The 111,885-nt window shown below is 50.0% G+C and overlaps 2 protein-coding genes and 1 long non-coding RNA gene across 5 annotated transcripts; 1 reads left to right on the top strand and 2 right to left on the bottom strand.

The window, feature by feature from the left end:
* Nucleotides 1-26,357: 26,357 nt before the first annotated feature.
* Nucleotides 26,358-37,066, bottom strand: LOC116944891 (uncharacterized). The gene is made up of 3 exons (XM_032958753.2): nt 36,542-37,066; nt 29,759-29,861; nt 26,358-29,300 (listed from the first exon to the last, which is right to left on the bottom strand). The coding sequence occupies exons 1-3, from the start codon at nt 36,725-36,727 to the stop codon at nt 28,885-28,887; spliced, it is 705 nt and encodes a 234-aa protein (XP_032814644.2). The 5' UTR covers nt 36,728-37,066; the 3' UTR covers nt 26,358-28,884.
* Nucleotides 37,067-45,781: 8,715 nt separating this feature from the next.
* On the bottom strand, nt 45,782-49,992 carry LOC116944892 (uncharacterized). 2 transcript variants are annotated; one of them, XR_004403173.2, is made up of 2 exons: nt 49,548-49,992; nt 45,782-47,175 (listed from the first exon to the last, which is right to left on the bottom strand). It is a non-coding gene; the product is annotated as an uncharacterized LOC116944892 (long non-coding RNA). The 2 variants fall into 2 exon arrangements; XR_004403174.2 differs by having other exon boundaries at nt 49,584-49,992.
* Nucleotides 49,993-50,045: 53 nt separating this feature from the next.
* Nucleotides 50,046-73,843, top strand: LOC116944893 (protein FAM78B-like). 2 transcript variants are annotated; one of them, XM_032958755.2, is made up of 2 exons: nt 50,046-51,088; nt 68,143-73,843. In XM_032958755.2, exons 1-2 carry the CDS (start codon nt 50,823-50,825, stop codon nt 68,756-68,758), a joined length of 882 nt encoding a protein of 293 aa, XP_032814646.2. In that variant the 5' UTR covers nt 50,046-50,822; the 3' UTR covers nt 68,759-73,843. The 2 variants fall into 2 exon arrangements, with proteins under 2 accessions (XP_032814646.2, XP_032814645.2); XM_032958754.2 differs by having other exon boundaries at nt 50,823-51,088; nt 68,140-73,843.
* The last annotated feature ends 38,042 nt before the right edge of the window (nt 73,844-111,885 follow it).

Genomic DNA, 111,885 nt, shown 5'->3' with positions numbered 1-111,885 from the left:
GGTTTGGATCGAACGCATCGGGGGCCCCTCGCGTTCGCTGGTGACTCAGTAGATAAACACGGCTGGGCTGCGTCACTGGGAGGAGTGGGGATTGATGCTTTAAAATTCCCTCCCGACCGCGTTTCCCTCCTCCCTCCCCTTCTCCGCACCTCAGTGGGGTAACCGGCACAACCAGTGCAGGCGTAATGCGTAGTGCGGTTTGAGCGAGATTTTCTTTTTAAATTTCGATATATTTGTCTCGCATTGTGAAAGCGGGAACGCAACTGGGGCAATCGAATTGGCAGTGGTGCGCATGAGCAAAATATCGGGACCTCACATCTATCGATAATAATGCCCCCCCTACCCCCCCCCCCCCAACATGAAGAGGGAGGTGCATCGTTTTTGCAACGTTTCGGGCCATGGTCCTTCTTCGGGAACGATTGAGTGGTGTTTATCCGTTAAGCGATGGTGCCACACCGCTTTACCGACGGGACGCGTCAGCCACATTTGTATGTACCCGTTCGTTGAACTTCTTTCGCACCGTACGAGGCCATTGGCGCAAAATTGGGAGGAGCGTTGTATAGTTTTACGAGGGGGCGGGCGGGGGTTAATTGATGTGTGCCACCACATTCGTGACGAGGACTGTAACCTGCACAAAAGAAATATTATTCGTAGCTAAGGATTAAATTTTCGCGTTTTTAAAAGCGCCAGACGCACAACAACAACAAGAAAAACAAGTGAGCGAGTTACCATCCAATGAAAATAATTCGCTTTGCGACGAGATGCAAGCACGTGAGCAAGCGATGACTTGCGAGCAGAACACATCTCAATATCGCCTACCGTTCGTCAAATAACATTGCCCTGAAAAGAAAATTTAAAATTATTAGGCGACGTTTTTGAGCAATGTTCCTGATGCTTCGAGGTAGTAATAACACTGTCATAACACCCGGAGAAGAATCCACAGGGAGAGAGAGAGACACGCAAACTCCAAATATACAACAGCAGCAGGCGTCAGGGTTGGGATCGAACCCACGACCTCCTGCATACCAGGCGAGGTCGTTAACATCTCCTAGCCACCGTGATGATGATGAGAGAGAGACACGCAAACTCCAAATATACAACAGCAGCAGGCGTCAGGATTGAGATCGAACCCACGACCTCCTGCATACCAGGCGTGGTAGTTAACATCTCCTAACCACCGTGATGATGATGAGAGAGAGACACGCAAACTCCAAATATACAGCAGCATGGCGTCAGGGTTGAGATCGAACCCACGACCTCCTGTATATCAGGCGAGGTAGTTAACATCTCGCCACGTGGGATACACAGTAATAACCCCAAATTTACGTCTCCCCTTTTTACGCCGTTTCGCAAAACGTCGTCTCTGTATTATTTACACCGCAACCAGATTTGCGTCGCCTCAACCCCGCACTCACGTTGCTGAGAGCGCCGTCCGTCCTGTCTCGTTATCCGTCGCTTCAAAGCCGTCGCCTCCACCACCACCACCAGCTACCCTTTAAATCGCTTTGAGTTTACGTCGTTTCGATGTTCGCCGTCGCACTTTTCAGGAACGCATCCCCGACGTAAACCGGGGCATTACTTTTTTTTGTTGCGTTTCCTTTGAGGGCAGTGTTGCTGTCCAATGTGTCGAGGTTGTTGTTATTTTTGTTGCCGCTTACGCAGATCCAACCGCCGACGCGGTATCATAACAAAGCAAGACAACAAACGTGTCGCCTTCGACAAGGAATGAAGTTCAATTGTAGGCTGAAAGTGGGAGGCATTTTGTTCGCTGGACGCTTTACATTCGTTTTAGGCGGACCTATAGCACCCTCTGCTGCACGGCTAACGCATTGAGCAAAGTGAATCTCCATACGCACGCCTGCTAAGCAGCAGCAGTAGCAGCGAAGAGCAGCGGAAATTATCAACGTCATCAGCCGCATGCAACCACGCACACGCACACACCACGCAAGTAAGGAATTCAATCAACACCAGCCATCGGTCACACCATCATTATTATCGGTTTCCGTGGCCATGTGCTGTATAAGCTGTCCCGTGTGTTTATTTTTGAGTTTGTACCAATTGGGTGTCCATAAATGACGTCGCGCGATTTTGGAAGATTTTTGACCCCCCTCCTTCCGTCGTCACACGGCGTCACAAAGTCAGACCCCCCCCCCCTCAAATATGACGTCACAAAGCTCTGCCCCCCCCCTCCCCCCAAAATAAAACATGCTTCAAATCGCTTTAAACTATTGTCATTGTAGTGCGTATTTAATGTGGCGCTGCACTCTGATGTTGTAGGATAAAACATTTATTAAAAAAGTATCTTTAATTAAGTAGAACGTGTTGTCTATATTTATTTAAAGTTGCGCATGTTGATGTGACGTCACATTTCTCAAACCCTCCCCCCCCCCCTTGTCACGCATCGTCACTAATGTCTGACCTCTCCCCCCCCAGGTGCGTGACATCATTTATGGACGGCCCCCAAGGGTGCTGTTCGGCACGATGTCCGACGTTTCGTTCCACGTGCTGGGGAGCTTAAAACAGACTGTAGGGGCAAGTGCTGTTAGCGAGCACCTATGAAGGCCGGCACGGCACACGAGGGGGTGGGTGGCCAGCACCACGCCCGACCGCCTTTGTCTCCCTAGTGGCGACGTTTACACACCGCACCAGGTACTCATTTGAGGCTGAGTCGACCTAGGGGAGGCCCGGGACCGGTTCAGATAATCGTCACTGGTGTTGGCCGTGAGCGGGAATCGAACCCGGGTCGCCAGGTTCATAACGCAGCGCGCTAACCGCTACACTATCGCTCCCCACACACAAACACACAAACACACACACAAATACACACCCGCACGTCAGCAGGAAGCAAACTCCTCAATGATGCTCAACGTGGCCACGATCATATTTCAAGTGGACGGGCCAGCAGCGGTACTTTTAAAAATATATATAAGGTTAAGACCCAAGCACTTGTTTGTGCAGGTGGAGGATATGTGCGCGTGCTACTGTAAAGCCAGTGTGTGTGTGTGGTGTGAAGATATTGGGAGCGGGTGGGTGGGTGGCACGTGGAAAATGAACGGATCGAGTACGGTGCAAATGAAGGCTAAACAGGTGACCCGGTGCACGTGTGTGTGTGTGTGTGCCTAGGAGGTCTGAAATGAGTACCTGGTGCGGTGTGTAAACATCGCCACTGGGGTGACAAAGGCGGTCGGGCGTGGTGCTGGCCACCCACCCCCTCGTGTACCGTTCCGGCCTTCATAGGTGCTCGCTAACCGCACTTGCCCCTACAGTCTGTCAAGGCTATACGGGGGAATCTTTGTCTTTGTGTTTTTTGCCTATGAGAAACTGTTTGGTGGCAGCCACCAAAAGTGGTGGGGTGGCGTGCGTTCGGCTTGCGACTGCAACGTGGCCCCCCGCAACAGCGCGGGTTAGCAGCGCACTTTTATTTTTTTAAAGCAAAACTCGCGCAACTTATTGCCACACTGAGTTTAAAAAAAACTGGAGAGAGAGAGAGAAACAAGGATGGGATTATGTTTTGTTTGTGCTTGAAATGGAAAATGCAGTAATACCCCAGATTTAACGTCTCGCTCATTGACGTGTTTTCGCAAAGACGTCGTCGCTTTATTAACACCGCCACGTGGTTTGCGTCGCCTTAATCCCCGCACTTGCGTCGCTGACGGCATCGTCCGTCCGTTCTGTCTCGTTATCCGTCGCGTCTCAGGCTTCGCCTTCACCACCACCACCTACTACCCCTGTAAATGGCTTCGGACTTACGTCGTTTCGATATTCGCCGTCGCACCTTCCAGGAACGCATCGCCGTCGTAAACCGGGGTATTACTGCAATAAACCGAGCATGTTTGTAATTAGTTTAGGTCGTTATTTACTGAATTTAGGTCGCTTCACCTCATTGGCTAAATGTGCAGCGCATCTATCCGCGAGCAGAGTGACAGAGCTTATTGTAAACAATGTCCAAGTGCCCTGCAATCACGTGCTCACTCCACTGCTGGTGGAGGAGCTCCCCCATTTGGAATGACCTCTAAGAGTGCAACCCTCTACGAGGCTATTTTGGCCTACTCTTCCCAGCTGACCAGACGTCTTGCAAGAGGTTGGCGTAGCCCCACACACTCTACCTGGCACCACCTGTCGATAGACCATCTGTCGTGTCACCCGATAATACTGCTGGGTGGGCCTGAGGCGAGCAAGGATATTGAAGACACGCTTCTTGTTTCAACCGTGGAACCCAGAGACGGAACCCGCTGCCCTTTGGAATCGCGTGTCTAATGTGAGCGATAACCATTTGCAGCGACTCATTGATCTTACCGTACCAAGTAAGGGCCCATGGGAGGCTTCATCGCTGTCAGTTTGACGACCTATGGCGCAGTGCAATCGAAGCCTAACACACACTAATTTGCCGAGACGAAACTTCACCAAGGAGGCGTCGTTGATAGTCGCGAGTTCCTGATTGTAAATCCCCAAGACGAAACATTTCAACGTTGGATGTTTTTTTTCTTGTTCCCCCCAAGTTCTGGGCAACCTTTTGAAGCACGCCATGGCCCGCTGACTAGAGGGCAAGTCCATAATTGAACCGCAACTCTGAATGAAGAAGATTCAATTGTGTTAGATCATCTTCATGAGCGTCTTTGTACCACCCCTCCCCCCACCTCACGTTATAATTAATGCACCACCGTTTTCAATCTTAGTTGGTAACACTTCATTTGGGGTGCCGCGGTGGCGAGATGTTAACTACCTCGCCTGGTATACAGGAGGTCGTGGGTTTGATCCCGACCCTGACGCCTGCTGTACATTTGGAGTTCGCGGTGTCTCTCTCCCCGCGGTCACGTGGATTTGTCTAAAGGGTCCTCCGGTTTTTCCCCTCCACATTTAGAATCAATATGCCTTCAGAGTATTTGGCTGCTATACATTTCCACGTGATAAGGCACTTCGTTGAGCTATCATTTGTGGACAGGTCGTTTTGTTTTAAAGAGCTGTATAGCTCAGATGGGCCTTACCTGGTCAAATACAAATAGTTAGTAGGAGTTTAAAACAAAAAATAAAGTTATTCTAGTCATCATGCAGCAGCACCAAAAAAATAACTTGCGGGATTTTAAAACTGAGCAGATATATATTTACATAAAATGCACGGGTAAGCATAAAGATAACGAGATAGACGAAACAAAGCTCAAAGCCACGTGGAAACGTTCCGACAATGTCCGTCCAGTGCTCGCCGAGCTGCAGTGGCTTCCGGTTTGCCGAACGAATACATTCTAAGGTCGCGCTCTGTACACACAAATCGCTTGCCGCAAATGAACCACAGCACCTTGCTGATCTCGCCAGCCAGCGTAAACCATCACGTGAACTCTGGTCATCGTCTTCGCAGCAGCAGCAGCGTATTTTAGCTGACCATCGAACAAAGACGGTCGCCGCATCTCGCGTTTTCAGATGCGCTTCCGCGGCCGTCTGGAACGCTCTTCTTTCCTATATACATTAGGAAGCCACTGGAGCCAGGCACTTTTCAATCGAGATTGAAAACTCATTCCTTTAGAACTATTTGTTGTGTTAAGTTTGTTGTCCTTCCCCCGCACCTCCGATTAGCACGGTTGGCTACGTACGGTGCCAAAGAAGTTCAACGCACGTACAAAAATAACAATTGAGTGGGGCACAAACCGCGTCAGATCAGTGTGTGTCAGCCACCTCACTTCTCCGAACACTTTGGAATTCCCTCCCGTGGTCTATTTTTCTCAAGTTCCTATAATAGCCTTGCTGTATTCATGGAACGCACATGAAGCTCATCCCGTCACCACTTCAATGGTGGCGTTTGTTGCTGGCCGCTTAGCGTTTTTTTGTTTTTGATAAAATATATATATAAATATTCCACGAGTGATCATCAGCCAGGCACGGCAGGTGGCAATCGCTAAGTGGGTTTGTACCCGGCATTATAAACTCTCACTCGATTTTTGTTTGAAAATGCTCACCAAATTTGTCACCAGTTTCTTTCCTTAATTGCTGTCGCCGCTGTTATGATTGTTACGATTACAAACGCGCGTTTTCTTCGCGTCTTCAGTGAGAAAAATTGTGGGAAAGGGGTACACCCGTGGTGGTTGTGGTGGGTGGTGGGGGGGGGGGGCTGATAGTGGGGTAGGGGAAAGGGGGGGGGGCTAGTTTTCATGCATGCAAGTTCCTAATGTTTTTGGAGTGTTCCCTGCCGTTTGGAAGGAAGCTAAATATTATTCTTTGTGCCTTTGGCTGGCGTGGAGTGGAAAAGCGTGCCGCATAGACAGGGTTGCTCTCCCTCCCTCCCTCTCTCCCTCCCTCTCTCCCTCTCCTCCTCTTCCCCTCTCGCCCTGCTCTACCCCAACCTCTACCCGTGCCTCCTATGCCAGGTGGTGTTAATAAAGTCCTACTTGGGAAATCGAAACAATCGGCCCTGTGTCCCCCCCCACACCCAGCCTTAAAAATAGCGGCGGCGGCGGCAAAGGGCCGTGCGCAGACGGGGCCGGTGTGCCGGGCTGAGCGAGCTGTTTTGGTTGGCCGCTACAGCTTTAAATGCATACCTCTCAAAGTCGGCCAAATATATATATCGTGCGTGCGTGTGTATGTTGCGCGTAATTTGTATCGGGTAAAATGTGCTAAAAAGGAATTCTGCCGCCGCCGCCGCCGCTGCTGCATTCGATGAGTAATATCACCGTCGTCGTCGTCGTCTTATTCTCTGTCGGGACCTCGAGGGGGCGCCAGTTACGTGGATTTTCGAGTCATCCCATCCCTCCGTGAGGACGCCAACTCGACAAAGGCGGATTTTTGGCTGTGACGTAACCTGGAAATCGGGGGCCGAATTCGAGATATGCATTACCGCTCGACTCGCCTTCATGGAATTCAGAGTCTCGAAATCGTCCATATTTTTTGGGCGGCGGGGCGGGGCGGGGGGGAGAAATCGAATGACAGACGTTGGCTCCGAGCGTGCGGGTTCAAGCCGTTCCACGTGGTTCGCACGTGGGTTTCGTGACGCGCTGTTGCTGCCACTGTGCAGGTGTCCCGCAGTATTCGCGTCGTCCAAGCTCGAGTTTGTTTTCCTTCTGGTCCTGTGTTGTAGTCGAACGCGCCTGATATACCGCGCTGTGCAGGATATTCACCCCTTTGTCAACGTTCTTCGGTAAACGTGAGTCTAGATGTCTGGAAAGCGGCCATTAGATGAACGTGGCTTAGCAGAAGTGTAAAATGAGACCGTAAAGCAATTGCCCTTCCTCAAGGAACAATCATCACAGTTTATGTAGCAAGCAGTCAATTTTTGTTTTTTGAGGCTCATTTGGGTGTTATTAATATGGGATATGATCATCAAATTATCGATTTGCCATTAAATGTATGCTATAAAAAGAGGTTTTCTGCATTTCTAAGCATGATTTTTCATTACCTGGGGCCGACTTGTTTCTGCAGGAAAGCATCTCCAGTACATACAACAGAAGTCAATCGGAAATTATGGACCGATAGACGGAATTTCAGTAACTTCTTCCGCATAGCACGGTTGGCTACATATGGTTCTCGAGAAGTTCCACGTTACATAATGGAGGAGTGCTAGTATTTTACCTACGGCGTGATGATGTGCTGCCGTGTAATCGTTAGCTAGCAAGATTGCCCTTGCAATCCACAGGGTGTTGCCGGTTCGATACGATTGCCCGGAGTCGCGGTTTAAACAATATCCATGGTTTATTATAATAAAACCACGGGGCAGGTGCGGACTCTCTCGCCATACAAACAGCACCGTGCTCGAGATGCCGTGTCTGGAATAAAGCAAATACGGGCAGAACTACCGTGCCGTCTCCACGCATAAACGAGCGTGCAAATCGTCCGTAGGCCCATTGGCTTTCCGTACCAATTCTATCAGAGCAGCAGTTCGTTAAGCAATTCAACTCTGGACAGGCTCGTTAAAGCGATCTCTGGATCAATGTCAGCGTTTCGACTCGCCGGTAATGGTTCACAAGTGCGAAAGGATGGCGACCCCTCTTCGCTATACGAAACCAAAAAAACCCGTCCCGCAGGTGAATAGTAGAGGACCTTCACTAGACATCTGGCTCCACGAGCAATATGTTCTCGCTACGTCCACGTCGCTGCAGCACCAACACCGCCCCACTTTTAAAAAAACGACTAAACTCTTTTTTTATTTTACCAGGTAAGGCCCACTGAGCTGTACAGCTCTTTTTTTTTCCGAACCGACCTGGTCACAAATGATAACTAAACAAAGTCCACCGGTGTGTTGAAGAGTGAATCCACAACATTTACAGTTTGAGTACGACGTTTCGCTGGTAATTACATCAAATCATCATCGGGCAATTCGCCAGAATGTCAATGTGACGCTTTTTTTTGCTGATTGGCCGTCTCGGGTGGTGGAGGGTTACGACACATTTATAAATAACGCGATCTAACCCAAAAACCTTCATTATGAATAATATTGGTCGCGAAAGCCTACGTGTTAAACTAAAGAAAGTCGCTTATCGTGTGGAAATGTATAGCAGCCAAATACTCTGAACGCATGATTCTACGTGTGGAGGGGAAGACCGGAGGACTCGGAGAAAAATTCCACGCAACCGCGATGAGAGACACGCACACTCTAAATATACAGCAGCAGCGGCAGGCGTCAGGGTCGAGATCGAACCCACGACCTCCTGTATACCAGACGAGTTAGTTAACATCTCCTAGCCACCGTGCATAGTTACGACAGGTTTCTTCACTAATTTTCAGAGGAGGCGGTGGGGGGGGGTGGGGGGCACTTTCGCCGATAAGACGTCATCAGCGTGAGGGCCGCCACGTTGTCACGTGATGTTGTACTCTCGGGGCCTGCACTAACGGCCACCAGGGGCCCGCCAGTGGGCCCGTGGGACCTTGCAGTGGAGGCTGCTGCTTCACAACGGTTCCTCTACAATTTCGCCACGCCCATCTGTCGGAAGGGGCGGCCGCAGCAGCCTTCCCCGTCCACCGCCGCCTCTACTACGGCATTGCTCGAGTTCACGCATGCAGAGGGTTCTTTTCGATTTGAGATTTTTTCTTCTTCTTCTTCTTCAAAATTATGCTGTAAATGCAGCTGCTAAATCGTCCAAGGTCCTACAAGAGATAAGCGTTGCCCTGCATCGAACGTGCTCGTCACGGCTCAATGCGCTTTTGTTTCGTTGCAGCCACTGGGTCACGTCGTGGGAGGCGTTACCGCGCGGTATGATTTTGTTCGCGACGATGTTCACGTGGTGACGATTACGGCACGGTATCACTTCGTGATTTGACTTCACAATTGCTTCCTTTTTTTGCGCTTTGCTCTACTTCAACAACTCGGAAATTATCACTTCACATTTCTTTATTTTTTTTATTAAAATAATATCACTTGTGATGTTTCGTAAAAGTTATCCAACTCATCCCCACCCAGTAAACCACGGCCATTATATTAATTGTTGCGATTGTTTATAATCATTACAATTATTTTAATCAATACATGTATGAACGATGTGCACATGTTACAAGTCGATATATATCTAATCAGCTTTAAGGCTCCGGTAAACCACGTGACTTGTGTGTGCCCCCCCCACGTTGAATCCCTCCCCTCTCCCCAGCCCCTGTGAAAAAAGACGCCGCTCCGTGCAGCAGCGGCGGTAGCAGCAGCAGCAGCGTGAAGGCCCTCGTGTAGCCTCTTTGTCGTTCTCATCACTTCTCCTGGCTCTTTATCCAAGTTTCTCCATTCCTTTTCCAAGCATTTGCTCATATCTCTCACTCTTTCTCTTCTCTATTCCCGTTACATGTTCTCCATACGTCACAGCCTTGAATCTATCGATTGGACGTTTTCGCCAGCATTAAAAGTATGAAAATATAATAATGGTAAATCCTTTTCTTATTTTTTTCATATCATTGACTCTACTTCCCTTACCATCGGTAAAGAAATTGGTAGTATATTTAATGTATTGCAGATTTCAGTTATAAAATGCGTATATGTTGTATTTAGGCTAATGTAAGATGTTAGTAGCATTAACCCTACATATAAGCTTGGCACATTATCTTCAGATAATAATTTATCGAATATTTACATTCGAAAATGTGTATACTGTACGTGCATAAATAGAACCATATTAATTATCACACAGGCTATTGTAGCGTGAGCCAAAAGATTACATGTCAATCAATTTAAGGATTACATAATTTTGGACAACTTTGAAAGCAAGATGCTTAATCTGAAGGGATTGTCCAGGTAAGAATTGTTTTAATTATTATTATTAAATACAGGGACTTCTCTACTTACGAACGAGGTAGGTTCCAGCGGTCTGTTCATAAGTCGATTTATTCGTAAGTTCAACTTTACTCCTGTCGATTCCAAACATGTCGTATGGCGTGTACACTCAACACGGGGAATGGCTTTTTAAATTGTATAATCTCCTGTAGATGTCACTGATTCTTCATCATCTGCAGATGTAGATGCCACTGGTTCTTCGTGATTTGCAGATGTAGATGCCACTGGTTCTTCACGTTCTGTAGATGTAGACGCCATCACCACCATCTATTGCGCGGCGGTTGAACTTACGACTCTCGATCCAAACAGGCAACTGGACATACGGACAGGTTTGTTCGTATCTCTAAAAGTTCGTAAGTCGAATGTTCGTAAGTAGAGGAGCCTCTGCAATTCAGTTACTTGTATCTATAATACAGGGAGGGGGTTTTGGGTTAGATCGCGTACATGTAAATGAGTCGTTACACCCGCCCACAACCGACGCAGCCAATTAGTAAGGGTTGTCACGTAAACAAAACATTGATGATGCTAGTTGTGATTACTGGCGAAACGCCGTGCTCATTGTAAATGTTGTGGATTGGCTCTCCAACACACCGGTGTGCTGTACGAGTAACAAATTTGCACGTTCTGTTAACGTGACAACCCTTACTAATTGGCTGTGTCGGGTGGTGACGGGTTTAACGACTCATTTATATATTTACGCTATGTAACCCAAAAAAAACCTATATTATGGATGACATTGGTCGCGACAGCCTCCTACGACGTGTAGAACTGCATTGCATCTGTAACAAACAGAACCCGCCACCTGGTGGGCAATGCTCGCAACGAACTGGCCGATGTTTTAAACAAAAAAAAACTCAACTTGAAACCACGGAAAGGAAGGGGAATGTTTGCCAAGTTGACTCGTGCAGATATAAAGTCACCCCGGGGGTGTGGGGACCCCGAGCCAACAACATTAAGTCGGCGCAAGGTTCGCAAAGATCTTGGAAAGTAAGACGTTGTTTCTCCAGCAATGGCCTCTTTAGGGAATGCAAGCACTCTTGGCTAATGCATACAAGACGTGTCTCGTATACACACACACACATGTCGGACGCGTGTCACGAGATGTCCGATACGAGTTCGAAGCTTCGCTAATAATGAGAAAGGACAAAATATATACAAAGTCGCGGTCACGTGAACACACACGTTACTAATTTCCTCCAATATCGTACAATTTACATTGCTCAATTCAAGAATTGCATTAACTTTAATACATTACAACTTGAATAGTGGCTGTGTTCCCTTTGGGTCAACTTCATCCCTGCACCTTACGCTGCCTCGTACTCTCGACCAAACTCATAAGCACCATCACGCAGCCCCTTCTTCTTCTTCTTCTTCCAAGGATCTCGAGCTGCCAGCGCAGCTTTGCTAGGAGTTTAGGCCAGCAGCTGACCCAGGGAGACATTCATCCTGATATTCCACACACCTCAAAGTCCCCTAAGTGCATTCATCTCAAGCACTGATGGGGTTCCAATGACCTCTGCTGTTAGCGGTCGCAGTAGCAGAGGTCACTGGAACCTCATCAACAGCAGCAGCAGCAGCTTCACAATAAAAGACCACCGGTTTGCAAGTAGCAACACATGACTACATACACTACGGGTGCTTGACCGGCTGACAGACGCGCTCTCGTACAATGCCATAGAGGCGAGCTGCTGTTGATCGTGCTGCCTTTTTCTTTTTTTACAATTTCCGTCTGCATTGGCAGGGCGCATCTGTTAATGCGCTAATAACAATACTTCTATGTGTCCGGGAAAGGCTCTCCCGAGCCTTGAATGTCGTTTCAGGAGGGTTCTGTGCGCGTGTGTTTGGCCACTGTCTATTATTAGGGGTGGAGGGCACGTGGAGTAGCAGATGGTGGTGCAGCCATGCAAGTCGCTTGTTCTCGCCACTGCTGGTGGAATGGCCTCCGATAGGAGGAGCACCAGAGAGCGTCTCGTACTCGAGTAGGTGTGGGACCTAATTCTTTTTCGATTTAAAGCTTTCGTGACTGCAGGTATTCATATTCTTGGTACTTTCGGTAAAGTCACGTAGATGGGGAATAATAAAATAATAAAACATAATAAATGAAAATTCTCACGACGTTTCGGCCACAACGCAAGCAGCCGCCCTCAGGTGAAGAACAGAGCTGCCGTTCGAACGGCCGTGGTGTACCCATTTATACGGCTGCGTGGACAGAAGCGGAGGGGTTTTTAAAACAAGAATGATACCGAGATATAGAAATAGGTTTTACCCTTTTAACTGGCGCAAAAACTGACACCTTTATTCAAGGCATCATGTTTGCAATAACCACAACACAAGCAGTCAAAATGCAAACAAAAAAGACAACTCTGATAATAATATGCACTGTCCTTGAATTTGATTGGTCCACACCCGAGACAGCTTTTCTTAGAGCCTAGTCTCCACTGGTGTTGGACCAGAAGACGCCAAAAGGCGTACAACTCAACAACAGCGTACTATCAGAGTATTGAGGGCTCGGGGTGAGCATTTACATTATGAGTGGAGACTAAGCTCTAAGAAAAGCCGTCTCGGGTGTGGACCAATCAAATTCAAGGACAGTGCATATGATTATCAAAGTTGTCTCTTTTGTTTGCATTTTGACTACTTGTGTTGTGGTTATTGCAAACATGATGCCTTGAATAAAGGTGTCAGTTTTTGTGCCAGTTAAAAGGGTAAAACCTATTTCTATATCTTGTTACTGGCAAAGGAGGTCTCATAAAAGAATGATACCATTGTTTTAACTGCCACGGCGGGACATCGATCCGGAGAACGTCTGGATTGTGCACGTCTCGTGTGATGTATTATGTTTAACTTCTTCCGCACTGTACGTAGCCAACCGTGCTAATCGGAGGTACGGGAAACAACAACAGACTAAACACAAAAAGCATTTTTAAATCGATGAGTTTTCAATCTAGATGATGATTTTAAAGTACACCGCTCCAGTGGCTTCCTAATATCGGAAGCAAGAGCGTTCCAGACGGCCGCAGAAGCGCATTTGAAAACACGCGATGCTTTCAGAAAGCCTGTCGACACAGTCCACAGGTGCATCGCACAAATCACGTGTGCGGTGCTCAGAGGTGCGATGGGTGGATGAACACGGCGACGAAAATGTCACTCTGACACCACATCAGCATCCCTTTGCTATCCCATTGCACCGAGCGAGAGCTCGCCGAGACGCCAAGTCGCTCTTTCAAACAACTTCGCCCCACAAATCGTTTGCGTTGCCCATTTGCGCTGTCGCGATTCGAGAAACGGGCCCGTTCGACTGCAACGCCGGCGAATGGAATCTCACCGGCCCAACCTCTGCATTGCAAGTCCAGTGCGCCAACCATTTGGGCCACTGCGGCATCTCTGGGAACATCTCGACAAGATGTTCTATGCGTACTCGCACAGAGCGTGCGTCACCGCCCAACAGGCATTGTACGTGTGGTGCGTTGAACTTCTTGCGCTACCGTACACAGCCGACCGTGCTAAATCGGCGGTGGGTCTTCAACAGCACCGCTGCGCGCACTAACACATTGGCTGGGCATTTTTATTGTTCAGGAGTGCACGTCGAATTACGAACAGAGTAAGCCGTTGCTGCTCAACGAACATCCGATTGAAGCTTTGGAGAGATCCCGCAGGCGGTCAAAGCAATTCAACCGCTTGTAACTGCCCTTCCATCATCTGAAATATCCCTTCTCTTGCACGCGCGCGCGAATTCGCCGTCGCATCGCTCGTGTCCCCCCCACCACCCCCGTCGGTGTTGGACTAGAATTTTCGTTTTCTCGACTCTCTGTGTGTCTGTTGGCCTCTGGGAGTCCGCAACGTGGGGCGATTTGTGAGTTCGAGGCGTCCTTGCCTGCACCAACGTCCACCGCGACTCGTTCTTGTAAATCGGATTACGGCCGAAACGTCGTTTTGCCCGGCGTCAACAAAAAAACGATCGATCGATGGCAGACGATCGATTGGGCTGGTTGAGCGAAGCAGAGAGGGGGCTTTCAATGCCACCTCGTGGCGTGGTGGCGCCACCTCGCGCTCAACAACGCCAATTGCATGCCACGGCAAAGTGATTTGCACGTGACTGTACTTTTGTATCGGTATTATTATTATCTACTTAATAAAAGGGTACATTTTTATAAGACAAGCCACGGTAGGTGGCGCGATTGTAGCTATACAACCCAAACTATGGACCATATTATGAACCCAGAGGCTCAGAGACATTACCATACCTGTCAACCCCCTATCAGTGCCTTACCTTATTGCAAACCAATTCAGACCTTATTGGTCATCCCGTGCCATTATACATCTCTACGTTCATCCTACAAAGCCCTATTAATACGGCCGTACGTCGTATGGACCTGAAAACTCTATTTCCCTGTAAAATAATACGGGTAAACCGTATGGATTGACAGGTATGGATTACTCGAGTGCGATTGTGGCCATGCAAGACAAAGGATGGACCGTATAGTAAACCCATAGAGACCCAGGGAAAACATTCGAGACAAGCCACAATAGTACGATTGTGGTCATACAACCCCAACTATAGACTATGTAGGACACTCACTTTTTTCTGCGCTTATTCAACGGAGGAAGAGAGAATAGCAATGGTCATCAAGAGGTAAACATTTTTTTTGTTCTACGTGACTTTACCAAAAGACCCAAAGAATATGAATTCCTGCGGTCACGAAAGCTTTAAGTCAAGATTTGACACGAACTCTCTCTCTGCTGAAGCCCTCTCGTCGTGGCCAGCAGCAGGCCTCGACATTGGCATTTAGCGCCTGAACATGTTGCTGATATACGCGAGAATAGAATAATTAATTACGAAAAAATGTCAATTACACTGCCATAAAAATAAAGACTATATCACATACCAACCGGCGATGTTCCAAACCCCACCGGGAGAACATGCATACTCGAAATACACAGGCGTCAGGGTCGAGATCTAACTCACAAACCTTCTGTAGACCAGGCGAGGTAGTTAACATTGAGGTCCGTGCAGAAACATCAGGTGCAGTATGTGTACACAAATAGAGGACCTGACCAATACAAAGCTCGGAGCCATCCACGGAACAAACGATGGCTCGCGTAACGCACAGCCTTGGCACGGCTTGTTTTATAATAATTCGCGTCTTCATTCACATTGCCCATAACTGCACGGCGGTCACTAAACAAACGGCGCGATCCTTGCCCAGAATCTACACACTCAAAACACACAGCAACAGCAACTACGCGGCTCTCAAGCACGTGCAAACGCTACACAGTTCACCCTTTGTATAATCATATCGGCCCGCCTCATGGCCAACATCGATCACGGGAACAAGGAGAATATTCATGAAAGAGCAACAATAATAATAATATATTTTGATTCCTTGTACGGATGCTGATAGTCTGTAGTTGGGTGAAACTTGCTGAAGGACTCTGGAGGTGAATACTAAATAATTACTAAATAAATACACATTTAACTATGACATATATACAAACATACGAAAAAAGAACAATACGATGGAACGCGTGGACTTCATGTGAATTACACTGGTCGAACCCAGAGGTAAGCTGCACCGATGGGTCTCTCTCTCTTGGATAGTATCACATCAGCAGCACCAATCATGGCTTACCCACTGCTGGATGATGGCCTCTCCCGCAATTCGTTGTCATCTCTCGCGGGTTTGCAATGCAGCAATCCTCTACGCTCAGCGCGAGCCGATTTCATTGCAGCGGGAGTTGGTCGCTACCAACAAAAACAACAAGCGCCATTCGCAACTGAGTGGTGGTGACGTCACCACGGCGCTTGTGCCAGGCTAGGTGCACGTTGAGGCCACGTGAAGTGTCGAACGCCCGCTGGCAGGAGGTCACGGGGCAGGCCCAGGTGCGACACGGGTCGAGGTATGACTGGCCGATGCATCACCTGTGCCCCCTACTGTGCCAACTTTGCTATCACCTTGGGTGGCACATGTTCCCCGTATCCACCATGGGCACAAAGTTTATCCCAATGTATTGTTTCACATGCACCCTTCCGAAGTTGCTTCATTTGCATCTCTTACAGACATTTTATATTGCACTTGAAATGTATTATCGTTCCATTTTTACGAAATTGTCTCATCAACGGCTACGATAATGAGAATGCTATCATGTACACTTGTAATCTCGAGATTAAACGCTTCAAGAAAATAAGTGTCAGAATTTGCCACCCTAGTCGGTACCGTTTAGTCATTCTCGGGCCATTTGCCCAATGACTATTTTGTCTACTCCCCCCCCCCCAAACCTTTCCCTCTCTCTCCCCCCCCCGCCCCCCGTTTCCACGACCTGCGCACGGGGGAGGCGACCCGCTCCCGGACTTCCATCACACCGGCTCGGCTGCTGTTGCCGCACAGCAAGCAGTAGCAGCAGGTGGCAGTTGCCACGTTGAGGACCAAGTTGGTGGATCTGCCCCCCTTTAGACCTCACGCTGCGTGCACCCCCTACGGCTGTAGAAAAACAGGATGCAGGTGCAAACACACACACACATCACACACATACACAGGCGCGGCGCACAAGCCACCAGATCCTTGTAATTGCCATTACCGTTGAGGAAACGCGGAACAAAATTGTAGGGGCCTTTGTTTTTTTCGTGTAAAATGCCTCCCAGCGTAATTTCACCTCGACATGTGGCACAATTTTTTTGGTTAGGTGTACGATTTTTGTTTTTCAAATACAAAGGGGGCTCCCCAAGCCCATAAAGAAGCGTGCGACGGAGATTTCAAAATCAAGTTTGTTTTTCTCTTCTCGAAGAACCGTCATCAATCCACTGCTGGATGAAGGCCGCCCGCTCAGGCCGCGTCAGTCGTGTCGGTTTTGTTTGACCAAACTTCGCCACACGGGTCTACACGTGGGTGGTGGTGGTGGTGTGAAGTGAGTGGCCCCAGGACCGGTCCTGACATCGCTCGCCACTGATGTTAGCCGTGGCCGGAAATACAAAAATAAAATGAAAGTAGTGAGGTTCACAGCGCACTGGGGGCTTAGCCACTGCACCGCCACTCCAACCCTGGAGTTTTTGGTCCGCACCACCAACATCTATCAAGGGTATGGAAAGAAAAATATACTCAGTTCATCTTAGTTCTCACAATTGCCTCCTGCAAAAAAACCACTCAGGTGGAGTGAAGGTGGCTGGGTGGCACGAAGCAGAGAGCTGCCATCGCCGATCATCCTGGCTTCGAATTCAGGTTTCAACCGCCCGTGATTAAACTGGGTCCAGGTGTAGAGTTATAATTCGTCTCGGACCCAGTCAAAAATTACTACCATCTGCCAAAGACCACCACCACAGCATGAGCGTAAATACAGCAATGTACAGACCGAGCCCGTCTCTGCCCATCCGCACAGACCTTACTTAGATCGTCCAACTGCAACACCCTGGCTCTTCTTAAAGTCGCAATAAGAAATTTGGTCATCCGCGCCAACCTCCTCCCGACCTGGGAGTACACGAGTGCAGAAGAGCCCTGGTGATATGGGGGGGGGGGGTGCATGGGGGGCCGAGAAGACAAACAGGAGCTCCTGTAGCCAACCCAGTGGCGTCACGATATTATCAGGTGGGGCACCAATATTTGATTTGTTTTTGTTATTTTACACTGTTGTTGGAAACATATCATGGTGGTTATCAATGGGACCCTAACTCACAGCTTTGGCTTCCATCGGATGAACATGTGCATCGTAGTGCGGCTTAAACGTGAAGCGTGCTAACCACCGCCCCACCGCTCTGCAACCCTCCCCACCCGCCCCCTCCCCCCGTCTTCCACAACCGCGTGAAATGTTAACGAGCTTAAAGATGTTAACGAGCTTAAAGATAAGCGCTTGAGTTTCAATTAAAGGGCCACTTAATCGTAATTCTCTCGCATTCCACGAGAGGATTGCGGACCGGCAGAGTTGCCGACCGATCGCGAGTTCGTCGCTCGATTTAGCGACTTTCTTTATTGTCGAGACCCCAAAAACCAGCGTCTCCTCGCGACCTGCGGCGAGAATTCTAGCGACTTCTACTGCGGACAAAAGATGACAGAGCGACAGAAAAGACGCCACATTGTAGATTCACCTTCATCAGGAGTAATGATCCCGTATGACTGGGCACAGGGGATCGGGTTATTGTTTTTTTTTTTGTTAAATAACTTCACTCATTTCAAAACGGTTATTGAATAATTCACTGTTGTTGGCCACAGAGAAATTGGAACCAGTTAAAGCGACACTACCCTCAGGCGGTACCAAAAATTGATATATCTGGCCTACGCTCCTGGACTATTCAGTACTTGTGCTAGTAATATTATTATATTAGCTACGCATGTAGCTACGGGCCCCGCAATTTCAAGGGCCCTGCGCTAAATACTTTCAAGCTATCAATTCCGGTTGAGTGATTCTGCGCTTGCTCTATTACTATAGTACTATACTGCCTTCAACTTTTGTGAACGACTGGGTGTTTAAGGTTACCGATTTGTCGTATTATCTGACTGTATAGCAAATGCAAAAATACAATTACTTTACTATGCAAGTAAAAAGTTTGTGTTTCAATATTATTTTTACTTAGGGCCCCTTTATGACATATGCTACAGGCCCCGCACTAGCTTCATCCGGCACTGGGGCTATTGCAAGGTCCTCACGAATACCACGCGAAGGCAATTGTCCTTGGTTTATGAAATACTTGCAACAAAAATCCTTCAGTTTCTTGAGATATGCCACGTGGAAATATTTCGTTATGTTTCTGGCGACTTTGTTTAGTCGCCTTTGAGATGTTTCTGGCGACTTTGTTTTGTCGACTTTGAGATGTTTCTGGCGACTTTGTTTTGTCAAATTTGAGATGTTTCTGGCGACTTTGTTTTGTCGACTTTGAGATGTTTCTGGCGACTTTGTTTTGTCGCCTGAGATGTTTCTGGCGACTTTGTTTTGCCAAATTTGAGATGTTTCTGGCGACTTTGTTTCGTCGACTTTGAGATGATTCTGGCGACTTTGTTTTGTCAAATTGGAGATGTTTCTGGCGACTTTGTTTTGTCGACTTTGACATGTTTCTGGCGACTTTGTTTTGTCGACTTTGAGATGTTTCTGGCGACTTCCTCGCGTTTGTGGAGTTGGCAACCGTCGCGGAGACAGGCACGTTGGTAATCTCGGCGCGAAACAAGATTTAAGACCAAATAACAACACGGCCGCTTCTAAACAGCCCTCGTGTACCGTGACCATGATAGAATGAGAGGGGCGCCCCATGTAAAGCAACTCGGGGGAGGTGCAGCAACCAATGCTAATCAGACCTTTTAAAGTAAATGCTAAGTCGCTGAACGGAATTACGCGTGTCGATGATGATCTGCGTGTTGCCCAGCCCAGTGCATTTTGCTCTGGCTCTCGCCTAACGCCCGCATCTCTCCGAAGACAGGCTGCGTGCTATGCTCATACTCGCCTTACCGTCATCATGAGCGGCGACTTTTGGCTGTTGGCCATCGGACAAAGGCGGCCACTGCATCGCGCGCTTTCAGACGCGCTTCTGCGGCCGTCTGGAACGCTCTTGCTTCCGATATGAGGAGCTATCCAGATTGAAAACTCATTTCTTTAGAATTGCTTTTTGTGTTTAGCTTTATGCGCCCGCCCCGCCCCGTCACCTCCGATTAGCACGGTTGGCTACGGACGGTGCGAAAGAAGTTCAACAACACACGTACGTACAGAGCGTGTGCATTATCAGCGCACCACAGCAGGTCAATTGATAAATGTGGACTTTGAAGAAAAAACTGCCACCGGTGTTAAACATTGCACCAACAGGTTTTGACGAATAATACTCACGTGAGTGCCTGGTGCGGTGTGGTAACATCGCTGCTAGGGAGACAAAGGCGGCCGGGCGTAGCGTTGGCCACCCACCCCCTCGTGTCGTGTCGGCCGTCGTAGGCGCTCGGTAACAGCACTTGCCCCAATAGTTTAAGGCTACACGGGGGGTCTTCACCTGTTGTTTTGCGTGGACTGTGTATATACGTACTTACCAGGAGAAGCCGATACAAAGAGCGTACTAATCTCCATTCGCCCCGTCTGTGTGGGATATAGTGTTGCACCCTCGCACCTCGTAGGTTTTCGCCAGATGCTCTCGCTTCCTGCAACGTGTGTAACACACATCACTGTGCACACCTAATTCTATTCTATTTCGCATTCACATAGCGCCCTTTTTGCAGGGCGCTTGAAGATGAAATCCGACGGCGTTCAGTGAGGAAGGTGATTGAATGGATGGACAGGGACTGGCAATGGAGCTGATGTTGCAGGTGTAGATAATGCAGAATAAGGTGGAGTGTGATGGTGAGTCAGGGTGTCTGGATGGGTGCAGCGTGGACGAGAGGCGGTGGGGTATGGGGGGGATACACGTGAAGTTGTAAATAGGCATGGATGAGGATAGGTGGAGGGTGTTAGGGGGCAGAGGTCTGGTGGCCCGGACAGTTGAGCTGATGGAGGAGCGCAGTGTCGGGCTGGGGAAGAGCTGTGGCCAGCTGCACATAGACAACGAGATGTCGGGAGCCGGGTCAGGAAATTCGGGTCGGAGGAGGAAGATGGTTGGGGGTGTGGAGGGGGGGGGGGCTGGGAGTGGGTTCGAGACGGGCGAAGGAGCCGGTTGTGGTGGAGGCGGTGGAAGAGGAAAGGCGATCGAGAAGATAAAGGAGCTGAGGGCGCCGAGCAATAGGTTGGAAAGCGAGGGCGAGAGTCTGACGTGGAGTGGGAGTTTGTCCCAGGATGCAGCGGGGCAAGGAGAGAGAGAGAAAGAACGGAAAGCGAGTCTGGGCGCACGGAGGTGCTGGAACCGTGAGAAGACGGGTTTATTGAGATCGAAGGGAGCGTGAAGGGACAATATAAAGAAATGAGAGAAGAGAGGTAGGGCGGAGCAAGACCGTGCAACGCTTCTAATACTAGAGTGAGGAATTAGCAAAAAGAAGACGGCTGTGATAAGGGACCGTCCATAAATGACGTCAACGCGATTTTGGACGATTTTTGACGCCCCTCAAATATGACGTCAAAAAGCTCTGCCCCCCCCCCGCCCCCCCCCCAAAAAACATGCTTCAAATCGCTTAAAACTATTGTCATTGTAGTGCGTATTTAATGTGCCGCTGCACTCTGATGTCGTAGGAGAAAACATTTATTAGAAAAGTCTATCTAATTAAGTAGAACGTGTTGCCTATATTTATTTAAAGTTGCGCATTTTGATGTGACGTCACATTTCTCAACCCCCCGCCCCGCCTCCTCGTCACACATCGTCACAAATGTCTGAACCCCCCCTAGGTGCGTGACGTCATATATGTACGGTAAGCCACGCGATAAAAGCATCAACTCGCGACGCTACAGAACCCCGATCTAAGCAGGGGGGGGCTGAGGATTCACCGACGACATCGCTCACTCGCACCCTGAATCACTTTCATTGGTACCAGGCTCAGTGACCCTCATGGGCAGTTGAATTCACTCGTACAGCCACGAGCCTGCGCAAATTGCGCGGAGCGATTCTGTCTGCACGGACTTAGGGCCCGTCCATAAATGACGTCACGCACCTAGGGGAGGGGGGTGGTCAGACATTTGTGACGATGTGTGACGAGGGGGGGGGGAGGTTGAGAAATGTGACGTCACATCAACATGCGCAACTTTAAATAAATATAGACAACACGTTCTACTTCATTAAATAGCCTTTTTTATATAAATGTTTTCTCCTACAACATCAGAGTGCAGCGCCGCATTAAATACGTACTACAATACAATGACAATAGTTTAAACCGATTTGAAGCATGTATTATTTTCAAAATGGAAATATAGGGGTTTTTTTGGGGGGGGGGCATAGCTTTGTGACGTCATATTTGAGGGCGAGTCTGACTTTTTGTGACGCCGTGTGACGAGGGGGTCAAAAATCGCCCAAAATCGCGTGACGTCATTTATGGACGGCCCCCATAAACCACGTGGAGAGCGTATTTCTGTTTGTGTGTGTTTTGTAGCCCGCGAATTAGCGCAGGGATAATGATGTTGCTTGCGCCCACTAATAAATGCTCAATGTCCTTTAAGCAGAGGCATGTGCGGTTTATATTTACTGTATAAGCATGACCTCGTAGGCGAGTCACGTGTCACGAGCACGTCTAGAGCACGCGCGATTCCACGTGCACTTCGTTTACGAGGCCCTGCATATCGCGCACGTTGCGCGGGTGAAATGAATTCAAGAGTCGCGTTCATCATTACTAATGAGTTTTTACCCTTATATCCGGCACCAAAACTGACACCTTTATACAAGGGATCATGCTTGCAATAACCACAACACAAGCAGTCAAAATGTTTGCAATAACCACAACACAAGCAGTCAAAATTCTTGTGTTGTGTTAAGGCCGCTTGTGTTGTGGCCGAAACGTCGTGATTTTTGTTGTTTATTTTTTACCTACGTGACTTTACCGTATAGAACCAAAGAGTATGGATCCTTGCAGTCACGAAAGCTTTAAATCTAGAATTGTGGTTATTGCAAACATGATCCCTTGTATAAAGGTGTCAGCTTTGGTGCCAGATAAAAGGGTAAAAACCTATTACTATATGTTGCTACTGGCAAAGGAGGTCTCATGATGTAAACGTGTTTGTTTATTTACTTCTTGTTGCGCATATAATTATTGGTGACCAGACTTGAGAATCCGCTTTAACCACACGGGTGTAGATGTATATATATATTGATTTGTTTTTCTGCACAGAGGCAGATCCGAGAAACTGCCGCACAACGTCGCCTCTCCAGCCCAGAAGTCATCAAATTTGCCGAATTATTTAGCAATTCAGCGTTGCCATTAAAGATCGTTCATATTGTTGGGATTATAGCGGCCTCTAGTGGCTGTGTATATCGAATGGACTAATGACTGTACAGGGTGGTCCGGATGTTTTGTGACCCCCCCCCCACCCAATGAATTGACCACTCATTTTATGTTACATAATCACGTCTCATGGGATCTCCCTTGTCAGTATCAAAATATTAGAATAGGTTTCACCATTTATGACAATAAAGCAGGTGCTAAGGTGTTAAAAGACCAAACTGAAACCTCTTAGCAAGGAATCACGTCTGCATTAACCACACGCACTTGTGGTGAACATGCAAACAAAACATCCTCTTGACAACAAATGCATTGACGCTGGTGCCACTCGGACCTAAAAAAAGTCTGCGTGGCCTTTCGTGGCTGTGCTGTTCGGCGCTCCGGTGCGTATCCGGGCGGGTAGGGCGTATTGTCCCGGCACGATGTCCGACGTTTCGCTCTACGTGCTGGGGGCTTCTTCGGTTCCGCTCCAAGTTCCACTTCCCCGTCGGCGCACGGCACAATCCGAAGGCGCATCCAAGGGCAATGTGTATGCATCTCTTTATTTTCGTACACAGGGACTCCTCTACTTACGAACGAGTTAGGTTCCAGAGGTTCTGTTCGTAAGTCGATTTGTTCGTAAGTCAAACTTTACTCCTGTTGCTTCCAAACACGTTGTACGGTATGTACACTAAACACAGGGAAAGGGTTTAAAAGTTGTATAATCTTCCATAGATGTAGATGCCACTAGTTCTTCACGTTCTGCATATATTAATGCCACCATCGCTATCTATTGCGTGGCAGTTGAACTTAGAATTCTCGGTTCGAACAGGCAACTGGGCATACGGACCTGGTTTGCATGTATCTCTGAAAGTTCGTAAGTCGAATATTCGTAAGTAGAGGAGTCCCTGTAATTAATACATTAAGTGGATTAGAGAGGAGAAGACCATGTTGCATTTAAGTGGAGGAAAATCCCTCCAAAAGGGATGGCCATGATGCGGTACAGCAAGAAGGTTAATACACACATCTGTGCTGACCTTTTAGTCTTGTCCCATCGTACGTTGCGGGATTTGTCCAAATGCTCCGGTTTCCTCCCACACGAAGCAAACCACACTCAACAACGTGGGAACAGCGAGACATCTCAACGCAGGGCCCTCCTAATAAAGTCTTGACACCCTGGTGAGACGTCCCTGGGTAAATAAATTACACGTTTAAACCCATTAATTGACAACGCTTCACGTTGACTAGCGAGTCGGAATGCTGAGGCTAGGCTATGGCCCAAAGCATGTCATTGGCACACCGGCTGTCGTAACTAAACGTCAAGCACGTGTAATAATCACAAGTGGTTCCATATGGCCGGTCTGCGTCCCTTAGGAGGTATATAAAGCGGTATACATAATGTTGATAAATGATACGGCGATTATCATGAAAGTGACGATCGTGTTAAACACATCCCACCGGTGCGCGCGTAGCGGGACACCGCTCCTAATTCCCGAACCCACGATGCCGTGTGCCGCAAAAGGCGGATGTCGAGCACGGTTTGCATGTCGGTGGTCCCACTTGCTTAACTTCATTGTGTATGTTGAACTTCTTTTCGCACCGTACGTAGCCAACCGTGCTAATTGGAGGTGCCGGGGGGGTGGGGAGGATTTAAAAGTGCATAGCTCCATTGGCTTCCTAATATCGGAAGGAAGAGCATTCCAGACGGCCGCAGGAGCACATCTGTATACGGTTAATGCACCCGTCTGTGCTGACCGTTCAGTCACACTGTGCACGTTAATAATGCACAACACAGATTGATTGGGAGGTTTCGACTGAATGGCCTTTGCTTGGCTCGTTACCCCTCCTGGGGCTCCACGGTGGCTAGGAGATGTTATCTCCCTCGCCTGGTGTGCAGGAGGTCGTGGCTTCTATGCAGACCCTGACGCCTGCATATTTGGAGTTTGCGTGTTCTCGGGTTTTTTTAGTAGTTGTCTGCTATACATCTCCACGTGATAAGCCACTTCGTTGAGCTATCAGTTGTGGCCAGGTCGCTTCTGAAAAAGAGCCACGCAGCTCAGCGGGCCTTACCAGGTAAAATAAAAAAGTAGTTTAGTTTAGAAGTGGGACTTTGCAAAACATAGCGACAGAACGGATAGGACGACTGGAGGTGGTATACAATCTTTACCCTACAGAATCCTGAAAACGTCCAAATAGATCAACAAGTTTGTGTTTTCTCCCCGTGGCTGCGTGAATTTTTTCCAGGTCCACCGGGGGTTTTTTCTCACGTTTAGAATAATGCGTCGTAGAGTATTCATTCGGCTGCTATCAATTTCCACGTGATAATCCGCTTTGTCGAGTTATAACATGTGGCCATGTCAACGGAACGGGAAAGGGGTAAAAATGTATCCGCAAATGACTCGAGTGGAACAACACGCAGCAATTCGCCGTTACCCCCCCTCCCGCCCCCACTGGGGAAAACTTGGCAGGATTCTCGCGAAGAGTTGTCGCGAGACTCAAGCGAGGCTTTCCAGGGTAAACCGACGTCACAAGCGATCACTGCTCCCAGACTTTGGAACTCCTCAACGCGTGGCCAAGATTCGCCGGAATTAACCCTAATTTTTAAATGCGTTCGATATTCTGTTCGAAAAAATGGAATTTGTTGGCGATGAGACGTGCTCTATTTAGGCGAGGTTTAATATCTGTCAAAACTAGATTCGAAGCTTTCGTGACTGCAGGAATTACTCTTTGGTGCTTTCGGTAAAGTCACGTAGTAATAAATTATTATTTAATTTAATATCTTTACTTTGGTTGTGTTCTACGGTGGCTACAGATACTACGGTTTGATTTTATGAGATCTTGCTCCTGAAAGGCACAAGAATATAGATGTGTTGGTGTTGTCTTTGTTGGTGTTGTTGGATGCATATGGGACAAGTGGATCATACAACTCGCAAGCATCAGTAAAAAAAAAAACTGAATGCAAAAAGGATCCATAACAAAGTTTTTTTTGGGTTAGATCGCGTAAATATTAATGCGTCGTTAAACCTGCCACTTCCCGACACAGCCAATTAGTAAGGTTTGTCCCGTAAGGAGAACATGCCAATCCGTTACTAGAATAGCACACCGGCGTGTTGGAGAGCAAATCCACAACATTTACAATCTAAGTGCGAAGGTTCGTCAGTAATTACAACAAGCATCATCAATGTTTGGTTTACGTGACAAACCTTACTAATTGGCTGTGTTGGGTGGTGGCGGGTTTAAAGACACATTTATGTTTACACGATCTAACACAAAGAAACCTGCATTATGGATATTGGTCGCGAAAGCCTACTTCGTATAAAACAAACAAAAAAGGGTGTCTACTTAAATTTTAATTTATTTTACAATTTGTCTTACAGATGTTACAGGGCAGTAGGACCGCGTACCACTTCAGGGCAGAAGTAGACTACAAGCAAAGGACACGTTAACCCTAAACAAATGGGATCATCACACACACACACCACGCACCATAATGAAACCTATAAAAGCCCTACAGTTCCACCGTGCATTACAATCCAAAGAAGACTTTTTTTTTTATCTTTTGCCGAGGTTAAATAATGAAAGTAACCACCGCCCCAAATGTGTTTGTCCGTCTGCAGCGCACGTTCTACGGGCACGACGCCCTGACGTTTCGCGCACCACCTCATGCCGCTGGCGACTGTGTGACACCGTGGCCCAACGACACGTGAGCCGCCACCTGGAAACACACGGGGAGAGAGAGCGCCGTGCAGCGGTGCAACCGCAAACAAAACAAAAAAGACTATAACCTGTACGAGCGTTCAGATCAGCAGCAGGTCGGTTAAAGTCAAAACATTCGGTGTGACTCGAGCGGCCAGCGTTAAAAAAAAGGCATTCATTATACTTACTGCAAACTATGCGGCGATGCGACTTCGTGTCGGGGGGGGGGAGAAAGCGGATTCGTTAAGGAGTTTCTAGTGATATCGGTCTCAGGTCTCTTTACCAGCAGCTTGTGAAGTTTAGAGATATGCTCCAGCGACTATTGTTTGTTCAGATTACGATCAGAAATTCATTAAGTGTTCTTGGCATGATCTTCCGTTTAAAAATAAAACACCTCCTGCAGAAAGTACGTAATTTATTAAATACTCAATCGTGAAAATTATATTGGGGAAAATGCATTGCTGCCACCATTGTCACACCTTTATTTACAGGGTAGTTATAAAGCACTACTCTTTAGCCTCATGATCTAAGCGGCATGGAGTAACAATGTTAATGTGTTATTCTAAAAATCATTATTTTTATTATTTAAAAAAAATCATTATTTAGCCCAATATTTCACAACACTAGGTTGGTTACTTTATGGACAGTAGTGATTTAGCAACATCGATCTCTCAAAATTTTTTTTTTTTTAATAATTACAGCCAACTCACATTCCAAATATTAGCGTTATTTGCTTTGGCAGACGGTCACCCTCTTCGTAACATGAATCATGCAAGAAATCTGCTCTTGATTTCTAAATATCACGTCCGTTTAATCGCTACAAATCTAACAATGAGTTGGAAAAACCTGAGTGAATTTCTTTCCTTTTTATTTCTTCTGCTATCTTGACTCATAACCCAGATGAAAGTTCACCGAGATGTTAGCACCGACGAGAACGTCACTCAAGACTGCCTTTGCTGGTTTAAAACTGTTGATCCGCCGCACCATCTCCCAATCATGAATAACCCAAACCACACAGCACCCATGTGGAAAGTTAACTCAAATCAATGAAGTTTAAGAAACCAGAGTTTGAGAAAATAGGCTTCCTCAAACTCAATTTCTCTCCACTCACCGAGGCACCTCCGGTCAGCTGCAGGTAAGGTTGTAGTAACACGCTGCACAAGCCTGATGATTGTGAAATGTGCCCCGATTCAAATAAAGTTTGAGATCTTGTGCGCGAGTCACGCACCATTGGTGAGCGGTGGCGCAGTGGTCAGCGCGCTGCTCGACGAATCCCGAGACCCCAAGATCGATTCTCGCTCGCGGCCAATAACAAGTGACAGGGAATTTTTGAACCAGTCCTGGGCCTCGCCTCGGTCGACTAGGTCATAAATCGTTACCTGGCGCGGTGTGTTAACATCGTCACTGGGGGAACACAGAGAAGCGGCCGGGCGTGGTGCTAGCCCGGCCTTCATTGGTGCTCGCTAACAGCACTTGCCCCACAAGTCTGTTAAAGGCTACGCGGGGGGGGAGTGTTGCGAGGGGTGTGGGGATGATTGCCTTCATCTTTTGAGGCGCAGATAACTAATTTGAACGAGGACACGGCGGGGCCATCGTTTAGCACTCGTGAGATGCCTGCGGCGTTTATAACAACTTGGATTGCATTCTGAACGGAAAAGACCGGTAAACATGGGAAGGTGCTCTCTCTCTCCCGGTGGTGGTGGTCGATCACGAGTGCTGGAGTACGAAAAAACCCACGGCTTTCGAGACAACGGAGTCAATGGGCCCCCGGCAGAATCTGGTACCGCCCCCGAAGGTAGCAAGAACTTCAGCGGTGCCGATTCATTTTTATTCGGCAAATCAGCGTTTTAATTATTTGATTACCACCCCCACCGCCCGGCCCAACTCGTTCCAATCGGTCACCGCGTAAAATCACCGTTGTTGCCCACGCGAAGAAAACTGCGAACCGCCCGAGGGTGACGCCACGCCAGGTGGCACCGGACGAGTGAGATACCTGTCCGGGGGGGGGGGGGTGGCTCACGGACGACATCGAGCGCGCGATCGCCTGCCACTGCTGACACTCAGCCGGGCGGTCTCGGGGCGGGCGGGGGATCGGGTAGGGCAGATGGGGGGAGGTGGGGGGAGGTGGGGGGGGTCTACGGTCGACCGCTCGGCGTGCGGCTCCGCCTATTCGGCCGAGCCGCCGCCGCCGCGATGCTCGATGCCGTCGAGGCGGCGGCTGAGGCTGCTCACGCGCTCGTCGATCCTGCGCAGGCGAGCGTCCACGTGCCGGCCCTGGGAGCCGTCGCGCCCCGGCGAGCCCGAGTAGAGGTAGAGGCCCACGGCCACCACCATGACGGCGACGGCCTTCTCGGGCGCCGCCTCGTACTTGACGGAGAGGTAGGCGGCCAGCAGGCCGAGCAGCAGGACGCGGACGATGCTCGCGAGCAGGGGACCCAGCAGGGAGAACGCCGCGGCGCACGCCGCGGCGATCAGGAAGAAGGACAGCTGGTAGGCGACGAAGAGCCCGGCGAGCAGCGCCAGCAGGCTGCCCGGCGAAGCGAGCAGCGTCTTCACGTCGAGCAGCCCCCAGATGTCCATGTCTGGTGACGGGCGGGCGAGGGGGAGAGACGGGCGCGCACGGATGAACGAACGGGCGGGCGGGCGGGCGGGCGGGCGATGGAGATCGCGCGATTTTCACCGACGTTGGCAGAATGTTCCGCGTGCCGTTTTGTTTGCCAATCGTTTGCTCGGGGAGTGTCCCACTTGGGAGGGTGCTGTATTGGGAGGTTTTGACCGACACCGACGATGAGCGTCGCGAGAGGAAATCGGGAGTGCCCCGCGCCCCCGATGAGCACGGTTGGCGACGTGCGGTGCGAAAGAAGTTCAACGTGCGTGCAACATCCATACAGAGCCCAGGCAAGCAGACGAGGGGGCGACGCTCACTCGCCTGGCTATCGTCGTACACCGACTGTGACCACGCTTTTGTGCACTGAACACGAGCCAATGAATGAATGCGCAACCGACGGCATTTACACCACCACCACCACCTCCCGTTCACCTTTATATCCGAGAATTTCCAAGAAGTCGTAGGCAACCCGGGCCAGAAAGTCCAGACAGGCGTCGACGGCGGTGACGAGCTGCCTTCGGGCCACGGCGCTCCCCTGTGAAGAATTACAAAACCGTTTTTTGTTTTGCTTTCACTCGCGCACTACGAGCAGCGCGCGATTGATCGCTCTTGCTTTGTAGGGCAAAAACAAAAAAAAACAATGTACACCGTTACCTACCTCGGTGCTGTTGCATGCCCGAACAGTTTTATTGCCGTTGTTCTTGTTGCACGGCATTCCCTCATTATTCGCGAACTCGCTCATCCGCGAATTTGGCTACCCGCGAATCGCACCTGGAACTCTGCACGACTACTGCGTCGAGAGAGAGAGACTGAAATAAAGTGACGGGTGAGAGAGTGTGATGCGAGAAAGTGATGAGATCAAGCGATGAGATCAAGCGATAAGGGAAGTTAATTTATAAACTGTTATTTCACATTCTTGGTTCTTTCGGTAAAGTCACGTAGAAGGGAAACAATACAATAATAAAAATATAAAAACATACTTCAAAAGGCGTACTTTTGCGCCAAAAGGCACACTTTTGCGCCTTTTGGCGTCATCTGGTCCAACACCATGTGAGACTGGGCTCTAAGAAAAGCTGTCTCTGGTGTGGACCAATCAATTTCAAGGACAATGCATACATTATCAGAGTTGTTTTTTGTTTGCATTCTGACCGCAGGTATTGTGGTTAATGCAAACATGATTCCTCGTAAAAAAGGTGTCAGTTTTGTTGCCAGAATAAAGGGTAAAAAACCTATTATTAAGGCCACTATCATTTGCCGTGAAATTAGTTACTCACGAGCATCTCCGGAACGTATCCCTGGCAAATAGCGAGGGAATGCTGTTCAGGATGTATTCTGCTAGCATTGTTATAGATGTTTTATTATCTATTGTTAGAGATGTTTTTATACCTATTGTTTGAGATGTTTTATACCTATTGTTAGAGATGTTTTTATACGTATTGTTAGAGATGTTTTTATACCTATTGTTATAGATCTTTTCATACCTATTGTTAGAGATGTTTTTATACCTATTGTTAGAGATGTTTTTATACCTATTGTTAGAGATGTTTTTTATACCTATTGTTAGAGATGTTTTTTATACCTATTGTTAGAGATGTTTTTATACCTATTGTTAGAGATCCAATTGTTTTTTGTTTGTTTGTTGTACACGAACGATGAGACACTACACTGCACAACGTAACGTCGCACTGCACGACACTCGTACCGCACGTGGGCTCATATTCCTGGCTGGCATCACGTTCCCAGTGTGCAGTGGCAAACCCGTCTGTCTCACACCGCGAGGCACGTGCAACAGCTGCGATTGGCGTCACAGCACTGCACGGGTGTCCTGGGGGTGTGTGTGGGGGGGGTGTCTCGCTGGTCCTGGCCACCCACCCCCATTCATCGGTGCTCGCTAACAGCACTTGCTCCTACTGTCCGTTAAGGCTATACGGAGGATCGTTGCCTTCGTAGCGGTTAAGCTACGAGCCCGGCGGCCAGAGTTCGATTTCCGCTAACGGCCATCGAGATCGACGATTATCTGAACCGGTCCTGGGCCTCCTTTAGCGCGTACTTTTAATTCGAAGAGCGAGCGGCGCGCGCCACTGCTGTTGCGATGCGCACGCACACACACGCATACGTGCGTGTACCGTGTGGTACACGCAATACGTGCGTGCGCCGTGTGGTACACGCATACGTGCGTGCGCCGTGTGGTACACCCAATACGTGCGTGCGCCGTGTGGTACACGCAATACGTGCGTGCACCGTGTGGTACAAGCATACCTGCGTGCACCATGTGGTACACGCATACACGTGCGTGTACCGTGTGGTACACGCATACACGTGCGTGTACCGTGTGGTACACGCATACACGTGCGTGTACCGTGTGGTACACGCATACACGTGCGTGTACCGTGTGGTACACGCATACACGTGCGTGTACCGTGTGGTACACGCATACACGTGCGTGTACCGTGTGGTACACGCATACACGTGCGTGTACCGTGTGGTACACGCATACACGTGCGTGTACCGTGTGGTACACGCATACGTGCGTGCGCCGTGTGGTACACGCATGAGGCGACGTGACACGTTTTTTTTTTACTTTACCAAGTAAGGCCCACTGAACTATTCGGCTCCTCGTCAGAAGCGACCTGGCCACAAACAAACGTCAGCCCAACCAAGTGGCTCGTCGTGTGGCAATGTACAGCAGCCAAACACACCAAACGCGTGATGTCCATTCTTACTGCGGAGGGAAAAACCGGCGGAACCGGAGAAGATCCACGCGACCTCGGGGAGCACGTGCAAACTCCAAACGCACGGGCGCGTCAGGGTTGGACTGGAACCCACGACCTCCTGTGTACCAGGTGAGGTAGTTAACGTTGCACCACCGCTGCACTGCTGCCCCTACGCCGCGACAATGCAGCGGCAGGACAATGCCTTCGCCATGAACGCAACACGTTCTACCGTGCTGCCCGAACAACGACACACGGGCGGACGGATGGCCCCACGTGTCTGCGGCAACGCATTTACCGAATTTAATCCCGAAATAATTAAACGCAATTTACGGCTTGGGCCGATTTAATCGCGTGCGGGGGCGTGCGGAGGCGTGCGTACAGCCCTCGCCGCCGATGCCGCGAACCGGCAAGGAGCTGCCGGCGACGATGTCCTCTGCATAGCGGTTGCAATCGGCGAAGTTTGCAAAAAGCGACTCTGTACCGAGCGGCATCTGCTTTGCAAGCCTCTGTCCGAATTAGGTGCTGGAGTGGGTGGGTGGGGAGGAGAAAGAAAAGACCACACCACCTCGGCGAGCCAAAACCCGATCTGCCCGCGTGGCACTCGGACAAACGCCGTGCACTCTGACGAGCTCGACATAACGCGGGCCCTGCAAGTCCGCGCACTGTAAGGCACAGCTGCCACACGAAGAGACACGGGCATTTGCGCGCGCGACAAAAAAGGCGATGCCTAGGCGGCGAGAGATACGGAACTGTGTCACCAGAGTATATATCGGTCCTCGCTCTGTGTCCCACGCGTGACCTTCAGCCACCGTACAGCACAAATGCGTGATGCACAAGGCCTCGGCTTGGACCACCAACTCAAAAGTCGTCAACAATGCGGCCGTTGTCATTCTAGACAACAGCAGCAGCAGCAGCAGAAGCACAGATGACGACTGCTGCCAGATCCAATGATAATGTGAGCCGATAAAGCGTCCAAACGCAGATGTGCATCGAAAGGCTGATCCTACGCGTAACTCACCATTGACAATTCAGAGGCACGTATCAATAAGCCAATCGATGAAGGCTTCCGCACACATTTCACGGAACCCGCTCACTGACCACCACCACCACCACCACCACGGTGAAGTACCGTCCAACAAGCCCCATGACCAATCACTACCGCCTACCAACTGTCACGTTTCGCATCTGACTCGTTTGATATTTTAACTTAAGGTGTGTGGGTTACAGTGGCGTCTTAAGCGGTTAAGAGCACTGCACTTATAAGGCTCATGACTCCAAGTTCAATATCCCAGCCAGGGCTAACATCAGGATCAAAATCTAAACTGGTAGCGAGCCCCAGACGTCATTAATCCACACAGACAAGCGTGGTCCAGTTTGATCAAACGCCCCAGGCCCGTGAACCAAACGTCATGGGGGAAGTCTTCATCCAGCAGCGGACTGACAAAGAGCTGTGAATTAGACAAGGTGAGCCACCAGTAGTGTTCCATAGTTAGTAGTCAGCAGCACACAGTGAAGCAGTTAATATCTCTAAATTGCCAACAAATAACCCAAGTTACTTCCAATTGTAAAACGTGGCCCTGGGCCACCATATTTAAGAAAGGGTTCTGACGAGTGTTTTTTTGGAATGCGTGCTTTTGGAAAAGCACAGATTAATTTCAAGCGACACGGCCAAAGTGTCCAGGTGACATTCTTGCTTTATGACACCATCGAAGCAAACGCTAAGCGCCCTGAACATCAAGTAAATATTTATAGCCATTTACCGATCTACCGCTGGATGTAGAGGCCTGCCCACACCAGAGTCGATCTCGGGGGATTGTTCGAGCTATACTTTTCACCACGCCGGTCAGTGAGGGTTTGGCGAAGGAGAGGCCAGCACTGGTTCAGATATCGCTCGCCACGGACGTCAGCCAGGGTCGGGGAATAAAAATCACGTGGCCTTATGTTCACATCGTCAGAAATGCCACCATTGCATCTGCGACTGGTCCCCGAGCGACGATCGAGGGTTCAGTTCGAGGGAGACGGCTGACACTCTTTGGGACGCGTCACCCCCCCCCGCCCCCCCTTCTTGATGCGCAAAAATTCCAGCAAAATTGCGCTCACTTCAGGTTTGGCGGCCGACGTCCCAAGTGTACCGCGAGCCTCCCAAAGGAACGGCGCCACCTCCTGCGGTCACCCACGGTGGACCGTGGATCAAACTAATCAGTAGAGACGCCGGCGCGTGGTAGCAAGAGCAGTTTACACGAACGTTGTCGCAATTATAAATGCTGTCGTTAAAACCCGCCGCCTGCAGACACAGTCAACTAGTAACCGCCTTGCTCTCATCTCACTCTCAAAAAACGAACTTTTACATTTAATTTTACCAGGTGAGGCCCACTGAGCTGTGTAGCTAATTTTCAGAAGCGACCTGGTCACAAATGATAGCTCAACACAGTTGGCTTATCGTGTGGAAACGTATAGCAGCCAAATACTCTAAACGCGTGTTCACTTTAAATGTGGAGGGAAAAACCGGCGGACCCGGAGAAAAATCCACGCCAACTCCAAATATACAGCAGGCGTCTCCCTCCCCTCCACGCACTCTCCCCTTCCTACCTCTCCACATCAGCACGTGAGGAGGGCACGTAAATTTTTGATGGGGTTTTTATTTTGCAGAACGCAGCACAGATCTGTTGAACATGTCCATAAAGGTCACTTTATTCAGCCTCCTCACTCGACCAGCGTAACAACAAGCGCCATTCGCCACTAAGTGGCGTTGACGTCACCACGGCGCTTGTGCCAGGCCATGTGCACGTTGAGGCCACGTGAAGTGTCGAACGCCCGCTGGCAGGTCACGGGGCAGACCCAGGTGCCACGGGTCGACTGACTGAGATGACTGAGAGGAGTGGCTGGTGCACCACCTGTGCCCCCTACTGTGCCAACCTGCTGCGTTTTAGCCGCCCGGCACTCCGCTCGTTGTCGTGAGCGTCGCTCCTCCGCCCTCCATTGTTGTTGTTGGAGGGCGACTGCTTCCAACTGCCCAGTAAGCAGCGTCCTTCACGAGCCTCACGACCAGCACGCTCACACTACCTCCACTGGGATTACAGTATAGCCAGCAATCATCGATTAGACATAGCGATCGTTGCTCCGTTACTGGCGGAATAATGCCCGTTTTCAGGCCAGGTGTGGAGGGACAGCTGCCGCTGGGGGTGCCCTTTTAAAATGCGTTTCAGATGACACGTTATGACAAAGTCGGCATAATTACCCATCATTGTTACCGTGATCAATTCACTCGCCGCAATGCACCCGATCTCGTCAGCGGTCGGGAGGCTAGGCAAGGGATTTTGTTGTGAGCCTGGCCCACTTGATTGGGATAGAGGTGGCGAACGCCGCACGCGTTTGCCTTGCGATCACCGTGGTTGGTGGCTGCAAGCGAGGGGTAAAACTCTCCCTTCGGCTAGGGGCCTCGATGGGGATGGGCCGATGTAGCCAAGGAGAAGGGCGGCACAGCAGGTGGCCTGGTCTCCAATCTGTTTCCATCTGTACGGGGATAGAGCGTTGCAGTGGGGGGTTTACTGCCAGGAGCTTCGGGTTCCTGCGAGTGACGATGCCGTTCAGACCCACTAATAAGGTGGTACTTATTCTTTTGGAGGGAGGTAGACAATTTTATACGTTACGGTTTCGAGGACGGAACTTTGTCGAACGCCGTTAGAATTCGTTATCACTTAACGTTTGTGAACTAAAGCATCTGTAATTAATAAAGAATTAAAGCTTGCGTGACTGCATAAAATTACTCATTGGTTTTTTCGGTAAAGTCACGTATGTAGAGCTACAATCAAATAATATTAAAACAAAACAATCACGACGTTTCGATAGGTCTGTTGAATTCTCGTCTCTCATCTCCTTGTTGTATTTACCTCCGTGATTTGTTCTTGACACCTGATGAAGATCGCTTGTGTTGTGATCGAAACGTCGTGATTGTTTTGTTTTAATGTAATTTCATTGTATCTCTACATACGTGACTTTACCGAAAAAAACAATGTGCATCTGTAATTAGTTTTACGCACGGCCTATTGGGTCGCTCGTATGCTTATCCTCATCATCAGGCACGATCTATCCACCGCTGGATGAAGGCAATGCCCGTTAGCGAGCACCTATTAAGGCCGACACGGGGGTGGTGTGCCCAGCCCCGCTCCCAGCCGTCTTAGCCGTCCAACAGACACGAACATTTAAGGGGCTTATGGGGGAAGCCCAGAACGGGGACCGATTTAGACAATAACCACTACGCTATGTAGCTCCCCGCAACAACAACAACACAAACTCCCAATGACTCAAGAAAACTTCAAAAGATCACACACACAGGGCAGGCATGTTGTTCGCGAGCGCCTATTAAAGGGCCCCCTCCACGTGGGTTTGAATGTGAGCAGAGGCAATCTCCCGGCCGCCTTCGTCTCTCCCTCCCTCCCTCTCCCCCCCCCCAAGTTCCCACACGGCGACTCATCCATCACTCACGCACCGCTGCGCTCACCTTGACGATGGACCTCACGGTGTCTCTTCCCAGCACCATCTCAGCGCCGTCCCAGGCGCTCTGCGCCGCCTGCCTGAACACGTTGCTCCTCTCGTGCTCGTCCCGGTCATCGTTCCTGGCCGCGTATGCCACCAGCACCAGCAGCACCACCAGCAGTAGACAGAGCACGGCCGCAGATCGAGCCATCTTCCACTTACACTTTTCCTCGCGCTTGACACGGACCGCTTGGGGCAAAGTGCTGGGGGCAAGCAGCAAGCGCCGATCAAGGCCGAAAGAGGACACACGAGCGGAGGGTGGCCAGCACCACGCCTGGCCGCCTTTGTCTCCCTCGTGGCAATGTTTACATCAAAGTGACTCTCACACAGCGCGTCTCAGCAGTTGAAGAAGAAGAAGAAGCAGCAGCAGCAGGAGCTAAGCCCGCGGAAGCAGCCACCACCGTCACCACCGTCACCGGACGCACTGAAAACTTCCGACACGGACAGCCGCAACTTCCTGCTCGAGCGCGCACCCTGCAGGGCAGGCGAGAAGGCAATAGGAGATTTCATTCATTCATTCCGCATTCATTCATTCCGCATGCATTCATTCCGCATTCATTCATCCATCGACACGATCATCAGTAAGCCCGCGTCGTTGAGCTCATCGTTTGTGCCCAGCTCGCCTTACAGCTCGCTGGGCCTTTCCTGGTTAGAAACTAAAAACTAAAATAGTCGGGAGAGTGTAGGAGCGTGAGTGAGTGTGTGAGTGAGTGAGTGCGTGAGTGAGTGTGTGAGTGAGTGAGTGCCTGAGTGTGTGAGTGAGTGCGTGAGTGAGTGAGGGAGTGCGTGAGTGAGTGCGTGAGTGCCTGAGTGAGTGATAAATGCGTGAGTGAGTGCCTGAGTGGTGAGTGCGTGAGTGAGTGCGTGAGTGTGTGCGTGAGTGAGTGTGTGAGTGAGTGCGTGAGTGGGTGAGTGAGTGAGTGCGTGAGTGAGTGCGTGAGTGAGTGAGTGCGTGAGTGAGTGCGTGAGTGAGTGAGTGCGTGAGTGAGTGCGTGAATGAGTGAGTGCGTGAGTGAGTGCGTGAGTGAGTGCGTGAATGAGTGAGTGAGTGTGTGAATGAGTGAGTGAGTTGCCCCTGTTTCGTGATTTGTGGGCAGGTAGCCGTGGCGGCGGCAGCGGCTCAACGCGCACTGCGCCCGATGGACCTCGTCCCGTTCACCGCGCGTGGTCAGCGAACGTCGTCGTGACCCCTTGCCACTGCCTCTCGGCCGCCCAGCATCACGGCGTCCAGAGTCATTTGTTTGACCCCGCGCATCACGGGGGAGAAGGAGTAGGACGAGGAGGAGGAGAAAGGAAGGAAGTGATGCGAAATTTGCTGCTGGAGTTTGCGCAAATGAGGAGGGGTTGTTGCTGTTGTTGCTTTTTGTTCGCCCGGAGGACATATCCACGGCGGCGGCGTTGTCAGCCGGGCATCGCTCGAGTTTCTTCTCGCCGTCGATTTTCCTCTTGGGGTCATTGACACATGTTCGCAGGAGGCGGCGATGTTTCTGCTGCTGCTGGGAAGTTGGTGGCGGTCGCCCTCCAGCAACAACGGAACGGCAGGAGGAGCGACGCCCTCACAACAACGAGCGGAGCGCCGGGCGTATAAAATGCAGCGAGTTGACGCAGTAGGAGGGTGCTGCAGCTGATGCATCTGCCGGTCATCTCAGTCAGCCGACCCGTGGCACCTGCTGGGTTTGTCCCGTTACCTCCTGCAAGCGAGCCTTCGACACTTCACGTGGCCTCGAAGTGCACCTAGCCTGGCACAGGCTCCGTGGCGTCGTCACCGCCACTCCGCGGCGAACTGCGGGTGTTGTGTGCGCGTTAGTAGGGCAACACAGGTAACGATTATCTAAACAGGTCGTGGGCCTCGGTGTGTAAACATCGCCACTGGAGAGACAAAGGCGGTCGGGCGTGGTGCTGTCCACCCACCCCCTCTCGTGTGCCTTGCCGGCCTTCACAGGTGCTGCTCGCTAACAGCACTTGCCCCCTACAGTCTGTTACAGGCTGCTACACGGGGGGATCTTTGTCTGGTGTGATACCAATGGAGTGATTTTGCAGGTACGGGACTGTGAAGTTTTTTTTTTAATTTCCCCCCAGCATCGGGATGTCTGTCTGTCCGCTACCGGAGCCCGTGGCTAGCAGGGTGCAGGGCACAACAAGCTCCCACACAGAGGAAAGGCGCCCGCCTCGGGAATCGGACCACAGATTCACCTTGCTATGCGACACGAGCGTAAGCCGCTGAACCACCCCCATCACCGACGTATATTTGAGGTATGGTCTTCTGCTAGTCTCTGTTATGAAGGAATAATTGCCCGAAACGTCGCCTATCATATGAGCCAGTGTTATTGACGAATTTGTTGCGGTTTTTTTTGTTTGTTATTTAAGATATAGGATGGAGCCAAGGGCGGAACGAGCGAGACGCCGATCAATAAAATAATATAATTAATCAATGACTGCAATGTCAAATAATTATTAGAGACTAACGAGGCACGTACCGAGTCGGGCGTGAAAATACAAAGTTGACTCCTCTCTACCCACTCTCCTACCTCTCATCTCTCATCTCACTCCCCCCACCCACTCTCCCCTCTCATCTCACTCCACTCCCCCCATGCGCTCTCTTACCTCTCATCTATCTCTACTCCCCTCCACCCACTCTCCTACCTCTCCCCTCTCACTCTACCATCATCCACCCACTCTCCTGCCTCTCCCCTCTCATCTCTCTCTACTCCCCTCCACCCACTCTCCTACCACTCCCCTCTCATCTCACTCCCCCCCCACCCACTCTCCTACCTCTCTCCTCTCACTCTACTCCCCCACGCACTCTCCCCTCTCATCTCACTCCACTCCCCCCATGCACTCTCCTACCTCTCCCTTCTCACTCCACTCCCCCCACCCACTCTCCTACCTCTCCCCTCTCACTCTACCATCTTCCACCCATCCTACCTCTCACTCTACCATCTTCCACCCACTCTCCTACCTCTCCACTCTAATCACACCCTACTCCACGCACTCACATACCTCTCGTCTCACTCTACTCCACGATATATGTACATGTTTTACTTTATAAGCCGCTGCTACACAGCATTATGATAGTAAATGACTCTCCTGTGGTTTGGTGGGTGTAATCAGTGGAGTGCAGAACTCGAACGGCAGATGGCGTCAATGACCAATTCACTCCGCAGTTTCCCTTTAAAGCTTTTTTTTGTTTTACAGGACTGCTAAATAGTTTTACTTTTTTGTGAAAACAAGTATTGTAAAGAGTCGTAGTGTCTACTTATGTATTGTGTTACTCGTATTCTCAGTAACGACGCTTGTGATTATTACGCGTTACGTATCGTAGAGTTGAGTGTCGAAGGTTTACCCGCTTTAGTGCAGTGCAACACCGCTCACCCCGAACCCCCTGCAGCATAACAAAAGGCGGCTTAACTTAGCCCCTCCCCTCCTCACACACGTCCTTCCTGGCTCCTCCCCCGCCCCCTTAACTTAGCCCCTCCCCACCCACGTCTTTTCCTGGCTCCCCTCCCCCTTAACTTAGCCCCTCCCCACCCATGTTCCTTCCTGGCTCCCCCCCCCTTAACTCAGTCCTCCCCTCCCCACCCACGTCCCTTCCTGGCTCCTCCCCCCCCTTAACTTAGCCCCCCCCTCCCCACCCACGTCCCTTCCTGGCTCCTCCCCCCTTAACTTAGCCCCCCTCCCTCCCCACCCACGTCCCTTCCTGGCTCCCCCCTCCTTAACTTAGCCCCCCCCTCCCCACCCACGTCCCTTCCTGGCTCCCCCCCCCCCTTATCTTACCCCCCTCCCCACCCACGTCCCTTCCTGGCTCCTCCCCCCCCCCTTAACTTAGCCCTCCCCCTCCCCACCCACGTCCCTTCCTGGCTCCTCCCCCCCCTTAACTTAGCCCTCCCCTCCCCACCCACGTCCCTTCTGGCTCCTCCCCCCCCCCTTAACCTGTATATAATCTCGTGTGTCCCAGAACTGTTCGCTTGATACAGCGAACTTTGTTGTGTCTGTTCCACCAGAAGACGGAAGCTTGCGTTACCTCCGAAACGTCGTGATTTAATTTAGTTGTTTTATTTTTATTTTACCTACGTGACTTTACCGAAAAAAACAAAGAGTTTGTATGTCGAACTTGGACCCTTTTGATTACAAAATAAGGTGCTTTGCCGTTCAACATCTGGCAGTTCATTGGATCAAGGTGAACGTGTGGCAAATGAGATGTGAATAAAATACCTTTATTTTTAATGTGGAGGGACACATTTGGGAAGGAGGGTGTACAGTCTTGTCTTATTCATTGCTTTACTAAAAGGATAATGGGTGAGCGATTAGCGTGTTTTGTGAGCGGTGCCAGGTGTTAGTTCGGTGAGTAGTGTGGCTCGGATGAGCATTGAGTGAATTGTGTTCGGTGACAGGTGAAGGCCAGGTGAGCGTTGAGTGAATTGTGTTCGGTGACAGGTGAAGACCAGGTGAGCGTTGAGTGAATTGTGTTCGGTGACAGGTGAAGACCAGGTGAGCGTTGAGTGAATTGTGTTCGGTGACAGGTGAAGACCAGGTGAGCGTTGAGTGAATTGTGTTCGGTGACAGGTGAAGACCAGGTGAGCGTTGAGTGAATTGTGTTCGGTGACAGGTGAAGACTAGGTGAGCGTTGAGTGAATTGTGTTCGGTGACAGGTGAAGACCAGGTGAGTGTTGGGTGAATTGTGTTCGGTGACAGGTGAAGACCAGGTGAGTGTTGAGTGAATTGTGTTCGGTGACAGGTGAAGACCAGGTGAGCGTTGAGTGAATTGTGTTCGGTGACAGGTGAAGACCAGGTGAGCGTTGCGTGAATTGTGTTCGGTGACAGGTGAAGGCCAGGTGAGCGTTGAGTGAATTGTGTTCGGTGACAGGTGAAGACCAGGTGAGTGTTGAGTGAATTGTGTTCGGTGACAGGTGAAGACCAGGTGAGCGCTGAGTGAATTGTGTTCGGTGACAGGTGAAGGCCAGGTGAGCGTTGAGTGCTTTGGTGACTGTGACCAATTTGGGGGTTTTGGGGGGTAACGGAGGAGGAATCAAAGCTGACGGGACAGGGGGCCTGACCGATGTTCAATATTCACCCCGTCCATAGCACGGACTTCCCTCTAGCTGTCTTTTTTTAATGATGATTTTAAAACCGCATTTCGTCTATAAAGGTGTGTACTGTACTGTATCGTGTGGTTTATTCTGGGATTGTATTAAACGCATCGAACATGCTGACCGGGTATGCCTTGCACACGTGCTGCTGCGTATCATATGGTTACTCACCTTGCTTCAATGTCGTCTTGCTGCACGTTCTCTAAACGTTACAATGACGTATACAATGTGATGACTTGCTCCGGTCTTTCTGCTTTCAAACATCGATCTTAATTCTTCACGTCTCGTGCTATTTGCACCATACAAAATCATCGCAACGTACTGCAGAAATCGCTGATGTTATCGTGGCTAAACAAACGTAACAAATGTTTAAACATAACTTCCCCGGATCATCTTCTCACCCGGGTGAATGTATCATTGTAAGGAAGGAGGGGAAGACAGCAGCGAGTGCTGATGCTGCTGCTGCGTAGTAGTAGTCAAACAACCTTTGCTGCCATGGCGTGTGCCAAATGTTGTGACACTGCGAATCATTGCGATGCTGACATCTTCCCCACGCGATGACCCCTCCAGGCGCGGGAGATCGATTCCGTCTCAGCGGCGTCACGATCTCTGTCGTTCTCCACCGCTGGAGATGGGGTTTTTTTGTGTCTATCTCGCGAATTAAATTTCGCCACGAGATCGGTAAGAGAGAGAGAGAGAAAACAAAACCGAAACTTCGGCGCGTTTCGCGACCGCGTTCCCGAATTTAAGGAACTCGCGAAACCACTCGGGGAGAGGGAGGGTGATCAGGAGGAGGATGCCTCACCGCTGCTCCTCGACAGCCGAGGAGGAGCAGAGACGAGACAACGGACGGACGACGACTGCCCGACAGCGCCGGATGAAGCTAGTGCGGTGCCTGTAGCATATGTTATAAAGGGGCCCTGAATAAAAATATTAAAACACAAGTCTTTTTTAACTTTCACATATAAAGTCATTGTGATATTTTCATTTGCCATACAGCCAAATGATACGACAAATTGCTAACCTTAAACAGTACGTCGTTCGTAAAAGTTAGAGGCAGTATAGTACTATAGTAATTGAGCAAGTGCATAATCACTGAACCGGAATTGATAGCTTGAAAGCATTTAGCGCGGGGCCCTTGAAAGTGCGGGGCCCGTAGCACGTGTAGCTACTGCACGTGTAGCTACTGCACGTGTAGCTACTCCATGTGTAGCTCCTCTTGTGTAGCTACTGCACGTGTAGCTACTGCACATGTAGCTATTGCGCTTGTAGCTACTGCACGTGTAGCTCCTCGTGTGTAGCTACTGCACGTGTAGCTACTGCACGTGTAGCTACTGCACGTGTAGCTACTGGACGTGTAGCTACTGCAGGCGTAGCTACTGCACGTGTAGCTCCTCGTGTGTAGCTACTACACGTGTAGCTCCTCGTGTGTAGCTACTGCGCGTGTAGCTACTGCACGTGTAGCTACTCGTGTGTAGCTACTGCACGTGTAGTTACTGCACGTGTAGCTACTGCACGTGTAGCTCCTCGTGTGTAGCTACTGCACGTGTAGCTACTGCACGTGTAGCTCCTCGTGTGTAGCTACTGCACGTGTAGTTACTGCACGTGTAGCTACTGCACGTGTAGCTCCTCGTGTGTAGCTACTGCACGTGTAGCTACTGCACGTGTAGCTACTGCACGTGTAGCTCCTCGTGTGTAGCTACTGCACGTGTAGCTACTGCTCGTGTAGCTACTGCACGTGTAGCTACTGCACGTGTAGCTACTGCACGTGTAGCTACTGCATGTGTAGCTACTGCACGTGTAGCTACTGCATGTGTAGCTACTGCATGTGTAGCTACTGCACGTGTAGCTACTGCATGTGTAGCTACTGCATGTGTAGCTACTGCATGTGTAGCTACTGCATGTGTAGCTACTGCATGTGTAGCTACTGCATGTGTAGCTCCTCGTGTGTAACTACTGCACGTGTAGCTCCTCGTGTGTAGCTCCTCGTGTGTAGCTACTGCACGTGTAGCTACTGCTCGTGTAGCTACTGCACGTGTAGCTACTGCGCGTGTAGCTACTGCATGTGTAGCTCCTCGTGTGTAACTACTGCACGTGTAGCTCCTCGTGTGTAGCTACTGCGAATGTAGCTACTGCACGTGTAGTTACTGCACGTGTAGCTACTGCACGTGTAGCTCCTCGTGTGTAGCTACTGCACGTGTAGCTACTGCACGTGTAGCTACTGCACGTGTAGCTACTCGTGTGTAGCTCCTCGTGTGTAGCTACTGCACGTGTAGCTACTGCACGCGTAGCTCCTCGTGTGTAGCTACTGCGCGTGTAGCTACTGCACGTGTAGCTATTGCACGTGTAGCTACTCGTGTGTAGCTACTGCACGTGTAGTTACTGCACGTGTAGCTACTGCACGTGTAGCTCCTCCCGTGTAGCTACTGCACGTGTAGCTACTGCACGTGTAGCTACTGCACGTGTAGCTACTGCACGTGTAGCTCCTCGTGTGTAGCTACTACACGTGTAGCTACTGCACGTGTAGCTCCTCGTGTGTAGCTACTACACGTGTAGCTACTGCACGTGTAGCTACTGGACGTGTAGCTACTGCACGTGTAGCTCCTCGTGTGTAGCTACTACACGTCTAGCTACTGCACGTGTAGCTACTGCACGTGTAGCTACTGCACGTGTAGCTACTGCACGTGTAGCTCCTCATGTGTAGCTACTGCACGTGTAGCTACTCTTGCCACGAGGACAACCCGGCACTGCTGCCCGGTGCTGGTGAGCGAGTTTAGCTGTGCGCGCAGCGCGAGCGTGCTGCTTGAATGGGAGGGCAGAGAGTGGGGGGTGTTTGGGGGGGGGGACGGCTGAGGAGGAGGGGTGGAGGGGGCAGACAAAATATCAGGGGAGGGGCTGGGGGGGGAGGCACGACACAATCCAGTGAGAAATAAACTTCGAGCGCAAGTTAAACGTTGAACGGCATGAGCGACGGTGCCAAAGGGCGTCGTGGTGGCTAAGAGATGTTAACTACCTCGCCTGGTGTACAGGAGGTCGTGGGTCCGATCCCGACCCTGACGCCTGCTGCTGTATATTTGGAGTTTTCGTGTCTCTCTCTCATCACCATCACGGTGGCTAAGAGATGTTAACTACCTCGCCTGGTGTACAGGAGGTCGTGGGTTCGATCACAACCCTGACGCCTGCTGCTGTATATTTGGAGTTTGCGTGTCTCTCTCCATCTCATCATCATCACGGTGGCTAGGAGATGTTAACTCCCTCGCCTGGTATGCAGGAGGTCGTTGGTTCGATCACAACCCTGACGCCTGCTGCTGTATATTTGGAGTTTGCGTGTCTCTCTCTCATCATCGTCACCGTGGTTACGAGATGTTAACTACCTCGCCTGGTATGCAGGAGGTCGTGGGTTCGATCACAACCCTGACGCCTGCTGCTGTATATTTGGAGTTTGCGTGTCTCTCTCTCATCATCATCACGGTGGCTAGGCGATGTTAACTACCTCGCCTGGTATGCAGGAGGTCGTGGGTTCGATACCAACCCTGACGCCTACTGCTGTATATTTGGAGTTTGCGTGTCTCTCTCTCATCATCATCACGGTGGTTACGAGATGTTAACTACCTCGCCTGGTATGCAGGAGGTCGTGGGTTCGATCCCAACCCTGACGCCTGCTGCTGCTGTATATTTGGAGTTTGCGTGTTTTTCTTCCCGTGGTCGCGTGAATTTTTTTCTCTGGGCCCTTTCTTTTCCTTCTGAAGTTATAAACATGCGTTCAGAGTATTTGTCTGCAACATATTTCCGCGTGGAAAGTCTCTTCCTTGAGTTATCACTGGTGGCCAGGTCTCTTCTGAAAAACAGAGCTGTGTAGCTCAGTGGGCCTTATCTGGCGAATTAAGAAACACGATCTGACGTTGTCTTTCGTATGTCGTGCGATCTTACTCTGGCCACCACCACCAGCTCACGTGCATAACAAGAAGGCGGCCTAAAGAAGGAGATGGAAGACATCGCAGCTGGTGTGAAATATCGTACACGAGGAATGATAGCGGCCTCACGTGGTTGCATACCTCACACGGGCTGGTTACATACAACACGCAAGAAATAATTAACGTCAATTCTTACGCAGGCAATTCTGAAACATGTACAGCAGTACCCCGATTTAATTCACGGCGCTTTCACGTCGTCTCGCAAATACGTCGTCACTTTATTAACACCGCTTCCCGATTTGCGTCGCCTGAACCCCACCACGACCACCCCCACCTACCCCCCTGTACATCGCTTTGATTTCACGTCGTTTCGATATACGTCGTCGCACCTTTCAGGAACGCATCCCCGACGTATACCGAGGTATTACTGTACCACTCTTTTTTTTCGTGAGCAAAAAAAAGTAACAAAACCAACTTCACCGACAACTCTGACTTTGGCTCGTGAGCCACGTGCACATTGTGCACGCGCCCAGGTGGATTGCCAATATTGACCACCCCCCCCCCCCCCAGCTCTCCACGCATCTCACAGCGAGACACTCCTCTGCGGCGCTGACCACGATGAACCGCAAAAGCGCCTGACCCCCAGAAGGTGGGATGAGCCTTCATCAGGTGGAGGGGGTGAGGGGTGGTGGGTTAGCACCCCCCCCCCTCCGCCGACCTTGCCGCCCACGGTAAACAGTGCAGCCTGGGATGCACAGAGCACGCGGTGTGACGTCACACAGTCCTCAGAGCACGCGGTGTGACGTCACAGTGCACAGAGCACGCGGTTTTAACGTCACACAGTGCACAGAGCACGCGGTGTGACGTCACAGTGCACGGAGCACGCGGTGTGACGTCATAGTGGACAGAGCACGTGGTGTAACGTCACACACTGCACAGAGCACGTGTGACGTCACAGTGCACAGAGCACGCGGTTTTAACGTCACAGTGCACAGAGCACGCGGTGTGACGTCACACAGTGCACAGAGCACGCGGTGTGACGTCACACAGAGCACGCGGTGTGACGTCACACAGTGCACAGAGCACGCGGTGATGCGACCTTGCGGCGTTATCTTGTGTAAAGGCGGGGGAGGGAATGGGGCGGGGGGGGTGCAAGTTACAATCAATGTTAAACAAACTCGAAGCAAATGTTAAACACGAAACAGAATGAGTAGCAGCTGCAGCAGCTCTCTCCGAGTTTGTCTGTAACGCATTCTTCTCTCGCTCTCACCCCCTACGCAGGAGGAAGGGCATCGCACCTCCCCGTGCCGGTGCTTCATTTCGGCAGCGTCAAACATCCCTCCCCCACCCCCCGCCCCCCGCCCCCGTCTGCTAGGCGAAGAGTTTAACGCGTAGGTCTGTGTCGTCCAGGGATGCTCCCAGCGGTGGACGCATTTCGTCGGCGGATCGCTTCCAAGCGGCGGCGGTGGGCCTCGTGTGTCCGCGAGTCGCGTGGAAGGATGTAGCGGGTCGCTTGCGGCCCCGCGAGAGTGGTGAAACTTCAGTAGAGAAGCTGGCCTCGTGGACCCGTCTGTGCGGACTCTGCCGATGTTGTTCCCCTGTATGCGGAGATTTGGTGGTGGTGGTGGTGGGGGGGAGTTCCGGGCATCGTTGTTTTATTCTACACGAAGTGAAACGGCTAATTAATGTTTATTCATATAAGTGGGCGAAGATTCACATGCAGCAAGATCCTTCTAAAAAAAGTATTTAGAGTAGATTTTTTTATGAACATGTAAATAGTTCAGTATTTTTTATTACTGACTACCTTATTGGTCTGAATGTGTGCCTTGTGAAATGAAATGTTAATGCATTTAGTTGACGCTTTATTAATCCCAATTATCATTATTATGATCATCAGTGGTGCGTTAACCACTGGGCCATCCCTATGAAAACCTAACTCGATGGTAAAGCGTACACTGATTATATATTAAAAAGATTCGGGTTTTAGGATTAGATTGCGTACTAGTAACGAATTGGCACGTTCTGTTCACGTGACAAACCTTACTAGTCGGCTGTGTCGGGTGGTGGCGGGTTTAACGACACATTTTTCTATTTACGCGATCTAACTCAAACAAAATAAAACCTGTATTGTGTGTGAAATTGGTCGCGAAAGCCTCCTACTACGTGTTAAACTGATATATGGAAATCCACCGTCTTCACGTTATTATGACTCGTATTGAAAAACACCGCGAGTGTCGTCTGTCGCACCCGGCTTCACCCAGGGCTTCATTTCAGCTGGAGCTGTCCGGGGCTGAACGCCGGAAAACACCCCCTCCCCCTGTCCAATTCTGGGCTGGCCTTCGCGTCCCGGATAAAATAAGAAATAAACAAAAAAAGTAATACTTTCAATTTATATCGCGTCACTCACGCTCACAGCATCTCGTATTAAGCCCTCGTGGTTTACATCGTTAATGCGCAACACCCGTCTCTGTTTGGGCCACAATGGGCGTATAGTAGCGGGGAGCGGTGGTGCAGCGGTTAGCGCTACGCTGCGCTATAGACCTGGCAAACCCGAGTTCGATTCCCGCTCACGTCCAACACCAGTGACAATTATCTCAACCGGTCCCGGGCCTCCATTAGGTCGACTCAGCCTCAAATGAGTACCCTGGTGCGGTGTGTAAACATCGCTACTGGGGAGACAAAGGCGGTCGGGCGTGGTGCTTGCCGTAACACCCCCCCCCCCCCCCCCTCGTGTGCCGTCCCGGCCTTCATAGGTGCTACTCGCTAACAGCACTTGCCCCTATAGTCTGTTACAGGCTATACGGGGGATCTTTGTCTTCTGTCTTTGTATAATATCCCCCAGCCCATGTGTTGTGTGGGTGTATACAGAGCCATGATGCAGCATCGCGTCCAGACGCGTGCAGTGTTGTGTGGAGCAAAGTGCGCGCACATCACTGTGTCCATGCGCTGCCTCGCCACGCGTACGAATGTCTGACTCTCACACAGACGTACAAAGGCAAACACCCGCCCGTATAGCCTTGACAATACCTTTCAGGCAAGCGCTGTTAGCGAGCACCTATGAAGGCCGGCGCGGCACACGAGGGGGGTGTTAAAGCCGGCAACCACGCCCGGCCGCCTTTGTCTCCCGAGTTGCGATGTTTACGTGCCGCGCAATGTACGGTACTCATTTGAGGCTGAGTCCACCTAGGGGAGGTCCGGAACCGGTTCAGATAATCGTTGCTGGTGTTTGCCGTGAGCGGGAATAACTACCGCTCCCCCCACACGCACACTCACACACACAGCGTCACACATGCACACACACACAGCGTGACACATGCACACACTCACACACAGCGTGACACATGCACACACTCACAGCGTCACACATGCACACACACACAGCGTCACACATGCACACACACAGCGTGACACATGCACACACACACACACACAGCGTGACACATGCACACACTCACACACAGCGTCACACATGCACACTCACACAGCGTGATACATGCACACACACATACAGCGTCACACATGCACACACACACACAGCGTGACACATGCACACACACACAGCGAGACACATGCATACTCACACACACACAGCGTCACACATGCACACTCACACACAGCATCACACATGCACACTCACACACAGCGTCACACATGCACACACACACAGCGAGACACATGCACACACACACAGCGTGACACATGCACACACACACAGCGAGACACATGCATACTCACACACACACAGCGTCACACATGTACACTCACACACACAGCGTGACACATGCACACACACACACAGCGTCACACATGCACACACACACACACAGCGAGACACATGTACACTCACACACACACAGCGTGACATTTGCACACACACACACACAGCGTCACACATGCACACTTACACACAGCATCACACATGCACGCACGGCTAAGAGAGAGAATAGAGAGAGAGTAGCACCACACTCACACAATGCTGGGCAGCACGCGGGCGTGGCGGACTCACGCAAGGCGCCTTTCGCTCCCTTATCTCGCCCGTGCATCCTTTTCCGTGGGCAGCCTGGCCCAGTCCAGCACCACCACCACCACTAACGCCGCAGCAGAGAGAGGGAGACGTTATAATAGAACGAGCGAGAAGGCGCAAAGGGAGAGAGAGAGAGCGAGAGATGCGACGAGGCGACACGGCCAGAGAGGGAGAGAGCGATAGAGAGGTGGTGGTGGTGGGGGGGGGGGGGGGTGGCAGATCGGTGGCGTCGTTTTGTATTCGTGGAGCGAGCGAGCGGTTTCGGTAGGCAGAACCCCCGGACAGGCACCGCGAAACGACTGGAGACGATGAGGATCGCTGGACAAAGAGCTTCGCTGAACGCGACTCGTGTTAAGGGAGAGGGGGTGGGAGTGTAAGGGGGGGGGGGGTGGGTCAGCTGCAGCGCTGTCAGTGGGGGGGGGCTAGAGTCGCTGTCAGTGGGGGGGGTGCTAGAGTCGCTGTCAGTGCGGCACGCGGCAGCGTCATCCGTGTCACCCGCGTGGCGTCGTACGGCATCCGCGAGCTATCGCCTCTTGCTCGTCTCGCGGTCTTCCTCTTCTTCTTCCCCGCCGTGAGAGAGGGACTGCGTCTTCGAAATTGACCGGCGTCTCTGCGAAGTGGTATAGGCATCATCGCCACCACCACCGCCGACACCGCCGCTGCTGCTACCACTCCATCAGCACTCCTCACACACCGTGCCCCACCGAACCTCACGGTGTATATCATCCCATCGGCTCAACCTTCAATTGCACGGTCGCGTCGTGGTCGTAGTGGATGGTGGTGGTGGTGGTGGTTGTTGTTCGTGGTGGTGGTGGTGGTGGTTCGAAGGATAATCTCAATTCCGCGGCTGAGACGCATCACCGGCGTTGCTACTCCACTCCGGCTCGCCAAATGGACAAATCACTTCACACGTTTGCAACTTTCCAACGCGGCCGCCGAAGTGGCACGTAAAATATACCGACGGTGTGATCTTCTGCCTCCACGGTGGAAAACCCAAACGGACGATAGGACGGCAATCATTGTTGGAGTCGGCTGGAGTTGTGGTGGAATTAACGGCTTTGGGAGCGATGACACCTTGATCTCAATCAGGTCGAGGAGAGGAGGTAGGTGGAGGGGGTGGGTGTGTGGGTGAGTTTGTTGGGCAGGAGCGGTCCCGAACATCGAGGCACGCGTCTCATCTCTGGTCAACCTCTGGTCCCGTGACACCGACCGACCGCCACCATGGGTTGCATTCAGAGCCTCATCTGCAAGCCGAGGCGCCTCCGTCGAGAAAACATCGTGGTGGAGGAGTTCTCGGCCACGATCGACTCCACGCCGACCGTAGTGGAGGAGTCGTCACCCATCGTTCTGCGCTACAAGACGCCCTACTTCCGTGCGTCGGCTCGACTCGTCGTGCCCCCGATCCCACCGGGACAGACGTGGGTCGTGGGCTTCGTGCAGGCGTGCGACCACATGGAGTTCCACAACGTCTACGGAGAGCTCGGAATGTACGTCGCGAATTCACTTAGCGCGCGTGCAATTAACGCGATCCTGGGATGTGGAGGGGTGGGGGGTGAGATCCATCATCGTGCGAGCCCCATTCTTCCCCCCACACCCACACACCCATCCCCCCCCCTCCTCTCCCCCAAGGTATGTTTCTGAGGTTCAATCGTTCACCGATGGACAGTCACCTACTTATCACTCTCATATCGCGCTTACCATCACTCTCTCTTCTATCGCTATTCCCGTGGCTACTGTTCACCGTATACAGTGAATATGATTTGATTCCTCCACCAATGTTCAGGGCTCGGTCGACCAGATTTGTTTCGTCTCATCCACCACGCCGTGTTCAACCACCACACTGCAGGTCACAACAACTCACTCACTCACCCAATCACTCACCCACACTCTTACCACTCACTCACCCACACTTTCACTCACTCACCCAATCACTCACCCACACTCTCACTTTCTCACTCACCCAATCACTCACCCACACTCTCACTCACTCGCTCACCCAATCATTCACCCACCCACACACTCAGTCACTCACTCACCCAATAACTCACCCACACTCTCACTCACTCGCTCACCCAATCACTCACCCACACTCTCACTCTCTCACTCACCCAATCATTCACCCACACACTCAGTCACTCACTCACCCAATCACTCACCCACACTCTCACTTTCTCACTCACCCAATCACTCACCCACACTCTCACTCTCTCACTCACCCAATCATTCACCCACACACTCAGTCACTCACTCACCCAATCACTCACCCACACTCTCACTTTCTCACTCACCCAATCACTCACCCACACTCTCACTCTCTCACTCTCTCACTCACCCAATCATTCACCCACACACTCAGTCACTCACTCACCCAATCACTCACCCACATTCTCACTCACTCGCTCACCCAATCACTCACCTACACTCTCACTCACTCACCCAATCACTCACCCACACTCTCACTCTCTCACTAACCTAATCACTCACCCACATTCTCACTCTCCCAATCACTCACCCACACTCTCACTCACTCACCACACTGCTTCTCTCTCGGTTTCTTACCACGCACTGCTCCTCTTTGAATCCCCTCCGCACATAACCGTCTTTTTCCTCCCCCCACCGAGTTCTTATATAAGCATAATCACCTAGCGCAATTCAAGAAGCGCATTTACACTCTCTACTATTACAACTTCAACAGTGCTGCTTGTTACTGGCCGATTGTCGTTGTGGACCTTTGGGCAGTGTGCCCAGCGACCGTGATTAATTTTGTTTTGTTCAGTGACAATATTCACCGTGACTCGTGCGCTCTTGGTCCACACGTAATGGTCGAATGCCCACCCGGATGTGTTTGTGTGTGTGTTGTGAGACAAATTCCATTGACAACTTTAGGCGATACCAGCGTTCGAGATAGTACACGTGTACTGTGGCTAAGAGATGTTAACTACCTCGCCTGGTATACAAGAGGTCATGAGTTGGATCCCGACCCTGACGCCTGCTGCATATTTGGAGTTTGCGGTGTCTCTCTCCCCGTGGTCGCATGGATTTATCTCCGGGTCCTCCGGTTTTTCCCCTCCACATTTAGAATCATCGTCATGCGCTTAGAGGATTTGGCTGCTTTAAATTTCCACGTGATAAGCCACTTCTTTGAGCTATCATTTGTGGCCAGGTCGCTTCTGAAAAAGAGATATACAGCTCAGTGAGCCTTACCTGCTAAAATAAAATAAAATGTTTTTAGTTTATAAGGTTTGCATAGCGAACATTTCCACCAGCAGTGGCGTGAGCAAGCCGTTGCAGGGGCTGAACATGTATCCTTTATACTAAACACTTTAAAAGGCGTTTACTTGTCCCTTGACAAAGAGAGCTCGTGGTCTCACTGAGTTGCCAACTGGTCAATCTGGTACATGGTATAATTAAGGAAGAGAAACATTGTCAGCATATTAGCGTGTTCAACTATTCTTTTCTGTTATTTTCATTCCGATTCATATTCTCGGTTCTTTCGGTAAAGTCACCACGTAGAAGGGAAACAATAAAATAATAATAAAATATATAAAACAAAAAAAATTCTCACGACGTTTCGCCTGCAACACAAGCAATCATCATCAGGTGTGAAAACCACAGCAAGAAAATGTGTGCTGTGGTTTTCACACCTGATGATGATTGCTTGTGTTGCAGTCGAAACGTCGTGAGAATTTTATTGTTTTATATGTTTTTTTTATTTTTTTATTGTTTCCCTTCTACGTGGTGACTTTACCGAAAGATCCAAGAATATGAATCCCTGCAGTCACGAAAGCTTTCAATCAAAATGTATTCCGATTGTTGCCCAAGAAAGCCTCACCGAGTCTCAAGACTCTTGTCCAGGAGATTCCTGCCAAGTTTGCGTGGTATGGGGGGCGATGGGTCGCTGTGCATAATTCCCATTTTAGTGATTGGCAGGAATGTTTGTGTAAGCACTGGGATTTTGGCCAATACAAGTTACATTGCACGGGGTGTTTTTTTTGTTAGCTATGGGAGGAAGCCAGGGCATCCCAAAGGTAACCCATGCAGAAAATGGAGAGAGAGCACATAAACTCCACGGAGAAAGCCAACACGAGTCGGGGATCGAACCCAGTTGCTTCTGTCTGTGAGGCACCAGTGTTACCACTGCACCGTTACCCCGTCGCCCTCTGTGTATATAGACTAACTTTCACAGTTGTGCAACCCAACGCTCGGGTCTTCATACACACGTCCATTGGACTTCAGGCTACACTATTGAAGCTACACTATTTCGTGCGAGTAACCAGAAGCGAGATTAGCTTGATACCACCAGCTTTGACCGCACTCTGCCTGCTGGAGGTGAGTTACTCGATACAATGAAGTTTAGGGTTTGTATGTATGTGTAAGTGTTTACCACGAAACTTAAAGCAATGAATAACCTTTTGCTGACTCGGTCATGTAGGTGACGACGATCCAGCTCCAAGCCATATATTTTGGAGGCTAAAATTAGAACGCTTTTAGTTTTAGAATTTATCTTAGTTATAAGCGTGGCCTCAGGCATATTCGTGTCAATTTGTTTGCTTCTTAGACATGCTAAGGCATCACTAGAATGTTGCATTGGTCAGTCAATCATGGTTGGCCGTAAGTAGTGAATGTGAAATGCGAAAACATTGTCATACCTGAAATATTTACCCACAGAAGTCTGAGAGAGTGCTGAAGACACTTTATTTCCACTACGAATGCCATGCTTGAGATATCGGGCCACTTCATTTTTGAGATGTTTATTAATATTATCATTGTGTGGGTGAATTATGGCAGCAATATAATTATTATTTTAAATACCACACCAACAAGCGACATTACGTTTTAGTCAAATCACTCCCCCATGGGCCAAATATCATGACAATTCCATATCAAGTAGCCAGCAGCACAGAGTTAAGGAATTAATATCTTTAAATTGCCAAGAACAAACAAAAAGGTATTTCCGCTTGAAAAATATGACTCTGGGCCACGGTGGCTAGGAGATGTTAACTACCTCGCCTGGTATACGGGAGGTCGTGAGTTCAATTCCGACTCTGACGCTGGTGTATTTGGAGTTTGCATGTTCTCCACGTGCTCACGTGGATTTTTCTCCGCGTCCTAAGGGTTTTACCCTCCACGTTTAAATCAACACGTATTTAGGGTGTTTGGCTGCTATAACATGCCACGTGATAAGCCACTTCGTTGAGCTATGAATTGCGACCAAGTCGCGTCTGAAAAAGGGCTGTTTAGCTCAGTGGGTCTTGCCTGGTAAAACAAATAAATAAAATAGTTTTTAATTAGTTTATATGAAGCAGGGTTTCTGACTCGCGTTTTCGGAGCACCTGGATTACACTTTAAGCAACGAGAAAGGTGGAATTCTTGTTTAATGACACCATCGCCGTTTCTCAAAACTCAACTTCACAAGAGTGGTGGCGCTGGGCCATACTTCACCACTCTGCGAGCTGGTGAATTGTGTGGGGATGTATCGGGATGAGTGGGGGGGGGGGGGGCTCGAAAGAAGCACTTGCCCCAGAAGTCTGTTAAAGGCTTCACGGGGGATCTTTGGCGTGAGGGAGAGGGGAGGTGCACAGGAGTCGATTTAGATCAAATATTACTCACACATCAACAACAAAAAGTGCACAAATGTTATTTACAAGTGCATTTCTGTTGACACCGAGCGCCACGTTTAGGGTGCGCCTCGCTTCCCCGGAGCGTCTTTTTCAACCAGAGAATACGGTAACATTTCGATTGCCACATAGGCTAATCCAGCGGTGATAGACGCTTGCATCACCTTTGCATATACAGTACTTGGCTGTGTTGGTAGAGAAAAGGCGGACACGCTCCGGCATGCTCGCGAGACTGCACAGCGCAAAACCGTTCGGCGCGTTAAAGAACGCACATCCACATCGCTAATGCAGATCAATCAATAGGGCAGAGAGGGATCAATGCTGCTTAACAGCTGCTCCACCAACGACGCATGACCTCCACCCTCGATTGACCGATCAGATTTGCCGTAACGTTGTCGCGCCGGAGAAAAAGGCGATGCATTTCAGCACTGCGGAAAGTTACCCCCCAAAGTAGCCGCTACCCCTTTGAATCTCGGCTACGTACACTCTGGTAGCACAAGTGCTACGTGGGCTATAATTAATAATAATGAAAAAATATTGTCCGGCACTTTGTCCATCCACCCCTGGATGAAGACCTACCTCTCCTCTCACCCCCCCCCCCCCCAACGTCGTATCGTCCATGGGAGCTGTTGGACCATACTTCCCCAGGCTGATGAATGCGGGTTGATGAAGGAGAGGGAGCCCTTGACGGCTAAAGATTTCACCCGCTACTGATGCGTCACCGAGGTCAGGAATCGAATTCAGGTGGACATCGCTCCCCCATCCCCGAGCATAAACAACAACGCGATCCTTTTGTCCCACGTCGTTGGTGTGTCCTTGGTATTGTCTCGTTGTCTCCAGCCTCTGTTGCACTTGCGTCTGCCCTGTCAGTGCAAACATAACATGACAATATCATTCGAATGTGATGTTCTTAATTCTTAATGATCAATTCTTACGCACACGATTCCGTTTGCTGTGTCGTGTCAGAATCGTTTTGAGTAATACAAACATAATAATTGGCATGCTTGACCAACTCCATCTATGAGCGTTTGGCTTCACGTGCAAGCAAATTGGAGGCACCGGAGAATGCCCACGGATACGAGGGGGGGGTTACACTCGTACTGAATGCGCCACGCAGTTAGAGGAAATTATTTGCTGTACTGCCATATCCTGGACACCTCGCAGTTGCACGGCTTTAGAAATCCTGGCAAATCCCCGAGTGGTCACCCAATCTAAGCACGGACCATGCTCAAAAGCCCGCCTTAGCTTTCGAGGTCTGACATGTCTGTTATTTTAAAGGGGATGTTAACCGTGGTGTTATTTCTTGATTTGAAGCTTTCGTGACTGCAGGAATCCATACTCTTTGGCTCTTTCGGTAAAGTCACGTAGGTGGAAAAGTAAAATTAAAATAAATCACGAAGAACTTCCTGGTGCAGCAGTTCTACTGCTGGATTATTATTGGGTTTTTTTTCTGCCTGAGGACATCGCTTGTGTTGCGATCGAAACGTCGTGAAATATTATTTTTATTTAATTTTTCTACCTACGTGACTTTACCGAAAGAACCAAAGAGCGTGGTGTCATTTGTTCGTACGTCGGACTTCCAAATCCAAAAGGGTCGGGGGTTCGAGATCCCGTTGTTTTTATATGTATTACTCTCGAGAGTCTGTCCATCCAGGACGCAGCAGTTGAAATGGGTACACCACGGCCAGCCGGTCGATCAGCTGGCAGATCGCGTGTGTGGTGGGATAAACTATGGGTACTCCCCGGTAGAATACCCTCCTGAGGGACTCTTTAGATCTGCCCTCTGCTCTCGCGGAGACCCTTCACATTAACATTTGCCTGGCATTATTATTTTATGAACAACAGCAAAAACACCCCCCCCCCCCCCCCCACACACACACGCGGCGCGGCGCCTGCAGCCCCGGCCGGTGTGAACCGAACGAAACTGTTATAATTAGGCCTAATTTTAGCACGTGTGGCGGCGTGGTGCAACTGAACACGTGTAGAGCAGCCAGCCAGATGATGACAGAGCCAGGCTGAGCAATTATGCCAGTCGGAGGCTTGAGCGATTCAATGGAGGGGAGAGAGGCGGGCTCTCTGCGGAGGTTGGGACGTGCGGAGTACAGCCACTCCTGCGGACAAGGGCACTGTACTCGGAATGCCCGATGCCACGTGCGCGGGTGAAGTGCGTGAGTGATGCGCGTGGGTGATGTGCGTGGTGAGGTGCGTGGGTAATGCGCGTGGTGAGGTGCGTGGGTGTTGTGCGTGGTGAGGTGCGTGGATGTTGCGCGTGGGTGAGGTGCGTGGGTGATGTGCGTGGGTGTTGCGCGTGGTGAGGTGCGTGGGTGTTGCGCGTGGGTGATGTGCGTGGGTGTTGCGCGTGGGTGATGTGCGTGGGTGTTGCGCGTGGGTGAGGTGCGTGGGTGAGGTGCGTGGGTGATGCGCGTGGGTGTTGCGCGTGGGTGATGCGCGTGGGTGTTGTGCGTGGGTGTTGCGCGTGGGTGAGGTGCGTGGGTGAGGTGCGTGGGTATTGTGCATGGGTGTTGTGCGTGAGTGATGCGCGTGGGTGTTGTGCGTGCGTGTTGCGCGTGGGTGTTGCGCGTGGGTGATGCGCGTGGGTGATGCGCGTGGGTGATGTTGTGTGTGTGTGTAGAATGCACGCTGGTGGAGAAGTGATCCTGTTGTTGTTTTTAGTGTTACCTGTACCGCCGACTTGAGTTCGATTCCCGCTCACGGCCAACATCAGCGACGAATATCTGACTCATCCCTTAAATTAATGTCTAGTGTGGCGTGTAAGCGTCAGCACTGTGGGATACAAAGGCGACCGGGCGTGGTGATTGCCACCCACCCCCTCGTGTGTCCTTCCGGCTTTAGTAACATCACTTACCCCAACAGTCTGTTCATGCTCTACGGGGGATCTTTGTGATTAGATAATACAATCACCTATAATGTACCAATCCTTCGTTAATCCACTGCTGGATTAAAGCCTCACCCATTTCTGCGTCGGTCATGGGGTGGTTGATTTAACAATACTCCACCAACGCTGGCCAGTTCGGGTTAGAGCAAGGCTTGAGGAGGCCGTCATCAATAAGTGTATTGATCGGGCTGTAAATAATTGATTCCTTTTTTTGCCGGAGTGATCAGCTGGTTGATGAAAGGCGTGGTGTCGAACCGGACTCGGTTGGTAACGCAGGGCCCAAACCCCGGTTCATAAATGTATATCGCCACTGATATTAACCACGGACTACGTATCATATGTATCGTCATATATAGCGCACTAACCACTGCGCCACCGCTCCACACCGGAGCAGCTCTCTGTTAAGGAAAAGGGGGGGAGCTTTCATTTTTAATGATGCCGGTGTTTGTTCGCAAGGACTTTAACATATCACGGGTAGCAGAATTTGTCGCATCGATTCCGTGGCTCGCAAGGTCACCTCGTCTATTGATCCTGGCCCTAATGGGAAACTACCCGGGCGATTTCGCTTATGCGTTATACATCTGCGATCGCATGAGCCGCGTATAAATGCCCCGCGATAGCCCGGTGCCGGCCGCACATAATCATCATACCGTGGATAGGTCTCGTCAAACGCACGACCTCGCGCGCCAGCAAACAAAGGCATTGGGATCTGTGGTGGTGGTGGGGGAGGGGGTGTCAGGACCGTTTCTACGATATAAGCTCGCTAACCAATGCGCACACAGACGAACAGCACTAATTCACGAAATACTGCCAATGGTTAACTTCAGCCAACCCCGCTCCCACCACCTCATATCAGCGCTGAGGTTTTGCAGATCGGATTAGATGCCGATTTAAGGCTGAGTCGACACAATAGAACCAATGATTTCAACCGTGGCCTGGGTTCGAACTTGGGTCGGCGGCTTCGGAATGCAGTGCGCTAACGACTGCGCCAACGCTCCCTGGCTGCTTCTGCTGCTGCTGCCTTTGCGTATATTTAACACGCAAGCTATGAACGCGGTGGTCACCTGAGTTCGATCCCCGGCCACAGTTAACGTCAGTGGTGAGTGACAACCGAGACAGTTTCGCGGGCCCTCTGCCGTTCGCCAAACCCGCGCCGACCAGCGTGGTGAAGTTTGGTCTTCAACCCCAGTGAACGCCACGGCAGGCGCGGTGGTGGAGGATGGGGCGGAGGTGCCCTTCATCCAGCAGTGGATTTACCGAGGTGCTGCAGTTGAACGGCTTAAAAGCGCAACGCAATTGCCCGGAACGAAAGCGATATCGAAGACGGACTCTCGCGATGTGAGCCTACGGGTGGGTGAATGAATGAAGGAATGCAACTTTGTGCGCACGGCACTGTGAGCGACGCGAGCAGGCGAGAGACCAAAAAGAACTGCAATGACTGCGAGACGAATTAAAAGTCAGGCAGCGTCCTGACCCAAATTTGCACTTCACGTTAACTCTCCATTCTCACCTTCACAGTGGGGTCGTACCAAGAGAGCGCTTGATTACATTCCTCTTTAGCCTTCTGCCAAGCAGCAGATATATTATTTTGCACAAGCACCATCTAATATACTTCTAATAGGATATCCCTTTGGCCCACGATGGCCTTATCATAGAGAGTCTCAGGGACTTTCGGCACGAGGGTCCTGCATCAAGATGTGTGCCCAATTCCCTTTGTGAGTTTCTCCGATGCTTTTTTGTGGGGCGCGGGGGGGGGGGGGGCAGGGTTCGTGCGTCTTGTTCAGCCACGATGTCCGACGTTACGTTTATTTCAGCACGTTAAGTTCAAATCGTGGTGTTGACTCAGCCCGTCATCCCTCTGGGGTCAATATCATGATCGCGCTTCGTGCGGGAAGTCGACAGTGGGTTGTCATCTGGAGTAACTCAACCCCGCCATAAGAATGTGGAGTTTCCATTCCTGACTGAGCTCTGTAAACAGGAGATATGAGCACCAATGCCTCAATGTTCCTTGAAAGCAGTGAATAACTTAGATTTTTATCCCAGGAAACAATCCATTGAGAATACAAGTATATTTTACAAGGGAGACCTGCTATGCTTGCTTGTATTGGGGGCTGATACGACCCCTGCCTTAATCTAGATGATTGGTGGGGTGGATGCTTTCACAAATACGTGGCATTTTGAAACTATAGCACATTAAATAAAGGAGCGGTACTGAATGTTGCCCAGTTAATCAAACTCTCTGCTTACCATTTCCTGAAAATCGCTTGCGGTGCATGCCAGTCGAAAAACAAATACCCATCGATATTTTACTCGGAATATTTCAAAGCAAATAAATTCACGGAAACGTGGAAAAAGAACACACCGCCGTTTGGTAAATGTTGAATAAATTCTGCTTAGGGTTCTACCCCGACCATTCTTGCCACCATAACGACAACATAAACATGTATTGAACTATCATCAAAATCAATCAAGATCAATCCACTGCTGGATTAATGCCTCCCCAATCCAGCTCCCGCATCTCACTCGCTAACATACTAACGTGCATTAAAAAAAGGAATATATACAGTGTACTGTACAGTAATAGGTGGTGACGTTGCGGGCAATGGACCTTCTTCAGAGCAGAGAGGGCTATGATGGGATATTGCCCAAAATTGTCGCCTGTACATATTCTCATTTTAAGACCACAGTGTTATTGACGATTGCATTCAGTCGTGTTATTTGTGCTCGTTGCACCACTGCCAACGCAGTATCACAAGATTATAAAACAAAAATGAGACAAATTTCTGCCGCGAACCAACAGAGACGGACGGGAGCTATGACTTTTGATAAGGAAGTGGGAATTTTGATAATTGTATTTTATTGCAACTGCCCTTTAATGACAATTTAAAAAAAAAAATCAGGAAACAGTCTGTTTGCGATCACAGTTCCTGTTTAAGAAGGTCCCAGGATATGCATTAGTGTAAAATAAGGATTATATTTTTTTCTGTGATTTTACTGTGTGTGTGTATGCGTTCAATCCCCGCTCACGGCCAACACCAGTGACGATATCTGAACCGGTCCTGGGGCTCTCCTAGGTCGACTCAGCCTCAAATGAGTACCTGTTGCGGTGCGTTAAAGCATTGCCGCTAGGGAGACAAACGCGGTCGGGCATCGTTCTGTCCACCTACGCCCTCGCGTACCGTGCCTTCATCGGTGTTCGCTGCCAACAACGTGCCCCAACAAGCCGGTGAAGACTATACGCAGGATCTTTATCTCTCTACGATTGTGTAGCCTACAAAGCCTATACGACCAAATCACGTGGAATGCGCCCGATCTCGATAGATCTCGGATGCTAGGCAGAATTGAGCCCTGAATGAGGCTTGGATGGACGTCCAACCGTGAGTATAACAGGTGTTATAGGCTGCAGCGGGGCTGTATCGTTGTACTGTATACCGCGCTTCAAGGCATCTCTTCTCACCTCCGCTAATCCCGTACTGACGAGCAATGGTCAAGTATGGGCAAATACATCCATACGACCCACAACAGAGGCCCTCGTCCAGCGGCGGATCTACAAAGGGCTGCACGCGTACATTGAGTCGATGAAAATAGGCCCACTGCATTATAAACGTGTAGTGTTTATAAAGACGAATACACTTCTTAGGAGGCACACTCTGTTTATTGTAATTATTTCCTTACACAGTCTTCAACACGCACAGAGGGGAATCCGGTCCCCTCACCCGATACCCTAAGGAGGTACAGCCTCCTATCTTGGCGGGACTTACACGTATACCGCTATCCTAGCCTAAGGAGGTACAGCCTCCTATCTTGGCGGGACTCACACGTCTACCGCTATTCTAGAGTCCTCCGGCTGGGACCTAGGGGAGGCTATCTGACCCACCGCTGGCCTGGTGGGTCCTGACCACTGGTTACCCGAGCCTTTGCCCTCAGAAGGGCTGGAAGGCTGGTCCAGGGTCCTAGCTGGCCTTCAGCCCGGGCTTCGGTCTTCGTGTAGGGAGAGAACTCCCCGAGCTTTGTTGGGTCACCCTTCTTATACTCGTTCGTGGCCAGGTAGAACCAATCACACATTCCCACGTGGAACTGGCTGATTGGTTCTTACCAAACCGTGGCTACGATCCACTTCACCTCGTCTGACCCCAACCGTTATGTACCCAGAGGTAACGCTGCACTGCCCCTTTTATACCTGGTGGCAATGCAGGTTATCGAACAGTGCGTAGTTAACGCCTCTACAAACGTAATGGTCGGGCGTGCCGTGGTCTATACGTGGAGATTAAGGACTTTTTTTTAATAGGTGCGGGAGGTGTCACGTAATCTTGTAATTTACTATCGTGAACAAACCCCATGTGTTTTTTGTTTGCATGTCGCTGATGAATGCAATGCAGTCTGTGCGGCTTGGTTGGGCTAGACGACTCTGATTGAGTATATCATGGCCTGAACGGCATATGTTGAACTTGAGCTGACTTTTCAAACTCCCAACTCGTGGCTTGATAATGCTACAGCCGATCTCTGTAGAGTGAGGGTATAACACTCTGGAATGCTGGCAGGTGTAGGCTATCTAGCCTATCATCAATCTATCTTCATAATCGTGATCATCATCACTTTGTCATGGCCTATCCACTGCTGAATGAAGACCTCACCACGTCACCTCCATCACTCGCGCGGTGCGGCGATGCCACAATTCACTTCGCTCCTGCTCATGAATGTTTTTTTTTCTTTCAAACCTAATTTCTGCAGTGTTTGTTCTCTCCTTTGGCTGCCGTTACATCCCCAGTCTCGTCCACCGGTCATGATACCCTCTCGCAACGCGGCCTGCCCAGGCCCCACTCTTTTTCATTAAGAGTCAGCGTCATAGCTACGAGCACGGTCGGCAACGTGCGGTGCGAAAGAAGTTCAACATGCACAGTGTTGTTTGTTTTCCAATGCGCGTGTTCCTCTTTCTGACTCAATATAATTCCGAGCACGCATCTCTCATGCTTCATTGTGCACTTTTACCTACCCTATGCGAGTCTATATACAACACCTTTTGTGCCGTCTCTTCGCGAAAGGTTGGCAGCCTGAGATATCCATCCGCTCACGTCCTCCGCTCTTCCGAAGCATCTGCCCGGCGGCCACTCCGTTGCTTGAAGGTTGATACTGATAATAATTTAAAAATTCTTGGTCAATTTCGCTGCTGAAGGTGAAAGCCTCTCCACATCGTGCCATTCATTGGGGCTTTCTTCGGCATACTTCACCACACCGGCCAGTGCAGTTGGGAGAAGTTGAGTGTCCCCGGTATCGGTTCAGACATCGCTCAGCACCTGACGTTCTCTGTGACCTGAGATTACACCCGGAACGCTGGGTTCATAAGCATGGCGCGCTAACCACCTACGCCACCGCTGCACCCTTCCTTGATGTTACCAGTCGATTTGCTTCTTCATCACCCTCCTCCATCTACGCTGGCCATATATCATTGGTTGGCTACACGTTTAGAACAGCTCCCAATGGTTTTGGTCAACGGTCGTTTGTCAAAATCACGGGTCTCGCGGACAATAACAACGGTGGATCTTCGGCGATGCTGGAATTTATAAAGCAATCGGAGAGTAGCGGCGCAGAAGGTAAGCGCGCTGCGCCGTGAACCGGGCGACCTGGGTTCCATTCCACGACTGACATCGGTGCCCAGCGACGCATAAACTGCTTCGGGGGTCCTCTGAAACTTCTCCAGCCGGCGCTGACGAGCACGGTGAAGAATGGTCGAAGGATCCCCTCGCTGACAGAGCGATGGGAGCCATTCCCCCAGCCACTGACAGAGGGATGTTCTACGTCAGCTGTGAACAAATCGTCATAGAGCAACACCGAAGCACGGTAATACATTTCCCCAAGGACGATTTTTTTTTTGCTGAAGAAACAGGTGAAATGTTTCGAATGGAAACTTGCAAAATGCCACTGCCTTGCTTGCACCATTCACATTTTTGACCACATGATGATCATCATCATCACGATCCATGTGGGCAGACAGCCCCTTAGGTGTCCCACTGCACGTTTCGTCGTTTGGTTCCACTTTCCTCTCTTGTCTTGTGCCAATATGCTCAAGCAGTGCCACATCTCTTTCTGGCACAAATCTTTTGTGTCGTTAAGCCATTCTCTGTGCGGTCTTTCTTACTTGTTCCTTCCATTGTCGACTCAGCCTCAACTAAGTACCTGGTGCGGTGTGTAAATATCGCCACTGGGGAGACAAATGCGGCCGGGCGTGGTGCTGGCCACCCACCCCCTCGTGTGGCCGTGCCGAGCTTGATAGGTGCTCGCTAACAGCACTTGCCCCAACAGTCTGTCCCGGCTATTCGGGGGATCGTTGTATTTTTATGAGTGCGATATCCACACGAGGGGAGCGGTGGCGCAGTGGTTAGGTTGTTAGGTCACTGCGCTACGAACCCGGCCACCCGAGTTCGATTCCCGATCACGGCCACCCACACCGCTGACGGCCATCTGAACCGAGTCCTGGGCCTCCTCCCCCAGATCGACTCAGCCTTAAATCACCACCTGGTGCGGTGTCTAAACCACGCAACGCGAGGGAGACAAAGGCTGACCGGGCGAGGTGTTAGCCACCCACCCACCCCGACATGCCGTGCCGGCACCCTTCATAGGTGCTCGCAAACAGCACTTGCCCCAACAGTTGCTTTAAGGCTATGACGGGGATCTTTGCCACGTGTGTGCGTGTGGCGGCGCGCTTCCTTGGCAGAACAGAGAGGGCAGATCGCCCTCCCCGGCTGTGCTGCCCTCTCTGGCTGTGCTGCCCTCCCCGGCTGAAGCAGGTCCTGTAGCAGTGGTGGAGGCAGGGAGGGAGGAGGTGGTTTAGCCACCACCACCTCTACATACTTATCGCATAAAAAGGTGCACATCTTTATCATCAGTAGCTATCAACCTTTCTATATCGACTGTACGTGAAGTTTATTTCCTGCCCCGTCAGTAAGCGGCGTGTCACGCCTGATACAGTCCTGGGCACATGCTCTACCCCCGACCGCCTGCCCGCCCCTACCGCCCTTCACCAATCCGCAATGACCAGCGTGGTGAGGTATGGTCACATAACCTCCCACGACGCCGGTATCAGATCTGAAACCAGTGCCGGATTATCCTAGTAGCAAAAGTAGCTACACGTGCTACGGGCCCGGCACTTTCAAGGGCCCTGCGCTAAATGCTTTCAAGCTATCAATTCCGTTTGAGTGATTCTGCACTTGCTCAATTACTATAGTACTATACCGCCTTAAACTTTTATAAACGACTGGGTGTTTAAGGTTAGCGATTTGTCGTATTATCTGGCTTTATAGCAAATAATAAAAATGCAATTACTTTACCATCCAAAAAAAATGTATATTCTCTTCGGTTCTTTTGGTAAAGTCACGTAGAAAAAAAATAAATTACATAATTATTCCGTTATTTATTTAATTTACCAAAGAATCATTCCTGCAATCACGAAAGCTTCGAATCTAGTTTTAATATTATTTTTATTTAGAGCCCCTTTATAACATGTGCTACAGGCCCCGCACTAGCTTCATCCGGCACTGTCTGAAACCCTATATACACAAACACACCGGCTATAACCATCATGAGCCACGCGGCCTGGGGAGACGATCAACGTTTGGAAACTAGTATTTCTTATCCTATTTCATCCACCATCATAAACTAATTATCATAGACTATTCCTTATGGTCCTATGACCCTTCATACAGGAATGCTTACACGAATAAAGTGTGTAATATTAGCATCAACCGTTTGCAAGATATATGTGTGCTGTACGTGCGAAATTGAAATAGCTGGAAGGTGTCACCTTTTTCTGTATTTCTCACACACACGACAAAACAATATAAATATAATCTTGATTTAAAGCTTTCGTGACTGCAGGTTATTTCGTTCTACGTGACTTTACCGAAAGAACCAAAGAGTAATATATATGATATTCATGTCGCATAGAATTACAAAGAACTACAACCATCGTGATGCCCAAGCGATTGCCGGTCCTCGGCAGGACGTAGGAGGATCCCGCCACTGATTGACGAGCAGTGTCTGCGTGCACCCTTGCTGGACAATAATCTCGAAAGTGGCATGCCGCTCTTTTAAAGCCACCTTCGGCTATCGGCGGAGCGTGCAACATCACAGCTGTCAACCCGTACGGTTTAACCCTGTACACTTGTACAGGGAAATTGAGTTTCCAGGTCCATGCGGCGTACAGCCGTTTCAATACGGGCACAAATATTGCATCTTGTCCGTCTACTCGTTTGTGTTTCTCCCTTGTGATGGGACTTTTGTCGGGTGAACGTTGAGATTTACAAGGGGCACGGGGTGACCAACACGGTCTGAATTGGTCTGTAATAAGGCAGGGCACTGATAAGGGGTTGACAGGCATGCAGCGTCACATTATAATCAGGCGCAGGTTCGTCACCAACTCGAGGGCCCGCGTCAATCACCCCACTCGCGCTGAGCACGTGGCCACACGGCTCGCGGCGGTCGCACGCCGCGCCAATTACAGAATAGCCGGGAGTGGGGGGGGTGTTGAGCTCGGCCTCTCTCTCCTCTCTCTCCACCACCACCCCCACCCACCGCCCTTGCAGCACAGTGGCGACTCCTGGCCCTGCCAGAAAAGCCTGGCGATTTTGTTCGACGTCCGTGGGTCACTCGCAGATGCCGCTAAATTTTTGAGCTCCGCTGTGCAGGTTACAAAACGTGGGCCCGGTGAAACTGCCCCGATGCCAGTTAAGCCCTGTGGGCTTGGCATCGCGAGCGAAAGGGAAATTCGTCGATGTGGAAAAGAAAAGAAGCGAGACTCTGTGGGTTAGGGCTAATTGCGAACGGCCGATGAACGGACGACGCAGGCGTTGCCTCAGGTTCAACGATGTTGATGTTCAATCTTGATTTGAAGATGTTGGACAGGGTGGCCCAGATGTCTTGTGACCCATCCAACGAATTGACCACTCACATCACCCCCCCCCCCTTTACATATAAAAAGTTGAAGGCGGTATAGTACTATAGTAATCGAGCAAGTGCAGAATCACTGACACGGAATTTATACCTTGAAAGCATTTAGCTCTTGAAAGTGCAGGGCCCGTAGCATGTGTAGCTACTTTTGTGACAAGGATAATCCGGCACTGGGTCCAACCATGCCGGACTGGTCAAAGGGTAGAAGACAGACGAAATGGACAAGCCCTGGTCCCCAGGTTGGGGGTTGGGCGTGGGGCTAACAACCCCACCCCGTGGAAAAAAAATCACCCTTCATTTTTATGGAAACTGCAAAAAGAAGACAATGAATGAAGCAGAGAGAGTTGCTCAAGACAGTCTGGCGTGGCGTGGGCTTGTTGCGGCCTTACGCTCCTCCACAGGGTGAGAAGATGAGTTAGTGAGTAAGACATCTGGACCACCTTGTATATTAAACTCGAGGCAAGCATCGGATGAATGATATAATTTAAAATGCATTGCTCCCCCGATAGCCGATTGCAATACGTGTGAATCGTCGAATGCACTTCGTGGCCTGGAGAGTGAATAATTGCACGGCATGATGATGATGATGCTGCTGCCGTGTGTGGGTTGTGTCCTAATCCCCCAGACCGAAACCAGATCCCCCGTCGTGCTCACCACCGAATGGTGCCATCTGTTGTACACATTATGTTCCGCGCACGCCGCTCCGCGCCACGTTGATACCAAATCACCCCGGAATTGCGCCCCACGATCTCATTTTCGATTTCGGAAGCTTGGCGTGCAGGGTCCGAGCCCGAATTGGGCTCCCGTGGGTGACCGTGGGAATATGTGGCATGCGCTCCCAGGTTGCTATCGTCGGCCGTGGAATCTGTGCTACGTTGTGGGCAGCAGAGGGCACTGCCGCGAATTCCATTGTTGTCCCGTGCTATTGTCTCCCAGATAAGCTCCCCCACCCCTCCCTTGCCAATTACGGTCCGACAGACAGATCTAACGGATATCAAAGCTTTCAACCTCCGTCGGAATTGCGAACGTAGAAGAGTCGGTGAGTGGGGTGGGGGGACGTTAACCGGACATTCCCTCCCAGCAGATCGAGCTGGGAGCTGCCGGCGCTGCGTGACGGGCACGTCTCGGCCATCTCAGACTCGGACGGCGTGAGCTACCCGTGGTACGGCAACACCACCGAGACCGCGAGCATGTCGGCTTCCCCCAGGGGCGGTGGCAACGGCAGCGGCAACAACAACAACAGCAGCGGCAGCAGGAAGCCGATCCGCGTGCACATCAGCATGAACGACAACTTCTACCCCAGCGTCACATGGGCCGTGCCGGTTCACGGCGGCGGCAGCGGCGGCGGCGGCGGCGGCGACGCGGGCACGGCGCCACCGACGCCGTGGCTCAGCCGCGTGACCCGCGACCAGACGTTCACCACGTGGCTGGTGGCGCTGAACCCCGACACGCGCGAGCGCCTCGTGCTCCGCACCGTGCGCTGGCGGGTGCGGCTGCGTATCGACGTGGAGCCCTGGCGGCCGCTGGGGCAGCGCGCGCGCCTCGTGGGCCCCGCGCGGCAGGAGCAGCCGCTGATTCTGCCGCGCAACGAGCCCATCCCGACCAACGCGCTCGAGAGGCCGAGCGCCAACGACGCGCAGGTGCTCATGTGGCGTCCCAAGTGCGGGCCCTGCGTGGTGGTCATCCCGCCCAAGCAGTAGGAGTCACCCAACTATCAGGCTGTTCGGCTGTCTGGCTGGTCGGTTGTCTGGCTGTATAGCTGCCCGGCTGTTCAGCTGTCTGGCTGTTCGGCTGTCTGGCTGGTCGGTTGTCTGGCTGTCTAGCTGCCCGGCTGTCCGGCTGCCTGTCTGTTCAGCTGGCTGGCTGTTCGGCTGTCATGCTGTGTAGCTGCCCGGCTGTTTAGCTGTCCAGATATCTGGCTGTTCGGCTGTCTGACTGCCAAGCTATGTTTGGTGTCCGGTTGTCTGGATATGCGGTTGTCCAGCTATTCAGTTGTCCGGCTGTCTGGTTGTCCGGCTGCCTGGCTGTCCAGCTCTTTAGCTGTTCGGCTCTCTGGCTGTCGGACTGCCCAGCCCCCCGGGTGTCGGGATGTCTGGCTATCCGGCTGTCTTACGTCTTTCCATAGCCATCTTCAGTGCCATTTGTCTTCAACGCCATTTGCGCACGGCGCCAGCATTCAGTGCACAAAGCAGCAAAATCTCCAGCGTGCCTCCTAAGCATTCCGATATGTCACAGGTATCAGGGTGCTGCGAATATTAAACTCTTATGAGACTGAAATGCCGACGCGGGAATATTTTTGGGAAGGAATATGCCTGGCGTCTGTGAGATTGTGAGGCGGTCTTGCCTTACGATGAGACTACCGTTAGAGTGTTAGAGCGATGTGTGACTTGCGAGTTGATAATTTAATTTAAAAATAGACGGACGTTCTCTCTCTCTCTCGGATGGAAGCTACTTGAGCACAAAGTACTGTACAGGACAAAATAGTGGAGAAAATAATCTTCAAGACAATCATGGACTGCAATGTGACAAGACAAAAAATGTCCCGAGATTTAAAAAATATACAAAAATGACATTTTAATGGACGCCAATGCTGAACTATTTGTGGAGTTTTTTTTTATTCGCAATTATATTTTAAGAGAAAAAAAGCATAAGCAGTAAACGCTATTTAACGGACGATCTGAACACTGAAATGTGAACACGGATTGAATGTGATTGATGAGATTGTTGATTTTTAGCAGCACCCGGAATTACAATCACTGCCATCCTCAAATGTGTATTTGACACACACACACAAACACAGTATGGCACAACAACTCAACTGTGATTGCAGAGCGAGCTGTTTCAAAATAACACTCACAAAGAGGAAGATACGACAATTTAACAACCGCCCACTTATGCGGAGGAGAGCAGGATGTAAATCCTTCGCAAAAACATTCGACAAGGTAGCATCGCGATTTTGAAAGCCTCCCTTTGCTGGGCATCTGCGAAAGGGCAAGTCCACAAACATGGCTTCATTATTTATTGTCTCTCAACCGCAATGAACGGGATTATATGTGGCGTTCGTTACATTGCTTTTGCCCAAGGCCAGATGCAATTTGCATAGGTCATTGCGAGCCAAGATTAGTGGTTCTTTTACAGCATGATCTAATGTGTCAAGAGCCTCCCTCTCTCTCTCACACACACACACAAATGCTTCCGTTCTGCTGACAAACCTGAGCAAACCACGAAGGTCAGGGGAACTTATCGCGTGCAAAAACTGCTGACTTCATTTTTGGTGCGCGCGTGCGCGTTTGTGTTTGTGTGTGAAATTCAATCACTGTGACCAACTTTCTTCCACTTCTTTTTTTATTTCTGGCCCGTCAAATGATGCTTTAAGGCTGTACCCACCGTACTCATCGTAGAGGGCTTTCGCACCTGACAGCCGGGGAATGGCCCGTTCGCAGAGAGCGGTAGGGGGTGGTGGTGGTGGGAGGAGGAGGAGGGGGAAGAGACAGGGGCCCAATTCTTTTCGAGGCTCCACGATCCACACCGCGTCGCCACCACCACCGCGACACGTGGACGTAGTCAAACTCCCCCAGCCCCCCCCCCCCCACAAATTCATTTATTCGAGATAAATGAACGCGCTGTGTCCTCCGGTGAGAACTGATTAAATATGAATGTAGCCCCTTACTCGCTCGTCGACGGCACGCCACGAACCCCGCAAGTGGTGTGCGCCCCCACCCCCTCCCTTCGTGGAACTGGAGCCATACTGACAGGTGCGTGTGGGGGGGGAGGGGGGCTTAGTTAAATTGCCAAAGTTTCCCTTTGCCCACGTGGGGTGGAACGGTGGTTGCAGTGGCCCACGCGCTGCGCTGTGAACCGAAGCGACTTGCCGAGTTCGATTCACAGCCAACGGTTAAGGCGACGATGTCTGAAATGGTCTCGCGCGTGCCACGGATTTAATCACCAACTGCGCACTAACTGACCTGGTGAAGTGCGGTCAAACGATTCCCATTATATTGATGTGGAGTGGGGGAGGCCTTCGTCCATGGGCGGATTGACAGAGGGCTGTGAATCGTCCAAATGTTGATTGTTCCTTTTGTAAGGGGGGGGAGGGGCGGGGGGAGAAAAACGTGACTCAGCCTCGAGACTTCGCCCAGTGTGTTAATGTTGTCACACTGTGCAATTCAGGAGGAACAAGCCAGCGGATTTTTTTTTCTTCTTCGAGAATCTGATGTCGAGGCGAACGAAAAATGACGCACGTAACGGTCACTCGCAATCACTCGCAGACTTCACGTTAGATTCCTGGGTAAAATTTAACGGCGATATTGTTTTGTATCCGGATAAAAAATAAAATCGGCTGATTTTAATCGAACTCAAAGGTTACAACCGCTCACCTGGAATGACTGGACTGAGTAAGCATTTTTGCGATGTATTTATTTATTCGATTACTAATGTTAACTGTGATTTTAGTTATTTAAATCATGCGTACCATTGCATGTTTACGCATTCTAATTATAAACAGGTGGAATGGTGTACAAGATCACGTCACTTACGCGAGCAATAACTGCATAACAACAAATCCTGCCCTGTATTTCGTATTCGGGGTCCGTGTAGTTCCAAACCTAAACAAAAAATACGCAATTTTTTTACTCAAACTAATTTTATTTTACCAGGTAAGGCCCACTGAGCTATATAGTTTTTGTTTTTTTTCAAAAGCGATCTGGCCACAAATGATAGCTCAACGAAGTGGCTTATCACGTGGAAATGTATAGCAGCCACAAACACTCTAAACGCATGGCGATGTTAATTCTAAAAGTGGAGGGAAATGCCGGACGACCCGGAGAAAAAAAAAACCACGCGGCCAGGGGGAGAGAAAACACCGCAAACTCCGAATACACAACAGGCGTCAGGTTCGGGATCGAACCTACAACCTCCTGCACACCAGGTGAGGGAATTAGCATCTCGCCACCGCGGCACCCCCGTGATCATTGACCAGCGATGATGCTATGCATGCAGCCGTGGGTTTTTTGTAAGAAATTGTTTTGTATATAATTTAATTGTCACCGAGAGGGCTATTGTCTCATGTTAACAGTAGAAAAAATATGTACAATACGGTAACTATAAACAATAAATAAACATGAATTTGCAGTACTCTTGTCAATCTACTGCTGGATGAATATCTGCTCACACTGCGTCACTCAGGAGGAAAGGACGGGGGTGGGTTTATTTGACCATACTTCATCGCGCTGTGCAGGGCCGGTGAATGAGGATACCCAAGACCAGTTCAGATATTCGCCACCGATGTTAGCTGTGACCGGACATCAAACTCAGGTAAGCTGAGTTCATAGCGCAGCGTGCTAATCGCTGCGCCACCGCTCCTCCTTCTCTCCACCCCCATATCAGCGTGGTGTCACGTGATTAAGCAACTATCGTGAGTAACATGTGTCCAGACTTGCCCACGGAGTAGGGCAGTCCTTCATCCAGCAGTTTTATTGACAAAAGGACTGTAGAACTTAGCCCACTTTAATTGACGCATATTCATCATGTACATAATATATATACAAATGTGAAAAAGAGCTATATAGCTTCCGAAAAATAGCTATATGGCTCAGTGAGCCTACCTTGTAAAAATATATATATTTTTAAATAGATTAATCGACGTTGCTGGTTGTAGTGTTTCATGCCCGCCCGGCGATAATGCATCTGGAAGGTGTGAGTGGGTCCGTGATGCATGCTCGTGGGCAAGTGAATCGATGAGCCACACCAAACCAGGCCGGTGGCCGGTGTCGTACACATTTGGAGTGTCCTGAGCACCATCCGCAATATTATTGTTGTTATTATTAGTTATAGCAAAGGGCTTCATCTGAGCCTGGAGCCGTCCGGAGCTGAGCTGCAGAAAATATTTAACGAGAAAATTAAGGCTCCTGGACATATATATTTATACTGTATATTTAAGAGACAAAACACACAGTCACCACTTCATCTCGCTTCAGTAAGGCGACGTAAGTGCTGATCGTGATAACGGAGGGAAGTTTTTGTAAGTGGACAGGAGCTCACGAACAGCGGGGCTCGAGTTCTGAGCAAGTGGCCAATTGCGTGGTAGATTGTAAAATATGCGTAACCGTATTCTCCGTATTATAAGACGCTCCGTAAAGTGAAGACACGTCCCAAATTGTGTGCCCCGGTGTCAGTAACGCGACACGACACTCGACTTGTTTGCTCACACGCACGCACGCCTACCCCCAACGTTAGCTTTAAAATACAGGGAGTGTGGTGGGGGTGGGGGGGTGTATAATCCACACAATACGGTAATTATAATTATGGGACAAGAGAACTGCACTTATCAGCGGTACTACTGCCCACGACTCACGTTATCCGTGGCACTGTCGATCTAACCAAGTACCATCGGGGACACGTCCGGCAATGGGCGAGGACTCCCCGCCTCGGATGATCACGGTTGGCTACGTGACGGTGCGAAAGAAGTTCAACACACATACACATAACCTTCCCACCCCAACTTGTGAGTGTGGCTGCACCCCTGCACCTAACCCCCCTTTCTTGCAATGTGTGCTGGTGTCTGGGCTTCTCTCTCTCTCATGGAAAAAAATAAAAATAAAAAAATGGACCAACCTGCAACAACAAAAAATGTCCACACCAAAAAAAGCCCCAACACATTAACCAATTACGAGGACTCTTACGTTTATACAAAACTGCGCTCAGCTCGCTCGGGAGCGCCTCCCTCAAGAATCGCGAAGCGTTTTGTTGTTGTCGAATAAAAGAGTACAGCTCTGTATTATATTAAACGATGCTGCGTTCTCGTGACTTTGCGACGAACACCGAAGGCGATCGGGTTGCTCTTCTCAGCTGCTGCTGTGGTCCGTGATTGTCAGTGACTCTTTTTAAACTTAAAAAAATATATATGTTGTACCAGGTAAGGCCCCACTGAGCTATGTGTAGCTCTTTTTCAGAAGCGACCTGGCCACAAATGATAGCTCAACGAAGTGGCTTATCACGTGCACTTTTATAGCAGCCAAATGCAGTACTCGAAACGCGTGATGTTCATTCTAAATATGGAGGGGGAAACCGGAGGACATAGAGAAAAAAATCCATGCGACCACGGAAGGAGAGACACGCAAACTCCAAACATATAGCAGCAGGCGTCTGGGTCGGGATCGAACCCAAGACCTCCTGCGCACCAGGCGAGGTAGTTAACATCTCCTAGCCACCGTGATGCTGATGAGAGAGAGGGACACGCAAACTCCAAATATACAGCAGCAGGCGTCTGGGTCGGGATCGAACCCACCACCACCTCCTGCATATCAGGAGAGGTAGTTAACATCTCCTAGCCACTGTGATGGTGACGAGAGAGACACGCAAACTCCAAATATACAGCAAGCGTCACGGTCGGGATCGAACCCAAGACCTCCTGCTAACCAGGAGAGGTAGTTAACATCTCCTAGCCACTGTGATGATAACGAGAGAGAGAGAGAGAGACGTAAACTCCAAATATACAGCAAGCGTCACGATCGGGATCGAACCCAAGACCTCCTGCTAACCAGGCGAGGTAGTTAACATCTCCTAGCCACTGTGATGATAACGAGAGAGAGACACGCAAACTCCAAATATACAGCAGCAGGCGTCTGGGTCGGAATCGAACCCACGACTTCCTACATATCAGGAGAGATAGTTAACATAGCCTAGCCACTATGATGATAACGAGAGAGAGAGAGACACGTAAACTCCAAATATACAGCATGCGTCAGGGTCGGGATCGAACCCACGACCTCCTGTACACCAGGCGAGGGAGTTAACATCTCCTAGCCACCGTGATGATGATGAGAGACACGCAAACTCCAAATATACAGCAGGCGTCAGAGGTCGGGATCGAACCCACGACCTCCTGTATACCAGGCGAGGTAGTTAACATCTCCTAGCCACCGTGGGGCTGATGAGAGAGGGACACGCAAACTCCAAATATACAGCAGCAGGCGTCAGGGTCGGAATCTAACCCACGACCTCCTGTATACCAGGCGAGGTAGTTAACATCTGCTAGCCACCGCGGCTCATCACAGCCAGCCCGACAAACTGCAAGTGCATCGTTTTAATTGTATTCATATTATTACAGGCGAGCCGCTCTACCCCGTGAGCGATAACTACTCCATCTCTGGGTTTCCAATTCCCTCGTTTCTCCGCACCTTCTATTAGCACGGTTGGCCATATACGGTGCGAAAGAAGTTCAACATACAGTACACTGTGTCCGGTTTTAATAAAGCAAAGCTAAATGTGCTGCCCGGCACTCGCTTGCTCACGCCACTGCCGATCCAATTGCCGACCACTCGAGCCGACTCGAAAATAAACATTTGGTCGACTCTATTCTTGGTTCTTTCGGTAGAGTCACGTAGAAGGGAAACAATAAAATGAAAAATATATATTTAATTTATTATTATTTTATTGGATTCATATTCTTGGTTCTTTCGGTAGAGTCACGTAGAAGGGAAACAATAAAATAATCAAAAAAAATATTGTTTCCCTTCTACGTGACTTTACCGAAAGAACCAAGAATATGAATCCCTGCAGTCACGAAAGCTTTAAATCATAATTTGGTCGACTCTCCCACGCTTGAAGATACGGGTGCACCCACAATTGACCTCACCGTGCCCGGCCTACCCATTGACCAACTGTAATTGCATCCGCTGTGCTGCACTCTCTCCTGCAGGGTGGACAGACGCGGGGTGGCGGGGGGGGATGTGATACAGGGTGTTTCAAAAGAATGTTAACACTTGCATGGGAAAATAATAGAGTTTTACACCCCTTTTTTCTGGCAACAAAACTGAAACCTTTTTACGAGGATTCATGTCTGCATTAACCACAATACCTGCAGTCAAAATGCAAACAAAAAAACATACTACGATAATATATGCATTGTCCTTGAAACTGATTGGTCCACACCAAGGGATGGCTTTCTTTTGAGCCTCGACCCAATTGGTACTCGACCAAATGACGCCAAAAGGCGTGATGGGACTTAAAGCTTTCGAGACTGCAGGAATTCATATTTCGATAAAGTCACTTAGATATAAAAAAAATCACGACGTTTCGATCGCAACGTAAGCAATCGTCTACGTGGATTTACCGAAAGACTCAAAGAATACTTACATGGAACTTTAATTTTTAATCGAAAAGGAACGGATAATCCACTGTGACATGATAACAAATGTAATGTCAATAGCTTCAAAAAGCCAAAAAGTCTCTCCACGTGTTCGCCGTCAATTGTCAACGCACGTGGCCTGGAATCTTCTCCAGGTGGTCTCCAGAGTCTGGAGGCAGCAGCACTTTTCTCGTGCTGTTGTTGCAAATTCTCAGTGGTGTTGGAAAAATAATAATTTAGAAAAACCCTGTACATTCGCAACATTATTTCAACTGCCGCGTCCGGCGATGGGGTCGAACCCGTGATGTATCGCGAGTCCAGGGCTAGCTAAGCGGTTGCTTCAGTATAGAAAGAGGCGAGCTACGAGCAGCAGCAGGCAGCGCGTGGTGTGGTAAAGTTGTGAGCGAGTCCCACCTCTTCCAAGGCGTCTGGCCATCGTGGAAGAGTAGGCCAACGTGGAAGAGTAAACCCACGTGGAAGAGTAGGCCATGGTGGAAGAGTAGGCCATCGTGGAAGAGTAGGCCATCGTGGAAGAGTAGGCCCACGTGGAAGAGTAGGCCATCGTGGAAGAGTAGGCCATCGTGGAAGAGTAGGCCATCGTGGAAGAGTAGGCCCACGTGGAAGAGTAGGCCATCGTGGAAGAGTAGGCCCACGTGGAAGAGTAGGCCCACGTGGAAGAGTAGGCCCACGTGGAAGAGTAGGCCCACGTGGAAGAGTAGGCCCACGTGGAAGAGTAGGCCATCGTGGAAGAGTAGGCCATCGTGGAAGAGTAGGCCCACGTGGAAGAGTAGGCCCACGTGGAAGAGTAGGCCCAAATGAATTAGCATTTGATTGGCCGACTTAGCATGATGAACGGTGTGCACCCGCATGTACACCACCTCTACACCGTTCATCATGCCAATCAAATGCTAATTTTTATGCTAATTCCTTTGTCAAGGCACCTTGTTTCCTCGCACACAGCTTAAAGGTCGCGGTCTGAGCGTGGCTGTGTTTCACTCCAGCTCTGTCCTCGAGACAGCCTGGTCCCTTCACCTGATGAAGGCCGCTTGTGTTGTGGCCGAAACGTCGTGATTTTTGTTGTTTTATTTTTTACCTACGTGGCTTTGTTTGTTTGTTGCTTAAATGTCCTCGTAACGTAGGCCATGACAAGCGCGTTGACGCGAGACAGCTTTGTTCACCGGGTGACTAAAGGCGACGAACATTTGGCATCGTTAGGGGTGGCGCGCGCGTGCTCGATTAATAATTCACGGCCGCGTTAGGGGGGAAAATATCACGGCCGACAAACATCTGGCTATGGATAACAAACAGTTCGGGTTCCCTGAAAGCCAAGCGGATGAACTCAACTGGCGTTGGGAACGCGTTCCTGGTCCCTTCGCCGGAGGAAGAGGTGGCACGAACGTGCGGAGATGCATGCGACGCTTTTCCCCTTCATCTCACTGTCTTCATCAAGCAGCCACGCTTTGATGAGCTGCTGGACGTATCCGTCACCGTCTCCAACGGCCCCCCCAGGCCACAATCTACCCGGCGCCGTCGCGCGAGCTCAAATCGCTGCTCCATCTCCGCGGCGGTCGAAAAACAATTCTCCGTGCCATTCCCCTCCCTCGTTTGGATGCCGCTCTGTTCTTAGTCTCGACCGAGCAATGCAATGCAACGGTCCGCCCACACCACCCCCACTTTTTTCTATCTCGAATCCAAGCCTTCCTCTTTCTCTCTGCGTCTCGGTGTAAGTTTCGAGCATGGAGCTGCCCGCGCTTGCCGGCGGAACTTTTTCAGCGCTGTCCACTTTTATTCAATTTACAATGTGCCCACGTGCGTTGGATCCGTATGTCCGAGCAGCTAATCAATCAATCGGTGTTTGTTTTTACGTGTCAATTATAGCCCACCACCCCCCCCCCCCAATAAAGTAGGCAGCAGTAAGATAGAGGGAGCACTCGAGAGCCCCTCCAGAGGGTATTTGGCCTACTTTTCCACGCCTGTCACGCGCCTGGCAAGAGGTGAGAGTATCCACACTTTACCCCACGACTGCCGATCAACTAAAGGCGGTGTACCCAATTACACTGCTGGGTGGACAGTGTTGAGAGGGGGGGGTGGTGACGGGCTGGATTTAAGAAAACTTGATCCATTGTTTCAGGGAGATCGAACCGTGGACCCCCCCCCCCCCCTGGAATCAAAGTCGATTGTTCCAATCAACATTACGTCCTGACAGTGTCCCTAACGCGGCTACTGAGCTGCAATAAATGACTGTGGGCCAATGTAGATGAGCTGCACGCACCCCCTGGCGAGCTATTTACAATTCCATGCTCTCTTTGCTCTTTTTTTTTGCCTTCACCCGACTGTTCATTGTCAGAACCGAAAACACCCTAAACACCAATGGGTATTAGATAGTTGTTTTTATTGTTTTTAGTTTTTTCTCTATGGAGGGCAAGGTTGAAAATCGAGGCTCCCGATTCAACACTTCGCAGACGGATATTTCTACCGGACCCGATGGCGACTTCGCACGGGTTAAGAGCAGTAAATGGCGTGCAACGTTCGAAGTTAGAATGCGGCCTCAATGTGACCGCGCCTCAAAAAAACACTGCACGAAAATAGCAAGGATCGTGCGTCACTGGGATCATGGGGGAGATGGCGATGATTTTGTTTTCGTGGTGGTGGTGAAGTGGATGAGTAATGCATAGAGAGAGAGAGAATGAATCAACGTGTAGAATTCAAATCTGCAAAATGACGAAAAAACGCATCGCATGCAGTTCTACTGAGCTGGTGGTCTGGATTAGGCTGAGAGCATTTGTACATGCAATGCCGCATACCGCTGTGAGCTGCTATATTTATCCAAGTGTAGTGGGCGCTGTGATGTATGCAGCTGCCTATTTATTGTGGAGGTCGAGCGGCAGTGCCCTGGTTAGGAGCACTGCGCTACGAGAGCTGCAATCTGAGTTTGATTCCCGGCCATGGCTGACATTAGTGGCGGGTGACGCCTGAACCGGTCCGAGGCCTCACCTTCGTCAAACCCCGCATGTGACCAGCGCGGTGAAGTATGTTCGACCAATTCCCGTGGCCGACACAGCGTAGGAACGCCTTTATCCAGCAGTGCATTGACAAGGGGCTGTAAATTATTATTATTATTGCACAATCCATTGCTGTGGTACAGGAGGGCTTTCTCCGCACTGTGCGTGTCGTGGATGTTATTTGACCATACGTTAAAGCATAGGTCAGTGCGTGTTGGTAAAGACGGGGAACATAGAAGTACTGTATAATATAATGGTGTAGCCTCGCTGCTACCTATAGCACCTGTTATGCATGGTGGTCACGCATGCAAGTGCCGTGCAGGCTCAATCCTAGCTTAGCTTTGGACACGTGACGAGATCTGGTGTATTCCGGATTCATTGATCATAGGCAATGGGATGTTTCGAGTGTACGTGGTAGGATGATGTTTTCGTTTAGCTGTATTTTCTCAAGAATACAGATTAGGATGTAGGCTGGCGCATACATGGCTCTCTTTGCTCTGAGGAAGGGTCATCGCATGAAATATAAATTTAATGCACTGGTTCTTTTTTTCACATTATAAGGCAGCGGTAATGATGAATGTTCTGAGTAAATGTTTCATATATACACTGTACACGTGGATGCCTATTTTTTTTTTAAGAAATATATATTAAAGCAATAAATTAATGATGTGGCACACATTCACGTGAACTTTGCAGAAATAATCTGTGTCGGATTTGTACATTCTGATAAAAGAGAGAGAGAGAGAGAGAAAAAAAAAACGTTGCAACAAAAAAAACATTACATCGCGAGCAAGGAAACTCATTACATATTGAATGTGATTTTAAAAAATTCGCGTACGTTGACTCTGCGTAAGGCGTGCACGTGGGGGAGAACACGAATTGGAATATTTCATTATCGCGGTTCCCGCTGCCTATCGCCGCTGCGCGATCGTCATGCAAGCGCCGTGGGTCGCTGCAATACCGCGCAGCGCTAGAGCCTGGTACACGCAGCTAAAGGCGCAGCCCTGCAATTGCAGCTAAAGGCGCAGCCCTGCAATTGCAGCTAAAGGCGCAGCCCTGCAATTGCAGCTAAAGGCGCTGCCCTGCAATTGCTCACGCTACGCCACTGCCGGCGGACGAGCCTCCGCTTAGAACAAACTCTACAGAGCCCCCGTGGAGTTTGAAGATATATATTTTTATTGGTTGTCCTTCGTGCGAAAGAAGTTCAACATACCCACAGACATGACCACCTCGACCACGCTGCTCGGACGTCTTGGAAGGATGTGGGGAGTACCCAGACTTTACCCCGCCGCATGCGACCTGCCCGCCAATCCACGCTGGTCGCATCGTTTCACGCCGCTTGGTTTTGGACGCAAGGGATACGAGAAACCTTGGCCCCATTGTTTCCACGACCTCGCTGCGGCAGATCGAGTCGAACTGTGGCGGACTGTGACGATCGCACCGCGGCAGCTTCACTCTGAGCACGACGACGTCCGAGGGGAAGGGCAGCAGCAGCAGCAGCAGCGGCAGAAGCGGCAGAAGCGGCCTCGTCACAGCGCGGCCGTCAAAGACCCCCCCCCCCCGCCCGTGTAGCCTGTAACAGACTGCCGGGGGCAAGTGCTGTTAGCGAGCACCTATGAAGGCCGACACGGCACACGAGGGGGTGGGTGGCCAGCAACCACGCCCGGCCGCCTTTGCCTCCACAGTGGCGATGTTGACACACCAGGAACTCGTTTAAGGCTGAGTCGACCTAGGTGAGGCCCAGGACAGGTTCAGATAATGGTTACTGGTGTTGGCCGTGAGTGGGAATCGAACTCGGGTGACCGGGTTTGTAGTGTAGAGCGTAGCACGGACTCTGTCACACACACACACAAACACATTCTTAACGTCTAAGATTAAACACTTATTTGGCGATACTGCGTTTTGCAAGGGGTGCACAAGCAAAAATAACAATAAACCTGCGACATTCGTCAGTAAGAAATAAAATGTACACAATTGGCGACGTTTGGGGCAAACGTTTCGGGCCTGTGGCCTCTCTCCATGCTGAGAAGAAGGGACATTGGCCGAAACGTCGCCTGTTTATTTTCTAATTAATGCCACAGTGATTTATTGACGAATGTGGTAAGGTTCATAATCAGTTTCGAATTCTAAAACTATTCAAATAAACTATTCATTTTTTTACCACGTAAGGTTCACTGAGTTAAAAAGTTATTTTTCAGAAGCGGCCTGGCCACAAATGACAGCTTCAACGAAGTGGCTTATCATATAGAAATGAATAGCAGCCAAATAGTCTAAACGCGTGTTTCTAAATGTGGAGGGAAAAACCGAAGGACCCGGAGAAAAATCCACGCGACCACGGGGAGAGAGACACCGCAAACTCCAAATACATTGCAGGCGTCAGGGTCGGGATCGAACCCACGACCTCCTGTATTCCGGGCGAGGCAGTTAACATCTCACCGCCGATATACGCCGACATTGTATGCCTTCCCGGCAACTTCCTCCGTACTCCAAACACGTGTGGACCGTTCACTCTTCTCAGCAGTTCCCATTCTCTGTCTCACGATGTCTCCGCAGATGGTGGTGTGGTTGGGTGTGGGGGGGACGGACGGCAGTGGACCTGGGCCTGCTGCAGGACGAACAGCTTTCATTACCGTGCGGGCAAATTGCACATTTCCATTCCGGCCACCGATCATAATTACGGCCCGCACGGGCGCACGGACACCCGCCACCACGCACTTTCACGCTCGCAAGGTTGGGAGGATTTTGGCCTCGCCTCGCTCATCATCCGTGACGGGGTTTTTTTTCCTTTCACCAAATCAGCGATTTTCAGCTGGAGCGGAGCGGTAACCTTCACAGGACACCACTGACAAGGCAGAGCATTGCAGGGCACACGAGTCATTTGCCAACTGCTGGACGGAGCAACCCTCGGCGTGCTAAAGGTTATCGCTATTTCCCATTCGCGGTGCGTAAATTGGCACCACATTTTTTTCGTTTTGCTGGAAACATTGCCGCACAAAAATGTTTGGGGCTGGGGGCTTTCACAACAGATCTGTCTAGTGTAAGCAAGGCTGTCTCTGCTGATGAATCACTGAATGTCGAAACCCCTCCCGAAGTTTTGAATGCATTGTATTCATGAATGTTTCTTGATTTGACTCGGCTTTTGCCCGGCCAAGGACGGGTGTATTGCAGTAAAATCTGAAACTTGCAAGCGAAAATCAGACCACGACTTGATATATTCATTGCATCAACTCGTGTGCAATTTGTAAAGACGCGGTGACACAGACCTATTTCATGTAAAGGTTATAATCCCTTGTTAATCATGACGTCGTTTTTACTTTGACGTTTCAACAACAGCGTCACGGAGATCACGTGACGTGAGGGTTCTGCCTTTGTAGTGAGGGTTGTAAGTTGACGCCGAGGAGGGGGGAGGAGGCGCCTCGCCCCCCCCCATGTGGAGTGACGTCAGCTGCTAATTATTACGAATGAGGGGGGTGTCCATTTGGAGGACGTCATCTGTTCATGATTATTAATGTGGGGGGCTGGCCGACGTGGAGTGACGTCACGCGCGGGACACAGACATTCTTGGCTCATTATAGTAGTAAATTACATATTCTTGCGTATGATGGCAGCAATATGTTCAGGAGCCATATACCAATATCGAGGGCTACTGGGCACTACGAGAGGGCTTTGGGAGAGAGTTGATAAGTTGCACTCCCAGAGAGGCCTCGTGCCCGATGATGTAACAGAATAATGCAGTGCAGAGAGACAAATACGTGTATGTGAAAGTAGGCGCTATTTAATTTCCCCGCAGTATTAACAATTCTCCGTAGTGACGATTAACGGGTATTTCGTGTTCGGTTAGAAATCGATAGGCCCGGTGCTCGTTCAGGTCTCCACCTCTGATTATGCAAATGGCCTGGACGTATTGAGTGGGGGAAGACGATACCCGCGATGCTGTCCTGGAAGAGGGAAGAACGACGCGTAAATGCATCGCCTTGGGTGGTGACCTCCTACACAAGTGACACAAAGCAGCACCCGTAATGTCCCCGGTGAACCTTCAAGATCTCCTACGACAGCAAAGAGAACCATCCTGGTAAAACAAAAAAGTGGAACAGGGTGGTAACCCCAAACGTGTAGTGCGACTGTGGCATTAAGGGGCCGCCCATAAATTACGTCACGCGATTTTGGACGATTTTTGACCCCCCCTCGTCACACGGCGTCACAAAAAGTCAGACCCCTCCTCAAATATGACGTCACAAAGCTCTGCCCCCCCCCCTCCCAAAAACATAAAACGTGCTTCAAATCTCTTTAAACTATTGTCATTGTAGTGCGTATTTAATGTGGCGCTGCACTCTGATGTTGTAGGAGAAAACATTTATTAAAAAGTATATTTCATTAAGCAGAACGTGTTGTCTATATTTATTTAAAGTTGCGCATTTTGATGTGACGTCACATTTCTCAAATACCCCCCCTCGTCACACATCGTCACAAATGTCTGACCCCCCCCCCCCTATGTGCGTGACGTCATTTATGGACGGCCCCAAACGTGCAGGCAGTGCCATGGCCGTGATGTGACGTGAAATTTCGGCTTTTATCTATGGGGCAGCTCCAGAAACAAGGACACCTCACAAAGGGATGACAATAGCGCTAACAATGCTGTAGAATCTTCTTGGTTCTTTCGGTAAAGTCACGTAGAATGGAAACAAAGTTTTATTTGTATTACTTTGTTTCCCTTCTACGTGGTGACTTTACAGAAAGAACCAAGAAGATGAATCCCTGCAGTCACGAAAGCTTTCAATCGAAATTTAAATGCTGTAGAATTATTTGAAACTTGTAACGCGCGGCACAGTTTGCTGTCCTTCCACCTCGCACCTCCGATTAGCACGGCTGGCTACGTGCGATGCCGAAAGAAGTTTAAACGTAGGTACATACATATATACATACGTTCGTTTGCTCACTCCCGTCGAGAGAGAACGACTCAGAGGCGCGAGGAGGAACCGCAGAGGAGCGGAAAGGCAGCAGCAGCAACGGCAGCAGCAGCCACGCGCTGATCCGGTGCCAACAATTGCCCAAGCTCTGCCGTCCTCTCTATACGAAGGCGTTGTGAGACAATTCATTTGGGGAGGAAACCTGAGCAAGCGGATGAAAACCCCACGGCGTGTTAACATCGTCTTAATAAGACGTACGGGCTGTCATTTTAGCGACAAGTATCCAAATAGTTTGAGAGAATGTGCCTTATTTAATGGTCGGGGGGGTGGGGGGTGGTTGAAGTCAAAAGTTTGACACGCGAACTAACCTGAATGTGCCATGACCACCACCACCACCATCATTACCACCATCTCAGTGTGGATGTAAATTAGAATTTATCCCCGAGCACGTTCAACAACCCTCGTTAGACTTTACAAGGAGTACCTCGCTCACATCGATAATTAATTTATTTTTCAAGTTGCAGTCCCTAATTGGACTCCGTGCAACAACCCAAAGCAAAAGGGATGGCCACTTCACGACCGCGCTAATGATTGCCCGCGTATTGTGCGTCCAAAATGGCTTCAATCTGCCTCTCCTTTTGCTCCTTTCTTTCTGTATTTCTTTCTTTCTCCGTGACAGCTTTTGAACGTTGGATCGGTCATTACCAACGCAGCCCGTTCCAGTTTTGTTTTTGGGGGGATTCCAACCCCGCCCCTCCCCCCACCACCCCGCGCGGCTACATTGGAGCCCATAGGAGACGATGGTCGCGTAGACAAATCTGTCGACGGTTTTGACGCCTCCTCACAAAGGGGCTGCCGTTATAGGCGTCCTCTCTCTCTCTTTCTCTCCCTGTCTCTTTCTCTTTGAAGCGCTGCGTGGCTTTCTGGGAATGCCCTCGGGCCTGCGGCTGCGGCGGAGTGAGGAGGGGGGGTAAGAGCGGTGGGCGCAGTGTCCAGGGTTAAACAGCCGACGACCCGAGTTGGGTTGCCGGCCACGGCTCACATCAGTGGCGAGTGATATCCTCCACTGGTGTCTGGGTGCCCTCCCCCATTCCTTCCGCCCCCTCCCTTTGAGCAACCCGCCACCGACCAGCGTGGTGCAAGTATGGTCAACAACATCGATCCGGATTGGGGAGGCCTTCATTCAGCAGTGGATTTGACCGGTTTCCCATAAACAAGCCACGCTTTCCTTTTTAAAAAAAAATAGAGTTATTTCAGCAGCGCATTGAGGGCTGTAAATGATTATTTTCATTATTATTCCGAAGCAAGGGAAAGTATTCTTAGAAGTATGACAATAGAGTGTGAAGGATAACGTCTGTGAACTGCACGGTGCAATTCCTCGGACAATGCTATTAATGCCGTATGATGGCCACATGGTGTCGAGATCTGCTGGTCGCGACGAGATGGCTTCAGCAGAGAGAGAGAGAGTTCGTGTCGTTTTGCTATTCCTCCTCCTCCGTTGAAGGAGCACAGATCATACCTTGGTTTACCATCCGTTTCCATGGTTGGCATCGCACGTTATTCCTGTTACAGCAATTCGTCTCGCCTTTCACGTCATTTCGCAACTACGTCGTTACTTTATTAACACCGCTACCCGATCTGCGTCGCCTCAACCCCACACTCACCTCGCGCACAGCAACACCGTCCGTCCTGTCTCGTTATGCGTCGCCTCTCAGCCTTCGCCACCACGACCACCACCACCACCACTTACTACCCCTGTAAACTCGCTTTGGATTGACGTCGTTTCGATATTCATGGTCGCACATTTCAGGAACTTAATCACCGACGCAAACCGGGGTATCCCCTGTTCAAGGCGCTTAAAATATGTTTTTTTTTACACTTCTGAGAATTTGCAACAACACCACGTGACATGTGCTGCTGCCTCCGGGCTCTGGAGACCGCCGGGAGAAGTTTCCAGGCCACGTGCGTTGACAACGATGGCGAACACGTGGAGACTTCGTTGACTTTTTGAAGCTATTAACATTACATTTGTTATCATGTTTCTTTTGCCATTAAAAACGATGGTCCCATATAAGTGTTAACATATTAATACTGAAAGTAAGAGCATGAACGGGGTGGCATGGGTGCGTTCTTTTGCCGTTGCTCGTGAGAGTTCGAGTCAAATCGAGTCAGAAGTCCTGCTACATTGCATTCACGGGCACATCGTCGCTTTGTGGATTCCCAGACAAAGGCGCTTCAGTGGTGCCCCTGTCCGGGCATGCTGCAACAACCGATGCCAATGTAAATCCTCCCTCCTGCCGGCTCGAATCGTGACATCATTCGGCGTTCAGATTTTGACTCAGCGACGAGGCGGTGACGCTACTCGTGGCATGATGCAATGGCACCAGTGCATAATGACGCTCAATTGCGCACTGTGTTCATCCTCACAGCAGCGGCTTTGAGCTAACGATCGAACAAAGACGGCAGTCACCACATCGCGCGCTTTCAGATGCGCTTCTGCGGCCATCTGTGAACGCTCTTGATTAACATATTCGAAAACCCACCGGAGCCCTCTATCGCTCATACATCTAAGTTGTGAAACTCATTGCGTTAGAATTGCTTTTTGTGTGTTTAGTTGTGTTGTCCTTCGCCCCCCCCCCCCCCCGCACCTTCGATGAGCACTGGTTGGCTACGTACGGTGCGAAAAAAGTTCCGCATGCGTACATAACCTCGTAGCCTCGACCACGCCGACCGCGTGTCTTGGAAGTGGGTGGCAGCGCCCACACTTTACCCCACCGACACACGCGGCCTGCCCGCCGATCGACTGTGGCTATATCTTGATTTGAAGCTTTCGTGACTGCAGGAATGCATTACTCTTTGGGTCTTTCGGTAAGGTCACGTAGATAGAAAAATAATAGATGACGACGTTTCGATCGCAACACAGGCAATCGTCTTCAGGTGATGACCCAAAGAGTGTGTGGTTGTGGCGAAGGGCGGCGGTTGTTGTTGTGCGTGTGAGTTGTGGTTGTTGTTGTGCGTGTGAATTGTGGTTGTTGTTGTGCGTGTAAGTGGTGGCTGTTGTTGTTGTGCATGTAAGTGGTGGTGGTTGTTGTTGTTGCGCATGTAAGTGGTGGTGGTTATTGTTGTTGTTGTGCATGTAAGTTGTGGTTGTTGTTGTTGTGCATGTAAGTGGTGGTGGTTGTTGTTGTGCATGTAAGTGGTGGTTGTTGTTGTTGTGCATGTAAGTGGTGGTGGTTTTTGTTGCGCATGTAAGTGGTGGTTGTTGTTGTGCATGTAAGTGGTGGTGGTGGTTGTTGTTGTTGTGCATGTAAGTGGTGCTGGTTGTTGTGCATGTAGGTGGTGGTTGTTGTTGTTGTGCATGTAAGTGGTGGTTGTTGTTGCGCATGTAAGTGGTGGTGGTTGTTGTTGTTGTGCATGTAAGTGGTGGTGATGGTTGTTGTTGTTGTTGTTGAGACGCGTCACGAATCGTGGAGTCTTCGCCTGAACGTGCACGGTGCTCCGCATCGACTCCGCCGAGCGACGTTGTTTGCACCCCCGGTGAGGAATTCGCCCTCCGTGCGCGACCGAAGCCTCTCGTGAGAAGAACGCCGCGCGCGTTCACGCCGCCTCAAGAAGCGATTTGAATTTCGCATCGCGTCCAAATACTGCGACCGCATCTCGCGACCGCCTCCCCCCGTGTACAAACACCGGCACGTGCGGCGAGGCGATGAATGAATGAACGAGGGAACGCGATTAGCTAATGGAGTGCGCCGACGGCCGAGTGATTGAATTCAAGAACGAATGGGACGTTTCAGCGGTAGGAGGGGGACAGAGCGGAATGCCGTGAGCTCAAATCCATCATCGCTCGAGGGTAGATAAAAGAGGCACCACGTTGTGAAGGAGTCACGCGTGCACGATTGTCCTTTGGATAGCCTCGCAAGACTCGCAGCATCGGTAGCTGTGAATAGGGGCATCAGCCCCGCCTCGATGCTTTAATTTTTGTGGTTGGAAATAACTTTTTTTACATTTGACGTTTTAATTAGCAAGCGTGAGGGAGGTAAGGCATTAATTAGTCCAATACGTGAATGAGTGAGTGAGTCAATGAATGGGATCCTCACCCAGGTCTCACCAGCGTCGGATGAACAAAGCGACTATCAGGTGAGCATTAAAATCTAAGTATTGACATCAAAAGTGTTTGACCAGGAGACACGAGAGGGTCTGCTGTTTGCAAGCTGCCAGGCAAGACCGCACGAATTAATAATGTAGCCCTTTATTATTGATCTATTTATAGGCTGCTCTGCCTGGAATGCCGAGAGTGCTTGCCCACACACAGGCTGTGTGTTTGTGCGAAACAGCTGCATCTTTGTACGCGATTGCTCCGTTACGCGAGACACATTTCGTGCGCATGAGAAGGAGGAGGCCGAGGAGAGATGCCGGGGGGAGACGCTTCTTCACTTTGTGAACGAGCCTCAGTGAGGACGACGATTAATTTAAAAACTTTCCCATGTTTTGTTGTTGTTGTTCCCGCAAAGGGCCCAACCATAAAGGGCCCAGCATAAAGGGGCATGCGGGGGGGGGGGGACTGCGCCATGTGACGCGTCAATATTGTGAAGTGGGATGCTGTGAATGCTTGCGTCTTGGCAGAAATACCCCCCCAAAAAACACTCCCTCCCATGGGAAAGAGTGGCTAAGGATCCATATCCTTTGGGTCTTTCGGTACGGTCACGTTGAAATAAATATAATAATGACAAAAAATAAAGTGACTAAAAATAAAATAAAAAAGGATCGCTCTTCTCTCTCACTGCTTCGGCTGTTGCTGCTGCAGCCACTGATGACAGTGCAGACGAGGAGGCTTAGGAGTAAAACCGCAGCGAGCGCCAAGCACCTTGAGCAATACAGTAAGACGTTCTGTACCAACGTGCGCTTGCAGTGGATTTTAATGGTGCTTAACAAATAAATAAATACATGTCAATTAATGACACGTTTTATTTTAGCCGCCGTGGTGGACTAATGCGGTTGGCCAGCACCCTGGGACTTGCGATTCAGAGGTCGCCGGTTCGATTCCATTTTCCGGGAAGCGGAAGATGGGACAATGGGGGCCACGTTTCAAACAATTCCCGACCGCCGCCTCCTCCGCCATAGCAGAGTCGATTGGCACGTGGCGTGTGGAGGGGTAAATTGTGGGCACTCAAACCTCTAGCCCACACGTCTGGGGGGGGGGGGGGGGGGAAGAAGAAAAACGTGGAAGAGTAGACCAAAATAACCCCGCTGGAACTCACTCGAGCGGAGGCCCTTCCACCAGCAGGGGACATTAGGAAAGCAAGTGCATGACCTGCACCTTTGCCTATATATGTCATTTCTGATATCATTAGTTGCTCAGCGAAGGCCCAGAGATTCAATAACGCCAAGCTGCCAGAAACGCCATTGAAGGAGCGACAGATAAGAGTCGGTACGCTATTGTGACGGAGTAAAGTTATAAGAACTAGAAAAATAATATATACACATAATATATATTATTTTTTTAAAATTCGGCAATTGTGAAATCCGCAGTCGAGCTGTGCAAAGAACGATGCAGAAATTTGGAATAGGGAGAATTAATCCTTGATTAATTTATCAAGGATTAATTCATTAATCAAGGATGGGGGGGGGGGGCTCGTTGTAGAATCGTGACATTTCTGGCAACAAAAAAAATATTGAAATGCTATAAATTCGACCATCTTCTTGTCGGCATTCTCCTCACACGCATCCAGACTCCCACTGCCAATGCCAGTGAATCCACGTCAGTGAATTCACTGCAAGTGAATCCACGCCAGTGAATCCACGTCAGTGAATCCACGCCAGTGAATCCATGCCAGTGAATCCCACTGCCAGTGAATCCATGCCAGTGAATCCCACTGCCAGTGAATCCACGCCAGTGAATCCCACTGCCAGTGAATCCATGCCAGTGAATCCCACTGCCAGTGAATCCATGCCAGTGAATCCACGCCAGTGAATCCCACTGCCAGTGAATCCATGCCAGTGAATCCACGTCAGTGAATCCACGCCAGTGAATTCACGCCAGTGAATCCCACTGCCAGTGAATCCATGCCAGTGAATCCACGCCAGTGAATCCACGTCAGTGAATCCACGCCAGTGAATTCACGCCAGTGAATCCCACTGCCAGTGAATCCATGCCAGTGAATCCACGCCAGTGAATCCACGCCAGTGAATCCCACTGCCAGTGAATCCACGTCAGTGAATCCACGTCAGTGAATCCACGCCAGTGAATCCACGTCAGTGAATCCATGCCAGTGAATCCACGCCAGTGAATCCACGCCAGTGAATCCACGCCAGTGAATCCATGCCAGTGAATCCACGCCAGTGAATCCACGCCAGTGAATCCACGCCAGTGAATCCACGTCAGTGAATCCACGCCAGTGAATCCACGCCAGTGAATCCACGCCAGTGAATCCACGCCAGTGAATCCACGTCAGTGAATCCACGCCAGTGAATCCACGTCAGTGAATCCACGTCAGTGAATCCACGCCAGTGAGTCCATGCCAGTGAATCCACGTCAGTGAATCCCACTGCGCCGCGCGTCACATCACGGCCCACAAAGCTCCTTCTTTGTCTCTCACCTCGGTACGACCATCCTCGCCACCGGCGCCCTCCCACGCAACCTCCTCCCTACCTAATGGTCCCCATCTATCCATGCACCCCCCCCCCCCATCCCTTCGACGGAGAAAATAATAATTCCCTGTTCTCCTTGACAATGTTCTTACAAGTCTCATCGAGGCTTGCAACTCAATAACGAACGAGTACGAATGTAAGCGCGTGCTTTCTTATTTGCAGAACTGCCGATCAAAGCGTACACGTGCGCTTATAAAATATACTGTATTATATGTATGTTGTTACCGCAGGGCATCCGTATTTCGTTTTGAAGTTTGCGATGGGAAGGTGCCACAATCGCACAGCAGCGCTGTCGATAGGTCGGCGCGTAAAGTGCGCGCGCGCGCGTGCGTGCGTTGTGCGCGCGCTCGCGTGCGTGCGTTGTGCGCGCTCGCGCGTGTGTGCGTTGTGCGCGCGCTCGCGTGCGTGCGTTGTGCGCGCGTGTGCGTGTGTGCGTATGCGCGTGCGTGCCTTCCATCGGATGACATTAGCTGAGAGCGGCTATTTTTGGAAAGCAACCAATGGAAAGGGCTCACACAATGATCGTCACGCAGAGCTCGAGCTTGCAGCTAGGATTGTAAAATAGAAAGCAAGCAGCGGCATGGCGCATGAATGTAAAGTACCAGTCGGGGGAATGAACGGGGAGGGCGAGGGTGGAAAGAAGCAAGTGCAGAGTAAATTGAAGAAAGTCCACCCACGCTCAGCTTACAAAGACAAAGATTCCCCTATAGCCTTAACGGACTGTTGGGGCAAGCGCTGTTGGCGAGCACCTATGAAGTGCAGAACGGCGCACAAGGTTAGGTAGATTGGCCAGCACCACACCCGGCCGCCTTTGTGTCCCTGGTGGCGATGTTTACACACCGCACCAGGTACTCATGTTGAGGCTGAATCAACCTAGGGGAAAGCCCAGGACCGGTTCAGATAATCGTCACTGGTGTTGGCCGTCAGCGGGAATGGAACCCGGGTCGCCAGGCTCGTAGCGCTAACCGCTACACGTCCGCTCCCCAGTTTAACGCACACCCACACACACTCTCGCTTTCTCTCTCCCCAATGCGGTTCGTGGCATTACGTCGGGCACTGCTCGCCTCAGTGCAAAGCCCCATCCTGTGGATCTGCCGTTTCAGGGCAAGAAATGTGATCAATTATTAAACGGTTGTCATTTTGTGCTATTAACACACGCGCGCACACGTGCGCATCTACAAAGCACCCCGTCCAGTGGGCGAGCCTGGAGTAGACAACGGGATACAGGCACAGCTGTGAATCAGCCAGACGCACGGTGTCTCCCTTGAAAAGAGGCGAGTCCCACCAACGCATGAAATATTAAGCGATGTTACACGTGACAATGGAGGGGGGGGGGGAGGTCTGTGTGGGAGGGAGGGGTGGGGGAGGGGTTGCAGCCGTGGTGTTAATGGGTTAGGGCGCAATGCAGAGGTCGACGGCTCGATTCAAACCACGTGAAACGACAGCGTAAGTTTGTTTACCTACTGCTAAACTGTTTTTATTTTATCAGGTAAGGCCTACTGAGCTATGAAGCTATTCTTCAGAAGCGACCTGGCTATCACAAACGATAGCTTCAACGAAGCGTGCTTATCGTGCGGAAATGTAGAGCGGCCAAATAATTTGAATTGCACGTTTCTAAATGTGGAGAGAAAAATCGGAGGATCCGGAGAAAAAATGCACACGACCATGTCAAAAGAGACACGCGCACTCCAAATATACAGCAGCAGGCATCAGGGTCTGGCTCAAACCCACGACCTCCTGCACACCAGGCGAGGTAGTTAACATCTCCTAGCCACCGTGATCCCCACCTCACCCGCCCCGATCTCCCCCACCGCCGGCCTCTAAGTTAGTCGACAGGTCGCGTACGGTGGGGTAAAATGTGGCTGGTCCCACCCTCGAACCAAAACGCCAGGCCAGCATAGAACAGCGGACCAATGTAGCGTGTAGGAGGGTGGTGGGAGACCCCAACGACCAGCAGTGCCGTGGGCAAGGGATGGCGTGACTGCACTTTCATCTTCACTTTTTTTTTACCTTCGGGGAATGTGGGCAAAGTGGTCCGGCTTGGGCCATCATCATTCTGCCAACGATCATTGTGTTAACAGCAAAAAGCAAGAGGCCCTTGGCTAAGAAAATAAAAAAAATATATAAACATTTGTACGGATTGCAATTCTCTGCTGCAAGGGACAACTCCCCACACCCCCCGCCGACTCGGGGAATCTTAAACAGTTTTATTTTTTCACACTCCGCTAGCGAAAGCTCCGCCACGCGAGGAAACTGAGGATCCGCGCCGATTGCACGCAGGGAAATTTATTCCGACCGCCAATCACCGCCGCGAGTCGCCCTTTGTTGTGGGACGGTGCGACCGTCACTTCTTTGGAACTGTCATCCATTGCATTCCCCACTACTACGGGGCAATATTTGACATTCGAATGCATTATGCATGTTTCGCTCTCTTGTATGATGAAGAAACAAAAACGAGACAGGTGGGGGTGGGGGGGAGGAAAGCTGCGGGGTAGATTATGGGGAGATCGAGAGACAAAGTGAGGGATTTCTGAGACACTTGGCAAAGCCGAGCCAATGAATGCTCAGACCATGCAGTAGAGTCCGTTAATCAGAAGTTCGCTTTCTTTTTTTTGTAATTAAGAAGTATGAATGAAGTGCAACCTTTCTCCCGCCGTGTTGCTGCCGCTAAGGAAGCAGGAGGAGAGTGGTGAGATGGACGTTGAGAATATCTCGAAGGGACAGCAGGAGAAATGGATACAGTTGCAGAGTTCGCGGGGGTGTTACTAAAATTATTGAAAAGACAAGGGCGGACAAACTTACGTGGTTTGGGCATGAGTTGAGAGGGAACAAAGACGATGAAGCATTCGAGTCGCATAGAGATCCATAGCCTCGCATAGAGACCCATAGTCTCACATAGAGAAGCATGGGCTGCCACAGAGATCCATAAACTTACACAGAGACCCGCATATCCTCACATAGCAGCCCACAGACTCACACAGAGACCCACAGACTCACAGATATCCACATACACAGAGACCCATAGACTCGTACAGAGACCCATAGACTCACACAGAGACCCATATAACCTCACATAGAGACAAATAAACTCACACAGAGACCCATAGACTCATACAAAGACCCATAACATAACACAGAGAACCACAGACTCACAGAGACCCACATACACAGACAGCCATAACCTCACATAGAGACCCATAAACTCATACAGAGACCCATATACTCAAACAGAGACCCACAGACTCACAGATACCCACATACTCACAGAGAGACCAATACTATCGACTGGAATGGTTATGGAGATGACACCGCTGCAGGGCAGAAGGAGCATAGAGGGCAGACTGAGGGTGAGTTTGGGAGGATTGCGGTGGAACAGGATACGAAGACAGGGGGCTGGGATTGTGGAAGAGGCACGGAATAGAAGGACATGGAGAAAGAACATCTGAGTAGCAGCCCATCGTGTGGGCGTAAGCGATCCCACGGGTGTGTATGTTCGTCTGTGGATCGCAATACAATAACAATAGTGGGTGTCCATATTATAGGGGTTTTTTGGGGGGGTGAGTTCGTGTGAATATGAACGTGTCGTTAAACCCGCCATCCACCCGACAGCCGATGAGCAAGGTCTGCATGTTTAGTTGACATGACCACCGGTTATTTATGATTGTCGTTGTAGGCGGAGTTTGACTTCCATATTTGGGGGGGGGGCGGGGCTTCGCTTTGTCCCTCACATTAGGAATTGCGGATGCATATAATTAATTAAAAACGTCTTCATTGTAAACAACTGCAAATAAATTAATAAAGGTGCCCGTATTCATTGGCTCTTTCGGTAAGGTCACGTAGATATAAAAAAATAAAAGTTGATAAAAAAAATGAAAATAAAAACTGCGACGTTTCGATCACGACACAAGCGATCGTCATCAGGAGGAAAAAGGGAAAGGGCCTACTAAAGGAAAGCTGTTTTTAAAGGTTTAAAAGAATGGGCGTGGCACAAGCGTCCGGGCCATTTCGCTCTGGGCAGTGGCATATGTGCCCTGGGGTCAGAGCACAGAAAGTGACAAGCGTGCTTCACCTTGGTGGCCTCTGACCCCAGGGCACATATGCCCCGCCCAGAACGCAGTGGCACGGACGCTTGTGCCACGCTCAGTTTTTAAGCCTTTGAAAACAGCTTTCCTTTTGTAGAAACGTCATAGTTTTTATTTTTATTTTATCAACTTTTTTTTTGTTCTATCTACGTGACTTTACCGAAAGAAATTAAAGAATACGAATTCCTGCAGTCACAAAAGTTTTTTAAGTCAAAATTTAAAGGTGCCCCAATTTGGGCGGGGCTGAACAGACTGGCATGCCAGCCTGTTGCATGCGCACAGACGACCCAAAAGGCAGCTTCGCATCCGAGGTAGCAGAAAAGAGGGCGATATGCCAAGCAGTGGCCGCTCGTGACATCTCCACTAAGTGGGGCTGCTGTGAGTGACCCCTGGAAATGTGGCGTTCTAATTAAGGAAAACCTCGTCGTGCTATTGTCATTCCCGTGAAAGTGACATCACCGTCTTATCTACCAACGGGTGAGGCATTTGTAAACAAAGCGAAACAAAAACAACAAAGCGCTCAAATGCTCTCTCCACGGACCCTCAAGTCCACACTGCACAACTTCTTTGACACTGCCAAAGGCCGTATTTGCACAGTTGCGAGCTAGCGTTGGGACATCGTCAGTGCAGCCGTGGGTGTTCTTTTCACCGCCCTGAAAAGTTCTCAAACGGCGTGGCTACAATGCGAAGCGAATCGCAACGAACGAAGGGGGAAATCTCTCACTCGGACGCCTTCACAGCCGCCCCGAGACCTCCCCGAGGCACAATTCAGACTGTGGTGCTGCAGCGGTTTCTAAGATGAACAACTTAACATGTTTTATTGCCAGAAAGGGTAACACCTATTGCTATATTTTGTTACTGGCAAGAAAGTTCCATGATGTGGCTGCTCACCCCGAGCTATAAATTTTAGAATAGTGGCATTGTCTTTGTGCTGTTCGCCTTTTATCGTTCTCTGGTCTAACACTGTTTGAGACGAGGCATTAAATAAAGTTGTCTCTGGTGTGGACCAATCAAAGACAATGCCATATATTATTAGCGCATGTTTTTTGTTTGAATGTTCACCACAAGGAAATGTTGTTAATGCAGACGGGATTTCTTGAGAAAAGGATTATGTGTGGTGTTTTAACATCTGAACACAACTGTTTTATTGCCAAAAAGCCTATTGTTATAACTTAAAAATGTTACCTTCATTAGGCACTTCACGTTGAAAGAATCATTATATATATATATTTTAAATGCAACAAAACAATTTAGAGAAAAGTATTTTTTTATTAGAAAAATAATTCCTCATCTCCAGCTGCTTGATGGGGCGGCGCCCCAAGGCCCCTTCGTGGACGAACCGCGCCTGATGCCGAGACGTATTTTTGGCCAAACCTAATCACGCCTTTGATAACATTCCATTCGTTCGCATTTTCCGTCGTTAGCAGACGGCCGCCACGTTCCATTCAAATGAGGAAGTGAATGCAGATTAAAAGGGCTAAATTAAGATGTGTTGGCAGGAGCATATTGCGTTCGTATCGATGTCTAAGGCTTCTCGATAAAGCCGAGCAATTGGGAGAGTGAGAGATTTTTTTTTAAATTCCAATTAACGCTGCCGTGCGTTTATGCCACTTTCTCACCCAGCCGCCGCGTGCCGAAAGCCTCCCTAGCAACTGTGAGACTTCACGAGCACTTGAGACTCTTGTGTTGGTTTTTTTTCTTAATTTTTTTTTTATTTTTGACTTTGCCTGCCATAATCTCTCCCGGCACTTGCCACGCAAGTGCTCTCGCCCGTTTGCGCAACCCCATCGGCTCTCCAACGCGTGCCTCTGGGGTTTGCGCGCCGACGGTGTCACCAAAACGTTTGGGCCCCCACGGTGCCTTGGGCAGAATTTCAGTTCCCGAAGAAGCCACCAGCGCGCGCCGTGGATGGATGGGTGGGGAGATTAATCGTCGCCCAGCCCGCCGTAGGAAGGGAAGGTGAAGTTTCCACCACTGGCTGAAAGCTGTTAACCAGAGATGAGCATCGTCTCAATGCTCACTTGAGCAAGGAATTACTTCTAGACTTTTTTTTAAAGTTATATCCGTGGCAAGAGCGAGGCAAGGGAGGAACAATTATCGCTGAGGTTTTGCAAAGGAGATTGGCGATGTGGTTGCGATACAGCTTCTAAGGATTATGTCTCTCTCCTGTAGGTTGTGTCAAGTATCGCCGCGTGACACCCACGTGACACCCAGCGTGATGACACCCAGCGTGATGACACCCAGCGTGATGACACCCAGCGTGATGAAACCCAGCGTGATGACACCCAGCGTGATGACACCCACGTGATACCCACGTGACACCCAACGTGCTCGTGGCACGTGCAGCGATGAGCCCCTCCTCGATCGTCGCTCGCTCAGCAGCTCCGCTGTGAACGACACGCTCCCCCCAATCAGCTCCCATCCTGCGTTCGCGCGATAGAGCGAGTCTTATTTTCCCTCTTCTACTTCTACTTCCCCCGTCGTGTGGGTATGGCAGCGCATCGTACAAAGGCTGCATCGAATTTAGGCATTCGGTCAAGGACGAAAGTCATCGGAGGGCGCAATGAAGTCACGTCATTCCCGGCTGATCACGGTGATTCATTCGATGAGTGAGCGAATCTTCTGGTGTGCTGGCATCGTCATCATTGCCGTCACCAGTGATCATCATCAGCCATGGTATCATCCACTGCTGGATCGAGGCCTCCCCAAGTCGTCACAATTGCGAGCTGAAACGCCGGTCGTCCTCTCAGACCGGATCCATCCTTTGGCTGCCATTCAGTTACCGTGCTCGGCCATTAGCCATCATTCCCGTCTCGCGACGCGTCCTGCCCAATCCTGAACGGTCCATATAGTGTCTGTAATTCGCAATTGTTATCTGATTCGTGCGTTCCTCCTTCCAATGATGGACCTATCCACGCTTGTCTGAGTACATTTCATTTTTCTGTTCCATTTTCTTTGCCAAGTGGCCACGTTTCTGATCGACATGTCATGGCAGGTAACTGACTGAATGAAAGCCGATCGACTGACTGGGAGTGTTCTCTGTTAGACTCATCAATATGTTGTTATTCATTATCAGGGTTTTGAAAAACACCAACAAACATAAACTCGCTCAACTCCTTATGTTAAATTTTTTTTATCCCGATTTACCTTTCACAATTATCATATCGTTTTCCAATTGTGTCCCTCCAGCAAATCTACATATGTATTCAACAAAAACATGTTTGTTTTTTTATTGACATATATAGTTTTTTTTCCCTCCTCCGTTAATCCCGACTCGACACCCAGCGTCACGTGACGGCACAATTCACTCGGTATCTCGCGCGAGAGCAGTACGACCTTTCCTTCCTGAGAACAGCCCCCCCCCCCCCCCCCACAGAAGCGGACAGCAGAGAACTACATCTGACATCCCTTCTAGTGACATCCGGTCTAGGCGGTAGTGGGGGTGGTGTCGCAGCGCTCCCCCCCCCCCCCCCGCAATCTTCCTATACCCACCACGTGGAAAAACGTTCGAGGGAACGATGGTCAAAACCGATGCTTTTATTCTGCTCGAATTTAGCCAAAGTCGAGAGCAGAGTCTGCAGATTTCCAACGCAGCGAGACTGCCCCGAGGACAGGGAGAAGCGCAGAGAGGAAGGCGCTGCATGGGGAAGTTCGGCAGTTAAATGGCAATGCGATGAGTAGCGTCCGTTGCGTTGCGCGCGCAGTCACGGTGGTGTTTTCCTTTTGTTTGGCACATCTATTATGCATTCATGTAATTCCCAGTTACAAAAACAATCTGCCTCCAGTTGTTGTCCTTTGTTTTGTTGTTTCATACACACACACACAGTACAAAGATCCCCCGTATAGCCTTAAGATGCGTTTGGGGCAAGTGCTGTTAGCGAGCAGCTACGAAGGCCGCAACGGTACACGAGGGGGTGGGTGGCCAGCACCACGCCCGGCCGTCTTTGTCTCCCCAGTGGCGATGTGTATACACCGCACCGGGCACTCATTTGAGACCGAGTCGACCGAGGTGAGGCCCGGGACCGGTCGAGATAAATCGTCACCGGGTGTTGTCCACGGGACGGGAATCGAACTCCGGTAACGCGACGCGCCAAACTGCTGCGCCACCGCTCCACAAGTCCATGCCGCACAAAGCGCGCGTGCGTGCGTGCGTCCGTACCCCCTTGTTGTTGTTGTTGTGTGGGGTGATGACGGCCCTGTATTTGCTCCCGGGGGGGGTGGGTCGGGGAAGGGGGAGCTCAAGGTCTCCGATCCCGGGGGTTCCGCGTCTCCCCGCTCGCTACTCCGCTTCCGACGCAGCTGCGCTGTCGCCGAGACAAACATCGGCGGCTTGCCGTGGGAGCGCGGTGAAGTTCCTCGGCTGTGAGCAGCGTCTCTGCCTGGCAGGAGCGAGGGTTGAGTCACCCACGCCGCGTCCCCCCACATCCCACACTCGCTGGAAACAAAGCAAGCGTCACCATCCTCCTCTCGAAACCAGGCGTCAAACGTCCCGGCTAAAGTTAAATCTGGTGACTGCGCGCCGTGAACGTCGTGCCATTCTATGTGGTTCTTCTCGACCTGGGATGCACGCAATGAAATGCCCCTGGGGGTACGAGACGTCCTTTCTGGGGGTGCGAGACATGGCTGGAATTTGTTTTTGGTTGAAACTATATTATAGAAACATATTAAGCATGGGCAAGTAAGTGCAATTGCTTTGTTTCACATTTACACGTGTGTTTATTAACAGGATACATTTTTTTTACGATTGAGAACCAAAGGCGTGCAAAGCTGCAGTAAAGGTTAAGAACCACTGGGCTAGATTCATGTGTCTTCACCACACCACGTTGCGTTGTTCCCTGAATAGCGCTACCTGGCTCAGTAGATTTTTTTCAGTTTATTTATTTTGTTATAGCCCTGTGAGCCATTCGGCTCTTGAATTGGGTGCAACCACAACAAACAAAAAAACAAAAACACGAACAAGAAAACATCTTAAAGTGACTATGTGACTGTGCAAACAGAACGTCCATGAAAAAACAGCAAAATATTCCTGAAAAAACACCGTACACCAACGCTGTGTGCAAAAAATCCCAGTGGGATGCAAGTCAAACAACAACAACAACAACCACCACAAGAAAACTTAGATTAAGGCCGTCAGTCTAACTCCGTACTACAACAAAACAAACATGTCCAAACCAAAAAACTTTTCGAAATCACCAAAAAATAAAGCCATAATTGCAACGTAACAGTGATCATAGGGACTGTGACCGAATTTTTACAATAAACCACATAAATAACATGTAACACCAAATCCTAGAGCCATAGCTGGCTGCATGAGTTACTCCACAACAACAGAAGCATCAGTCGGAGTATCACATTTTTCAATGCACCTTTAAGATCAGCACGCTAAATCAAAATACAGATAATACTTTGCAGCGTCATCCGGAGCGAAACATTTTATTTGATTTTACGCCAATGAATCGCAGTGGCAGCTAGGAGTGTACGACTCCTCTAGAGCAGTTTTGAGAGAAGATCTCATAGGTAGTGATTCAAGTTGCAGTTTATTGGCAATAGCATTCCAGACTCTGGGGGCATCAATAGCAAAGGCCCTTCCAGTTTTTCTACGGCAATAGGGAATGTGAAGCTGGTAAATGAGCGAAGATCTGAGGTCAAATTTGTTCTTTGAAACAGAGAGGAGACCCAGCAGGTAGTCTGCGGATTTTTTTGTAAGTACATCGTGAATAAATAAGATCTGGTGCACAAGCCGTCGAACATTAAGAGATGTTAAGTTTGACCCAATGTAGAGATCACAGTGGTGAGTCCTATATGGGCAGTTCAATGCAAATCTTAAGGCCGAGTGATAGATGGAATCAAGCTTCTTCAGTACAGTACTTGGGGCTGATTTATACACGATGTCACAGTAGTAAAGTAGAGGCAGTATGGTAGCTTTTATCAATTCCAAACGGAACATTGGGGGGAAGCAGTGCTTGTGTCGATGAAGAAAACCAATTTTTATTTTTGTCTTTTTACCAATATAATCAATGTGATTTTCAAAATTCAGTTTTGAATCCTGTATGACCCCAAGATACTTATCGATCTTGACTTGCTCTATTTGATCATTATTTAAGGAATATAATTGGGAAAAATAACTTCCTGCTTTAGTCCTGGTGAGAAGCATAGCAACTTGGTTTTGGAGGTATTCAGGACTAGTTTAAGAGCAACTAGCTGATGTAGTTTGTTGAAATCACCCTGTAGCTTAGCAATCACGTCATCCGGAGAGCGGCCAGCAGTAATCAGTATCATGTCATCTGCAAAAAGATTTACCCTGGAATGATCCAGGTCAGTGCCCAAGTTATTGACATAAAGAGAGAACAAAAGGGGGCCGAGGATGGAACCCTTTGGAACCCCTTTTGTCATCTTAACACTGTTTGACCTCCAACCATCTGTGAATACAGTTTTGGTGCGAGAAAAGAGGTAATTTTGTAACCATTTTACTGCGTTTTCAGAAAAACCGAGGCAACTTAATTTACTAAGCAGGGTGTTGTGGTCTACTGTATCAAAAGCTTTGGACAGGTCTAGAAAAAGACAGGCACAGTACTGCTTATTATCAAGGCTACTGTAAATGTGATTCAGAGAGTCTAATGCAGCAGATGTGGTGCTGTATTTTTTCCGGAACCCAGATTGTTTTAGATGTAGTAGATTGTTGGTGGACAGGAAACTGCTAATTTGGTAGGTCAATAATTTTTCAAAAATTTTCATCAACGGGGACAAAATTGAGATAGGTAGGTAGTTATTTGGATCATCTTTAGGGCCCCCTTCGTGAAGTGGACGGACATAGGAATGTTTCCATTCTAGAGGAACTGATGCTTCTTTGATGGACAGGTTGAAAATATGGGCTACAGGTTTGTATATTAGGTGACCAACAGTTAGTAGAGCAAAGACGGGGATACTATCTGCTCCGGTAGAGGAGGACCCTTTGAGGTAGGACAGTTGTTTCAGAACATTACTTTCGTGGATTGGCTGGAAACTAAATTCGTTTAATGTTTGGACAGGGCTGTAGGAATTTGCATGAGCAGGGGTGACTCCCAATACATTATCAAAAAGATAACCAGCTTCAGAAAAATGAAGGTTAAAATTGTCAACTATTTTTTTGGGGATCTGAAAAATATTCCCCATTTCGGTTAAGCACAACAATTTGCGTTATGCTCTTGAGACAGAATAAAGCGGTACTCGCGATATCTTTTTTCGGATCGTACCGTGCATGTTTGATCTGCGTGCACGTTGCTGCTGAATGCACGGACACACGGCACTCACAGACTGCTCCCCGTGTCTTCCCATTCATCATCATCATCATCACGATCCATGGGCAGATAGCCCTTAGTAGGCGCCCACTGCACAGTTCGTCGTTTGTTTCCACTTTCCTCTATTGTCTTGTGCCAATGCGCTCAAGCAGCGGCCCACATCTTTCTGGCACCAATCTTTGATTGTCGTCATTGAGCCGTTCTCTGTGAGGTCTTCCTCACTTTCCGTTTCCTTCCGTTTTTCCTGAACAACAATACTTTCAATGTTCCTGTTGTTGACCATCCTACACGTGTTTGTCCAAACGGTGCCAGTTTCCTTCTCAGCACTGCCGCCTCCATTCTACATGCAACCTTTTTTCTGACTTCTACGTTGGCCGCCCTTCAAGTTCACCGTGACGGAACGTCCCAAAGAGGCCTACTTTAATGCGATCGCGCGAACTTGACGACACGTCGATCACAGCGCAGACTAATCAAAAGTGAATTTAAACTAAGAGACGTTGGCTTTGTGTAGCCTCTATCGATTTAAGTTTTTCAATGCCATTTCAAAATGTAGAATGACTGAATAATAATAATAATGATGATAATAATAATTGTGGAACGCTCCGATTGATTTTCATTTGGAATTAAACCAAACCATTCCTTCCATTTTGCCGTGAAATATTAAGTGGCCGTTGAATGCATTTTTTGCACAACTCGATCTCAGTGGCCACGTTCCAGAATGTCAACGTCTCCCATTCGTGATCAATACGATTGGCTTTAGCACTGGCAGTGGAGCCGAGCAATGACATTACAGGCAAAACCCCGGCGAGTGAAAGGCCACATGTGCTGCTTGTATCATCATCAGCAGCTGCGGCAGCCTCAACAGTAGCACATCATTATTATCATCATCAAGATGGCAATAGCGCCGCTCCAGCTGGCTGATGACACCACTTGCTCCCACCGTTACCAAAATACCACGACCCAGTGCCGGATTATCCTAGTAGCACAAGTAGCTACACATGTGTAGTGAATTCACGGAGAGCGGAGACTACTCGTAGAGGCAACGCGTTTATCCCAATAAACGCTAACAGCAACAGTCGCAGCCTTCACCAGGGCAACGACCCTTTTCACCCACTGCCTGGGGAGGTACGGCCTCCGAACTAGCGTGCCCTAACACGGGGCTACGGCTCTAAGTCCTCCGGCTACGAGTGACCTAGGGGAGGCTACACTGACCCGACCCAGCCAAGGTAGGGTCCCGACCACTGGCCCACTCGGACCCAGCCCTTACAAGGACGTCGGGCCGGGGGTTCCCAGGGTCTCACCACTGGCCCACAGAGTCCCGGCTCTTACAAGGGCAGCGGGGCTAGGGGTCCCAGGGTCCTAGCTAGCTGGTCTTCTGGCTTCGGTTTTGGACTGTTCCCGGACCCGTCCAGAGGTCTGGCTTTCATACACCTCCCAGGTGTGTGAGCCTCTGGCCACGCCTCCCTTCCAGAGAATTCCAGGGAGGGGTCTCGGGGGATCCCAGGACACCCCGCAGCCCCCTCCTGCGTTGGGGCTGGGGAATGTAGCGACCCCCATGCCGGTACAAGGTACTGCCCCTGATGGGCCCTGTCTGCTACTGCAGGTAAGTGCACGCAGCCCATTTACAGCGCTACACATGCTAAATGCTTTGAAGCTATCAATTCCGGTTCAGTGATTGTACACTTGCTCTCCTATACTGCCTTCAACTTTTATGAACGACTGGGTGTTTAAGGTTAGCGATTTGTCATATTATCTGGCTGTATGGCAAATGAAAAAAATACAATTACTTTACTATGCAAGTTAAAAATGTGGGTTTTAATATTTGTGTTTTTTTGTATTTAGGGCCCCTTTAAAGCACATGCTATAGGACCCGCACTGGCTTCATCCGGCACTGCTACTACCGCTCGTACCTTCTACACCTCTCTATTCACCCTCCGGCGTTCTCCTTCCCCTTTTGCCCCTTGTGTACCGCCCTCAACTTGTGTTGTAAAGTGCCCTGGAAAGGGCACTATATGAATCCTAAATAGAAGAGACTAGAATCACGTGCACAGTTGGAGAAAACAAATTACCTCCAAATTAATGAAATGGGATTACACGCAGCAGCAATCATCGCCCTTCCAGCACCCTACTGCGAAGACATGGCAGGACCCTCCTGAATAAAAGTCATGAGAATCAGAGGAGGCTTTCCTGGGATAAACAAGCGTAATAATGTAAACAAAAAACTGGTAATACGAATAAAACGATTTTATCCCCCCCCCCCTCCTCAAGTAACTGATGCTGTTACATCACTCGGAGGACAACAATTCCAGATCAGAATCTTTTTTGTTTATTTTTTTTTTCAAGGGTGGCTTGCGTGGGCACACATTTCTGGCGAAGAAAATTCCGACAGTTCGTGCATTTATTGTGAGCGCTTCGACAGCGCACTGTGGACGGAGAAACAAAGACGAGAATTGTTCATGTCACGAAGATTTAAAACAAAAAGGTGAGCTCTTCGCGCATCGCGCTTGATGGGCCGTGGGTTGCGTCAACCGCTGTTAAACTCTGCTGCAACCCGCAAACGGTATCCGTCATCATATTCCTGCCAGTTATGAGACGCAATAAGCTAACGCCCTCTGCCAAACAGGATTCATCATTCGGATGTGTTTGACCCCCAGTTTGTTTTTCTGTGTTATTATTCACAACTGTTTCACATCGGTCGTATGCGTACGGTGGGAATTAACTATGTCAACATCGCACGTCCTGGTAGGCCCAAAGCTAGATTTTAAGTTTTCGTGACTACAAGGATCCATATAAATAAAATAAAATAAATTAAATCACGACGTTTTGGTCGTCACACCTGATGATGATTGCTTGTGTTGCAATCGAAACGTCGTGATTTTATTTATTTATTTTCACCTACGTGACTTTGCCGAAAAAAACAAAGAATATAAGCCCCAAAGCTTTTGTGAAATATCAGGATTTTGTGCCCGACTTAAGATAATCTGGTCTTAAACTCGACTCGTGATTTCGGCAAAGAGCGTGCCTCCCTGAGTAGTGGGTGGGGTTAGCAGAGAGGTGGGACCCGGGGCCTCTGAGCAGTATGCAGGGCCTCTGAGCAGTCGGCCGGGCCTCTGAGCAGTAGGCCGGGCCTCTGAGCAGGAGGCCGGGCCTCTGAGCAGGAGGCCGGGCCTCTGAGCAGGAGGCCGGGCCTCTGAGCAGGAGGCCGGCCGGGTCAACCTCTATAGAGGCTCTCTACAGCTGCCTCTAGTGGAGGTCTTTCTGCCAGCAGTGGCGTGAGCAAGCAATTGCAGGGCTGCACCTTTACCGACTGTGTACGTTCTGTGATTTGTTTACCAAAGCAGCAGATACAATTGGCCGCAAATACAGGTGGTCAATTTTCAATTAAACTAAAACCGCAACCCATTGCTTATCTGGACCGGCACGAGGCAGGCAGGAAGGAGAGGGGACGGAGGGTCGAATGTGCGAGCAAATATAACTATTGCGTGTATGTTGAACTTCTCTCGCACCTTACGTAGCCAACCGCGCCAATCGGAGGTGCGGGGTTTGTGTACCTTAGATCAGCTAATTCCGCGCACGGATGGATTTTATTTGCGAATATGTATCCGTGTGTGTGTGTCTCTGCCAGTGACGACTGTAAGTCCGTGGGGGGGGGGGGGGGGGGTGCATGGGGCATGTCAATTGGCGGGCGTTCCGTGCAGCGTTAAGCAATCGTCGCGGATTTTGTTTTCTGTTTATGCTCGAGGGTTGTTCCATTGGCGCCAAGTTTCCCCCGCTTTGATCTCCCACGGACACGCGGGCGACAGGCAGCCAGCCACCTGGAACTCGCACCCACGTGTCACGACTCCTGTCAACGATGTTCGGCTAGGACACGCACCATTCGGCTAGGACACGCACCATTCGGCTAGGACACGCACCATTCGGCTAGGACACGTACCATTCGGCTAGGACACGCACCATTCGGCTCGGACACGTACCATTCGGCTAGGACACGCACCATTCGGCTAGGACACGCACCATTCGGCTAGGACACGTACCATTCGGCTAGGACACGTCCCATTCGGCTAGGACACGTACCATTCGGCTAGGACACGCACCATTCGGCTAGGACACGCACCATTCGGCTAGGACAGGTACCATTCGGCTAGGACACGTCACATTCGGCTAGGACACGTCCCATTCGGCTAGGACACGCACAATTCGGCTAGGACAGGTACCATTCGGCTAGGACACGTCCCATTCGGCTAGGACACGTCCCATTCGGCTAGGACACGTCCCATTCGGCTAGGACACGCACAATTCGGCTAGGACAGGTACCATTCGGCTAGGACACGTCCCATTCAGCTAGGACACGTCACATTCGGCTAGGACACGCACCATTCGGCTAGGACACGTCACATTCGGCTAGGACACGCACCATTCGGCTAGGACACGTCCCATTCGGCGAGGTCACGTACCATTCAGCTAGGACACGCACCATTCGGCTAGGACAGGTACCATTCGGCGAGGTCACGTACCATTCGGCTAGGACAGGTACCCTTCGGGGGCAGGCAGGCAGGCAGACAAGCGGCGGGAAAGAAACAAACATTGATCTGTACATGCCCGGGAAACATCCTACAAAATGGGAATTTGAAGAAATGTATATATATAAAAAGTACAAATTAATTCCAGACAATCCGCCAATGGACGATGGCATCCCCATGCTGCGTCATTGCGGGTGTTGTTTTTTGTTATACTTCACGCTGCTGGTCAGTGCAGATTGGAGAAGAGGGGTGCATGGTGAAGGAAAGAATCGGTTCTGGTATTCACTTGCCACGGATGTCAGCCGTGGCCGGGAATCGAACTCAGAACACCGGGTTGTGAATTCGGATCACCTCGTTCAGTAGCGTGGCGCGCGAACCGCCGTTAAAAATAAATCAATACAAATAGACGCTTGCAATTAAATGAGGGTGCAGCCATGCCAAAAGTTGTAATAGCTGTTGTCACCCAAACCTGACTGGGTGAAGATAGCAAAATTATATGATTTATAATTATTGGCCTCGAGCAGGGGAAAGACAATTATTGGAATGGTAGCGCAGCGCAAAGGATCATCACTACAGCCACTTCGGTTGAAATCCTTCACGCGCACCTCCTAGGGAAATGCACAATGGAATTGCCCCCCCCTCCCCCCCACTTGATGCGTTTTCTTTGATAAACTATCGCAATCGGGTGGCAAGCTGAACTCTTGACCTCTCGTGTGTGCTCCACAAAGGCAGACCTGTAATTCAGAACCAATTTTGTTTGGGTGCCTCTGCGTCGGTGCATTTTCACGGACGTCTACGGCTTGTTGCGTGGTGAATATGACTGCTGAAAACAAACTACAACAAAAATTGCTCGCGGTGGTGGATTCCATCTCGAGGTCGCAGAAGAGAACGGGCACCGCTCCGTTCTTTGTAGCCTATGGCACAGAAAGCCACCGGGATGGTGCCCGGTCTCAGAAGCTAAGCAGAGATTTTGGGGCCTGGATTGTGGCCTGGTCGGATGGGCCACCACCGTGTACACAACAAGTGTTGTAGGCCACTGTCGGGGGCTATGTTGTCAGAGGAGGGCTGTACAGAAAACATTCTTTGTTGTTGTTTGTATGTACAGGTACTCCTCTACTTACGAATATTCGACTTACGAACTTTCAAAGATACGAACAAACCTGTCCGTATGTCCAGTTGCCTGTTTGGATCGAGAGCCGTAAGTTCAACCACCGCGTAATAGATGGCATCTGCATCTACAGGAGATTATACAATTTTTAAAGCCATTCCCCGTGTTTAGTGTACACGCCGTACATCATGTTTGGAATCGGCAGGAGTAAAGTTGGACTTACGAACAAATCGACTGACCAACAGACCTCTGTAACCTAACTCGTAGAAGAGTCCCTTTATATGTCGAACTTCTTTCACATCGTACTTAGCCAACCGCACTAATCGGAGGTGCGGGATTAGAATCGCACTCTGATCGTAAACATCTATGTCTCCCCCACCTTCACCAACCCACAGGCCATGTAGATGTTCGGGCAAATAACTACACCTTCACAAAGCTAAATGATAATGGACAATAAAGACAGACAGCGTCATTAAACCATCGCACGCACATATTTCGACAGATTAATGTTGTGGGACGTCAGTGACTGTGCGTGTACATGTGGAGCTATTTTGTCATTCCACTGCTGGATGAGCCCCCCCCCCCCCCCTACGCCATGCGAGGTCCACCGTGGTTCTTTGACCATACTTCACCGCGCTGTTCAGTGTGGGGTTGGGTCATGGATGTATGAGCGTAGAATTGACGGCGCGACAGTTCGATTGTGTTGCACTGCCCTCTGTTGCTCACAACCCTAGACCCCACAGCAGCTGTAGCAACTTGCCATGGACGGCGACTATTAAGGGTAACAAACAAAATGTAATAATAAAATACGATTTGTGAACACGACACAGAACGGAGGGGGGGAGGGGGGGTCTAGGCAATCAACATGTCCGCATGCGGTTTGGTTTTAATTCATTTAGTCTGGAGGAGGGCATCTTTTTAGACAGTCACTGCCAATTTTATTACTCTGCCGGTGCGGACTGCAATGATGTGCCACTTTTGAAAACTCGTGTGAAAAAAGGCGTGGAATTTATTTAACCACCACCCCCCCCCCCCTTAAGCGTTATCAGAAACTGCAGGCGTAGTCAAGTGGAAGGGACTGTACAGGAACGCGTTTTGAAGTAACAGTGAAGGTCAGCGTATGGAGGTACCGTGACTTTTGCACAACGAGGTTATGCGTGCGTGTGCGTGTGTGCATGTTGAACTTCTTTCGCACAGTACGTAGCCAACCGTGCAAATCGGTGCATGGTTCGCCTGCACCGAGTCAACGCTTGCGTCCGCGGTCATTCAAGGTGCACGCAGACTCTGTTGTTAAAACGTTGCAATGCGTTTCTCGAATGACCGTCAGTACTTTCCGATTACGTGAGTTGTGTTCTCGTATTAACGTGTGGTGGAGCGCTAAAAAACTGCGGGTACCTGAGTTAGATTCCCCGGCTATGGCAAACTTGAGCAGCGAGCGATATCTGAACCGGTGCTTGGTCCTCCCTCTCGCCTACCTGCGCTGGGTGGCGTGGTGAAGTATGGTCAAGCAACCCACATCACACGACATGGTGGGTAGGGGTGGCCTTCACTCAGCAGTGTAATTACACAGGACTGTATCAATGCTTGTGTACATGTTCATTTATTCAGGCACTCGTCACACAAGCGAATTATTACTTATTTTTATTTATTTGATACCTACCACGTGACTTTACCGAAAGAACCAAAGAGTATGGATCCCTGCAGTCACGAAAACTTCAAATCGAAGCGAATTATTCTTTCAATTTGAAAAAAAAATATTTAAAAAATTGGCCATTCACGTGTGAAGGTCAAACAACAGCAAAAGAAAAACGGTTGGACCATGAACATTCACAAAGAAGTTGAACAAAAACTCGGAACAACAGACACGTATCTGCAGGCCGGTCCTTCTCCCGGCAGTAAATCGCCTTTCTGCTTGAGCGCGCGAGCAAGCAGCTCCGTAGTGCGGACAATTTAAATAATTGGACAAATCCACTGGGGAATTCACCACGGGGTTTTGTTATTTTTACCGAGGCATAAAGTATTATGTCTGGGAAGCGCGTGGGTTTCCTAAGCCTCTGCGCAACAGCCAAGAGATGCGATCGTAGAACTGTCAACAAGCTATCGATGTAAAATCTCTCCGTTTCCACGATCGACGTTGCCCCTTTGGCTGCCATTCCTTGATTAGCCTCAGTATCGACCACCGGGCCCATCGAAACCCTTGCAGCAAAAACAACAACAAAGCCGTGTCTTGCCCAAGCCCACTGACTTTTCTGGGCTGTCACAATCACGACGTATCTTATCACGCGTGTGCCATCTAACACAGTGGTCTCCTGCACTAAAGGCGGCCCCTGGTCGCCTTTAGTGCAGCCCCTTGACGTGCGGCCTCCGACAATACACAAATATTCTTTGGGTCTTTCGGTAAAGTCACGTTAGATAGGTTCGAAGAAAATAACAAAAAACTACGACGTTTCGATCGCAACACCGCTTGTGTTGAATAGGAAATTGAATTCCGGCAGTCACAAAAGCTTTAAGTCAAGATTTAATACTGCAAATAGTGACAACACCCCCATCATCATCATCATCGTGCGGCTGTCAAACCCACAATGGTTTCAAACGTGTGGCGGTTCTCACGCTGATGATGTCTTACCGGCGAAAAGTGACCCTGCTCTGAAAACGAGTGAAGAACGCTGCTCTGACCCATGCGTTTCTCTTCTTACTGCTCGCTGTAATTGCGAAGCACGCACATCCGTGCCGAGTATCGGGACGAGTCGAACATGCCCCCTGCAACAATTCATCAAAATCTTCTTAGAATCATAATCTTCCCCCTGCCTTTCGGTAACCGACACGGAAAAAAGATCCCCCGTGTAGCCTTAACAGACTGTTGGGGCAAGTGCTGTTAGCGACCGCCTATTAAAAGGCCGGCACGGCGAAACGAGAGGGTGGTGGGTGGCCAGCACCACGCCCGACCGCCTTTGTCTCCCCGGTGGCGATGTCTACACACCGCACCATGCACTCATTTGAGGCCGAGTTGACCTAGGGGAGGCCCAGGACCGGTTCAGATTAATCGTCACCGGTGTTGGCCGTGAGCGAGAATCGAACTCGGTCGTAGCGCAGCGCGCTGACCAACACGCACACACAGAAGCCAATGCCTCGCGAGCGAACTTCAAACTCTGCCCACAAGGGGGCACATGCAGCATTGCTCATTGACGGCCAAGTTGGATTGAATGTTCTCTCTACCGGGCTCCAGTAGGCAGAGAAAATAACTTGAGAAACTCCTAATGAACTCCTCCATTGACTGCGGGAAGAGTTTATACTTTCAACACTGCGTCGCCGCTTTTGCACACGTGACAGTTACAGATGTGCTAGCACGTCAGTCGATCCACTGCTGGACGATGACCTTTCCTATGCCGTGCGGGTGTGGTGTTGGTTGGGGGTTATTTTCCACCATGCTTCACCACGCTTGCCAACTGCGGTGTGTGGCACCGACACGGCAGACACGGCCGCGTAGTAAGGCGCAAGTGCTGTGCAACAATCAACGATGTTGCCGCACTTCGCTCTGCTGTCCACCGCGTGACCCCGCAGTCCCCCTACGACACGTCCAAGAACTAGCCAGTCTCAACCCTTGCTGAGCTTTAAATCATTATGATTAAAGCCCACGGTGGTATTGTTAGCTCGGCTCGGCCTATGGCAGATCTACGTGCGTTGCGGGTTTTTTTTGTTGTCGCGATACGACAAAACAATAAACAGCAAAGCAAAACCTTAGTAAGCAACACAATCAAAGCAGGGCATTTTAATGCAAACCATTTACACGTTTAAAAAAAGATTGCGTACAAAGAGTTTGTTCTCTAAAGCGTGGTCCAGATGTCTTGTCACCCCCCCCCCCCCCCCCCCCCATTTAATAATCTAAAACATTATTTTTCTAAAGGTTTCCTTAAAACAGACATGAATACGCAAAGGGGAATTTTTTTTTTATCAGGGGTCATTTAATTGGGGGTCACATGACGTGCGTGCCACCAGCCTGTACACAGGACGCACGAACACGCACACTCGATAGAAGCTGCTGTTCACGCGCTGTCCGTCTTCAACAACAACAGCAGAGCGCCGTTCACCACTAAGCTCTGGTGACGTCACCACGGAGCTTGTGCCAGGCTAGGTGCACTTTGAGGCAACTCGAAGT

Source organism: Petromyzon marinus, chromosome 22, assembly GCF_048934315.1.
Source record: "Petromyzon marinus isolate PM22_M1 ecotype Great Lakes invasive population chromosome 22, UKy_Petmar_22M1.pri1.0, whole genome shotgun sequence".
Classification (NCBI taxonomy): Eukaryota; Metazoa; Chordata; class Hyperoartia; order Petromyzontiformes; family Petromyzontidae; genus Petromyzon; species Petromyzon marinus.
Note: the sequence above shows the minus strand (reverse complement) of the source record. Positions and strands in the feature narration are given on the sequence as shown.

Bases quoted from the DNA above. Each gene is read 5' to 3' on its own strand.
- LOC116944891 (XM_032958753.2), bottom strand. From the start codon at position 36,727: ATGGCTCGATCTGCGGCCGTGCTCTGTCTACTGCTGGTGGTGCTGCTG. The intron at 29,862-36,541 runs GTGAGCGCAGCG...AATTCTTCACAG, and splicing joins CCGTGAGGTCCATCGTCAAG to GGGAGCGCCGTGGCCCGAAG. The intron at 29,301-29,758 runs GTGAACGGGAGG...GCCCGTCACCAG, and splicing joins GGAAATTCTCGGATATAAAG to ACATGGACATCTGGGGGCTG.
- LOC116944893 (XM_032958754.2), top strand. From the start codon at position 50,823: ATGGGTTGCATTCAGAGCCTCATCTGCAAGCCGAGGCGCCTCCGTCGA. The intron at 51,089-68,139 runs GTACGTCGCGAA...ATTCCCTCCCAG, and splicing joins GTCTACGGAGAGCTCGGAAT to CAGATCGAGCTGGGAGCTGC.